This window comes from Ranitomeya imitator, chromosome 1, assembly GCF_032444005.1.
Source record: "Ranitomeya imitator isolate aRanImi1 chromosome 1, aRanImi1.pri, whole genome shotgun sequence".
Taxonomy (NCBI): domain Eukaryota; kingdom Metazoa; phylum Chordata; class Amphibia; order Anura; family Dendrobatidae; genus Ranitomeya; species Ranitomeya imitator.
In genome coordinates, this window is record NC_091282.1 from 1074061837 (window position 1) to 1074206015 (window position 144179).

The 144179-nt window shown below is 44.3% G+C and overlaps 1 protein-coding gene across 4 annotated transcripts; it reads right to left on the reverse strand.

Moving 5' to 3' along the window:
- Positions 1-14370: 14370 nt before the first annotated feature.
- On the reverse strand, positions 14371-103568 carry AADAT (aminoadipate aminotransferase). Of its 4 annotated transcripts, none has more exons than XM_069744224.1 (14): positions 103438-103568; positions 68817-68885; positions 45391-45559; positions 39661-39793; positions 30443-30517; positions 29923-30132; positions 29665-29730; positions 25647-25729; positions 25375-25471; positions 23464-23525; positions 23071-23135; positions 17261-17367; positions 15510-15611; positions 14371-14751 (listed from the first exon to the last, which is right to left on the reverse strand). In XM_069744224.1, exons 1-14 carry the CDS (start codon positions 103472-103474, stop codon positions 14707-14709), a joined length of 1320 nt encoding a protein of 439 aa, XP_069600325.1. In that variant the 5' UTR covers positions 103475-103568; the 3' UTR covers positions 14371-14706. The 4 variants fall into 4 exon arrangements, with proteins under 4 accessions (XP_069600325.1, XP_069600324.1, XP_069600326.1 ...); XM_069744223.1 differs by lacking the exon at positions 103438-103568 and adding an exon at positions 98605-98659; XM_069744225.1 differs by lacking the exon at positions 103438-103568 and adding an exon at positions 90814-90970.
- Positions 103569-144179: the final 40611 nt, after the last annotated feature.

Below are 144179 nucleotides of genomic sequence, written 5' to 3' on the forward strand. Positions count from 1 at the left end.
GTGATCAAAATGCACTTTGGAACGAATCTGCCGGCCTGCAGATTCGGCGGGCGCACTGTGCATGCGCCCGCCATTTTGGAAGATGGCGGCGCCCAGGGAGAAGACGGACGGACCCTGGCAGGATCGGTAAGTATGATGGGGTGGGGGGAGCACGGGGGGGGGGGTTGATCGGAGCGCGGGAGGGGTGGAACGGAGCACGGGGGGTGGAACGGAGCACGGGGGGGTGGAACGGAGCACGGGGGGGGGGGTGGATCGGAGTGCAGGGGGGGTGATTGGAGCACGGGGGGGTGATTGGAGCACGGGGGAGCGGACAAGAGCACAGGGGGAGCGGAGCACAGGACGGAGGGGAGCCGAAGCAGTGTACCAGACAGATCGGAGGGCTGGGGGGGCGATCGGTGGGGTGGGAGCACATTAGTGTTTCCAGCCATGGCCGATGATATTGCAGCATCGGCCATGGCTGGATTGTAATATTTCACCAGTTATAATAGGTGAAATATTACAAATCGCTCTGATTGGCAGTTTCACTTTCAACAGCCAATCAGAGCGATCGTAGCCACGGGGGGGTGAAGCCACCCCCCCTGGGCTAAACTACCACTCCCCCTGTCCCTGCAGATCGGGTGAAATGGGAGTTAACCCTTTCACCCGATCTGCAGGGACGCGATCTTTCCATGACGCCACATAGGCGTCATGGGTCGGATTGGCACAGACTTTCATGACGCCTACGTGGCGTCATGGGTCGGGAAGGGGTTAAAAAGGAGTGCTTCCTTGGTGGGTGGTCAGTTCGCTGCCTATGGGGAGCAGAAGCCGGGGCCTAAATTTTTCCCCACGTTCACTCCAGGAATGCGGGGCCTGCAGCCGATGATGTGGCCGGAAGGGGCGGGCTTCCGTCCACGGCCTAACACGGCAAAATCTGGGGCCTAGATTTTTCCCTCCAGCATTTGCCCAGGGAGAGGGAGGCGGGACCCGTTGGCTGATGAGGTGACCGGAAGGGGCGGGACTTCCACCCGCAGCCTGACTCGGCAGACACCGGGAGCAAAAAATTACCTGGGACCTGCACAAGGATGAAGGGGGGCGGACCAGGCGCTATGATCCTTGCAAAGTGGCACTGCCAACGGCAGAAAAAACGCAGCGCCCACTGTTCCATAGATGCGTGCTGCTGCAGGAACCCTCCCAGCCTCCCACCATGCGATGGAGCTTAAGGTCTGGGGGTATTTGAAAGGACGGTTCAGGCACCCTAACTCCATCTTCCCTTCAGGGGATGAGGAGAGGGACCGTCTGCCTCCATCCATCACTGCTGTCTGAGCATTGGGGATGCAGTGGAGGCTGCAAGGACAATCCATATGCACCTGTACAGCCTAGGGTTTCATTACCTTAGGGTGGTCAGGGCTGAGTCTGTCAAGAGGTCCCAAGTTGCGGGAGAGGATATGTGGAGGCGACACTCCACGTGCTCGCCCGTTGTCAGTTTGGAGAGATCGGACCCCTTCAAAAGGGTCCATCGCCCCTATCTCATTCCCAATGAGAAGAGGAAAAACATGGAGAGTCTGGAAACCAGACTTGTGCCTCCTTCAGACACTAAGCATAAACTGGGTTCGCCTTTGGCCAGTGTCAGGGTGTATATGAAGGAGGAGCTAAAAATTTTTTTATGTTTACTTAGTCTCAGCCTCCTGGCGGCAGGAGCATACACCCACAGTCTTCTGTCCCCCAATGAGGCGAAGGAGAAAAGTTGCAATGTGAAATATGAATAGCAATACAACTTTTGAATACTAGGAAAAAATGAGATGCTTTGCACATTATTTGGGCAAATCATGCCTATCCATCAACCAACGTCAAGATGCACCTATTCACACTAGTTTGGATGTGCCAGTCAGTTTTTTGCTGTTTGTATGTTAGCTTACTGACTCTGCCCTTCAACATGTGGTGATTTTAATTACAGAAGGTTCCTACCTACCCATAAATGCAGGCATTCACTGAGAGTGGTGTCCACATTCACCCAGGAATTCAGACATCAGCCTAAGGGCTCTTTTCCATTTGCGAGAAACACGTCCGTGTCTCGCATGTGAAAACCAAGCTCTGGCGCTGGCACTCCAGAGCGGAGCGTGCGGCCGCATAGCAACACATGGAGCTGCACGCTCCGCTCTGGAGTGCCGGTGCCAGAGCTTGGTTTTCACATGCGAGACACGGCCGTGTTTCTCGCAAGTGGAAAAGAGCCCTAAGAGAGGTATTCATGTAGATAGGGACCTATCAGTTTTTGGAGACCACCTTGACGTTGGTTGATGGGCCGGCATGATTTGGCCAAGAAATGTGCAAAGCGTCTAATTTTTTCCTAGTATTCATAAGCAGTATTGCTGCTATTCATATTTCATATATTTTACATTGACATGCTTTAGCACGATAGAGTCCAACCACAAAAAACGTCTGACTGATTTGCTTTGCCACCAAGTATTAAGTCTTGTTTGCCAGAGGGATCAAATACTTAATTCTCACTGCAAAATTAAAATACATTTATATAATCCAGGGGTGGGCAATTAATTTTGCCATGGGGCCGCATGAGAAATTGGGATGGTTTTAGAGGGCCGGACTAATATAATTAACTCATTTTCACCCATACTGTAGTATACATATGCTATCTTTTCATAAACAAACAGACAGGGATGGCTCTGTTTTTGGAGTAATGCAGCCATGTTTTCCTAATCTTGGACAACCCCTTTAAGACTGTACTAAAACAGCAAATCCACCCACTGTAACATAAAAGCACTATGGATTTTCCAGTTGGGGTCTGATCACTGCTTAAAAAAGGGAAACCTACCCCCAGTGACTGGATGACAAGGTAAAATGCTTAAAGGGGCCCGTCAGCGCGTCTTTACAGCTGGCAGTAGGAATATTGCTGTGGAGGAGCTTTTTGTCCCCAATAACAATACACCTTTTGTATAGCAATCCAACGGACCAATATTGAGAAATCTAGTATAGACGTCACATGCAAATCAGGCTGGACGTGCACTGGGGGCGTGTCACTGCAGCAGTATTGTCTTTTAAGTGCATTGACATTCCACAGTGCACTTTTTGCATGATTTGCATATGGTTTCTATGCAAGATTTCTCAAGATTAGCACATTGGATCATTACAAAAAAAGTCTCATTTTTTATGGGGGGACAAGCACTGACACATTTACACCACTGCTTCCGTATTTAAAAGAAAAAATATCCAGGAAGTTCCCTTTTAAAGGGGTTGGCCCGTGAAGAGCAATTATGACCCCTCTACAGGAAAAGAGCTGTCTGTCTGATCACAGGAGGGATCGTCTGCTCACAAGATCCTGCGCCCAAGTGGTGGAACACATACTGTATGTGCAATGGCTATGGGGCTGACAGGAGCCCCAAGTGCTGAGGTATCTGTAACAGCCTCATAGTGTCCTGGGGGACCACCCAAACACTGAAATGGGGTCTCCGCACCCCCCGAGATCACACGCAGCACTAGATGTACAGAGTTTGTATCTGTTATATAGAACACACAATGCATGATACAAAGCAGGAGCTTTCTATACAGGTGCACAGGCATGGAGCCCTCCTATCCCCCCACACAGAGACAGCAACTGCCCCCCAGTCACCCCTGCTGGCAGGCTGCCCCAAGCCTTGCATGCACCCCTCCTCTCCCACCTGCAGCCCCCATGACCGGCCCAGGACTCCCCTCTTCTGCAGCTCTTACTTGCTCTTGTGTGCAGACTCGACATGTTGACTTCTGGGATGCGGGGGGAGGGCAGAAGATTGAGAAGGAAACAGGAACCTGGCGGCGCTGCTGCTGCATCCTCCTGCACAAGGGAACATGGCTTCTCATCACCCGCAGCTCTGCTCACACAGCACAGGGGAACATGGCTCCTCATCACCCTCAGCTCTGCAAGCGCAGTTCCGACAGCGTGTCGCCTTCACTCCAGCCGCCAGTGGTCTTCAGAAGCGGCTGGCCGAGCGGTGCCGGGGGCGGCTGTCAGAAATGACAGCTAGCTGGCGGGCCGTTTAAAATCATCAGGCGGGCCGGATGCGGCCCGCGGGCCGCATCTTGCCCAGGTCTGATATAATCTATACATTGTGATTTTCTGGATTTTATTTTTGATATTCTATCTCTCAATGTTAAAATTAACTTGCCCTGAAAATTATAGACTGTTCATGTCTGTTAGTGGGGAAGTTACAAAATCAGCAAGGGATCAAATACTTTTTTCCCCCACTATACCTGACGGCATCCTATTTCTCTTCCTTTGATTTGTAGCAATGTCATGTATGTGTCACGCCGCAAAGATGTCATCATGCAAAAACTACAAATCAAAAGAGTAGATAGAGATGCTGGCAGGTAGGAGGAGGCTTGCAAGGCTTTGGTCTGGTGGCCACAGACTACTGACGTGACTGTTGATCAGTGTCCTGAGAATCAATTCGCTCATCTGTACTGGTATATTACGGCAACACTTATCAGAGATTATATACAGAATAGAATGTGACCGTTATATATTACACTGACTACAGACATCAGATATTATAAACAGGATAGTATGTGACAGTTATATACTGTATATTAGACTATGACTACAGACATCCAATATTACACCAGTCACATATTATCCTGGGTATAAGGCTGGAGTCACATGAGCGTATTACATGGTCGAGTGCTATGTGTTAAAACATCGCATAGCACTCTGACCAGTGTTACACTATGGGACAGCTCAGATCTGCGATTATTTTCTCATGCCGAGAATTGGATCACACTCACTCATACAAGTCTATGAGGCGTTTTAAACATCGAACTGTACTTAGATGTAATTCCAGTCCACTGTGATTACCGTGGAGGCCAATAATGGAGAGATGGAGAAATTACTTTCTCTGTCTCCTCCGCACCTGTGTGCTATTCTCTCATTTGAGAGGATCGGAGAACAGAGCACTAACACTCAACTCACACTCGCAGCAGATCTGGAGCCAAATGGCATTAGTATACCGCATTCGATGCTATACATTAATGTGACCCCGGCCTAACACTGAATGTGTATCACAGTATATTACATCCAGTATACAGCATATGTTATGGTATATGATATATTGTGATAGACATGATATATTCTACCAGCCAAATACAGGTGCTTCTCACAAAATTAGAATATCATCAAAAAGTTAATGTTTCAGTTCTTCAATACAAAAAGTGAAACTCATATTATATAGAGTCATTACAAACAGAGTGAACTATTTCAAGTGTTATTTCTGTTAATGTTGATGATTATGGCTTACGGCCAATGAAAATTCAAAAGTCATTATCTCAGTAAATTAGAATACTTTATAACATCAGCTTGAAAAATTATTTTAAAATCCGAAATGTTGGCCTACTGAAATTTATGTTCAGTAAATGCACTGAATACTTGGTCAGAGTTCCTTTTGCATCAATTACTGCATTAATGCGGCGTGGCATGGAGGTGATCAGCCTGTGGCACTGCTGAGGTGCTATGAAAACCCAGGTTGCTTTGATAGCAGCCTTCAGCTCATCTGCATGTTGAGTCTGGTGTCTCTCATCTTCCTCTAACCAATACCACATAGATTCTCTATGGGGTAAAGGTCAGGGGAGTTTGCTGGCCAATCAAGCACAGTGATACTGTTGTTTTTAAACCAGATATTGATACTTTTGGCAGCTTGGACAGGTGTCGAGTCCTGCTGGAGAATAAAATTTCCATCTCCAAAAAGCTTGTCGGCAGAGAGAAGCATGAAGTGCTCTAAAATTTCCTGGTAGATGGCTGTGCTGACTTTGGTCTTGATAAAACACAATTGACCTACACCAGCAGATGACATGGTTCCCCAAACCATCACTGATTGTGGAAACTTCACAATAGACCTCAAGCAGCTTGGATTGTGTACCTCTCCACTCTTCCTCCAGACTCTGATTTCCAAATGAAATGCAAAATTTAATCTGAAAACAATAACTTGGAGCACTGAGGAACAGACCAGTTCTTTTTCTCCTTGGCTTAGGTAAGACCCTTCTGGCATTGTCTATTGGTCATGAGTGGCTTGACACACAGCCCATGTCCTGGATATGTCTGTGTGTGGTGGGTCTTGAAGCAATGACTCCAGCAGTAGTTCACTCCTTGTGAATCTCCAATTTTTTGAATGGTCTTTTCTTAACAATCCTTTCAGGACGGCGGTTATCCTGATTGCTTGTGCACCTTTTTCTACCACACATTTTCCTTCCACTTAAGTTTCCATTAATATGCTTGGATACAGCACTCTGTGAACAACCAGCTTCTTTAGCAATGACCTTTTGTGGCTTACCCTCCTTATGGAGTGTGTCAGTGACTGCCTTCTGGACATCTGTCAAGTCAGCAGTCTTCCCCATGATTGTGGAGCCTACTGAAACAAGCTAAGGGACCTTTTAAATGCTTAGGAAGCCTTTGCAGGTGTTTTTTTTGTTACTTATTCTAATTTACTAAGGTAATGACTGTGTTTTTATGAGCTGTATGCCATAATCAACAACATTAACAGAAATAAACACTTGAAATAGATTAGTCTATTTGTAATGACTTTTTTAATATTCTAATTTTGTGAGAAGCACCTGGATAGTACCTGACCACATACCAGTGGACGAGAGCACACACTGACCCTTGTGTCTCAACACTCCAACAAAAAGTGAGGATGAACTAGGGATTTCCGAAATGCCATGAGGTGGGGAAGATTGATGGGAGATTCCCTTCATGGAAATAAAAAGCCCAGTATACTATGTGCTCAAGGCGTGGCCTACAACTTGGAAGCAGAATATGAAAAAATAAATTCCTTAGGAGCCACTTAGCCCATAAGTAGGTACTCTTTACTAATGGTAAGGTGGGCAACCAGTAAAAAAAATTATGCTCATTTCAGGTACACAGGTGTTTGCTACCTGTTTTTTTTTTTTTTTAGTAAAAACTAGTGTATCCAAAACTGATTATTATTTATATAGCACCATTAATTCCATGGTGCTGTACATGAAAAAAGGGTTACGTACAGAGTTATAGATATCGTTTACAGTAAACAAATGTACAATGAGAGACTGGTACAGAGGGGAGAGGATCCTGTCCTTGCAGACTTACATTCTATGGGATAATGGGGAAGAGACAGGTCGGGGGTGCGGCAGCTCTGGTGGTGGGGAGGCGGCAGCTCTGGTAGTGGTGACGCAGCAGCTCTGACTGTTTTGAGGCGGCAGCTCGGGTGGTGGTGAGGCAGCAGAATGGTTATTGCAGGCTGTAAGCTTTCCTGAAGAGATGGGTTTTCAGTTTCCGCCTGGAGGATCCGAGGGTGGTGGATAATCGGACGTATTGAGGCGTGGAATTCCAGAGGATGGGGGATATTCGGGAGAAATCTTGGAGGCGGTTGTGTGAGGAACGAATAAGTGTGGAGGACAGTAGGAGGTCTTGGGAGGATCGAAGATTACGTGAGGAAAGATATTGGAAGATTAGTTCAGAGATATAGGGAGGGGACAGGTTGTGGATGGCTTTGTAGATCAGTGTTTGTAGTTTGAACTGGATTCCTTGGGGAAGTGGGAGCCAGTGGAGGGATGGGCAGAGGGGAGAAGCAGGGGAGTAGCGAGGAGAGGTGGATTAGCCGGGCAGCAGAGTTGAGGACTGGAGCTGTGCAAGAGAGTTAGCGGGGAGGCCACACAGGAGGGTGTTGCAGTAATCGAGGTGGGAGATGATGAGGGCATGCACAAGAGTTTTAGTAGATTGTGGGCTGAGGAAGGGACGGATTCTGGCGATATTTTTGAGTTGGAGGCGACAGGAGGTGGCAAGAGTTTGGACATGCAGTTTGAAGGACAGGGCAGAGTCGAGAGTTACGCCGAGGCAGCAGATTTCAGGTGTGGGAGAGAGCATGATGCCGTTTACCATAATAGATAGATCAGATAAGGGGGATACATGAGATGGGGGAAAGATGATGAGTTCGGTTTTGTCTATATTGAGTTTTAGGAAGCGAGAGGTGGAGGAGGATTTGGCTGATAGACACTGCGGGATTCAGGACACCAGAGAGGTGACATCTTAGCCAGAGAGGTAGATCTGAGTGTCATCCTCATACAGGTGGTATTGGAAGCCATGGGACTTTAGGAGTTGTCCTAGGCCAAGGGCATAGATGGAAAAAAAAGTAGGGGCCCTAGGACAGAGCCTTGAGGGACTCCAACAGAGGGCAGGATGAGGAGGTAGTGTGGGAGTGGGAAACGCTAAATGTGCGGTCGGAAAGGTATGAGGCAATCCAGGACCGGGCAGGGTCTTTGATGCCAAGGGAAGAAAAAATCTGTAGCAGTAGACAGTGGTCGACTGTGTCGAAGGCAGAGGACAGGTCGAGAAGGAGGAGGATGGATAACTGTCTGTTAGCTTTGGCTTTAAGTCATTAGCAATTTTTGTCAGGGCAGTGGAGTGTTGAGGGCGGAAGCCAGATTGCAGGTTGTTAAGGAGAGTTAGATGAGAGGTGGGAGGAAAGTTGAGCATGTACATGCTGCTCAAGGAGTTTTGAAGCAAACGGGAGCAGTGATATGGGGCGATAGCTGGGCATAGCAATTGGGTCAAGGTTAGTTTTTTTGAGGATGGTTGTGATGGTGGCATGTTTGAAGGCAGAGGGGAAGGTACCAGAAGATAGCGATAGGTTAAAGAGATGGGCTAGGGCTGGAATGAGCATGTTTGTGAGGTGGGGGAGAAGGTGGGAAGGGATGGGGTCAAGTGCACAGGTGGTGAGGTGTGATTTAGAAAGGAGAATTTGGAAAACTGATATAGTAATTTTTTTATACATTTACTTTGAATCACATTACTGCTTTGTCTAAAATAAACTGCAAGTACAGTAGGATCTTCTTCAGTATCAGATCATGGTATACAGCCAGGCTGGCAGCTTGAGCCTGTTGGGTCTAGAGCCAAAACTAGTTTCCCCCTACTCATTCTTTTCTGTTGTGCACTGCCATAAGAGATGACATCAGTCCTTTATACACAGAATAAAAATGAACCTTTTATGTATATATTCAGGCAGCTCCATCTGGTCTGATGATCTAATTGTTTGGTACAATCATATGCTGAGGGTCCCCTGTTCTGGCTGCAACCTCTGAAACCTGGATAGTTATACCACTAAATACAGCCAACCAAATATGTTCAGAACTATGATCACAAGAAGCAATCTGTAAAAGGAGAGATCTGCTCTAAAAGGATATATCATAAAGTAAGAGATGTCTTGACAGTCATTAATGATCTAAAACGCTGCATAAATTAAAGAGTAAATTGCCGTTGAAGGTTCATGAACCTCTAAGGAATAAAAGCTTTTAAGGTAAAGAGATTAGAACATGTAACACGTCCATCTCTGAATATATTCAAGACACGTTAGTGTGTAATATGGAGAAATAGCTCTTTAAAGGGAACCTGTCACCCCCAAAATCGAAGGTTAGCTAAGCCCACCAGCATCAGGGGCTTATCTACAGCATTCCGTAATGTTGTAGATAAGCCCCAGATGTATCCTGAAAGATGAGAAAAAGAGGTTAGATTATACTCACCCAGGGGCGGTCCCGGTACAATGGGCGTCGCGGTTTGGGGCCTCCCATCTTCTTACGATGACGTCCTCTTCTTGTATTCATGCTGCGGCTCCAGCGCAGGTGTATTTTATCTGCCCTGTTGAGGGCAGAGCAAAGTACTGCAGTGCGCCACTCTGACCTTTCCTGGTGCCTGCGCACTGCAGTACTTTGCTCTGCCCTCAACAGGACAGACAAAGTACGCCTGCGTCGGAGCGTGACTACAAGAAGAGGACATCATCGTAAGAAGATGGGAGGCCCCGAACCGGACCGCAACGCCTATCGGACCAGACCGCAGCAGGACCGCCCCTGGGTGAGTATAATCTAACCTCTTTTTCTCATCTTTCAGGATACATCGGGGGCTTATCTACAGCATTCCAGAATGCTGTAGATAAGCCCCTGATGCTGGTGGGCTTAGCTCATCTTCGATTTTATGGGTGACAGGTTCCCTTTAATAAGCGCTACATGTAAGACCAATACACTTGTACAATCCTCATAGTGTAAAAACAGACCCTAGGGATCTCCTTGTGATCACATATTAGACCAGGGCCACACAGTGACGTTGGTCACAGCATGAAGATCGCATCAATCTCTCATTAGCAATGACCACTTAGCAATAATAGATTAATCTACATAGGAAAAGGAGAGTTATACTGTATTCACATGTAGCTGATTTGCTGCAGACATTTGAGACTGAATATCAGTTCCATACAAATGAGTGTGATGTTTCTGCAGCAAGTATGTAGATTTCTGAAACCCACATTCCGTTTTATTTCACATTGCATACACACACACAAAGACTGGTTTTATGTGAAGACCGTTTTCCTATTGGTAGAGTACACTGTGTCTAGGACCCAGAGCTGTCTGATGATACTGTACAGGGTGATATGACACTCCTTTCCTCTGTGTCCCTAGGTTAAATATGGATCTGACTTGTGACATTTCAACATATGTTCGGTTCTCTTGGCTTCTAGACTGAAGGCTATGCACAATATGTGAAGAAACAATGGCCCGTACTTTTGGCGGACCCAGTACTTAAATAGTACTCTCCCCTGAACCTTCAATTACAGCTAGATGATCATTGAATTTTGGGGATATCCTGGTTAGGAGCTATTATACACCTAAAGCCCCGTCCCCTCCTTTCTATACTGGACAACAAAACCCACAATCAATTTGGGGATGCAAGCTATGTGGGAAATGTGTGGCGTGTCCCAATATTGAGACATCTAAGGACTTGGTTTCACAAGATGGTCAGCTGTTTAAAATCACACACACTATTAGCTGTCTAACCTCAGCGGTGGTCTATTATGCCTATTGTTCTTGTACAAAAATGTTTATTGGTTTGACAACACGAGCCCTTAAAGTGAGAGTAAGAGAGCATATAAAAATATACTGGCTGCCAAAGAGGAGGATAATATTGGTTTACTTAAAAGTTTTCGAAGGCATTTTAAACAGTAACATTCATGCGACCCCATTGGTTTTCGAGTCAAGAGTATTGATTGTGTTCGCACGGATCTTCGGGGTGGGAATGTTGGCCGTCTCCTAGCCCCCAAAAAATCATGTTGGATTTGGGAATTGCGTACTTTGCAACCACAGGGCTTAAATGAAATGTTGAATTTTGCCCCATTTTTGAATTCCCTGTCGTCATGTTTTTAAATTGACCTTGTTTGTTTGTGTCTTTTAATCAAAAATGTTTATTTGTATACTAGATGGTGGCCCGATTCTAGCGCATCGGGTATTCTAGAATCTGTATGTAGTTTATTTATGAAGGTTTCAGAATAATGCAATTTACACACAGGATTCAGCCGGCCGCGACCAATTAGCAAAGCGTGGTTCAAATTGCCACGTAGTATATTGCCCAGCCACGTAGTATATAGCACAGACGCGTAGTATATTGCACAGCCACGTAGTATATAGCACAGCCATGTAGTATATAGCACAGAGATGTAGTATAACACTGCCCATGCAGTATATAACACAGGCCACGTAGTATATAGCATAGCGATGTATATTGCACAGCCACGTAATATATACCACAGCCACGTAGTATATAGCACAGCCATGTAATATATTGCACAGCCATGTAGTATATAGCAGAGACGTAGTATATAACAGCCCATGCAGTATATAACACAGGCCACGAAGTATATAGAACAGAGATGTAGTATATAGCACAGCCCACGTAATATATTGCACAGACACGTAGTATATAGCACAGACACGTAGTATATTGCCCAGACACGTAGTATATTGCCCAGCCACATAATATATTGCACAGCCACGTAGTACATAGCACAGCCACGTAGTATATAACACTGCCCATGCAGTATAACCCAGGCCACGTATTATAGAGCACATCAATGTAGTATATTGCCCAGCCACGTAATATATTGCACACCCACGTAGTATATAGCATAGACGTAGTATATAACACAGCCCATGCAGTATATAACACAGGCCGCGTAGTATATAGCACAGCGATGTAGTATATAGCACAGACACGTAGTATATTGCCCAGCCACGAAATATATTGCACAGCCGCTTGGTATATAGCACAGCCACGTAGTATATAGCACAGAGACGTAGTATATAACACTGCCCCTGCAGTATATAACACAGGTCACGCAGTATAGAGCACAGCAATGTAGCATATTGCCCAGCCACGCAATATATACCACAGCCACGTATTATATAGCACAGCCCTCATAGTATATAGCACAGAGATGTAGTATATACCACAGCCCATGCAGTATCTAACACAGCCCACGTAGTATATAGCAATGTGTGCACCATATCCCTGTGTAAAAAAATTAAAATAAAAAATAGTTATATACTCACCCTCCGTCGGCCCTCTGGATCCAGCCGAGGCATTTACCGATGCCCCTCGCGACGCTCTGGTCCCAACAGTGCATTGCGGTCTCACGAGATGACGTAGTGGTCTCGCGAGACCGCTACGTCATCATCTCGTGAGAACGCAATGCATAGACCGGTCACCGGAGCGTCGCGAGGAGCGGGAAAGGCCTGTTCTGGATCCGGGGGGGCGACGGACGGTGAGTATATAATGATTTTTTATTTTTTTTAATCATTTTTAACATTAGATCTTTTTACTATTGATGCTGCATAGGCAGCATCAATATTAAAAAGTTGGTCACACAGGGTTAATAGCAGCATTAACGGAGTGTGTTACACCACGGCATAACGCGGTCCGTTAACGCTACCCTTTGTGAGCACTGACTGCGGGGAGTAAGTAGCGGCCATTTTGCCGCCAGACTGTGGCCATCGCTGATTGGTCGTGGCCGTTTTGCCGCGACCAATCAGTGACATGGGATTTCCGTGACAGACAGAAGGACAGACAGAAAGACGGAAGGTGACCCTTAGACAATTATATAGTAGATAATCTATTTGTGTTATTGGTTCTTACGTTTTATTTTATATTTATCACAGCTCTCCAATTATCAGTATTTGACTCGTGGCTGCTGCCTTATCATGGATAATCCATTTTCGTAGTAGGAAAGAGGACCACCTATACATCTTGTCCCCATATTTATGTGATCATCATGATTATGAAAAACTCTTTTATGTGGACTTTTTACTGTATTTTTTACATATGTACAAATATTGTGCACATAATTGAATATAAAGTATGCACTTTTGCACTTTAATACCACAATTCACTTTTGTTTTTTATGGCTCTACACCACACTCTTATTTTTATATATAAATATTTTTCCTATTATGGTCACATTCATTTGTCACACACTGCACATTTGACATATTACATTATCATCTCTTTATTCTTTTACTTTTTCTTAGCACTGTATAATGAATATGATTGTCCATCTATATCATTTTACATCATACATGACACTATACTTATGTACCTTATAGGTAAAAGTTTAGTGGTCTTATGAGAATCAGTTTGTGGGGTTAAGATGTTATGTTTGATTTTCTTTTTGTTTCCACTCGTACCCTTTTAATCGGTTGATATTCCAGTGTGTCAATCCTTTTTTTCTTTCTCTCACAATCTTGCTTTTGGCCAGTGCGCATGCGCGCTGTTGGGGAGTTGCTAAGCGCCGCCAACGGCGTCTTTGTCGGGTCTGTACATTCGGCACAGACAAGGACCTTCCCACGTGACGGTTTCCTTTTTCTAACGCCGGCATATACGCTGATGACACCCTCGGTGACGAGAACGCCCTGTACACCAGCAGCGCATGCGTCAACATATGGCCAATATTTTCTCATTTCTGGTTCCATGATTTGGCTGGCCTGAGTATTTAACCTCTACAGGACCTGACGTTGCCACTCCCCCAGAAGACACACAAGCCAAAAGGCGCGTAGGGGTCACGGCACTGCAGGTCTGAGGTAATTATGGTCTATTAATCCTTTAGTTACCCCTCCAGCCTCCACAACTTTTTTGGTGACACTCACCAGTAACTTTACTTTATCTTACAGTGGTATAATATGATAATGCATATGATTGTTGGTTGATGTAGGTTATTGGATTTCAATACTTATATCCTTACATCGGACCTGTGGTTCCACTATTGGTAGTCTTCATTGTGTTAGAATCCCGAATCATTGTTATAATTGTAAGTTTTTAATACTAAGGTGATTAAAAAAAATTATTTTACGATATTTTTGATCCTCTATGTGCATTGATCTCTATATATGGGTTACAATATGAGAAGACTATAGAATGAGACCACACTCTACCAGCTGACCACTCTTCCTTCTTGCCCTTTTCTCTTTGTGATGGCACAATTCTGTTTGTTGCCACCACCTGTACTAAGGTTTGACTTCAGAGAAGTAGATAAGGAGCAGTGAGGATTTCTGTTTGTCACAACCTAGTGCCTTTTCAGCTCGAAGGCTTTCCTTGTGGCTGATTATAGTTTTATTGTGTTATTTTCCACAAATAACAAAGTTATATGAAAACAATACACTTAGACCACTACTTCATTAGTGTACGATGATACAAGCCCCTTCGTTAGCATTGTTATTTCCATAGACACAAACTATATAAAAAATGTGTTCATATACAACATTAGAACAGATTCCAGCAGCTTTATAAATCCTTCTACATCTTCATTATGACTTTATTCTGAAGACACTACAGATTGTAGAACAGGTGTTTGTGCTGTTCCCCTGAGATCTTGAGATGTCCTGGTAAATTACAGGACAGATTGCTCATTTCCTTTCCTCTATAATAAGAGATGCCAGTCTCTCCAGTCCCTACAATGATCAAACAACGACAAGGTTTAGTATAAATGTAAGAAATGACAATACAAGAGACATGATCAGCAGAATATTCAATGTTAATTTCAAGTCATGTACAGAATTCCTGGTTAAATAAAGAAAATTATTATTCTTTACAGAGAGTCATCTGAGATCGTTAGTGAATTCTGTTTTCAATAGGTATTTTTGTTAGTTTCTTCTTTGATTAGGCTGTTTTTACATTATGTTTTGCATCCAAGTTCATGACTCTGGGCATCTTTCCGAATCCCCCAAAAATAGAATTCAAATGGAACCCCAACAGAGCCAATGGGGCAGATTCATCCACACAAGTGGTATAAATCTTTGAAAACTTGCTAAATTTTTCTGCAATGTAGAGATGCACGAAAATTTTAAGACTTGATTAATTGAACAGTGAAAATGCCAAAACTGTCATTTTCTTGCATGGCAAAAATGCTACTCTGGATTACCATTTCTGGCATGCGGGGTGCGCGCCTCTCCGAAAAAGTGCTGAATTCATTAACTGTCGTATGCTCTTGTACTCCATCAAAACGAGCGTGCACGCCAGTCTTGATGACTCGACACCACAGAATACAATAACACAAATGAAGTCAAAAGTCTGAAACTTTTTCAGCAGACTCAACAGTGTAGTAAATCACTTTCAAACACCAAAAATAGAATCCATGACTCAGGTCCCGCAGTAGCCAAAATGTACTTTTACATAGATGACAACATTTATATAATAACACTGCACTCACCTGGTCTATCTGCTCTGGGGTAGAGAGAGAAAAGGAGGCTCTCACATAAGAACTAGGCTCTGAACTATCAATATTAAATGCTGAGCCGGGAACGAGAAGAACCTACGGATGAACAGACAACAATCTGTACACAACTGCCACACCATGGTTCATCGCTTGTCATGGCTTAGATTTGCTACTATAACAGTGCTTTACATTTACCAATCCTTCATAGCAGACACTATATGGCATTTCATAGCGTAATTAGAGGCTGTGAGGATAGATTTGACTGTGCACATAGAGCTGAGAGCAATCATCCGATATCATCAGATTTACTAATGCAATTATTAGGAAGAGCATTTATTTTACACACCATATGTATGAAGGCACCAACTCCTCTAAACCAAACAGCCTTAGCGAATAATACTCATCACTGCCTGGTACATGTAGTTCAGTTATACGCACCTTGTTAGCACACACAGCACACATCACAATGCTTAGTCTCTGGCTGCTTTTAGTATATCAGTACTAGTATTTTAGGTTCTGCTTGTTAAATGGCCACAGTGTGAATGCACACCTATGCATTGCACTTATTCCAACATAGGCTCTGGCTCAAATTGTTTTGGTTTAGTGTTTTGTACTTGGTGTCCCCTTTTTAGGGCTGTGCATTTTGTTTATATGCTTTCTATGGGCAGGTTGCTGTTTTTACATCTTCTGACACATAGTGAGATGAACTACAAGAGTTAGGGGAGATTGGATACACCTTGTTGGGGGTACGTTTTTTTTTAAATCAAAACAATGTTAACTAAATGCCCTATGTTTTACCAGTTAAGATTTTTTGCAAAGATACTTCACATCAGAGACTAGTAGTTCATTAGATTTCACCCTAAATTTACTGCATGCTACTTATCCATTTTTCTTTTCTCATGGTCTACCTTAGAGCGGTCTACCTTAGAGCGGTCTACCTTAGAGAGGTCTACCTTAGAGAGGTCTACCTTAGAGAGGTCTACCTTAGAGAGGTCTACCTTAGAGAGGTCTACCTTAGAGCGGTCTACCTTAGAGCGGACTACCTTAGAGCGGACTTAGAGGAGGCTTGGCTCATCAGTGAGTGATACATGTAGATACACCTGCACTCTATCACTCCCTACTGTGACAAAGGTAAAGGAAGGCAGCAGGGCTTTGTCTTGAACATAGCAGACTCATATATTGTATTTTTTTGATAACTACTACTTGCCAAAAGCAATTTTGGGTTATTTGGCTAGTAGGGGCATATACTTGCCTCCAAATCACAATATGCTGGCCTATAACAGGAACGCACATTATTTTGACTGATCCACTTTAAAATGAAGCTGCATACATGTATGGAGTAAGCGCCTTATAGTGGGATCTGATGGCTACCAATCGTGTATTACTTACCTTTATCACTTTACAGGACGTACTATTTAAAAACTCTATGAAGATAAAATTAATCAGAAAATGTATGTTTGGAGGTACACTTTAAGGATTTGTCCCCAAACTTCTGGTTTTCCCCCATCTATAAACCATTTTTTCAGCTAGGTCTACTGCTCCTAATGATTTGTAATATTACATCCAGTCTAAAATCACAATGCTCCTCATCCGGAGTCCCTGGCACCATTCTGTCACATCATTTTCAGTTATTCTTAGACTTATCTGATAAAACTACTCACACTCTTGTATCTTATTTTTTATCAAGTTAAGCATCACAGACTGCACAGTATTAGCAGATAAAACATCAAATGCTGATTCTTTACCTCTTTGCTGATTGCTTTCAACATGATCATTTGATGTGTATCTGGGACTCCAAGGATTTTCATCCACAGGAACATGCCAGCCGTAGGACTGTGCCACTCTGCCAAGCCTTTCATTTAAGAAACAAAGAGTACACTGTCAGTAACACAGCACAGCACATTTAGTCCACGGTATTCAATGAAAAATTATAGTTTGACAACTAGCGGAAAATGATTATTTTTAAAGCACCATTGATTCCAGGGTGCTGTACATGAAGAGGGGTTACATACAAAAGACACATAGAAATTAGAGAGAACAAACTAACAATGACAGAGTGGTACAGAGGGGGAGAGGTCCCTACCCTTGCGGCCTTATATCTTACAGGAAGATGGGTAAGGAGACATTAGGTTGGGGGGATTGGGGCAGCTTCACCGGTTGTGAGGTGGCACAGGGAGTATTGCAGGTTGTAATAACACTTTCTTGAGATGCATTTTCAAGTTTTGTCTGAAAGTTCCGAAACTGGCAGTATCGGACGTGTTCAGGGATAGAATTATGGGGGATAGAATTATAGAGTATGGGGGTGTTCGGGAGTAGTCTTAGATGAGGAATGTATAAACGTGTAGGAAAAAAAGAGGTCTTGAGAAGACCAGAGATTACATGTTAGAAGGTAACAGGAGATTAGTTTGGAGATATACAGAGATAGATTATGGTCGGCTTTTGTAGGTCAATGCTAATAGTTTAACCTGGATACGTTGGGAACTAAGGATCAATGAAGAAATTTGCAGAGAGAGAAGCGGAGGAATTTCGAGTCGAGAGATGGATTAGCTCTGCGCAAAGTTAAGGATGTACTGGAGAGGTGCGAGAGTGTTAGCTACATTCAACTCTGAAAGTATGGGTTTACATGGGACAAAATAAATTATGTTATCTAGCATCAAAGGTATCAGAACTGTACTGGATTATCAAATACCCTAGATTATTAGATGGCCACAGAAAAGTACACTATATGGACAAAAGTATTGGGACATACACATTTCACCTACAGGAGCTTTCATGACTTCACATTCTAAACCTATACACATTAATTCCCCGCAGCAGCTAAAAAGCTTCCACTTTTCTGGGAAGGCTTTCTACAAAATTTTGGAGGTGTCTGTGAGAATATTTGACCATTCACCTACAGGAACATTTGTGAGTCAGTATCAGACACTGATAGTGGTTGATGCGTTGAGGTTAGGACTCTGCAGGCGCAAGTCATGTTCTTCCAAACTAAACTCCACCAACCATGGCTTTGCGGATCTTGGCTCAGTGAAAAAACACTGATTAGCATTATTCCTCCTTCCCCTAACCTTAAGGCCCCTTCACATTAAGCGATGCTGCAGCGATACCGACAACGATCCGGATCGCTGCAGCGTCGCTGTTTGGTCGCTGGAGAGCTGTCACACAGACCGCTCTCCAGCGACCAACGATGCCGGTAACCAGGGTAAACATCGGGTAACTAAGCGCAGGGCCGCGCTTAGTAACCTGATGTTTACCCTGGTTACCTTCCTAAAAGTAAAAAAAAACAAACAGTACATACTTACCTACAGCCGTCTGTCCTCCAGCGCTGTGCTCTGCACTCCTCCTGTACTGTCTGTGTGAGCACAGCGGCCGGAAAGCAGAGCGGTGACGTCACCGCTCTGCTTTCCGGCTGACCGACGCTCACAGCCAGTACAGGAGGAGTGCAGAGCACAGCGCTGGAGGACAGACGGCTGTAGGTAAGTATGTAGTGTTTGTTTTTTTTACTTTTAGGATGGTAACCAGGGTAAACATCGGGTTACTAAGCGCGGCCCTGGGCTTAGTTACCTGATGTTTACCCTGGTTACCAGTGAAGACATCGCTGGATCGGCGTCACACACTCCGATCCAGCGATGTCCACGGGAGATCCAGCGACGAAATAAAGTTCTGGACTTTGTTCAGCGACCAACGATCTCCCAGCAGGGGCCTGATCGTTGGTCGCCGTCACACATAACGATTTTATTAACGATATCGTTGCTACGTCACAAAAAGCAACGATATCGTTAACAATATCGTTATGTGTGAAGGTACCTTTACAGTTGGCACAATGCAATCAGGCAGGCAACCTTCTCCTGACATTCACCAATCCAAGACTCTTCCATCAGACTGCCAGATAGAGATGTGTGATCCCACAATCCACAGAACACGTTTCCACTGCTCTCAGAATCCAATGGTAGCGTACACCTGGCATTGTTCTTGGTAATAACACTTTTGTCTTAGGAGTTAATCACTATAGTCCAAAATAGAACCAGAAACACATGGGCTACTTGCACATTGAACAAGTCTGAAGAAACATGTTCACACCACCAAAAAACTTGAAGACACAAAAGAGCACAGTGAGGTCAAAAATACTCTGTTGTAAAAAAATCACAGTAATAAGCAAGTGCTAGATGTGCAAATGACCCACAGAGGAGTGGTGGACTCCCCAGTCTTGTAGAAACAAGAGAACAATTATAGAACCAGAAACACATGGGCTACTTGCACATTGAACAAGTCTGTAGGAACATGTTCACACGACCAAAAAACTTGAAGACACAAAAGAGCACAGTGAGGTAAAAAATACTCTGTTGTAAAAAAATCACACTAGCTAGCACTTGCTTATTACTGTGATTTTTTTACAACAGAGTATTTTTTACCTCACTTTGCTCTTTTGTGTCTTCACTATAGTCCAATGAATGATCTGACTCAACAATGTATATTACAAATTTTTCAATGCTTTATTCCAAAATGTCTAAAAGAAGTACAGCAAATCCATGAAAAATATCAAACCACTTTGCTGTTTTACACATTTTGGAATAAAGCATTAAAGAAATTTTAATATATATTCGATGATCCAGACTATTCTTTCTTTGGCTTTATAAGGCGCAGCAGGACTGTGGCGAGCTTCTGATCCCCGAGTATCTACCTATGGTGAGCTGGCTATTTTAACCTTTACAAACTCTAATCACTATGGTACTTTATGATGCCCCCTGATCTTGTTACACTGACAGAAACCCATCCAAAAATATTAACAGGACAAGTACCAGTGAGCATGTGCAATAGGAAGCTCGTGTACTGTGCCATGGACAATCAATACCACAACATTTTACGATACTTTAGTTATTATTTGTCATATCTACTCCAGTACCTGCTCCTGCTTCTGTCACCAGGCGTTGCCGTATTCATTTTGCGGGCAATGCTGGTGATTTAGGAGATGTTGAAGCTCTGGATGGTGCAGGCTCTGTCCAGCCAGATTAGAGTGGTTGGGACCTGTAGTACTCTCCAGTCTGGCAGTATGGGTGTATGAACTGTCCAGCTGGAGTAGTCATCTCGCTGCTTCAGCCAATTGCTCCCCCAACCCACGTGCCCCTGTGTAAATCCAGATCTCTGTACAGGGATTAGAGGGTAAAGGCCAGGATTTGATAAATGGAGTGGCTTGTCCTAAGCCTATGCGTGGTAGCCATTTATAGTCACGCTATATTACCTCCTTAGATAAAACATGCATGATTTTCTCATTAAAAGGTATTTTAAAATTGATTTAAAATGAAATTTTTTAAGGTAGAACTCCTTTTAAAACTACTGATAAATATATGAGGACATTCATAACCATCCACCTCTTGTGTCTCCCCTTTTCCTCATAGTTTGTAAGCTTGCGAGCAGGGCCCTCATTCCTCCTGGTATCTGTTTTGAACTGTGATTTCTGTAATGCTGTAATGTCTATTGTCTGTACAAGTCCCCTCTATAATTTGTAAAGCGCTGTGGAATATGTTGGCGCTATATAAATAAAATTATTATTATTATTCATTTACCCTAAAACAGTAAAGTAACACACATCAACTATATTAACCCTTAACGACTGCCAATACACATTAAAACGGCGGCCGCTAAGGGGCCTTATTACCTCATTGCCGTTTTAAAACGTCGATCAGGAATAAGGCTGCAGAGCCCCCCCTAGAGTCAGAAAGTCTTGGCTACTGGGCTTGGCTGAGACTCTAGAGAACATGATCAGGGCTGGATTTTCCAGTTCCCGAACATTTTATCGCTGTTATTCATTGGATAATGGTGATCACACAAAAAAATTGTGCCAGATGAGAGAGAAATGATGCCCCCCAAGCTCCCCCACCACAAATACCTCTGCCATCCCCGGCCCTCCTGATCCATCCCCAGCCCTCCGCTTCATCATCCTAAAAAAATGCAGGGCGCATGCGCAGCTCGCCAGCTGATACCTTACAACAATAGGACATTTTTCCAAATGGTTCCTTTTGATCATTGTGATAGTCTATTACAGTGATCAAAAGAAAGAAATAGTAAATCAGATCCTCCTTTGTCATCCCCTTAGTTAGATAAAAATTATAAAATAAAACAAATTCAATTTTATCTGTCCTTTTCAGAAGCGGTAAGAATTGTTTTTTTTTTTTTTCAAAAGTAAAAAAAAAACAAAAAACAAAACGATATGACTGATAGTGTTCAGCGCACATGCTCGCTACTTGAGTTTGCATCGGGTACTCGGGAATGCACAGAATATCATGGATCCCCACATGTCTTTTTTGGGTTTCCAACAGCCGCAAAACAGGCAGGGCAGAGAGTCAAACATGTCACTCAATCACCCGCGATACCCAGTGCAAACACAACGCAAACTGGAGTAGCGAGCACTTGATGTCAACACTAATGATGACGTATTCAATATGACAACCTAATGTTACCATATTCTGTGTCGTACCTGTGGGTTCAAAATGCTCACTATACCCGTGGATAAAATCCTTGAGGGGTGTGGCTGCCAAAATGGCATCACTTGTGAGGGGTTTCCACTGTTTAGGCACATCAAGGTCTCTCCAAATGTGACACGGTGTCTGCTAATTACTCCAAATTTTACATTCAAAAGTCAAACGGTGCTCCTTCCCTTCCGAGCCCTGCTGTGTGCACAAACAGTAAATTTCCCCCACAAATGAGGTATCGGCGTACTCAGGACAAATTGCACTACAAGTTTTGTGGCCAATTTTCTCCTGTTACACTTGTGTAAATAAAAAAAAGGGTCTCAAGTAACTTTTTTGTGAAAAAATAAAATGTAAATTTTTTCCTTACACATTGCTTCAGATCCTGTGAAGCAACTGAAGGGTTAATAAACTTCTTGAATGTGGTTTTGCGCACCTTAAGGGGTGCAGTTTTTAGAATGGTGTCACTTTGGGGTATTTTCTATCATATAGACCCATCAAAGTCACTTCAAATGTAATGTGGTCTCTAAAAAAAATGGTTTTGTAAATTTTATAAAAATAAGAAATTGCTGGTCAAATTTTTACCCTTCTAATAACTAACTAAAAGAAAAAACTATGTTTCCAATATTGTCCTGATTGTAAAGTAGACATGTGAGATATTTTATTTTTTTATTAACTATTGTCTGTGACATAACTCTCTGATTTAAAAGGCATAAAAATTAAAAGTTTGAAAATGGCAAAAGTTTCAAATATTTTGCCAAATTTCCATTTTTTTTTCTGCAAATAAATGTAGGTCATAACACTATATTGAAGTACAATAAGTCACGAAAAACAACCTCAGAATCAGTGGGATCCGTTGAAAATTTCCAGAGTTATTACCACATAAAGTGACAGTGGTTAGAATTGTTAAATTTGGCCTAATCATTAAGGTCAAAATTGGCTCGGTCACTAAGACGCTAAACCCGAAGCAGTATGAAGAAAAAAGTCACCAATCTTAATTTAATGGTATGACCATTTTCATGTAATACATAAGATGACTTTGCTTGTCAGGAAAATAGTCTCCTGTGCACAACATGGTTTTTACCAGTTACCTGTTAGCCACTTATCGGCAGATACAAGCATGGCATCTCTCTGTGACCGGTAGAACTGTATGACACTGCAAGTCACAAAAATGGCAAAAGATACTGAGAATATACATAATACACACAATACAATACACACTTATATACAATACACACTTGTCTTAATACCCCATAGTCACTAACATTACTTAAGTGACCAGGTGTAAGTATAAATCTGAGGCAAGCACAAAAGGCTGGGCTTACAAATGAACGACGATAGTAGTTACTTCAAATAGGGATGCAGACCTACCATAAAGGGATTGTTTTTGGGGCTGGGGGCGAGTCTTCAAAAGGAAAACATTAGTACATTTATTAGCATTCTATAAACACTGTGAATTGGTGGAAGTACAATGATTTTCATACCTCTCAATGTGTTCCATGAAGCCGTCTACACCCCATTTCTGCAGCAGCTGCACTACCATTACCTAAAGAAGAAGAGCACAACAGAAAAGAAGAGAGTAGCAGTCCAGTGTCGATGTCCCACTGGGACTGTTTTGAGTTAATGATATGCCCGTGCTGAGGGGCGGCCTGTGGGGGGTCTTCATGTGGTGCTCTGATTACCTATTCATCAGTATGGCTTCTGACAGGACACTGATCCCTCACTGACCTGCCCCCTAGATTACATACTAAATATTATACATAGAGAAAAAAAAAAAAATCACATTCAGTAGGCAGATGCAGTCAGCGGCGCCTGTGCTGCAGCATGATCGCATGTATAATGTGCATTTTATTATTTCATTTGCTGGTATAAATACATTTGAAAAAATAAATTCTGTTTAAAAATGGCACCGACCATCTCACTAGAGAAAAAAAAAATAGTCTCCATTAAGATGAAGCTGGTGCTGCTGCTCAGTAGCATTTATCTAGCAAGATGGTGCCGCCGGTGCCATTTTGAGACAGCTTTTTTTTTTCTATGAAATTATTCATGCCAGCAAATACAATAATTAAATGCACATTATACGTACGATGGTGCTGCATGCCGATAGATGGGCCTTTTTCATCACTTGTTACAGCATTTTTTGGGGAACTGTAGGGCGTTCTGTAATTTTTTCTGTTTACTGTGTTTACCAATCAGATTGTTTTTATGCTTTGAGAGATCACAATTTTCTATAAACAGTGATCCCAATTATGTGTATTTTTTTTTAAATATCTTTATTTTCAACGGGCGGAAAGGGAAATGATTTGAACGGTTAGGTTTTCTTTATTTTTCCGTATATTATAATTTTTTTAATTTATATTTTTACTTTTTACTGATCTTGTTAATGAAGATCGCTGCATATAGCAGAATCACAGTTTTCTTTGAAGCCTGGCCACAGGCATGGTTTCAATGCAGCTCCGTACTGACAAGCATGAGAGTCATCAGCTGACCCCCCGGCTGTCATGACAACCCATCTGCGACCCACAATCAGGTCATGGGTGTGCGGAAAAGGCGGAAGTACCACGCACGTCGGCGCATATTAAGTGTCGCTGTCAGAGACTGAAAGCGTCATTTAACAGGTTAACAATTGCGGATGGAGCTCCGATCCTCCCATCATTTTTTTATTGGCAGGTCCTGACTGTAATACTCAGCCATCACCTGCCGGGTATGGGGTGGGCTCGTTGCATGAGCCCGCTCCATAAACCTGCTTCTGACATGTGCCGTATATCCACGGCGGATGTCGTGAAGGGGTTAAGGGAGTTGTAATAATAATATTATATCCAGGACCCATACACAAATGGCCTGTCCTTAGGATAGGCCATCATCTGATCGGTGGGGGTGCGATACCCAGCTGCTCCTGGTGTTGGTGGCAGCTGGAACTGCTTAGTTATGGTGCTGCATAGTACATCTCCGTCAAAGGAATAGTGGCCGCGGCCGGGCACCACACATCCACCCTTATTAATTTGAATGGGGGGGGATGTGTAGTACTTGGCTGTGGTCACTATACAGTTGAAGGAGCTGTACTGTGCAGCTCCGCAACTGAGTAGTTCTGGTTGCGGCTGACACCGGGAACAGCTGATCGGCGGGGGTGCCGAGCGTCAAATCCTCGCCGATCAGACATTGATGAACCTATCCTAAGAATAGGCCATCAATGTTAAATTTCCAAACAACCCTTTTAAGTCTTCCTACTACATTCAGATAATAAGCAAAATTGCCGAGCAAGAAATTTCCAAACATGCAAGAAAACCTTCTAATAACTAGCCACTCTTACAGAAGAGTGGTATGTGCATTTTTACCTCCTGAAAAAAACAACCATGACTGACAGTATGGAAAGTTTGAGAATCTTGTACAATTACCTGAGTAAAGGCACTAGTATGTAATGTTGACGCCTGCATGTGCAATACTATCTGGTCTATAAGCGGTTTGGGGCCAGTTAAATAACCAATCCTTAGTCTGGTAAAAAACAAACAAACAAACAAACAAACAAACAAGAAAACTCTCTGTTAGAATTATTACTAATATACAGATGTGCTGTATAATATCAAATATTACCTACACAATTCACTAATTAAGTCACTGATTACTGAAAACATCGTCTTTACTGAAAAGTTTGAAATAATGAGCTTACCCTGAAGAAAGAATCTTTGACATGGAGTCAGCTCTAATAACTCTACCATCAATGTCCATTGACAGAAATGATGGTGCCCAGGGCTAGAGAAAGCGAAGAAAAGATGAAAACTTTACATACCTTTAAAATAGGCTCCTTAGCATTAAAATTGCAACACCAAGAATGAAAAATCCTGGAGTTATGGAAATCAGAGGATGGATAGACATTTTAATAATTTTCAAATAATGAAAAAATGGAAACAAAATCTTCAAAACATTTCAATTTATTTAGTATTGAGTATGAGCACTACACGCAGAAACCCTTACACTTACAGGCCTTGGCTGCTATCATTAAGGTTGTCAATGGTTCTCTGAGGAATGTTCCGCCATGTGGAATGCACTTGGGCATGTAAATCATCAATATCCACTGCTGGCAGCCCCATTGCATTTTCCAACCAATGATGTCCCAGATCTGCTCAATGGGAGACAAGTTCGGAGATGCTGCAGGCTGTGGTAACATGTTTAAGCCACGCAGGCAGCTCACAGTAGATCGAGCAACATGTGACATGTTGAAAAACATCTCATGGGACACTATGGAGCAATGGCGGTAACAGGATCCGCGACCAAATTAATATAATGCCAATCTGTTTGTGTACCTGGAATATTGACTAGAGGGGTTTGGCTACTGTACATTATGTTACAATCTCGAGAATAGGACCGGTGTGATGCTCCCTTGTGAAGACCGCTTAAATGACCTAACGCCATCGCTCTCAAAGGCTATCATGGGAGAGAGTAAAACGGCAATGGAGGTTTATCCTCTCAGAGATGAGTACCTAATTTATCCTGGATGCAATGATGGCCGGAGATTTGTCTGGAGACCAAGTGGGCAACACTATGAAGAGGCCTTTACGATGGAACACACCTTCACACCGGTCTTACTTCCAGGATTATACACTGCTCAAAAAAAATAACTGGAACACTTAAACAACACAATTTTCCTCCAAGTCAATCACACTTCTGCGAAATCCACCTGTCCAGTTATGAAGCAACACATATTGTAAATTAATTTCTCCTGCTGTTGTGCAAATGGAACAGACCACTGGTAGAAATTATATGCAATTAGTAAGGCAAGGAGTGGTTCTGCAGGGGGTGACCTCAGATCATATCTCTATTCTCATCCTTTTTGGCTGTTTTGGTAACTTTTGCATTTTACATAGTTACATAGTTATTAAGGTTGAAGGAAGAATTTAAGTCCATCTAGTTCAACCCATAGCCTAACCTAACATGCCCTAACATGTTGATTCAGAGGAAGGCAAAAAAACCCATGTGGCAAAGCGTAAGCTCCACATTGGGGGAAAAAATTCTTTCCCGACTCCACATACGGCAATCAGACTAGTTCCCTGGATCAATGCCATATCAAGGAATCTAGTATATATAACATGTAACATTATACTTTTCAAGAAAGGCATCCAGTCCCTTCTTAAATTTTAGTAGGGAAGCACTCATTATAACATCATATGGCAGAGAGTTCCATAGTCTCGCTGCTCTTACAGTGAAGAATCTGTGTCAGTGATTATGCTTAAACCTTCTTTCCTCCAGCCGTAGAGGATGCACCCTTGTCCCTGTCTCAGGTTTATGAGTAAAAAGATCATTAGAAAGGTCTTTGTACTGTCCCCCCATATATTTATACATTAAAATAAGATCACGCCTTAGCCTTCGTTTTTCCAAACTAAATAGCCCCAAGTGTAATAACCTATCTTGGTATTGCAGATCCCCAGTCCTCTAATAACCTTGGTCGCTCTTCTCTGCACCCGCTCTAGTTCAGCTATGTCTTTCTTATACACCGGAGACCAGAACTGTACACAGTATTCTAACTATGATCGAACTAGTGAAATGTATAGAGGTAAAATTATGTTCTCCTCATGAGCATCTATGCCTCTTTTAATGCATCCCATTATTTTATTTGCCTTTGTAACAGCTGCCTGACACTGGCCACTAAATGTGAGTTTGTCGTCCACCCATACACCCAGGTCTTCTTCATTGACGGGTTTGCCCAGTGTTTTACAATTAAGCACATAATTATACATGACCTTACATTTATCCCTATTAAAGCTCATTTGCCGTTTATCAGCCCAAGCTTCTAGTTTACATAAATCCTCCTGTAATATAAAATTGTCCTCCAATTTTGTCATTGCTCTCAAACACGTAGGTACTTTACAGTAGTCTGAGGCAGTGTCTACAACCCACATAAATTGCTGAGGTACTACAGCTCATCCAGAATGGCACAACAATGCGAGCTGTGGTAAGAAGGGTAGCTGTGTCTTTCAGCACTGTGTCCAGAGCATGGAGCACATACCAGGAGACAGGCCAGTACACCAGGAGACGTGGAAGGGGCCGTAGGAGGGCAACAACCCAGCAGCAGGATCGCTACCTCCTCCTTTGTGCAAGGAGGAACAGGAGGAGCAGTGCCAGAGCCCTGCAATATCACCTCCAGTAGGCCATTAACATCCTTGTGCCTGCTCAAACTGCCAGAAACAAACTCAATGAGGGGGGGTATGAGGACCCGATATGCACAAGTGGGTGTTGTGCTGATGGCCCAACACCGTACAGGGCAATTGTCATTTGCCAGAGAACTCAGAGATTGGCAGATTCAACATTGGCATCCTGTGCTCTTCACAGATGATGAGAGCAGGTTCACACTCAGCATATGTGACAGAGTCTTGAGATGCCATGGAGAACCTTCTTCTACCTGCAACATCCACCAGCATGACTGTTTTGCCAGTGGGTCAGTAATGGTGTTGGAAGGCGTTTCTTTGGAGGGCTGTACAGCTCTCCATGAGCTAGTCAGAGGTACTCTGACTGCCATTAGGTACCGGGATGAGATCCTCAGACCCATTGTGAGACCATATGCAGATGCACTGCGCCTTAGGCTCCTTCTGATGCATGACAATGCTAGGCCTCATGTGGCTGAAGTGTCATCAGTTCCTGCATGATGAAGGCATTGATGCTATGGACTGGCCTGCCTGTTCTCCAGACCTAAATCCAATCGAGCACATCATGTCTTGTTCTATTCATCAACGCTACTTTGCACCACAGACTGTCCAGGAGTTTACTGATGCTTTAATCTAGGTCTGGGAGGAGATCCCTCAGGAGAACATCTGCCACCTCATCAGGACCATGCCTAGGTGTTGTAGAGAGGTCATACAGGCACGTGGAGGCCACACACTACTGAGCATCATTTCCTTGTCTTGCGGCAAGGATTTCCACTGAAGTTGGATCAGCCTGTTATTTCATTTTCCACTTTGATTTTGAGTGCCATTCCAAATCCAGACCTCCGTGGGATATTAATTTTTCTTTACATGATCATTTTTATGTTGTTGTTGATCTCAATCCATTCCACTATATGAGGAATAAAGATTTGCAACCGGAATATTTAATTCAGTGATCTCTAGGATGTAGTATTATAGTGTTCCCTACATTTTTTGAGCAGTGTAGTTCGGTGTGGCATAAAGTATGTTAGCCAGACAACTCTAGTATTTATACCAGGTACATTAATTACTCGGCATTTCAATGATTTTGTCCTAGCAGAATGTTGCTTGTGCAATTATGAGCACTTTGTATGGCATCTCCAGACTTGTATCCCATTGAGCACATCTGGGACATCATTGTTTGGCAATTGCAAAGAATGTGGCAGCAGTGAATCTTAATGATTGGTGTACCCCAACGCATACTTGATACTGAATAAATTGAGATGTTTTGAAAATTGTGCTTCCATTTTTCATCATTTGCATATCATTATCATGTCTATCATTCCTGTAACTTCTTAAAGCTTTTCCTTCTTGGTGTTGTAATATTAATGTTAATATTAATGTTGAGGAAAGTAGTTTAAAAGTGATGAAACTGTTCCTTGAATCACTTACACATCAATCAAAGATATTACAGCTAAGCTTTAGAAAATAGCAAAAACTTCACTTGATGTTCTTTAAAAGATTATCAATATGCATTTGATAAACGAGTTTGTATAAATGACAAAGGCTCACCTTATTGAACTGCAGAAAATAGTAGGGATCATCCTCCACAATAATCAAATCATATTCTTGTGCAATCTATTAAAAGAGATTTATAACTGTTACAATCCACTATGAGGTTTTCAATATTCAAAAGCCCGCTTTATTCTTGTGTAAAGAGTGCGCCGCACACACAGTAGACTGAGAACATAGCGCACAATGTACTGAAATTAAGTTGTTGCCCTGGACTTCGTCAGAAAGTAGATGATCACACTTTCTCATCGCCTGTACCTTGTAGACTTCTATTTTGCGGTCCCTGGTAAGAGAGGCTCCGGTGGGATTGCCCCCATTCGGAATAGTGTAAAGAATTTTAGGGGATTTCTTTTCAGGTATGATTACATCCTGTGGTTGCCACCTCGAGAGAATATCTTTAAGAGCCTGAGGAATAATACCATGCTGATCGGTGGGAACACCAATGAGGTTGCATCCTAGTGGTTTCACCTGGAAATCAGAAGGTTCATACATCTATCAGTGATATAGCATTATATACTCTTTTTGCTCATGTTCTTTCCCAACATCATTATTTATACCATCCCTACATAAAATTACATTTTTGGATCCATTAAACTTTAAAAAAATAAAAAAAATTAAGTAAATAATAAAGCAATGGTGAACCATCAATCTAAGTACGTTATGATCATACATGGAACAATGCAGATGACTGCACAATGCCAAATCCAATGGATGATGTGATCATATAATGATGGCAGAGTTTGTAGAAGAAAGAGCAAACAAGAAAAAAGGTACTCACAGCTGCCAGAGTCCCAGAATAGGTTGGTGTGTCTATCAATACATTATCTCCAGGGTTTACAAGCATTTCAAATACCTAAAATGTTTGATTAGAAAAATATTTATTACAGTGCAGTATCAATGACTACCAATAATAAACTCACGCTGCCCTTCACGTGCATGGAGCGAGCTCATGTGAGGATTACCCCCCCGCTTGTGTGCAGTGATTCAGAAATGCCTTTTAGCCACTTGAATAGCTGATATATACTCCTACAAACCACGGAAGCATATGCCAATAAAGGATTAAAATAGTATATTTTTATTAATTACATATATACAAAACAAACGGAGAATAACAATACAAAAAACTGCCACTACAGAGCCATGTCCTCAATACAGACAAATGCCTATACAACCTTTGGTAATAATAGCTGCCATGAAGTAATAATGTGCCAATATATGTACCATCCAGTATACAAGCACCTGGAACAATTATATCTATCCTGAATGCAAAGTATAGTACACACAAAGAATGTCTAGGCTCACAGGTGCATAAACGTAAATAAATCTATACAGTCACAATATAATGCTGCATAATATAGATCAATACTATCATGACTCAATGGATGCTAAAGGAATATATGTGAACCCATAGAGGGCAGCACAGGTCCCAGATAGAAATAAAGTGCCTAGTGACAATAGTTATAATTTATATACAACCCATATCTAATATATAATTGCCTAGAATACTACTTCCTGCAATTTGTGCCAACTTCCTGTCCGGAGATAATGTCCGGAGCTAATGTCCAGAGATAAGTGACGTCAACAGTGTCCAGTGTCTGATTGGTTGCCGCCTGCTGCGAGCGACCAATCAGAAACGTGCCGTACTGTGACACACTCCGCCCGCCATTTTGGTGTGATTTTTGAATTTTTACCTCACAGCAAGTTTCTACTGCGTGGAGGCGGGCCCAGTGACGTTGCTCTTCAAGCTCCTGCCGAATTTCGTCAAAAAAATGATCATACCATTTACCAAAACTATATATATTTAGTTGTGAAGTGGTTCAGTGACATTTTCACACCAATTTTGAACTTTTGTTTGGTGTTTTCTCCATATACTGCCTATTATTCACTGACTGTTATACTGAGAGACTGCCGTTTATTAACCTCTTCTTTGCCACATTGGGTATATTGCTCTATTATTTGCCACATAAGGACATTGTCCATTATTGCCCAGCAATTTCTCTGCAATATAAACTGCCTATTTATTAATATCTGCATTCCTGCAAAGAACTATTGCCTATTATTAACTGGCTATTTTCCTACTACCTGACATTGTTCTTAAGCAAAGAACCGTTGTTGTGGCATTTGCCACAACACGCAAAGTTGTCGTCTGATGTCTTTCATCCCTCCCCTCATAAGCATGTTCATGGATCCTGTGTAACTGTACCTTAAATAACAAGAATTGTCAAGAGCTGGTGAGTGCAGCCATTTTTTGTTCTTTCTTACTATTATTTATTAATTGTATTATTTTTACATTTGAATAAATAAAGTATATATGGATTCTAGACTCCCGATTCTTTAGAATCGGGCTGCCATCTAGTTTATAAATAAGGTGCAAATATACAGGAGACCATATTATCCTCAAAATGGGGCAAGAAAAAAGTAAAGTGCCATGTGACAGAGCAATATTAGCCGCCAATATCAGCAATAGGAAATAGTATGGCTGGTAAAAAGGGAGGGCTCAGATAAAAAAACAATACATGACCTGTTGTAGCAGCGCGGACCCCGACGCGTGTTTTGCGTTTAGCTTCTTCCTTAGGGGAGTTTAGTATGTGTGAGAGATGTCAATGAGCGTTCTTATATACCTTAAGAATCAGTGGTGGCAGCGGCATGTGTGCGGCGCTTCCGTTGTCTAAAACCGGATGTGACGTCAACACAGACCGGCGTCTCACGTCACCTGTCCGCATCCCACACCGACGCGTCAGAGAGGGAGGCGGTACAGGCAGCGAACAGGACGCGTCGCCATGGAGACCCACCAGCCGGGGACTAGGGAAGTGCACACCGCTAGAAAGAGGAAGGAGGAGAGGAGTGGACCGTAATCACTCTAATATGGCCACAGGAAAGGAAATGTACCGCACTTATATATGAAGGAATGAATTAAAATGTCCTAATAAAACAATACAAAATATATATATATATATAAAAGAAGGGGAGTAGTTTAAAAAAGCCGTATCCCCCTCCACTTCTTTTATATATTAATATGGGCACAGTTACTGTAATTATCTCTTCCTATACATGCACATTTTCTATCACATATTTTGTATTGTTTTATTAGGACATTTTAATTCATTCCTTCATATATAAGTGCGGTACATTTCCTTTCCTGTGGCCATATTAGAGTGATTACGGTCCACTCCTCTCCTCCTTCCTCTTTCTAGCGGTGTGCGCTTCCCTAGTCCCCGGCTGGTGGGTCTCCATGGCGACGCGTCGGAGCGCGGGGGGTGGATTGGAGCACGGGGGGTGGATCGGAGCATGGAGGGGGTGGATCGGAGTGCAGGGGGTTGGATTGGAGCACGGGGGGAGCGGACAAGAGCACGGGGGGGGAGTGGACAGGAGGACGGAGGGGAGCGGAGCAGTGTACAGGACTGATCGGAGGACGGGGGGGATCGGTGGTGGTGGGGACAGACCAGTGTTTCCAGCCATGGCCGATGATATTGCAGCATCGGCCATGGCTGGATTGTAATATTTCAACCCCCTGGGCTGAAGTACCACTCCCCCTGTCCCTGCAGATCGGGTGTAATTGGAGTTAACCCTTTCACCCGATCTGCAGGGACGCGATCATTCTGTGACACAGCATATGCGTCACAGGTCGGATTGGCACCGACTTTCATGATGCATACGCTCTGTCACAGGTCGGGAAGGGGTTAATGTATGTGTGTACTAGAGATTATTTAATTTGAAGATTGCATGAACATGGGTAGCGATTCTTCTTGTCTAATGTTTTTGCCCTATACTCATGATCTGATAGGGTTGTGTTTACTTGCTGGATGTGAGAAATACTTGTTGGCAATTGTTTAAATTAATGATCTTTGTCACATACAGTACAGACCAAAAGTTTGGACACATCTTCTCAAATTGTACATTCACACTGAAGGCATCAAAACTATGAATTAACACATGTGGAATTATATACTTAACAAAAAAGTGTGAAACAACTGAAATTATGTCTTATATTCTAGGTTCTTCAAAGTAGCCACATTTTGCTTTGATGACTGCTTTGCACACTCTTGGTATTCTCTTAATTAGCTTCAAGAGGTAGTCACCTGGAATGGTCTTCCAACAATCTTGAAGGAGTTCCCAGAGATGCTTAGCACTTGTTGGCCCTTTTGCCTTCACTCTGCGGTCCAGCTCACCCCAAGCCATCTCGATTGGGTTCAGGTCTGGTGACTGTAGAGGCCAGGTCATCAGGCGTAGCACCCCATCACTCTCCTTCTTGGTCAAATGGCCCTTACACAGCCTGGAAGTGTGAATGTACAATTTTCATAGTCATGAAAATACAGAAAAATCTTTAAATGAGGTGTGTGCAAACTTTTGGTCTGTACTGTATGTGCAAATACTCTTTGTGTATACACTGCTCAAAAAAAATAAAGGAAACACTTAAACAACAGAATATAACTCCAAATAAATCAAACTTCGGTGAAATCAAACTATCCACTTAGGAAGCAACACTGTTTGACAATCAATTTCACATGCTATTGTGCAAACGGAACAGACAACAGATGAAAATGATTGGCAATTATCAAGACACACTCAATAAAGGAGTGGTTCTGTAGGTGGGGACCACAGACCAAATCTCAGTACCAATGCTTTCTGGCTCATGTTTTGGTCACTTTTGAATGTTGGTTGTTCTTTCACACTCGTGGTAGCATGAGACTGACTCTACAACCCACACAAGTGGCTCAGGTAGCTCATCCAGGATGGCACATCAATGCAAACTCTGGCAAGAAGGTTTGCTGTGTCTGTCAGCGTAGTGTCCAGAGACTAGAGGAGCTACCAGGAGACAGGCCAGTACACCAGGAGATGTGGAGAGGGCCGTAGGAGGGCAACAACCCAGCAGCAGGATCGCTACCTCAGCCTTTGTGCAAGTAGGAACAGGAGCACTGCCAAAGCCCCACAAAATGACCTCCAGTAGGTCACAAATGTGCATGTGTCTGCACAACCGGTTAGAAACCGACTCCATGAGGATGGTCTGAGTGCCCGACCTCCACAGATAGGGGTTGTGCTCAAAGCCCAACACCGTGCAGGAGGCTTGGCATTTGCCACAGAACACCAGGATTGGCAAATTCACCACTGGCGCCCAGAGCTCTTCACAGATGAAAGCAGGTTCACACTGAGCACATGTGACAGAAGTGACAGAGTCTGGAGACGCCGTGGAGAGTAATTTACTGCCTGTAACATTCTTCAGCATGACCAGTTTGGCAGTGGGTCAGTAATAGTGTGGGGTGGCATTTCTTTGGAGGACCAGACAGCCCTCTATGTGCTTGCCAAAGGTAGCCTGACTGCCATTAGGTACTGAAATGAGATCCTCAAACCCCTTGTGAGACCATATGCTGGTGTGGTTGGCCCTGGGTTCCTCCTAATGCAGGACAATGCCAGACCTCATGTGGCTGAAGTGTATCAGCAGTTCCTGCAAGATGAAGGCATTGAAGCTATGGACTGGGCCGCCAATTCCCCAGACCTGAATCAGATTGAACACATCTGGGACATCCTGTCTCGCACCATCCACCAACGTCACGTTGCACCAAAGACTGTTCAGGAGTTGGCAGATGCTTTAGTCCAGGTCTGGGAGGAGATCCCTCAGGAGACCATCCGTCGCCTCATCAGGAGCATGCCCAGGCATTGTAGGGAGGTCATACAGGCACATAGAGGCCACACACTACTGAGCATCATTTCCTTGTCTTGAGGCATTTCCACTGAAGTTGGATAAGCCTGTAACTTCATTTTCCACTTTGCTTTTGAGCATCATTCCAACTCCAGACCTCCGTGGGATATTAGTTGTGATTTACATTGATCGTTTTTAGATTTTATTGTTATCAACACATTCCACTATGTAATGAATAAAGATTTACAACTGGAATATTTCATTCAGTGATATCTAGGATGTGGGATTTTAGTGTTTCCTTTATTTTTTTGAGCAGTGTATTTTATTTATTAAAAGTATTTTAGACATTTGTTAGATTAATGTGTTCTTTTTGCAGCATTTGTGAACAATATATACAACCCCTGGCAAAAATTATAGAATCGCCGGCCTTGTTGGATGTTCATTCAGTTGTTTAATTTTGAAGAAAAAAACCAGATCACAGACATGGCACAAAGCTAAATTCATTTGAAATGGCAACTTTCTGGCTTTAAGAAACACTAAAAGAAATCAAGAACAAAAAATGTGGTAGTCAGTAATGGTTACTTTTTTTAACCAAGCATAGGGGAAACATTATGGAATCACTCAATTCTGAGGAACAAATTATGGAATTACCCTGTAAATTTTCATACCCCAAAAAAACACCTGCATCAAATTAGATCTGCTCGTTAGTCTACATCTAAAAAGGAGTGATCACACCTTGGAGAGCTGTTGCACCAAGTGGACTAACATGAATCATGGCTCCAACACAAGAGATGTCATCTGAAACAAAGGGGAGGATTATTAAACTCTTAAAAGAGGGTAAATCATCACGCAATGTTGCAAAAGATGTTGGTTGTTCACAGTCAGCAATGTCTAAAATCTGGACCAAATACAAGCAACATGGGAAGGTTATAGGTTATTAAAGGCAAACAAACTGGTAGACCAAAGAAGACATCAAAGCGTTAAGACAGGAAACTTAAAGCAATAGCTCTCCAAAACAGGATATGCACAACAAAACAAATGAGGAACAAATGGGTGGAAACTGGAGTCAACGTCTGTGACCGAACTGTAAGAAACCGCTTAAAGGAAATGGGATTTACATACAGAAAAGCTAAATGAAAGCCATCATTAACACCTAAACAGAACAAAACAAGGTTACAATGGGCTAAGGAAAAGCAATCGTGGACTGTGGATGACTGGATGAAAGTCATATTCAGTGATGAATCGCGAATCTGCATTGGGCAAGGTGATGATGCTGGAACTTTTGTTTGGTGCCGATCCAAAGAGATTTATAAAGATGACTGCCTGAAGAGAGCAAATTTCCACAGTCATTGATGATATGGGGCTGAATGTCAGGTAAAGGCACTAGGGAGATGGCTGTCATTACATCTACTATATAATTGTCTAAGGGCCACTTCCGTCTGTCCTTCTGTCTGTCTGGCTCGAATATTCATTGGTTGCGGCCTCTGTCTGTCATGGAAATGCCAGTCGCTGATTGGTCTCGCCAGCTGCCTGTCATGGCTGCCGCGACCAATCAGCGACGGCCACAGTCCGATTAGTCCCTTCCTACTCCCCTGCAGTCAGTGCCCGACGCCCGCTCCATACTCCCCGCAGTCAGCGACCGCTCCATACTCCCCTCCAGTCACCGCTCACACAGGGTTAATGCCAGCGGTAACGGACCGCGTTATGCCGCGGGTAACTCACTCCGTTACCGCCGCTATTAACCCTGTGTGACCAAGTTTTTACTATTGATGCGGCCTATGCAGCATCAATAGTAAAAAGATCTAATGTTAAAAATAATTTAAAAAAAAACCTGCTATTCTCACCTTCCGTAGTCTGATGATGCGCTCGCGCCTGCCGCCAGCTTCCGGTCCCAGAGATACATTGCGAAATTACCCAGAAGACTTAGCGGTCTTGCGAGACTGCTAAGTGATCTGGGTAATTTCGCAATGCATCCTGGGAACGCAAGATGGCGGCAGCCGCGCGCATCGCCTGAGGTTGGCTGGATCTACGCTGAATCCTGCCGGCGGGTGAGTATATAACTATTTTTTATTTTAATTATTTTTTTTAACAGGGATATGGTGCCCACACTGCTAAATACTACGTATGCTGTGTAAGATACCGCGTGGCTGCTATATACTACCTGGCCAGTGTTAGATACTATGTAGGCTGTATCGGTATATACTACATGGCTGCTATATACAACGTGAGCAGTGTTATATACTACGTGGCTGTGTTCTATACTGCGTGCTATATACTACGTGGTCACTGTTAGATACTATGTGGGCTGTGCTATATATTATGTGGATTATACACAGTATACCCTTATTCAATCCTCAAAATTACACCTCTGATATATATATCTCCCTCAGTATACAAATAAACTGGTAATTAGGGTGTACTGTGAGAGCAGTGAAAATCACTGTGGTGAAGAGACCAAATACCGAACCACCATGGAACAAGGAAATCACCAGAAAGTCTTAAAGCTTAGGAATCTTTATAATATGCCTTTACTTATAGAAATGGCAACAATGCATAAAAAATATAAAATAATATGTAAAAAATACCGCAAGGACAGGATTACATAGTACCCATACTCAACAGAGTAACCCCGATGCAGAAAAAATCCCTATATTTTCTTTTTGGTTGTGTATGTCATAAGGTGCAAAGAATATAACGTGCAATAGCTGCATAAAAACCGTGTATAACAATTACAAATATTAAAATACTGTATATGTGAAGATTACATAAAAAAAGCTCAATAGCATATGAAAAAAGTGCCAAATGTGCCAAAAAGGTGTGCACTATAAAGATAATTGTATCAAAAAAATTGGCGACACACTTATTATAAAGTGTCCCAGTGCATAGACCTATATAAGGTCTGTTAGCAAATAACCATACACAACAATGCAATAGCACAACGGTATCACTTTTAAATATACCTGGGGGGTATGTTGGGTCCTGAACCTACGGGCGCCTGACGCGCGTTTCGGATATATTTCCTTCGTCAGGGCAGTGAGACGTGAGCAGTGTTATATACTACGAGGCTGTGTTCTATACTGCGTGCTATATACTACGTGGTCACTGTTAGATACTATGTGGCCAGTGTTATATACTGCGTGGCTGCTATATACTGTGTGGGCTGTGTTATATACTACGTGGGCTGTGTTATATACTACGTGGGCTGTGTTATATACTACGTGGGCTGTGTTATATACTACGTGGGCTGTGTTATATACTACGTGGGCTGTGTTATATACTACGTGGGCTGTGTTATATACTACGTGGGCTGTGTTATATACTACGTGGGCTGTGTTATATACTACGTGGGCTGTGTTATTTACTGCGTGGCCTATATTAAAGCATCGGGTATTCTACAATATGTATGTATGTATATAGCAGCCACATGGTATATACCACAGGCCACGTAGTACTCCTATATACTACATGGCCTGTGCTATATACTATGTGACTGCTATATACATACATACATATTCTAGAATACCCGATGCGTTAGAGAATCGGGCCACCATCTAGTCTTTAATAAATGCACAAGTTTATGCTGATATTTTGGACGATTTTCTTCTCCTATCAATTGAAAGGATGTTTGGGGATGATGAAATCATTTTTCAAAATGATAATGCATCCTGTCACAGAGCAAAAACTGTGAAAACATTCCTTGAAAAAAGACACATAACGTCAATGTCATGGCCTGCAAATAGTCCGGATCTCAATCCAATTGAAAATCTTTGGTGGAAGTTGAAGAAAATGGTCCATGACAAGGCTCCAACCTGCAAAGATGATCTGGCAACAGCAATCAGAGAAAGTTGGAGCCAGATTGATGAAGAGTCCTGTTTGACACTCATTAAGTCCATGCCTCAGAGACTGCAAGCTGTTATAAAAGCCAGATATGGTGCAACAAAATACTAGTGATGTTTTGGAGTGTTTTTTTGTTTTGTTTGTATTTCATGATTCCATAATTTTTTCCTCAGAATCGAGTGATTCCATAATTTTTTTCCTATGCTTGGTTAAAAAAAGTAACCATTACTGACTACCACATTTTTGTTCTTGATTTCTTTTAGTGTTTCTTAAAGCCAGAAAGTTGCCATTTGAAATGACTTTAGTTTTGTGCCATGTCTGTGATCTGCTTTTTTCTACAAAATTAAACAACTGAATGAACATCCTCCTAGGCAGGTGATTCCATCATTTTTGCCAGGGGTTGTAGAAGCGCTAAGTGTGGTTTTAGTGTCTTTACCAAATGACCATGTTTTCCCAGGCATGTACATGTACAGTACCTGTAATAGTCCCCAAAAAATGAAATCTCAGATTCACCATCTTACTTTTGACAATCCTTCTTGGCTGCCAGTTGTGATGCACATAGCCATCTGTCCTTGGTCTGGGCTGTATGAAAGGGTTGGTGGATTGTGCAACTTTTTTTGCAATTCTTTCAGCCAGGACACGAGTTCCGGAACTCTAAATATTAGTAAAAATGAATGGATTCAAACTGACAGATTAGATAAAATTATAAAATAGAAAGATACAATTCTTCTAGAGTTCTCGGACAATACAAATGTACTAAACCTAATAGAGAGGCAATATACAGACACACACTGCTCAAAAAAATAAAGGGAAGACTTAAACAACAGAATATAACTCCAAGTAGATCAAACTTCTGTGAAATCAAACTATCGACTTAGGAAGCAACACTGTTTGACAATCAATTTCACATGCTGTTGTGCAAATGGAATAGACAACAGATGATTATTGGCAATAATCAAGACACACTCAATAAAGGAGTGGTTCTGCAGGTGGGGACCACAGACCTCATCTCAGCACCAATGCTTTCTGGCTGATGTTTTGGTCACTTTAGAATGTTGGTTGTGCTTTCACACTAGTGACAGCATGAGACGGACTCTACAACCCACACAAGTGGCTCAGGTAGTGCAGCTCATCCATGATGACACATCAATGCGAGCTGTGGCAAGGTTTGCTGTGTCTGTCAGCGTAGTGTCCAGAGGCTGGAGGCACTACCAGGAGAAAGGCCAGTACACCAGGAGACATGGAGGTGGCCGTAGGAGGGCAACAACCCAGCAGCAGGACCGCTACCTCAGCCTTTGTGCAAGGAGGAACACTGCCAGTGCCCTGCAAAATGACCTCCAGCAGGCCACAAACGTGCATGTGTCTGCACAAACGGTTAGAAACCGACTCTATGAGGATGGTTTGAGAGCCCGACACCAAAGATGGGGGTTGTGCTCACAGCCCAACACCGTGCAGGACGCTTGGTATTTGCCACAGAACACCAGGATTGGTAAATTTGCCACTGGCACCCTGTGCGATCTGCTGCCTGCACCATCCTTCAGCATGACCGGTTTGGCAGTGGGTCAGTAATGGTGTGGGGTTGCATTTCTTTGGAGGGCCGCACAGCCCTCCATGTGCTCGCCAGAGGTAGCCTGGCTGCCATTAGGTACCGAGATGAGATCCTCGGACCCCTTGTGAGACCATATGCTGGTGAGGTTGGCCCTGGGTTGCTCCTAATGCAGGACAATGCCAGACCTCATGTGGCTGGAGTGTAACAGCAGTTCCTGTAAGATAAAGGCATTGAAGCTATGGACTGGCCTGCCCATTCCCCAGACCTGAATTCGATTGAACATATCTGGGACATCATGTCTCGCACCATCCACCAATGTCTCGTTTCACCACAGACTGTCCAGGAGTTGACGGAGACTTTAGCCCAGGTCTGGGAGATCCCACAGGAGACCATCCGCCACCTCATCCGGAGCATGCCCAGGCGTTGTAGGGAGGTCATACAGGCACATGGAGGCCACACACACACTACTGAGCATCATTCCCTTTTCTTGAGGCATTTCCACTGAAGTTGGATCAGCCTGTTACTTCATTTACCACTTTGATTTTGAGCATCATTCCAACTCCAGACCTCCGTGGGATATTAGTTGTGATTTACGTTTCCATCTATACCCTTGGCCAAGGACAACTCAAAGTCTCACAGCTTCCAGTACCACCTGTATGCGGACGACACTCAGATCTACCTCTCTAGCCCAGATGTCACCTATCTGCTGTCCAGAATCTCGAAGTGTCTGTCAGCCATATCCTCCTTCTTCACCTCTCGCTTCCTAAAACTCAATGTAGACAAAACGAACTCATCATCTTTCCCCCATCTCACGTATCCCCCCTACCTGACCTATCTATTATGGTAAACGGCATCACGCTCTCTCCCGCACCTGAAATCCGCTGCCTCGGGGTAACTCTCTACTCTGCCCTATCCTTCAAACCGCACGTCCAAACTCTTGCCACCTCCTGTCGCCTCCAACTCAAAAGCCCACAATCTACCAAAACTCTTGTGCATGCCCTCATCATCTCCCGCCTCGACTACTGCAACACCCTTCTCTGTGGCCTCCCCGCTAACTCTCTTGCACCACTCCAGTCTGTCCTCAACTCTGCTGCCCGGCTAATCCACCTCTCTCCTCGCTACTCCCCTGCTTCTCCCCTCTGCAAATCCCTCCACTGGCTCCCAATTCCCCAACGAATGCAGTTCAAACTGCTAACACTGGTCTACAAAGCCATCCACAACCTGTCCCCTCCCTATATCTCTTAACTAATCTCCCAATATCTTCCCTCATGTAATCTCCGATCCTCCCAAGACCTCCTACTCCCCTCCACACTTATTCGTTCCTCACACAACCGCCTCCAATATTTCTCCCGAATATCCCGCATCCTCTGGAATTCCACGCCTCAACATGTCCGACTATCCACCACCCTCGGCTCCTTCAGATGGAACCTGAAAACCCATCTGTTCAAGAAAGCCTACAGCCTGCAATAACCATTCTGCCGCCTCGCCATCGCCAGAGCCGCCGCCACGCCCCTACCTTCCGTCTCTTCCCCACTATCCCATAGAATATAAATCCGCAAGGACAGGGTCCTCTCCCCTCTGTACCAGTCTGTCACTGTAAACTTGTTTACTGTAAACGATATCTATAACTCTGTATGTAACCCCTTTCTCATGTACAGCACCATGGAATTAATGGTGCTATATAAATAATAATAATAATAATAATAATAATAATAATAACAATAATAATAATTTACGTTGATCATTTTTAGGTTTTATTGCTCTCAACACATTCCACTATGTAACGAATAAAGAGTTACAACTGGAATATTTCATTCAGTGATATCTAGGATGTGGGATTTTAGTGTTCCCTGTATTTTTTGAGCAGTGTATATATGTCAGTGAGACACATATATATATAAAATTATATTTCATACAGAGCTAGATAACAGAATAGCCGGTAATTCATTTGTCGGCTTTTGCTAAATCATCACAGAACCCGACAGGATATGAGACATGGTTTACATACAGTAAACCATTGCATATCCGTTAGGCTGGGTTCACGCAAGTGCCGATCCGTTGGGCTGTTAAGGCAAGTGCCGAAGTGTCATCGCGCTCCACGCCCCAGGGTCCGTCACTCATTGACGGCACAACGCTAGCGCACGCCCATTGTGGGCATGCGATAGCGCTGCGTCCGACATAGGACTTAATGGCGGAGTTAACGGACTGCGCTACACCGCGTTATGCCGCGGTTTAACATAGTCTATCTAATGTACGCCTCTAACGCAATGTGAACCCAGCCTTAGATTTATATAGGTCGCTCACTAATAATGTTAGCAGTGTGTGTAAAATTTTGGAGCTGTAGGTGTTAAAAGATTAATTCACGGAAAAATCTGGCGCGGACTCCCGCGCAATTTTCTCCAACAGAGAGGGAAAGCCAGTGACTGAAAGCAGATATTAGTAGCCTAGAGAGGGACCGTGGTTATTGCTCCTCCCCCCCCGGCTAATAAAATCTGGCCCCAGCCACCCCAGAAAAGGCGCATCTGTACACTTAGCCTCTCTCTTCCCATTGCCCTGTAGTGGTGGCATATGGGGTAATAAGGGGTTAATGTCACCTTGCTGTTATAAGGTGACATTAAGCCTGGTTAATAATGGAGAGGTGTCAATAAGACACCTATCCATTATTAATCCAATAGTATGAAAGGTTTAAAAATACACACACACACACACGTTAGTGCTCATTATCTCTTGCCTGAACTATTGCAATATCCTCCTCCGTGGTCTCCTAGGTAACACTCTCACACCTCTCCAGTCTGTCCTTAACTCAGCTACCCGACTAATCCACCTTTCTCCTTGCTACTTCCTCCGCAAATCTCTTCATTGGCTTCCAATTCCCCAAAGTATCCAGTTCAAAGTACTAACATTGACCTACAAAACTGTCCATAATCTGTCTCCCCCATATATCTATAACCACCGTATATACGCCGAGTTGTTCAGCAAATTTTTTTTTTAGCTGAAAATGCCCCCTCGGCATATACACGAATCATTGTCCCAGGAAGCCGGCAGGGAGGGGGAGAAGCGGATGACAGAGGCAGGAGCCGGCGGCTGTGGCTAAAGCCTGTGCCGCTGCTAAAGATAAATGAATATTAATTTCTCTTATAGCGCACACAGTGACAGCAGCAGCCACTGACTTCCAGAAGACATCCTACTCACCCTTGCAACATCTCGTTGGTCCCAGCTCTGGCAGCAATTCCTGTGCTGAGAGATCACAGCCCCGCTCATTAAGGAAATGAATATGCACACCTCTCCACTCTCATAGGCGTAGAGGGAATATTCATTACCTTAATGAGCGGTGCCACGTGATCGCTCAGCACAGGAAGAGCTGCTGGAAGCCAGCACCAATGAGATGCTGTGAGGGCACACTGGAGGAGGGTGAGTAGGATTTTTTTTTAATATGAAACATGCATACCAGCACGGGAGGGTGGAAGCCACACATACCAGGACAGCGATGGGGGTGGGGGGTGGGGTGGGGTTGAAAGCAATGCATACTAGGACAGCGACAGGGGGTGCCGCGCATACCAGGACAGCTACGAGGGGAGCCACGCATACCAGGACAGCAACAGGGGGAGCCACGCATACCAGGACAGCGACAGGGGGAGCCACGCATACCAGGACAGCGACAGGGGGAGCCACGCATACCAGGACAGCAACAGGGGGAGCCATGCATACCAGGACAGCAACAGGGGGAACCACGCATACCAGGACAGCGACGGGGGAGCCATGCATACCAGGACAGCGAAGGGGGAGCCACGCATACCAAGACAGCACAGGGGGAGCCTCATATACCAGGACAGCGACGGGGGGAGCCACGCATACTAGGACAGCGACGAGGGGAGTCATGTATTCAAGGACAGGGATGGGGGAGCCATGCACACCAGGACAGAGATGAGGGGACAATGCATACCTGGCTTATACTCGAGTCAATAAGCTTATCCAGTTTTCTGTTGCAAAATTATGTGCCTCGGTTTATACTCGGGTCAGCTTATACTCGGGTCGGCTTATACTCGAGTATATACGGTAATCTCCTGGTTTCTTGTAACAAGTAACCTCCAGTACTCCCAAGACCTCCTTCTCTCTTCCACACTCATATGTTCCTCTCCCAATCACCTCCAAAACTTCTTCCAAGTATCCCCGATCCTGTGGAATTCTGTGTCACATTCGGAACTTTCAGATGGAACTTGAAAACCCATCTCTTCAAGAAAGCTTACAGACTGCAATGACCCCCTGCCACCTCACAACCACATCTGCATCCCCCTAACCTACTGTCTCCTTCCCCATGATCCTGTAGTCTGTAGCCCACAAGGACAGGGCCCTCTCCTTTCCGTACCACTCTGTCATTGTTAGTTTGTTATCCGTCATTTATATTTTATATGTAACCCCTTCTCATGTACTGCACCATGGAATCAATGGAGCTCTAAAAATAATTATTATTATAATTAATATAGTTGATTGCAGGATCTGATGGGGAGAAGCTGGCATGGTCATACGTCTTCAACTAGTCACCTACATCCCTTTCAACTATGTTTTCCTCTAATATGCCACAGCGTGTCAGTGAAAAGCACACGTTTGTAATGCAGGAGCTGGTTTCTGATTCATGCTGGTCGTGATTTGGGCACCTGAAATCAGGTGATGGTTCCCTTTAATAACAAGCTAAGGAATGTACCCAGGTGTTGCAGAATACTGTAGCGCTTTCTTCATCAAATTCTCCCCAATTTCAATGGCAGTACCATCAGTCAAGGTAATGCTAGCTGACTTAAAAGGAAACGTATCTGGATTTGGCGCTCCCCCAGCAAGTGATATGATTGATGGTGGTGACTTCATTAATAAATCAGCTGCAAAGAAAGAAGTAGAAAAAAAAAAACATACATCAAATAAAAAAGCAGAGTGTCATCCAGTTCTGAAATTTCAAAAGCTGGCTATACTATCTGGATCATATTTGACCACCAGGGTACAAGATATTGCTTTGGTGGGCCCAGGATCTGACGCAGTAAGGGGTTTAGACGCCCAGCAAAAGATCCACTAGGGTCAACCTCTTATGGGTAGCTGCATATATGATCTATGATACTACTGCACATATTTCTATGTCGGTAATGACAGAAGTTATAATGTTTTAATGATTTAAAAGTGGACATGCGTGTTTTCTATGTAGATAAAGGGTGGGTTTCACAAATGTCTGAATCAAGTACATGCCTGAGTAACTGCAGGTTTTCACGGCCTGTAAGGTTTGCTAGAGCTCTGCTTTACTTTTATCCAGATGGGTAGTTTACAGTGGCTGTGTTTACTGACATATGGTAAACCCTAGTCTTTATAGCTACGGTGCATGCTCCGGGCAATCAGACTAGGCCATCCCTGTACCCGACATGCTGTATCCGTTGTAATACGACAGGATCATGACATCCGTAATGTATAGCCTTATCCAACATTAAAAGGACTAGATGTTAATACAGCAGTTGATTCATGGGTCTAGTTAAATTGGACAACAAAATATGGTTGCATTATGTCCATCTAAAGCTGGCCAAACATTCCATTAAAGAAGCCACAAATGTGCCATGAACCTAAGCATCAGACTTGTAAGAGGCAGGTATGGACTGGGATTGAAATTCAGACCTGGCATTTGAAATCGCACAGGCCCATATTTTCTCTGTCCCCAAGAACCAGATGGGATATATTACTAATATTATCCTGGATAGAGGAAAGCAAGATTTACTACAAGACCAATATTTCTAATGATACCTGTGGCCCCGTGGCCTGCTGGGGTAAGTGAGACAGCGACTTTGTGCTCTACATCAAAACTCTTAACGTTATGGATGTCTTGAGAACACTGATTCTGTTAACAATGTAGCAGACAAGGTAGCCCACGACCAGACAGGCCCTTCTGGCATTTGCCAGAATTGCCAGATGGCCAGTCTGGCCCTGGTGGGAGGTAACGCAACTCTCCTCCAAGAGTAAAAAAAAAAGCCAGGTCTAGTACCTATTAGAGGTAGATTTCCTATTAGCCAATGTCCAAGCCTTTATCAACGCTTGTAGCATTACTAAGGACAGTTAGCCAAAAGGAGAAGACATTTATCTGCAGACAAATTACTTGCTCCCCATCATTGCAAGGCAGCATACAGGGTGGCTGGCTTAGAGGTCTTTGGAGAAGACTTTGGTTTACTAGGTTGACTCATAGGAAAGCTACCTCCAATGGATGGCAATTAATAGCTTCTACTATGGGTACCATTTTGAAGGGGAACCTCCCAAATTTATGAATTGTAATTTATTTTTTTTGTGGTGGTAATTAGGGACTACCATTTGTTCCATGTACAAAACATTGAGAGGAGTCAGATCAATAACAGCCATCTGTGGTCATATGCTATTTATAGGTTTATCTTCATTATAAAAAAATGCCCTAACCTTATGCGGAATTTTAATTGGCAAGAATTGGCCTGTCATGATATGACTATTGCATTTATACATAAAATTCTCAACCCAGCAATGTAGCCAATATGTCTTCTAAAATGGTGTTTCCCTTTCATTTGCTTATATGCTATAAAAAGGATTTCCAAGATCATGACTGCGATTACTATAGAAATCTTACGGACAGGGCCATTTTGCCATCTTGCAGTTCTGGTAAATTCCAGATGAACAGGTCAGAAAGTGGGGTGTCACAACTATTGCAACAATTTTAACACTATCCCCATCTCCATGCTCCAACACTTAGACAAGCAGGCTACATGTTGATTCTGGCCTACAAAAGGATGATGCTGGGTAAAAAAAATAAATGGGCAGTGAGATAGGGGTGGCACAAGTGGTGCAATGTTGAGACTGCAGGTAGGAGGAATCATCATTCGACAAGGGAGCGGTGGAGTGAGTAATAGCTTATTATATTAAGGATGCAGAATGGGAGCATTATAATACAGAGACATAATGAAGGGCATTATAAAAAGGAGGCACAATGGAGGGCATTATTATAAAGTCCAATGGGGGACAAAGGTGACGGACACAGAGGGGGCAGTATTACTGTCTACTGGCACTGATTACAGCACTGTATGCTATGGGAGAGGTAATGGGAGGAGGGTACTGGAAAACCAATAAGTCAAAGATGTCTGTGTGTTACTTTGTGCAGGGACCAGTCATTAATGGGAGAAGTTGTCATGGTATTCTGCACTGAATGGAAAACAAAAAGGAAAGTGGATGACTACAATTATCGAGAACATCACTGGTAAGTGACTGTACAGTATACAAATATGGACTGCAGAGCACTGGTGTACAACTGATGTCTACCATTACACAGTCACTGTATGGTGGTAGTATCAGTCCTAGTTGTCCTGATTAATGATCAGTATGGTGGTACTATCACCAATATATATGCTGGTATAACCTTTGGTTATGGACTGGTGGTATTATTTGTCTATTATATTGCAGGATAGTACAATGATATTTGTTAAGAGGGTTGTACCGTGAGGACTCCATTTGCCATTCCAGTGGGCATTAAGCGGCAGCAAGTATACAGTTCGCATGCTTATGTTCACCTGACAAGTAGAGTCTCAAAATCAGATTCTAGTTGTCATGTGATCACAAGTATGCAAATTGCCTTCTTGCAGTCACAAGTGAACTACTGGAATGGCAAATGGGGTAGAATCTTTACAGTGTGTATATTACATATGGTTAGGATTGGACACTACACTGCTCTCTGAAAATATATTTAGCAGCACATCCTTTTTGATGCTCGATAGAATGGCATTATTCTGTCACTATGTGATGGTATTATTTATTCTCTTACATAACAGTATTAATAATATTGGTCTTGCAGTAAATCTTGGTCAGGCAGGGTAGTATTTGTCATTCAGACACCCATTTGGGCAAGAAGGGGCAATGCCATATAAGCCTGTATGCATTGTTCCAGAAAATGAAGCATTTGTCCCAGAAAATTATTGCAGTTACACGTTTTGTTATGTGTATTGGAGCAAAATAAAAAAAGAGAAAAAAAAGGCAAATTGGACATAATTTTACACAAAACCTCAAAAATGGGCCAGAGAAAATTATTGGCACCCTCAACTCAATATTTGGTTGCACATCCATTGAAACAAATTACTGCATTCAATCGCTTCCTTTAACCATCATCAAGCTTCTTACACCTCTCAACTGGAATTCTGGAGCACCCTTCTTTTGCAATCTACTACAGGTCTCTCATATTTGAAGGGTGCCTTCTCCCAACAGCAATTTTAATATGAATCCACAGGTGTTCAATGGGATTTAGATCCAGACTCATTGCTGACCACCTCAGAACTCTCCAGCGCTTTGTTTACATCCATTTCTGGGTGCTTCTTGAACTATGTTTGGGGTCTATGCCCTGCTGGAAGACCTATGACCTAGGACACAAACCCAACTTTTTGACACTGGGCACTACATTGTGACCCAAAATCTGCTGGTAATCCTCAGATTTCAAAATGCCTTGCACACAGTCAAGGCACCCAGTGCCAGAGGCAGCAAAATAATCCCAAAGCATCTTTGAACCTCCTGAAAAAGCGGGTTCTTATATTAAATAAAAAATAACTTTTATTATATATCTTTAAAAAAAGTGCAAACATATAGTGCTAACAAAGGTGCAAAGTGCATACGTACAACATGGAGACACATAAAAATATGAGTATATAACCGCAATGAAAGATATCTTACAGTATGCAAGATAGCACACCAATATCTTATGCAGACACAGGCTAGAGACTATGAATCCGTATATCTCTAGATCTCACGTCTCTATTACCACAACTGTTATACTATGGCAGGATACCGTACCAGCAGGCTGTGTTCAATGTCACCACTACGCCTTTAAATAACTGCTGTTGCAGTATACAGGTATCTCTACCCAGCGGTATATACCTCTTTCTCATGCTCTGCAGACCTAAATGACCCTGTAGTCATCCAACTGCCCTCCGTTACCAATATATTGGGGCAAAGACATTTATAGAGTCACATACGTAATATCAAAACCAGTGATACTCATCTGTCTTCTGTTGGACATGCTTAAAGGACCATTTGCAGTATTGAATATTAGTAGCCCATGTGATCAGTCATTCAAATTCGAACCACATTATTCCTTATGGGCTCTTGTTCTTGTACAGTGCTTCCCAACGCGTTTCGTATATATCATACTCATCAGGGGATCATGTCACATATACAGATCATGCGTGAGCATAGAGCTATGGCGGACCCACCGCCATCTCCTTTTATATGTGGCTGCACGGTGTCCTTTCCTCTCTGATTTCCGGACGCCGGGCACCTCACTTCCGGTGTAACCGAAGACTCAGCACCCTGGAACAGAAGAGAACGCAGACTTCGTTCCGGATATTCTGACGTCGGCGCATCTTGCCGTAACGTCATATCCGGTGGGCGGGCCTACCAAATGTCACGCCCACAGAGCGGTGCCTGCTAGCGCTTAGCGCTTTTGTAGGTGCATAGAGCCGAGGAACATCATCTCTCTGACCTCCTCTGCACCCCTACATCTTCAAGGGGGAAAAAACACAAGTCCCCCAGAGCCTTTTATAAGAAGTGTACATACAGGCTTACCTTACCAAAATACGCTAATGACACCCCATGGTATGTGGTATACAGGACCTCGGATAGCAGTATGTTTCACCCAGAAACATACAAAAAAAAAAAAAAACACATCACGCACACGTATATATATATATATGGGGAGAGCCCACGTAGGCGACACAGCGGACCCTCACAGAAGGACAGAACAGGGTGCAACTGACCAAAATCCCTATTCCTACCCTCTCTATTCTGAACCCTGCCTATCGCGGAGGTTGGCACCCTAGACCTGCGCAGTGGCGCCCCCACTCGACGGCGGCTGCCCCTATTGCCAGGATACCCTATGGAACCCTATTACTACAGGAAGGAAGAAAAGCCTATATGGTCATTCAGACCGTAAGGTGTAGTGGTTTGAAGGCGGAAAATCCACCTACTTTCCCTATGCAAAATGTTCCTGTCCCAATCTCCACCTCTCTGGGACTGATGCACCCTATCTATACCCATAAATCCAATCATTTTCAGGTTGCCTTGGTGGATCTTGTTGATATGGTTAGCAACCGGGGTATCTCTCTTGTTAATAATGTCGCAGTGGTGTTCTCCAACCCTCCTTCTCAGTTCCCTACTGGTCTTTCCAACATATTCCAGTCCACAATTACATGTCATCTTGTAGATCACCCCCTTAGTCTTACAATTTATGAAGTGGTTGATGTGAAAGGCCTTCCCTGTTACATTGCTCGTAAAAGTTTTGCCCTGTTGTATAGACTGACAGTATTTACAGTCTCCGCATCTATAACAACCCTTGGTTTTCCCACCCAGCCAAGTTGTTTGTGACTGAGGAGGGGCAAAGTGGCTGTGGACCAACCTATCTTTTAATGAGCGGCCTTTTCTGAAAGTGATCTGCGGGGTAGGGGTTAAGATATCTTTCAGGTCATTGTCCATCTGCAAAATAGACCAGTGTTTCTTTATGATCTCGCGTAAATCTCCCGCCCCATTAGTGTATTTGGTAATCAGTCTTAGATTGTATTCGCTTTCTTTTTTAGGGGTAGGTATCAGAAGATCCCTTCTAGGTTTCTTAAGGGATGTCTTATATGCCTCACTCAGAACCTTATTGGGGTACCCCCTCTCCACAAACCGCTCCTTTAGGTCTTTTGCTTGCTCTAGGTATCTGCTGTTATCCGAGCAGTTTCTACGTATTCGAAGGTATTGACCCTTGGGTATTCCTCTCTTGAGTGGTATCGGATGATTAGATTCCCATCTCAAGAGAGAATTAGTTGCCGTGGGTTTTCTAAAAGTGCTGGTTACCAGTTGTCCCTTATCTCCCCTTTCTATCAGAATATCCAGGAAAGGCAGTTTTGACCAATTGAATTCAAAGGTGAATTGTAGTCCCAAATCATTGTGGTTCAGTCCCCCCACAAAGTTGGTGAAGCTCATTTCATCACCCTTCCAGATAACAAACACGTCATCAATGTATCTTAGCCACAGTATGACGTTACTTTCAGATGTCGTGTTCTCTTTAAAAACGATGTTCTCCTCCCACCAGCCCAGGAGCAAATTAGCATACGAGGGGGCACAGGGGCTCCCCATCGCGGTGCCCCTGAGCTGGTGGAAGTACCTGCCGTCATACATAAAATAGTTTTTAGTAAGGCAGAATTCTAAGGCCTGTTTGACGAATGTGTTATGTTTCAAGTACTGCCGTCCTCTCATGCCCAGATAGTAGTCCACTGCCGCAATGCCCCTCTCGTGTGGGATTGAGGAATATAGTGCTTCAACATCTATAGAGCACAGTAGCATGTCTGCATCTAGTTCAATGTTGTCTAGTTTAAGGAGGAGATCCGCTGTGTCACGTACGTAGGAACTCAAGGATGTCACGAAAGGCCTCAGGATTTTATCTACATATAGACCCAAATTCTGAGTAAGACTCCCAATCCCTGACACAATCGGTCTTCCTTTTAAAGGATTAATGCCCTTGTGTATCTTAGGTAGACAGTAAAAGGTAGCTGTTACCGGGTGCGTGGGTATCAGGAAATCCCTCTCATTAGAATCAATCAAATTGTTGTTAAAGGCTTCTCTTACCAAACTTTTGAGCTGACTTAAAAACACCGTGGTGGGGTTGGATTCGAGCCTCTCATAGCCCATTTTTTCTTGGAGAAGGGAGTAACATAGTACCCTATATTGTGTCACATCCATCACCACCACATTACCCCCTTTGTCCGAGGGTTTTATTATTCGTTCATGGTCTGTTTCTAATTCCCTTAAACCATCCATCTCTATCTTAGTCATATTATGGGGTGATCTTTTGCGTCTGGTGATTTCTAGATCCTTCAAGTCCTGAGTCACCATATTCAGAAAAACATCTATAGGGCCTATATCCCTTGAAAACGGAGGCATCCGTTTGCTTTTGTTCTTAAAAGTTGTAAATGGTCCTTCTCCCATATCATTCGGGTCTACATCTCCCAAGTGGTAAAGAAATCTGACATCTCTCAGTAGATCTTCATCTATGCCTAATTCAGAGCACCGCTTTTTATCTTCATTAGCAAAAAATTTTTTCCATTTTAGTTGTCGGACAAATAAGTTAAGGTCCTTGATGGCTTCGAAACTATCATAATCAGTGGTCGGGACAAATGACAGGCCTTTACTCAACACCGCCATCTGTACCTCACTCAAGGGTTTTGTAGATAGATTAATCACGTCCCGTTCTACACTGGATTTCTGGGGTTGAACCTGTTCCTCAGGGGATAACCGAGGTCTAAAAAACGTTCTCCCTGGGGTGATCCCCTATTAGATCCCCTACCCCCCCGTGCCCCTCCTCTTCCTCTAGCCTTTCCTCTTATGTTTTTAAACCTCGTCTCGGAGTCTGAGAATTCTGCCTCGGAGGATGATAGATCTGTCTCCAGGGGTCTATTTTGTTTGGGGTTTAGTGATAGATTTCGGCTGTCATAAGCTTTATTCTCCCTAAAATCCTGCAAATCTCTTACAAAAAATTTGTGTTTTTTTTCCTTGAGATGATACTGAAATTTTTCTATGGTGTTTTGAAGGCTCTTTTCTTTAACACCAAACTCCGGTTCAGTAGAGAAGCTTTTAGTAATATCTATTTGCTCTTTGAGACTGCTATTCAATTTAGTTAGCGTCAATTTTTCTTCCTCCAAGAGCAGTTTCATCAGTCTCAAAGAGCTCTCAGTCACTTCCTTCTCCCATTTAAACAGCAGTTCAGAATTTTTATATCTGAACCCTGGAGAGATGGGGATTCTTAGGTGTCTGGGTACAATACCCGCCTTGATATAATTATCAAGGCTCTGCACCTCCCACCACGATGCAATCTGCTCTTTGTAAAGTTTGGTAAGTTTTTTTTTTTTTTTTTTTTTTGTATGTTTCTGGGTGAAACATACTGCTATCCGAGGTCCTGTATACCACATACCATATAGGCTGAACTGGATGGACAAATGTCTTTTTTCGGCCTTACTAACTATGTTACTATGTATGTTACTATGTTACCATGGGGTGTCATTAGCGTATTTTGGTAAGGTAAGCCTGTATGTACACTTTTTATAAAAGGCTCTGGGGGACTTGTGTTTTTTCCCCCTTGAAGATGTAGGGGTGCAGAGGAGGTCAGAGAGATGATGTTCCTCGGCTCTATGCACCTACAAAAGCGCTAAGCGCTAGCAGGCACCGCTCTGTGGGCGTGACATTTGGTAGGCCCGCCCACCGGATATGACGTTACGGCAAGATGCGCCGACGTCAGAATATCCGGAACGAAGTCTGCGTTCTCTTCTGTTCCAGGGTGCTGAGTCTTCGGTTACACCGGAAGTGAGGTGCCCGGCGTCCGGAAATCAGAGAGGAAAGGACGCCGTGCAGCCACATATAAAAGGAGATGGCGGTGGGTCCGCCATAGCTCTATGCTCACGCATGATCTGTATATGTGACATGATCCCCTGATGAGTATGATATATACGAAACGCGTTGGGAAGCACTGTACAAGAACAAGAGCCCATAAGGAATAATGTGGTTCGAATTTGAATGACTGATCACATGGGCTACTAATATTCAATACTGCACCTGGTCCTTTAAGCATGTCCAACAGAAGACAGATGAGTATCACTGGTTTTGATATTACGTATGTGACTCTATAAATGTCTTTGCCCCAATATATTGGTAACGGAGGGCAGTTGGATGACTACAGGGTCATTTAGGTCTGCAGAGCATGAGAAAGAGGTATATACCGCTGGGTAGAGATACCTGTATACTGCAACAGCAGTTATTTAAAGGCGTAGTGGTGACATTGAACACAGCCTGCTGGTACGGTATCCTGCCATAGTATAACAGTTGTGGTAATAGAGACGTGAGATCTAGAGATATACGGATTCATAGTCTCTAGCCTGTGTCTGCATAAGATATTGGTGTGCTATCTTGCATACTGTAAGATATCTTTCATTGCGGTTATATACTCATATTTTTATGTGTCTCCATGTTGTACGTATGCACTTTGCACCTTTGTTAGCACTATATGTTTGCACTTTTTTTAAAGATATATAATAAAAGTTATTTTTTATTTAATATAAGAACCCGCTTTTTCAGTATATCCTATTTTTGGTTCTTCTTGTATACTTGAGCCTAGCTTATTTCTGTCATATTTTGTGGTATGGCAGGCTTTCTGACCACAGGAATTGATACCAGTACATGGGTAAATGAGGCTAAGGACGTTTTTTCGGAAGGCACGTTCACCCAAAAAAAATATACACCCTCGTTTAATGCAGCTTTCAGAGAACTTACCAAACTTTACAAAGAGCAGATTGCATCGTGGTGGGAGGTGCAGAGCCTTGATAATTATATCAAGGCGGGTATTGTACCCAGACACCTAAGAATCCCCATCTCTCCAGGGTTCAGATATAAAAATTCTGAACTGCTGTTTAAATGGGAGAAGGAAGTGACTGAGAGCTCTTTGAGACTGATGAAACTGCTCTTAAGGAAGAAAAATTGACGCTAACTAAATTGAATAGCAGTCTCAAAGAGCAAATAGATATTACTAAAAGCTTCTCTACTGAACCGGAGTTTGGTGTTAAAGAAAAGAGCCTTCAAAACACCATAGAAAAATTTCAGTATCATCTCAAGGAAAAAAAACACAAATTTTTTGTAAGAGATTTGCAGGATTTTAGGGAGAATAAAGCTTATGACAGCCGAAATCTATCACTAAACCCCAAACAAAATAGACCCCTGGAGACAGATCTATCATCCTCCGAGGCAGAATTCTCAGACTCCGAGACGAGGTTTAAAAACATAAGAGGAAAGGCTAGAGGAAGAGGAGGGGCACGGGGGGGTAGGGGATCTAATAGGGGATCACCCCAGGGAGAACGTTTTTTAGACCTCGGTTATCCCCTGAGGAACAGGTTCAACCCCAGAAATCCAGTGTAGAACGGGACGTGATTAATCTATCTACAAAACCCTTGAGTGAGGTACAGATGGCGGTGTTGAGTAAAGGCCTGTCATTTGTCCCGACCACTGATTATGATAGTTTCGAAGCCATCAAGGACCTTAACTTATTTGTCCGACAACTAAAATGGAAAAAATTTTTTGCTAATGAAGATAAAAAGCGGTGCTCTGAATTAGGCATAGATGAAGATCTACTGAGAGATGTCAGATTTCTTTACCACTTGGGAGATGTAGACCCGAATGATATGGGAGAAGGACCATTTACAACTTTTAAGAACAAAAGCAAACGGATGCCTCCGTTTTCAAGGGATATAGGCCCTATAGATGTTTTTCTGAATATGGTGACTCAGGACTTGAAGGATCTAGAAATCACCAGATGCAAAAGATCACCCCATAATATGACTAAGATAGAGATGGATGGTTTAAGGGAATTAGAAACAGACCATGAACGAATAATAAAACCCTCGGACAAAGGGGGTAATGTGGTGGTGATGGATGTGACACAATATAGGGTACTATGTTACTCCCTTCTCCAAGAAAAAATGGGCTATGAGAGGCTCGAATCCAACCCCACCACGGTGTTTTTAAGTCAGCTCAAAAGTTTGGTAAGAGAAGCCTTTAACAACAATTTGATTGATTCTAATGAGAGGGATTTCCTGATACCCACGCACCCGGTAACAGCTACCTTTTACTGTCTACCTAAGATACACAAGGGCATTAATCCTTTAAAAGGAAGACCGATTGTGTCAGGGATTGGGAGTCTTACTCAGAATTTGGGTCTATATGTAGATAAAATCCTGAGGCCTTTCGTGACATCCTTGAGTTCCTACGTACGTGACACAGCGGATCTCCTCCTTAAACTAGACAACATTGAACTAGATGCAGACATGCTACTGTGCTCTATAGATGTTGAAGCACTATATTCCTCAATCCCACACGAGAGGGGCATTGCGGCAGTGGACTACTATCTGGGCATGAGAGGACGGCAGTACTTGAAACATAACACATTCGTCAAACAGGCCTTAGAATTCTGCCTTACTAAAAACTATTTTATGTATGACGGCAGGTACTTCCACCAGCTCAGGGGCACCGCGATGGGGAGCCCCTGTGCCCCCTCGTATGCTAATTTGCTCCTGGGCTGGTGGGAGGAGAACATCGTTTTTAAAGAGAACACGACATCTGAAAGTAACGTCATACTGTGGCTAAGATACATTGATGACGTGTTTGTTATCTGGAAGGGTGATGAAATGAGCTTCACCAACTTTGTGGGGGGACTGAACCACAATGATTTGGGACTACAATTCACCTTTGAATTCAATTGGTCAAAACTGCCTTTCCTGGATATTCTGATAGAAAGGGGAGATAAGGGACAACTGGTAACCAGCACTTTTAGAAAACCCACGGCAACTAATTCTCTCTTGAGATGGGAATCTAATCATCCGATACCACTCAAGAGAGGAATACCCAAGGGTCAATACCTTCGAATACGTAGAAACTGCTCGGATAACAGCAGATACCTAGAGCAAGCAAAAGACCTAAAGGAGCGGTTTGTGGAGAGGGGGTACCCCAATAAGGTTCTGAGTGAGGCATATAAGACATCCCTTAAGAAACCTAGAAGGGATCTTCTGATACCTACCCCTAAAAAAGAAAGCGAATACAATCTAAGACTGATTACCAAATACACTAATGGGGCGGGAGATTTACGCGAGATCATAAAGAAACACTGGTCTATTTTGCAGATGGACAATGACCTGAAAGATATCTTAACCCCTACCCCGCAGATCACTTTCAGAAAAGGCCGCTCATTAAAAGATAGGTTGGTCCACAGCCACTTTGCCCCTCCTCAGTCACAAACAACTTGGCTGGGTGGGAAAACCAAGGGTTGTTATAGATGCGGAGACTGTAAATACTGTCAGTCTATACAACAGGGCAAAACTTTTACGAGCAATGTAACAGGGAAGGCCTTTCACATCAACCACTTCATAAATTGTAAGACTAAGGGGGTGATCTACAAGATGACATGTAATTGTGGACTGGAATATGTTGGAAAGACCAGTAGGGAACTGAGAAGGAGGGTTGGAGAACACCACTGCGACATTATTAACAAGAGAGATACCCCGGTTGCTAACCATATCAACAAGATCCACCAAGGCAACCTGAAAATGATTGGATTTATGGGTATAGATAGGGTGCATCAGTCCCAGAGAGGTGGAGATTGGGACAGGAACATTTTGCATAGGGAAAGTAGGTGGATTTTCCGCCTTCAAACCACTACACCTTACGGTCTGAATGACCATATAGGCTTTTCTTCCTTCCTGTAGTAATAGGGTTCCATAGGGTATCCTGGCAATAGGGGCAGCCGCCGTCGAGTGGGGGCGCCACTGCGCAGGTCTAGGGTGCCAACCTCCGCGATAGGCAGGGTTCAGAATAGAGAGGGTAGGAATAGGGATTTTGGTCAGTTGCACCCTGTTCTGTCCTTCTGTGAGGGTCCGCTGTGTCGCCTACGTGGGCTCTCCCCATATATATATATATACACGTGTGCGTGATGTGTTTTTTTTTTTTTTTTTGTATGTTTCTGGGTGAAACATACTGCTATCCGAGGTCCTGTATACCACATACCATGGGGTGTCATTAGCGTATTTTGGTAAGGTAAGCCTGTATGTACACTTCTTATAAAAGGCTCTGGGGGACTTGTGTTTTTTCCCCCTTGAAGATGTAGGGGTGCAGAGGAGGTCAGAGAGATGATGTTCCTCGGCTCTATGCACCTACAAAAGCGCTAAGCGCTAGCAGGCACCGCTCTGTGGGCGTGACATTTGGTAGGCCCGCCCACCGGATATGACGTTACGGCAAGATGCGCCGACGTCAGAATATCCGGAACGAAGTCTGCGTTCTCTTCTGTTCCAGGGTGCTGAGTCTTCGGTTACACCGGAAGTGAGGTGCCCGGCGTCCGGAAATCAGAGAGGAAAGGACGCCGTGCAGCCACATATAAAAGGAGATGGCGGTGGGTCCGCCATAGCTCTATGCTCACGCATGATCTGTATATGTGACATGATCCCCTGATGAGTATGATATATACGAAACGCGTTGGGAAGCACTGTACAAGAACAAGAGCCCATAAGGAATAATGTGGTTCGAATTTGAATGACTGATCACATGGGCTACTAATATTCAATACTGCACCTGGTCCTTTAAGCATGTCCAACAGAAGACAGATGAGTATCACTGGTTTTGATATTACGTATGTGACTCTATAAATGTCTTTGCCCCAATATATTGGTAACGGAGGGCAGTTGGATGACTACAGGGTCATTTAGGTCTGCAGAGCATGAGAAAGAGGTATATACCGCTGGGTAGAGATACCTGTATACTGCAACAGCAGTTATTTAAAGGCGTAGTGGTGACATTGAACACAGCCTGCTGGTACGGTATCCTGCCATAGTATAACAGTTGTGGTAATAGAGACGTGAGATCTAGAGATATACGGATTCATAGTCTCTAGCCTGTGTCTGCATAAGATATTGGTGTGCTATCTTGCATACTGTAAGATATCTTTCATTGCGGTTATATACTCATATTTTTATGTGTCTCCATGTTGTACGTATGCACTTTGCACCTTTGTTAGCACTATATGTTTGCACTTTTTTTAAAGATATATAATAAAAGTTATTTTTTATTTAATATAAGAACCCGCTTTTTCAGTATATCCTATTTTTGGTTCTTCTTGTATACTTGAGCCTAGCTTATTTCCATCTTTGAACCTCCACCATATTTGACTGTAGGTATTGTCTTTTCTTTGTAAGCCTCATTCCGTTTTTACTAACTAGTAAAAGGATGTGCTTCACCAAACAGCTCTATTTTGGTCTCCTCTCTCCACAAGATGCGTTCGCAGAAGGATTTTGGCTTACTCAAGTACATTTTGGCAAACTACTGTCTAGCTTTTTTAGTTTCAATAAGTTTTTATTTTTCAGAATAAGAAATTTTTAACAGTAACAGTAAGTCTCCCATGCAAGGGAGCATTAAACCTTTTAGTCAAGAAGAATAAACATAAGCGAACAGAGACGAATGAAACTTAAACAGTATAAACATATAAAACAGTAAGACATAGACAAAAGGGTGAGAGTATAAAGGGAGGGGGCAATTAGGAGATTTTGTACTGCGTTGCAGGAGAGAAAGTGAGAAAGAATGAAATCGTCACAGGGATAATGTTAACCCCTTCATGACCGGGGGATTTTTCGTTTTTCCGTGTTCGTTTTTCGCTCCCCTCCTTCCCAGAGCCATAACTTTTTTATTTTTCCGTCAATTTGGCCATGTGAGGGCTTATTTTTTGCGGGACGAGTTGTACTTTTGAACGACACCATTGGTTTTAGCATGTCGTGTACTAGAAAACGGGAAAAAAATTCCAAGTGCGGTGAAATTGCAAAAAAAGTGCAATCCCACATTGGTTTTTTGTTTGGCTTTTTTGCTAGGTTCACTAAATGCTAAAAATGACCTGTCATTATGATTCTCCAGGTCATTACGAGTTCATAGACACCAAACATGACTAGGTTATTTTTTATCTAAGTGGTGAAAAAAAATTCCAAACTTTGCTAAAAAAAAAAAAAAAAATTGCGCCATTTTCCGATACTCGTAGCGTCTCCATTTTTCATCATCTGGGGTCGGTTGAGGGCTTATTTTTTGCGTGCCGAGATGACGTTTTTAATGATAGCATTTCGGTGCAGATACGTTCTTTTGATCGCCCGTTATTGCATTTTAATGCAATGTCGCGGCGACCAAAAAAACGTAATTCTGGCGTTTCAAATTTTTTTCCCGCTACGCTGTTTAGCGATCAGGTTAATACTTTTTTTTAATTGATAGATCGGGCGATTCTGAGCGCGGCGATACCAAATATGCGTAGATTTGATAATTTTTTTATTGATTTATTTTGATTGGGGCGAAAGGGGGGTGATTTAAACTTTTATGTTTTTTTTATTTTTTTCACATTTTTTTAAACTTTTTTTTTTTTACTTTTGCCATGCTTCAATAGCCTCTATGGGAGGCTAGAAGCAGGCATAGCACGATCGGCTCTGCTACATAGCAGCGATCTGCTGATCGCTGCTATGTAGCAGAATTGCACGTGTGCTGTGAGCGCCGACCACAGGGTGGCGCTCACAGCGACGGGCAATCAGTAACCATAGAGGTCTCAAGGACCTCTATGGTTACCATTCACAAGCATCGCCGACCCCCGATCAAGTGACGGGGGTCGGCGATGACGTCATTTCCGGCCGCCCGGCCGGAAGCGGTAGTTAAATGCCGCTGTCTGCGTTTGACAGCGGCATTTAACTAGTTAATAGGTGCGGGCAGATCGCGATTCTGCCCGCGCCTATTACGGGCACATGTCAGCTGTTCAAAACAGCTGACATGTCCCGGCTTTGGTGCGGGCTCACCGCGGAGCCCTGCATCAAAGCAGGGGAGCCGGCATCGGACGGTATAGTACGTCCGATGCCGGTAAGGGGTTAAAGTCTGTCCTAGATTTATATTAGAGTCCAACTCCATCCAAGGTCGCCAGGTCTGGTAGAAAATGTCCCATGTGTCACTCCTTTTGGCTTGTATTGGCTCATAGAGAAGAATGGTGTTCATCTTGTCCACAACTAGTGCCATTGAATGAGAGGGTGTCTTCCACCTCGACGCAATGTGTAGTTTTGTGGCCATGCAAAGTTGATTGACTAGGTTGTGGAGTTTAGTATAAAAACCTGGGGGCCTAGCTCCTAAAAGGAAGACAGCTGGATCTAGTCGGACTGTTTTGCCGCATAATCTCTCTACAGTGGATTGAATCTTTCGCCACAATGCTGAAGCCACCAGACAATCCCACCAAATATGCTTCAAGTCCCCCAGGGCACCACATCCTCTAAAGCAACGATCTGATACATTCGAATATATGGCATGTAGTTTACTCGGGACTTGGTATGTCCTGTGTAGAAGTTTGATGGATGTCTCAACCAAAGAGGTCTGACAACTAGCCCTGGAGAGTATTACAGCTTCTTCGCCATTCCTCTAAAGACATCGACATACTCAGATCCTCCTTCCACTACTCCATGAATTTAAGCTTTCCATCCACATGTGTATTGTTCAAAGATGAGTAGATTAGGGAAATAGATCCCCTACCCAGGGGATCAACCAAGCATCTTTGTTCATAACTGGTAGGGTGGGGGGGGGGCCTTATGCTGTAGGATTTGGTCAGCAAAGTGGAAAATTTGGCCTATGCGTAGTGTCTCCTTAGCTGGCGGTGCATATTTTTGAATAAAGTCTTGCCGGGTAAGTAATGTATTAAAGGGCGTGCAAAGGTGTTTCAAAATGGTTATGCCATTAGAAATCCACCAGGAGAAGGGACGGGGATCCAGCCCCGGTGTAAATGAGGGATTATGAAAGAGATGGGTCAGTAGTGAGGACCTAGATTGCAGGCCATGTTTGAACCTCTCTTTTCTCCAGAGGATCAGGGAGTCGAAAGAGAATGGTGCTGTTATATGGAGACTTTTCGGGAGTTTCTGTGTAGTCCAAAGCAGGCCAGGTAAAGTAAGGGGAGCCATGAAAGAAGATTCCAGCCCAATCCATCTAGGCACGTTATTTTTATCTGTACAAATATTAATTAATTGGGCTAATTGGGCTTATTTGTAATATAGTGTAAAATTGGGTAGGGACAGACCTCCTAATCTTCTGTGTATAAACAGGGTTTTCTGTCGGATTCTAGGCTTTTTTTCCCTGCCATAGAAATATTGAGATCATGGCATGAATCTCGTGTAGCGTCTTGGGCAGTAATGGAACAGGCAGAGAGCGGAAGAGATACAGGAATCTTGGGAGGGTGACCATCTTAATGGCGTGCAATCTGCCGAGCCACGATAGTGCCATGGAGGACCACCTGGCAAGGTCTGACTGGAGGTTTCTTAATAATGGAAGGTAGTTCCATTTAAATAAGGTCGACCTATGGGAAGTCAGATTGACTCCTAGGTAAGTCAGATAATGCTCTTTTTTTAGAAAATTTAAATTGGGAGACTATGTTAGCTTGTGTTTCTTTTGGTGTATTGATGAATAAAGATTCAGATTTGTCTACGTAAATTTTAAGGCCTGAGATTAGTTCAAATTCGTGAAGGACTGAATAAATTTGGGAGCGTGGTGACAGGGTTGACAAGAGTTAAAAGTAGGTCATCTGCAAAGAGGCTTGTCTTATATTGTTTTCCTAGGCCCATGGGTCCACGGATGTTAGGGTTGATTCGAATGGCTTCTGTCAGGGGCTCCATAGCCAGGACGAACAATGTCGGCGATAGCGGGCAACCCTGCCTCGTGCCTCGCTGTATATTGATAGGGGTAGGCTGATTAGATGGCAATTTTAAATAAGCTGTAGGGCTATCATATAGTAATTGAAGGCTCGAAATAATACTGGAAGGGATGCCGAATTTTGATAGGACCTCAAATAAGGAGACCGAGTCAAAAGCTTTTTCTATGTATAGGGCCAGTAACAAAAGGGATTGTTTATGGTGGTTTGCCAAGTGTATGAGATTCAGATTCCTTCTGATATTGTCGGGTCCTGCCTTTTAGGTATAAATCCTACTTGGTCACGATGGACCAATGTAGGTAAAATTGTATTGAGCCTAGCTGTAATGATGGACGTGAATATTTTTAGATCTACATTCAGTAGAGAAATGGGCCTGTAATTTTTGGGATATAAATGGTCTTTCTTTGGTTTGGGAATTATTGTCACATGGGCAGTATAAAATTCAGGTGGCATTTGAGTCCTGTTTAAAAGGGCATTGCAGAAGTTTTTGATGTGAGGTACAAGTATGTCATCGAATTTTTTGTAATAAAGTGTCGTGAGGCCGTCAGGTCCGGGGGTTTTATTTCTTTTTAGATTCTTGATTATTGACATTATTTCCTCTGTGGTGATGGTCGTTTGGAATTGATCAATGGCAGAAGCAGGTACCTTGGGGAGTGTCAAATTATTTAGGAAGGCCTGGAGACGCTGCGGGGGTGGAGGTTGCGAAGTAAAGTAAAGTGTTTGGTAATATTTATGAAATGTATTATAAATAACTTCTGGGTGGACTGTAATTTGGCCTGCTGGGTCTTTGATAGAGGGGATGTTGTTTAAAAGTTCTTTACTTCTAAGTTTACATGCTAGCATGTTGTTTGGTTTTTAGCGTGCTTGTAGAAGGTTGACTTAGTCCATGTTAATGCTTTTTCAGTTCTGTTTGTTAGTATTGCATTTAATTGTAATTTAGTATCATGGATCTGTTTGATTAAGTAGAGTGATGTGGCGGTTTGGTTTGCTTGCTCTAACTTGGAAAGTTTGTTTTCCAGTCGTAATTGTTGCTCTGATCTTTGTTTCTTTTTGGTGGAGGCAATTTTAATTAACGATCCTGTTATGAATTTTTTATGCGCCATCCACACAGATCCGGGTGAAACGTCATTAGTGGTATTGGATTGGAAGTATGTATTTAAGTCTTTTTTAATGCTTGATAAAATGGAGGGGGCAGTGAGTAGGGATTCATTTAGTCTCCATTTGAAGAGTCTAGAAGAGATGGTATTAAATTTGAACACCGACAGGACCACATAATGATCTGACCATGATGATGGAATATGTCGGGAGAATAGTGCAGAAGGAAGCGTTGCAGCGGAAGTTAGATGGAGGTGTATTCTTGAGTAGGATTTTTGTGCAGGGGAATAGTAAGTATATCCCCCTATGGGTCCGTTCAATTCTCTCCATAAATCTGCTATGCGGCTCTCCATCAACTGAAGGATTTTTTTCCTATCAGCTTTCGTTATGTCCGTTCGCTTCTGTGAACTACTATCGAGTGTTGGGTTCATGGTGAGGTTGAAGTCTCCACACCAAATGAGGTGATGGTATGTGAGTGAGGCTAATTTTGATAGGATCAGATGGAAGACACGGGTTTGAGTGGTTGCGGGGAAGTAACTGTTGACAATGCAGATATTTAGGCCTTGGGATGTTCCAAGAAGGATGACGAATCTACCCTCGGGGTCTGAGTATGTGCTAGTGTGATTGAATGGGAAGCTATTTTTAATAAAGATGGCTACACCTCTCCTTTTGCGGTCCCAGGACGACAGGTAGTGTTGTGAGTAGTGGGTATCAAAATATTTAGGGTGCGAGGAGTTGGTGAAATGGGTCTCCTGGAGACAGATTATATCAGGTTTGTGCTTCAGGTAATCAAGGAAGGCTTTTTTACGCTTCAGAGGTGAATTAAATCCCCGGACATTATGAGAGAGGACTCTACACATAGTTAAATATATAATTGTTGTTATTAAGTGTGAGGCTAAGGATTAGGGTCTTGGTCAAATCCACCCTACAACTTCGTTTAGTTAGTTTACTTACAGAATATCGATCGCTATACGGCAACAATGGGGAAGAGACAAACAGGAGGAAGACAAAGACAACCAGTACAAATAACACTTTCAGCAGGACATCAAGTCCAAAATATATGGCGGTCTGGGTTCCCACATTAAGTAGTAATCAGGGGTCGCCAAGTTTGGGCAGCATGTTATAATCCCAAGAGTCCCAACCCCTAATAAAAGGGAAAAAAAAAAAAAAAAAAGGGGGTGGGGGGGAAGAAAAAAAAGGGGGGTGAAGGGGGAGAGGGATTTATGGGACAGGGTAATAAGGGCGAGAAGAAGGGGAGAGGGGGGTGAGGTATAGGAAGGAAGGTAAAGTATGGGGAAAAATAAGGGTGAGGGGAGGGTTGGGAAGGGTATATTTGGGATTGTTAGGTCTGTTACAGATAGATCGGGCACAGATTGATTATATATTTATCCGGATCCAATGCATATTGGTCAAGAAGAGTTCAGCGGAGGAGGAAGAAGCAGCTCTCCAGGCAAATGACCTCATCAGACGTAATTTTCATTTAGTTCAGTTTGTAGATCAGAGAAGTCAGGTGATCCGCACGTTTTGGCTTCTTGTTCTGGGGGAGTCCTTCCATTCTCTTACTGGACTAGATTTTTTCTGAGGGAGGGAAGGGGCATCAGCGGTGACTGGGATCCCAGCTTTGATTAGTGCCTGTTTCCCCTCCTCCAGTGTCTGGCAGTTAAACACTTGAGAGTTAGTTGTAAAATTTAGGGCGAAAGGAAATCCCCATCGATATTTAACCTGGGCCACTTGAAGAGAGGCCATGACTGGTTTGAGGGATCTCCTTCTGGTGAGCGTGGCTGTTGCAATATCTGCATAGATATGTACAGAGTTTGGTAAGCCAGGTAGGGTGGGACATTCTCTGGCAGCCATCAGGATCAGGTCCCGCGTCTCCTCATAATGTAATTTCAATATCACGTCTCTAGGCATGTCATTAGAGCATGGCTTACCCAGGGCCCTGTGAATTCTGGTGATCTGGAGGAGGGTTGGGTCCAAGTCAGGTAATAGTGCTGTAAAGAGCGGTCGCGGTGTCCTTGATGGCGACTATATGCTCAGGAAGTCCTCTTATCCTTATATTGCTCCTGTGGGATCTATTTTCATAATCTTCACACCGAAGTTCGAGTTCGGTGATACGTTCCGCATGGAGCTTGAGTGTGTCGTGGTCTTCTTCTAAGGCGTCAGTCATGGCCTCCATCATCTCCTCCAGGCTATTTGTACGCTGCATGATTTCTTGCAGCTGTGAGGATATGCCTTGCATGGCAGAAGAAAGCTCTGCACGAAAAGTCTCTTGCAGCGATTTTGTGAGTGCTGCTGTGGAAATCATAGCCTCCATATTTGAGGCAGTTTCCTCCTGTTCCGCGTCGCCCTCGGCTAGAATAGCAGCGGCTGGAGGTGAGACTGTCGCAGCGGCCATTTTGGTTATATTACCGCTCAAGAGGAGGTCCGTGATAGAGCGGCCGGCGGGCTGTGTTGCGCTTCCTTTTTTCGGCATCACCGGCTGCGCCTCTCCCGGGGTATAAGGAGTCCGGTGGTGGTGAGTTTTCTGTGCTCCGATCGCTAAGTGGGGTTGTTTAGGGTCGGTCGGGCAGCGGAGCTCAGCACGACATGTCTGCCGCTACCAAGGTCCGCGCATGCGCTACAGTCTAGCTTTTTTATGTCTGTGTCAGCAGTGGGGTCCTCCTGGGTCTCCTGCCATAGCGTTTCATTTCGTTCAAATGTCAACAGATAGTTCCCGCTGACACTGATACATTCCGATCCTGCAGGACAGCTTGAATTACTTTGGAATGTGATAGGGGCTGCTCATCCACAATCCTGAGTTGTAACCTTTCAACAATTTTTCTTTGCTGTCTATGTCCAGGAAGATTAGCTACAGTGTTATGGGTTGTAAACTTCTTGATTATGTTGCACATGTTGCGTGGACAAAAGAACATCAAGCTCTTTGGAGATGGACTTGTAGCCTTGAAATTGTTGATATTTTTCAACTATTTTGGTTCTCAATTCCTCAGACAATTCTCTTCTTTTTGTTCTCCATGCTTAGTGTGGCACACGCAGACACATAATGCAAAGATTGTGTCAACTTCCCCCCTTTTCATCTGGTTTCAAGCGTGATTTTCATATTTCCCACACCTGTTACTTGCTACAGCTGAGTTCGAATGAGCATCGCATGCTCGAAACAAAGTTGTTTACCCACAATTTATGGAAAGGTGCCAACAATTTTGTCAGGCTCATTTTTGGGTTATTGTGAAATTATGTCCAATTTGCCTTTTTTTCTCTGTTTTTTTTGTGTTGTTTCAATATACACAAATGAAATAAACATGTGTTTAACAAAAATGTGTAATTATAATAATTTTCTGGGAGAAATACTTCATTTTCTGGAACAATTTCAAGGGTGCCGTGACTACAGCTCCCAGTGAACTGTATTTACAAAATTTTAATTGACTTTTGCTTAGTGAAATAAATAATGGCCTTTTTTAAGATTTAATCTTACACAATGCTTCTTATAACTTATTTAAAAATGTTTTATGTGTAAAAGATAATGATAAAATGCAAATTGTATAGAATCGAATTCCCTTTAAAATGGGCAGAGCAATTAAAATAAATTTTGCCTTTAAATAACCCAACGGTCATTTCTCAGAGCAGAAATCTAAAATCTCATAGCCACAAATAATATTTATGTTCATACAGTAAAAGTGTAACATTGTGCGAGCTGGTAAATGCTGTGTCATAAGGTTAATATGTGCCTATGTGTAAATCAGGTTACGGAGCACAATGCATTTTTCCAGAGCGGATCAATTGGCATTTATTCTTACACTGCAGTCTTGTGACAAGGAGGGCAAATTGATGTCTGATTCCTAAATTAACTTGTCAGCTTTCAGGCCTGGAAGATGGTGATCAGTTTTACTACAGTCCTTTTTCAATTTGAGATGTTATATTAAAGGGGTTGTCCAAGCATACAATATTGATGACCTATCCTAAGGATGGGTCAGTTATTCAAGATCGCTGGGGGTTCGACACTCGGGAACCCCACCAATCAGCTGAATTTTGCTTTGGCAATGGCCGAAGCTAAACACTGACTGTAGCTGACAGCACAACTCTGCACACTCTTTAGCGACGGCTGTCAGATACTGCTGACCAGTGAAAATTCCAGGATTATCCATATAAATAGAGAACTTTTTTGCCCTCTCCGTAAAAAAAAATTGAAGGTGTCTGTGATTTTTTTTTTTTTGCAATGGTGAACAAATTTATACAGATTATTTTGACTGTAACGCTATTTTACAGTTTACTGTTGATGCAGCCAACGTCATCATATCAAAACTACAATATAGGCTGTAGACATGTATCACTTATAATCAGAATGATTTACTATATTTTTCCAATGTGTCCGTAAAAAATATTGTCTGTCCGTGATTTTTTGATAATTTATACAGAGAAAAATAAAATGTATAATTGGCAACCCTGGTTAGTGTCCAAAATATATTTAGCTTATTATGTTGTGGGATGGATTTTTTTTCCAGAATTAAAAGTGTATTTTCCAGATCTGCAGCGCTGCATCTCTCAATGTATAATATGGCTGTAGATCTGGTACATTCTCAGACAAAAGAACCAATTTATATGTATTTTACATTAATTTCAAACAAATCACTGAAATGTGACCCCCCCAAATGTTTCCATAGTTATATTGCTTGGTTGTATTTTCACAATCATCAATAAATAAAGAATTAGTTTAAGTGTAAAGCCTTTTATTTGAATCTTATATGTATACTTACTCATTGCTCTTATGGGTGAGGGTTGCCTGGCAGCACTCACAGCTGTCAAAAACCGGGTGTAATTCATGTCTGTGTGTGAGGAAAGAAAATGGAAAAAAGAATAAATTACTTCCGTTTTCATCGTGCTTGTGATGGTTTAACGAGCTGTGAAAATAAATGTAAAAAACAAAAAAAGTTGGAAATAGGAAATTCCCAAAGAGGAGATTACCCCAATTTCATTTTAGACAGTTATAAAGCTCACGTTCAGCTATCAGAGCAAAGCTAAACACAGCAGCCTAAACCTCTACCCTACCCTAACATTAGATCACAAAACGTTTTACAGGGAATCTGTCATTGGGATCAACACTCAAATCATCTATATGGGCATGTAAGTCAAAGATGGGCGAACCCAAACAATAAAGTTCTGCGTCCATACTGAACACCTACTGTTCGGGCATGGAAACCAAACACGGATTTCACCAAGAACTCTGTGTTACCGTTTGGGTTCGGCACCTCGAACACCGGGTGCTTGTTGTGCTGTCATGTGCATGACAGCTCGGCAAACAGTGCTCCTGATCGGCAGTAGAATCATCAACGCTGGTCAGCGTGAGCCCGCAGGTGTGATCAGAGGTAAAAAGTTTACCTCCGGCCACCGACCTCGGCTGATGGGACTACTACTACCACCACCACCACCACCATCAGTCTACGCCTGCTGCCGTTAATAACAGCGAGGGCAGGCAGAACCTGATGGGAGTATTCATCAGCCGACACCTGCGCTCTAAATAAATAAAAAAAAATGGTGTGGGTTCCCCTGTATTTTTGATAACCAGCCAGGCAAAACGGACAGCTGCTGGCTGCATCCCTCAGCTGTCAGCTTTCACCCCTTCATGACCCAGCCTATTTTGACCTTAATGACCTGGCCATTTTTTGCAATTCTGACCAGTGTCCCTTTATGATGTAATAACTCAGGAATGCTTCAACGGATCCTAGTGATTATGAAATTGTTTTTTCGTGACATATTGGGCTTCATAATTACTATTTAGTGGTAAATTTAGGTTGATAATGTTAGCGTTTATTTGTGAAAAAAAACAGAAATTTGTTGAAAATTTTGCAATTTTCAATTTTTATTCTGTTAAACCAGAGAGTTATGTGACACAAAATAGTTAATAAATAACATTTCCCACATGTCTACTTTACATCAGCACAATTTTGGAAACAAATTTTTTTTTTTTGCTAGGAAGTTATAAAGGTTAAAATTTGACCAGCGATTTTTCATTTTTACAACAAAACCATTTTTTTTTTTAGGGACCACCTCACATTGGAAGTCAGTTTGAGGGGTCTATATGGCTGAAAATACCCAAAATTGACACCATTCTAAAAACTGCACCCCTCAAGGTACTCAAAACCACATTCAAGAAGTTTATTAACCCTTCAGGTGCTTCACAGCAGCAGAAGCAACATGGAAGGAAAAAATGAACATTTAACTTTTTAGTCACAAAAATGATCTTTTAGCAACAATTTTTTTTATTTTCCCAAAAAATGAAACTGGACTCCGAAAGTTGTTGTACAATTTGTCCTGAGTACACTGATACCCCATATGTGGGGGGGAACCGCTGTATGGGCACACAACAGGGCTCGGAAGGGAAGGAGCGCCATTCGACTTTTTTGAATGAAAAACTGGCTTGAAAAAGTACTTTTTTTTTCACAAAAACATTATTTTAGCTTCAATTTTTGTTTTCATATGGGCAAGGGGACAAAATGGATCCTAAAATTTGTTGGGCAATTTCTCCTGAGTACACAGAAAGCTCACATGTGGGCGTAAACTACTGTTTGGGCACACGGCAAGGCTCGGAAGGGAAGGAGCGCCATTTGACTTTTTGAATTAAAAATTAGCTCCAATCGTTAGCGGACACCATGTCACGTTTGGAGAGCCCCTGTGTTCCTAAAGATTGGAGCTCCCCCCACAAGTGAGCCCATTTTGGAAACTAGACCCCCCAAGGAACTTATCTAGATGTGTGGTGAGCACTTTGAACCCCCAAGTGCTCACAGAAGTTTATAATGCAGAGCCGTGAAAATAAAAAATCATTTTTCTTTCCTCAAAAATTATTTTTTAGCCCGCAATTTTTTATTTTCACAAGGGTAACAGGAGAAATTGGCCCCCAAACGTTGTTGTCCAGTTTGTCCTGAGTAGGCTGATACCCCATATGTGGGGGGGAAACACTGTTTGGGCACACGTCGAGGATCGGAAGGGAAGTAGTGATGTTTTGGAAAGCAGAATTTGATAGAATGGTCTGCGAGTGTCATGTTATATTTGCAGAGCCCCTATGGGCCTAAACAGTATAAACCCACCACAAGTGACCCCATTTTGGTAACTAGACCCCCCAAGGAACTTATCTAGATGTGTGGTGAGCACTTTGAACCCCCAAGTGCTTCACAGAATTTTATAACGCAGAGCGGTGAAAATAAAAAATCATTTTTTTCCCACAAAAATAATTTTTTAGCCCTATTTTATTTTTTCAAGGGTAACAGGAGAAATTAGACCCCCCCAAAGTTGTTGTGCAATTTTTCTGAGTACGCTTATGCCCCATATGTTTGAGTAAACCGCAAGTCGGGGCTCAGAAGGGAGGGAGCACCATTTGACTTTTTGAACGCAAGATTGGCTGGAATCAATGGTGGCGCCATGTCGCATTTGGAGACCCCCTGATGTGCCTAAACAGTGGAAACCCCTCAATTCTAACTCCAACACTAACCCCAACACGCCCCTAACCCTAATCCCAACTCTAGCCATAACCCTAATCACAACCCTAACCCCAACACACCCCTAACCACAACCCTAACCCCAACACACCCCTAACCCTAATTCCAACCCTAACCCTAAGGCTATGTGCCCACATTGCTGTTATGATCTGGTGGCCTAGGAGCAGCATGAGACGGTCTCTGGAGAAGGTGGTCCCTGTACTGACCGCAAACCCTGAACCTAGCAGCGCAACTAGAAGTAGCCCTGGGGGGTACCTAACTCTCCCTAGACCCCTCGGCACAGCCTAAGATCTAACTACCCCTAAAGACAGAAACAGGAAACCTATCTTGCCTCAGAGAAAATCCCCAAAGGATAGATAGCCCCCCACAAATATTGACTGTGAGAGGAGAGGGAAAAAACATACAAAGCTTTTGGGCTCCCTCTGGTGGTTGTAGAGGGTAATGCAGTATCAGATATGGAATCAGATTTTAGCATAGGAGGCCATACTAGCTAAAAAGAAAGAAAAGAACAGTACTATGCGGTCAGTATAAAAACACTAGAAAATATCCACCGCAGAAAATACGGATCACCACATCTGACTAAAGACATGGGGGGTATATCTGCATCTCCAGAGAAATAGCTAGGCTGCAAAAAAATCCTTCACAGACCAAGCTGGACAAGACAAAAACATGAAAAAGCACAAAACTATAAGGTCCACTGCAGGTGGACAGCAAAAACAAAGCCAGGACTTATCTTTGTAGAAAAGCACAGCAAACTAGAGAGACCAGCAGGGAAGTGAATCCTTCCAGAACAATGGACAACTGGCACTGACTAAAGGATCCTGCAAAGCTATATACCCCAGTCAGTTTTGCAATTAGTAGATACACCTGTCCACTCCTGCAGTCCAGGCACAACTGCATTACCCTCTACAACCACCGGAGGGAGCCCAAAAGCTGAATTCACAACAATTGCGGATTGGTGTGGGGATTTTTTTGCACCATTTTTGAAATATCCGCAGGTAAAATGCACTGCTTTTTAATTGCGGATTTACCGCAGATTTACAGTGTTTTTGTGTGGATTTCACCTGCGGATTCCTATTGAGGAACAGGTGTAAAACGCTGCAGAATCCTCACAAAGAATTGACATGCTGCGGAAAATACAACGCGTTTCCGAGCGGTATTTTCCCCACCATGGGCACAGCTAATTTGGTTTTCCATAGGTTTATGTGGTACTGTAAACGTGATGGAAAACTGCCACGAATCCGCAGCGGCCAATGTTCAAAACCCTGTGGCTGCATGTCTCATGGCTGTTCAACAGCAGCAATGACCTCTGCACCTGTTCATTAGATGCTTTAATACAAAACAGAGGGTCTAAATGTGTTCTTTGCTGATAACTTCCTGTTGCTTCTTGAAATTCAAGTTAAGAGTCTAAAATATCCACAGTTGATAATGTGAAAATTACTACATTTCTAATTAGTTTTCATACAGATTATGAAATGAAAAAAAAAAAATGCTCAAAATTTGTAAAAAATACTTACCGTATTTTTCGGACTTTGAGTTGCACTTTTTTCCCCAAAATTTTTTGGGGAAAATGGGGATGTGTCATATTTGGAATATACTTACAAATGCTGTGGTGACAGCAGGAGTCGGGCAGCAGGATTCTACGGCAGTCTCTGTCAGACAATCACACTCCCTTCCCAGGCTGGTGCGGCTGTTTCGGGGTGATGCTCTGTGGTCCGTGAGGCTCCGCCGGCATTTTGTGAAAGCCCAGAGGCCCCGCACATCCATTGCCGAGATGCAGTGGCCTCCGGGAAAATGGCCACCGAGGTTGGTGCATGCTCAGATTGAGATCTCGGCAACAAGATCTCGTCTCCCGAGATCTCGTTGCCGAGATCTCAATCTGCTGCAATGCGGTGGCCTCTGGGAAAATGGCAGCCGGGGGAGCACCACCGCACATGCCTCGGATGGGATTTCTCGGAACCCACCACACCTGCCTGGGACCACAGAACACCCCCTGTGACCATGCTCCACTAACGCAGCCTATCCCCCGGTAAGCTGAATTCGGACTGTAAGATGGACCCCCATTTAACACATTTTTCCCCCGTATTTTCCCATGTGAAAATTTGGGGTGCGTCTTGTAGTCCGAAAAAATAGAATTAGACTTACCGGTAATTCGGTTTCTAGGAACCTTCCACGACAGTCACCTTGGATGATGTCTCCCCGCCCTAATGGGGGACAGGAACACAAAGAGGTTAAATAACCCTCCCCTTCCTGCTATCTCCAGTGTTTTTTCTGGCCATAGTAGCGTGAATAGTTACCACTAAAATGCAGGAATCATCCAGTGAATATCAGATAGGGAGGGAAATTAGTACTGTCGTGGAAGGTTCCTAGAAACCAAATTACCGGTAAGTCTAATTCTATTTTCTCTAGTCACCTTCCACGACAGTCACCTTGGAGATATACCAACATTAATTTCTTTAGGTAGGGACAACGGCCTGTAGGACACGTCGGCCGAAAGTCAGATCCCTGTCGAAATTTAGACTGTAGTGTCTGGTGAAGGTATGAACAGAAGACCACGTGGCGGCTCTGCATATCTGTTCTGATGAGGTGTTCCCTCTTGCTGCCCATGACGTGGAAAACGACCGGGTAGAATGGGCCTTCAGCGAGATCGGAGGAGGGAGATCGTTTGGCGAATATGCAAGGCAGATGGCTTGTTTTATCCAGCTTGCAATCGTGCTCTTAGCCGCTTTTTTCCCTTTATTCTGTCATGAGAACTGGATAAATAGATTCTGGTCGGCCCTCCAAGTCTTGGACTGCTCCAGGTAATGGAGAACTACCCTGCGGACGTCCAGGGTATGGAAATTTTCCTCCTTCTCGTTGGAAGGGTTGGACAAAATGAGGGCATAACCACATCCTGACCCCTATGAAAATCCGAAACGACTTTGGGCATAAAGGCGGGGTCTAGTCATAGGACTATGCTATCAGAGTTTATGGATAGGAAGGGTTCTTGAACTGACAAGGCTTGCAATTCTCCTACGCGCCTAGCTGTAGTAATTGCGACCAGGAACACTGTTTTAAGTGTTAGAATTTTAAGGGGCAGAGAAGACAAAGGCTCAAAGGGTGGATGAGTTAAACTATTGAGTACTAAATTTAGGTCCCAGGGGGGACCCAACTAGGGAGACTAGGACGTAGTCTACTTGCTGAAGTTATGAATCTTTTGATCCAGTGATGGCCAGCTAGATCCTGGTCAAAAAAGGAACTAAGGGCCGATACCTGAACTTTTAGAGTACTCGGGGAGAGCCCAAGATCTAAACCTTTCTGGAGGAAGTCTAAGATTTGAGAAATGTTGGGGTGGAAGGGATCAGGGACACTGGGAAGACACCAGGAAGAGAACTTCTTCCATACTTTGCAATAGATGGCATTGGTCACCGGTTTCCTACTCTTTTGGAGAGTTTGGATAACCCTAACGGAGAGACCTCTGGCTTTTAGAATGCTGGTCTCAGTAGCCAAGCATCTAGATTCAACTTTTTGAGATCCGGATAAAGGAGGGGACCTTGAACAAGGAGATCAGATCTTTGAGGAAGAAGGATGGGACCTTCTTCGGTCATTCCCCTCAAGGTGCTGTACCAGCTCCGACCTGGCCACAATGGGGCAATCAGGATTGTTGTGACTTTGTCTGACCGGATTTTCTGCAGCGTCTTTGACAACATCTGAATTGGTGGGAAGGCGTAAGCCAAGTTGAAGGTCCATGGATGAATGAGAGCATCCACTCCCAGAGACCCCTGCACGGGGCTGAGGGAGAAATATGTTTTTGACTTTGCGTTTTGGGCATTCGCAAACAAGTCGACCTCCGGGGTTCCCCATCTCGAGGTTAAGGTTAGGGAAACCTCCTGGTTCAGGCACCATTCTTCAGGATGTACGTCCTTCCTGCTGAGGAAGGCCACCTTGGTGTTGTGTGAACCCTTCAGATGTACTGCGGAGAGATTGAAAGGAGGTGTTTCTCCGCCCAGAGAAATATCCGTGCTGCCACTAGCTTCAGACTGGTATACTTCGTGCCCCCTTGATGACGAAGATAAGCCATAGTTACGTTGTTGGAGTAGACACGAATATGAAGGCCTTGGACTAGAGATGAGGCAGCTACCAGCGCTTCCTCTACTGCCTTTAATTCTCTCAGGTTGGAGGATCTGGAACTTATGTCTGAGGGCCACAGACCCTGATAATATGTTTATTCCACCACGGCACCCCAACCTCTTTGGCTGGCATCTGTGTGAAGCACTTTCAGAGGGAGCTGATCCCAGCTTACCCCTCGCCGAAGGTTCCGGCCTTTTAGCCACCACAACAGGGCTAACCTCACATGTCCAGGAAGAGGGATTCTCCTGGACAGAGTGTTCTGATACTTTCGAGAATATAGGAGAACATGAGTCTGGAGGGTCCGTGTGTGTGCCTGGGCCCAGGATACCGCCTGAATGCACGAAGTTAGGGATCCTAGAATGGACAGAGACTCCTTTAGGGATGGGGATCTTTGTTGTTTGAATCTGGAGATTCTTTGGCAAAGGTCGTGCTGACGATCTTCGGGAAGGGAGGACATCCTTTTTCTGAGTCTAAGAGAATCCCCAGAAATTTCTTCCTTGTGGACGGCTGTAGGTCCGACTTTTGGAGATTCGGGATCCAGCCTAGGGACTAGAGAATACCTAGAGTTTTTGATACATCTTGGTTCAGCTGAGATGTTGAAGGAGCCATGATAAGAAGATCGTCTAAGTAAGGGACCAGGCAGATTCCCTGAAGACGGAGGAAGATGACTGCTTCTCTCATGATTTTTGAGAATACCCTTGGGGCTGAGGATACTCCGAAGGGAAGCACATTGAACTGGTAGTGAGTGATCCTGCGGTTGTGGGAGATCGCGAACCTGAGGAACTTCCTGTGATCCGGATGGATTGGAATGTGATAATAGGCGTCCCTTTGGTCTATTGTTGCCATCACCCAGTCTTGCCTAATAAGAGGGATTGCAGTCTTGACTGACTCCATCTTGAACCTCCGATACTTGATGACCTGGTTCAAGGGTTTTATATTTACGATCAGTCTGCATTTCCCGGAGGGTTTCCTTATGAGGAATAGGCTAGAGTAATGACCTCTGCCTAAGTCCTGCTGAGGTACATGGGAGATCACTTTTTCTCGCAAGAGTTCCTGGATTTGAAGGAGAAATGAGTCGAGGAGGTCTGGGGGTTGCTCCGGGGTAATTCTCAGGCAATGGGGGGGGGGGGGGGCTCTCGAATTCCAATTTCAGCCCGAATTGTAATGCGTGGAGGATCCACTGGTTCGTGGATATGGACTGCCATTGGGTGAGAAACCGTGAGAGCCGGCCCCCAACCAGAGAGTCACTGTTTGTCCTGAGTCTGTTGCTGTTGAGGCACAAGGATATTCCTGCCTCTACCACCCCTTCGGGTAGCTCCAACGACCCGTTTTACCTTTTCCCCTAAAGTCCTTCTGGGAGGATTGGTCACGAGGGGGATGAAAAAATGCCTCCTAGCAACCTTTTGTTCAGGAAGCAATTTCTTCCTATCAGAGGCCTTATCCAGGATATCATCCAGTACTGGCCCGAACACATGGTGACCCTGAAAGGGGATGGCGCAGAGTTTGGTTTTAGAGGTAATGTCGCCCCCTCAAGATTTCAGCCAAAGAGCTCTCCTCTCGAACTCAGCCTGAACTTGGGACCGTGCGGCGACACGAACGGACTCTCCTTAAGCATCGGCTAAGAATCCCGAAGCCTTTTGAAGAAGGGGAAGGGAGTCCAGGATTTCCTCTCTGGAAGTACCCTGGGAGAGATGTTCCTCTAATTTGCAAAGCCAGAGGACCAGGGCCCTGGCGACACAAGTAGAAGCAATATTTGCTTTAAGAAGATTCGTAGAGGACTCCCAGGACTTCTTTAGGTGCTCTCTATTTTTCGATCCATTGGATCTTTCAATTGAGAAGAGTCCTCAAATGGGAGAGACGTCTTTTTGGTGACTTTAGAGACCTGAACGTCCACTCTGGGAACCTCCCAAATAGAATTTTAACTATCTAAGGGAAACCAGTTTTTAAAGTCTGAAGGAACACTAAGGCCCTTCTCTGGGGAAGCCCACTCTTGGAAAATGAGAACATTTTCATGTATTGGAAACCTTTTTTTAGGCTTGAGTTTCAGACCCCCAAACATTACATCCTGCACGGAATGTTTTTCCTCCACTTCCTCAACCCTATGGTGCTTCTTACTATGGAGACCAGCTCATCCATATTCTCAGAGGAAAAGTAATATTTTTCCCATCAGTTTAGGGGTGGATGTGGAGCCCTCATTCTCCCAATTATCGTCTGATTCAGAGGAATGGACCTCACCCGAGTCAGAATCAGTTTTAACTGGGGCCATTTTCCTCATTTTAGGAGGAGGATGCGACACCTGAGGTTGGGAGAAGGCCGCCATGGAGGATTGTACCTCCTGTTTAATCAATCTTTTAATGCTGTCCAGGAGGGAGGGCTGTTCAGCACGTAATATGTCACCCATACAGGGTTGACACAGGGTCTTGTAGGCGGAGGGTAGCCGGGAGCCACAAACACCACACTTGCGGCTAGGTTTATTCTTTGGGGCAGAGACCATTTCTCCCTAGAAGAGAGAGAGGTATACTAAGTGACCCATTTAAACATGGCTGAACAGTAAAGGGACCAGCCCAGCTACTCACGGCAGGAGGGTGAATGCTGGGATCTGCAGATGGAGCAGAGGTTTTGTCGCCGTCCATGGTCAAGCTGTATACAGTCACACAGAGACAAGGAGAAGTGTTTTACCTTGAGGCCAAGACCAGGATACGAAGGTATCAAGGTCCCCAGCGATAATCACGTGCTCCTCCCCCTTCGGTCCATAGGGAGGCTTGAGACGACCCTATCCTGTTGGCGATTCCCCCTGGTGGCCACCGACCTCATGGAACGCAGGAGACAGCGTGCGTACCAGCGTGGAGCCCCAGGCCGCGAACAGGAAGTGCGATGATGTCACATCCGGCGCGCGCGAACCCGGAACTCCACACGAACGCTGGAGGAGGATGCTGGGGAGCTCAGTGAGGACCCCGGCAGCACATCACCGCCCCGCTTTGTCCCTGACAAAGGCACGGGAGGGGCAGAAAGGAGGGCCCGAGTTACCGATAGATATGGAGACAGAGCGCAGCACGTGGAGGAGAGGATCACCGCCCGACCTCGGCTGCCCGGCGGTGAGAAAATCCAGATGCTCCGTTCACCGGCCACGACAGCACCTGCAGGACCTTTTCATGCCCCACTGGGGGACAGGAAAAACACTGGAGATAGCAAGAAGGGGAGGGTTATTTAACCTCTTTGTTTTCCTGTTCCCATTAGGGTGGGGAGACATCCTCCAAGGTGACTGTCGTGGAGGGGGACTAGAGAAATATGGTATATAAAGAAAACCTGATTTAAACATTAGGTCATTGTCTGCTGATGCAACTTTCATTCTACTTGGGAAACTTGGACGTCACTGCTTTTGGAGGCTATGGATAGCTCTGTATATAGGTGGACTATGGTTGGCACTGTACTTGGGAGCCAAATGGCTGGCACTCTATATGAGTCCTTGTGGCTGTTATGTCAGTGGACAAGATATTATCACTGTATTTGGGGGCACAGTGGTTCACACTGTACACTACTCACAAAACATTAGCAATATTTGGGTTACTGGTGAAAATTCAGAATGATCCTAAAAACGCACACTAACCTTTTCAGGTGAACTTAATTTGACTTTCTCTAAAATTCTTAATACACATGTCCAACTGTGCAATATTTCAGTACTTTTTGCACAACTTGCTTTTCTCTAACAAGGAGCTTAATGGCAAAATTCACAACAGATGTTTGATCCATAAATCGGCCAATACAGTTAAGCATTTTGACATCGTGAGACCAAGATGACACCTAATAACTGATGAACAGTACCTTGCCATTGCCAGGCATTGAGCAGAATATTCTCAGACGGAAGTGACCACTGAGCTAAGAGTGTCATCAGCAGATTGCAATAGAGATACAGAGAGACTGGAAGAGTCACAGAAAGGCAGAGAAAGGAACGTCCTTTGGCCACATCCCACCGATAACTGCTTCATTGTGAACAATTCCACACAACTCCAAGCACATTTAAAAGAGGTGAGAGGCACCCATGTGTAATGTCAAGACATTCAAAACCGTTTACATCAGTGTGGTCTGCATGGTAGACAAGATGCAAGGGTACCTGACCACACCAGTAGGGCCAGGTAGCATCTATGCTGGACGAGGGGCCAGTGGGCTTCAGAGCTATTCACTGATGGAAGACGATTCACACTGAGCAGAAATGATGGCCGCCAATGATGTTGGAGACTTCAAGTAGAGCATTATGCACCAGCCACTGTTGTCACCAGATGAGCCTTTGATGGTGGTGGTTTTACAGCGTGGGCAGGTGGGACTAGTCCATACAGAACTGCCCTACACTTTGTGAATGGTACAGTGACAAGTCCCTACTACATAAATATTATTAATCCAGTCTTTGTGCCTCTGCACGAACAACACAGGACTAATTTCATCTTCATGGACGACAATGTTAGCGCTCATTGAGGTCGCATCATTAGGGAACAGCTGCTGTAGACTGGGGAACTGCAAATGGAGTGGCCTGCACTTTCTCCAGACTTGAATTCCATAGAAAACCTATGGGATCAGCTGAGTCGCTATGTAGAGGATCGTAACTCTCTACCCCACATGCTCATTGACCTGAGGGCCAACCTTCAAGAAGAGTGGGATGCCATGCCTCAGCAGACATTAACTACAATGGCGAACAGCTGGAGAAGTCGTTGTCAAGCTGTAATTGATGCTCAAGCCCACATGGCAATTATTGAGACATTGACATTTTCTTTTGGAGTACACCCATCACTGTTGTTGGCTTTTCCTAAATAAATTGTTTGAGATGAGGAAATCACCATTGCATACTTATTCTTAAATGCCCTGCTTTCATGATAAGATATCTATGTAGCATGAAGTTTTTACATTTTCCTTAACCCCTTTACCCCCAAGGGTGGTTTGCACGTTAATGACCGGGCCAATTTTTACAATTCTGACCACTGTCCCTTTATGAGGTTATAACTCTGGAACGCTTCAACGGATCCTAGTGATTCTGACACTGTTTTCTCGTGACATATTGTACTTCATGATAGTGGTAAAAATTATTTGATAGTACCTGCGTTTATTTGTGAAAAAAAATGGAAATTTGGCGAAAATTATGAAAATGTCGCAATTTTCCAACTTTGAATTTTTATGCAATTAAATCACAGAGATATGTCACACAAAATACTTAATAAGTAACATTTCCCACATGTCTACTTTACATCAGCACAATTTTGGAACCAAAATTTTTTTTTGTTAGGGAGTTACAAGGGTTAAAAGTTGACCAGCAATTTCTCATTTTTACAACACCACTTTTTTTTTGTAGGGACCACATCTCATTTGAAGTCATTTTGAGGGGTCTATATGATAGAAAATGCCCAAGTGTGACACCATTCTAAAAACTGCACCCCTCAAGGTGCTCAAAACCATATTCAAGAAGTTTATTAACCCTTCTGGTGCTTCACAGGAATTTTTGGAATGTTTAAATAAAAATGAACATTTAACTTTTTTTCACAAAAAATTTACTTCAGCTCCAATTTGTTTTATTTTACCAAGGGTAACAGGAGAAAATGGACCCCAAAAGTTATTTTACAATTTGTCCTGAGTACACCGATACCCCATATGTGGGGGTAAACCACTGTTTGGGCGCATGACAGAGCTTGGAAGCGAAGGAGCGCCATTTGACTTTTCAATGCAAAATTGACTGGAATCGAGATGGGACACCATGTTTGCGTTTGGAGAGCCCCTGATGTGCCTAAACATTGAAACCCCCCACAAGTGACACCATTTTGGAAAGTAGACCCCCCTAAGGAACTTATCTAGAGGTGTGGTGAGCACTTTGACCCACCAAGTGCTTCACAGAAGTTTATAATGCAGAACCGTAAAAATAAAAAAAAATCATTTTTTCACAAAAATTATCTTTTCGCCCCCAATTTTTTATTTTCCCAAGGGTAAGAGAAGAAATTGGACACCAAAAGTTGTTGTACAATTTGTCCTGAGTACGCTGATACCCCATATGTGGGGGTAAACCACTGTTTGGGCGCATGGGAGGGCTCGGAAGGGAAGGAGCTCCATTTGGAATGCAGACTTAGATGGAATGGTCTGCAGGTGTCACATTGCGTTTGCAGAGCCCCTAATGTAGCTAAACAGTAGAAACCCCCACAACTGACACCATTTTGGAAACTAGACCCCCCAAGGAACTTATCTAGATGTGTTGTGAGAGCTTTGAACCCCCAAATGTTTCACTACAGTTTATAACGCGGAGTCGTGAAAATTAAAAATCTTTTTTTCCCACAAAAATTATATTTTAGCCCCGTTTTGTAAATTGGACCCCAAAAGTTGTTGCCCTATTTGTCCTGAGTACGCTGATACCCCATATGTTGGGGTAAACCCCTGTTTGGGCACACGGGAGAGCTCAGAAGGGAAGGAGCACTGTTTTACTTTTTCAACGCAGAATTGGCTGGAATTGAGATTGGACGCCATGTCGCGTTTGGAGAGCCCCTGATGTGCCTAAACAGTGGAAACCCCCCAATTATAACTGAAACCCTAATCCACGCACCTAACCCTAATCCCTACAGTAACCCTAACCACACCTCTAACCCTGACACACCCCTAACCCCAACCCTATTCCCAACTGTAAATGTAATCTAAACCCTAACCGTAACTTTAGCCCCAACCCTAACCCTAACTTTAGCCCCAACCCTAACTGTAGCCTTAACCCTAGCCCCAACCCTAACCCTAATCCTAGCCCTAATGGGAAAATGGAAATAAATACCGTATATACTCGAGTATAAGCCGACCCAAGTATAAGCCGACCTCCCTAATTTTGCCACAAAAAACTGGGAAAACTTATTGACTCGAGTATAATCCTAGGGTGGAAACTGCAGCAGCTACCGGTGAATTTCAAAAATAAAAATAGATGCTCCATACCATTCATTATTGCCCCATAGATGCTCCATATAAAGCTGTGCCATATATAATGCTCCATACCATTGATTATTTCCCCATAGATTATTCATATATAGCTGTGCCATATAGAATGCTCTGCACCATTCATTATGGCCCCATAGATGCTCCATATAAAGCTGTGCCCCATATACAATGCTCTGCACCGTTCATTATGGCCCTATAGATGCTCCTTATAAAGCTGTGCCATATATGCTCTGCACCGTTCATTATGGCCCCATAGATGCTCCACATAAAGCTGTGCCATATAAAATGCTCTGCACCGTTCAGTTTGGCCCCATAGATGCTCCATATAAAGCTGTGCCCCATATACAATGCTCTGCACCGTTCATTATGGCCCTATAGATGCTCCATATAAAGCTGTGCCATATATGCTCTGCACCGTTCAGTTTGGCCCCATAGATGCTCATTATAAATCTGTGCCATATATAACGCTGCTGCAATAATAAAAAAAAAAAAAAAACACATACTCACCTCTCTTGCTTGCAGCTTCCCAGTGTCCGGTCCCGGCGTCTCTCCGCACTGACTGATCAGGCAGATGGCGCGGCGCACACACTATGCGTCATCGCGCCCTCTGACCTGCACAGTCAGAGCGGAGAGACGCCGGGAAGATGGAGAGGCGCCCGGCGTGTGGATCGTGGACAGGTAAATATGAAATACTTACCTAGTCCCGGCGCTCCCCCTGCCCGTCACACTGTCTTCGGGTGCCGGAGCTTCTTCCTCTATCAGCGGTCACGGTTAACGCTGATTAGAAAACTGAATACGCGGCTCCACCCCTATGGGAGTGGAGTCCATATTCATAAGTTTAATGAGCGGTCCCACGTGACCGCTGTACAGGGGAAGAGCTGCGGCACCCGAAGACAGTGTGACGGGCAGGGGGAGCGTCAGGAGCGCCGGGACTAGGTAAGTATGCCTCAGACCTCTCCCCCCTCACCCGCCGACCCTGCCACAGACCGTGACTTGAGTATAAGCCGAGAGGGGCACTTTCAGCCCAAAAATTTGGGCTGAAAATCTCGGCTTATACTCAAGTATATACGGTACATTTTTAAAATTTTTCCCTAACTAAGGGGGTGATGAAGGGGGGTTTGATTTACTTTTATAGCGGGTTTTTTAGCGGATTTTTATGATTGGCAGCCGTCACACACTGAAAGACGCTTTTTATTGCAAAAAATATTTTTTGCGTTACCACATTTTGAGAGCTAGAATTTTTCCATATTTTGGTCCACAGAGTCATGTGAGGTCTTGTTTTTTGCGGGACGAGTTGGCGTTTTTATTGGTAACATTTTCGGGCACGTGACGTTTTTTGATCGCTTTTTATTCCGATTTTTGTGAGGCAGAATGACCAAAAACCAGCTATTCATTAATTTCTTTTGGGGGAGGCGTTTATACCGTTCCGCGTTTGGTAAAATTGATAAAGCAGTTTTATTCTTCGGGTCAGTACGATTACAGCAATATCTCATTTATATCATTTTTTTATGTTTTGGCGCTTTTATACGATAAAAACTATTGTATAGAAAAAATAATTATTTTTGCATCGCTTTATTCTCAGGACTATAACTTTTTTATTTTTTTGCTGATGATGCTGTATGGTGGCTCGTTTTTTGCGGGACAAGATGACGTTTTCAGCGGTACCATGGTTATTTATATCTATCTTTTTGATCGCGTGTTATTCCACTTTTTGTTCGGCGGTATGATAATAAAGCGTTGTTTTTTGCCTCGTTTTTTTTTTTTTCTTATGGTGTTTACTGAAGGGGTTAACTAGTGGGCCAGTTTTATAGGTCGGGCCGTTACGGACGCGGCGATACTAAATATGTGTACTTTTATTGTTTGTTTTTTTTTTATTTAAAGAAATGTATTTATGGGAATAACATTTTTTTTTCATTATTTAGGAATTTTTTTTATTTTTAAACATTTTTTTTTTTTTTTTTTACACATTTGGACATTTTTGTTTAACTTTTTTACTTTGTCCCAGGGGGGGACATCACAGATCGGTGATCTGACAGTTTGCACAGCACTCTGTCAGATCACCGATCTGTCTCAGAGCAGTGCAGGCTTACCAAGCGCCTGCTCTGAGCAGGCACTTGGTAAGCCACCTCCCTCCCTGCAGGACCCGGATGCCGCGGCCATCTTGGATCCGGGCCTGCTACAGGGAGGGAGGTAGGGAGACCCTCACAGCAACGTAATCACATCGCTCAGGGAAGCCCGCAGGGAGCCCCCTCCCTGCGCGATGCTTCCCTGTACCGCCAACACATCGCGATCATGTTTGATCGTGGTGTGCCGGGGGGTTAATGTGTCGGTAGCGGTCCGTGACCACTCCTGGCACATAGTGCCGGATGTCAACTGCGATAGGTAGCTGACACCCGGCCGCGCTCCCCCCGTGAGCGCGGCCGATCGCATATGACGTACTATCCCGTCGGTGGTCATAGGGGCCCACCCCACCTCGACGGGATAGTACGTCTAATGTCAGAAAGGGGTTAAATTTCACCCGAAAGCCAAATATCCCTAACTTTTTGTGAGTAGTGTATGTGGGGTCACTGGTGGCTGTCATTGTATGGAAAAGAAGGAAGATATGAAAATATTTGGGAACAATATGATTGTTCTTGCATTTGGGGTATTTATACACTAAACACGTAACCTGCATAATGTAATAATGTCCCATTGGTTTTATATTACTAGGTATGTCTGTGATGTGAGCGCTGGGCTACAGTGGAGCCATTTTTTATATGGATTTGACCTTTACATCTCGACAACTTTATGGAGAAGCCACACGTCATGTGCAGCTGTAATGGGGCATGACGGACTGTTAGCACACATCTCTGGCTGCACTTTTTATGTATGACTGCTCATCCCGATTATAGATTAAATGGCAACTGTGTGTGCCACAGTCTTATGCATTATATAATATATAATTGCTATATATATATATATATATATATATATATATATATATATATATATATATATAGCAATCGGTGGGCACTTCAGCACATGGTGAGAGCTTTTCTTCCCTTCTCTCCCCCTTCAGGTCAACCATGCTGGGCGCATTTGATATGGTTTAATGCTTTAAAAAGCTGGTGGATGCATATGGAAACATTGCCCCAGGAGGCCATAATGGACATTCAGTGATTGAAATGGCTTTGATAAACTTTATATAGGGACATGTTATGGGATAACAATATATATATATATATATATATATATATATATATATATATATATATATATATATATATATATATATATATATATATACACACACATACATACATACTTGCACATACATACACTGCTTAAAAAAATATAGGGAACACTTACACAACAGAATATAACTCCAAATAAATTAAACTTCTGAGAAATCACACTGTCCACTTAGGAAGCAAATAATATATACAGGGGGGCAAAAAAGTATTTAGTCAGTCAGCAATAGTGCAAGTTCCACCACTTAAAAAGATGAGAGGCGTCTGTAATTTACTTCATAGGTAGACCTCAACTATGGGAGACAAACTGAGAAAAAAAAAAATCCAGAAAATCACATTGTCTGTTTTTTCAACAATTTATTTGCATATTATGGTGGAAAATAAGTATTTGGTCAGAAACAAAATTTCATCTCAATACTTTGTAATATATCCTTTGTTGGCAATGACAGAGGTCAAACGTTTTCTGTAAGTCTTCACAAGGTTGCCACACACTGTTGTTGGTATGTTGGCCCATTCCTCCATGCAGATCTCCTCTAGAGCAGTGATGTTTTTGGCTTTTCGCTTGGCAACACGGACTTTCAACTCCCTCCAAAGGTTTTCTATAGGGTTGAGATCTGGAGACTGGCTAGGCCACTCCAGGACCTTGAAATGCTTCTTACGAAGCCACTCCTTCGTTGCCCTGGCGGTGTGCTTTGGATCATTGTCATGTTGAAAGACCCAGCCACGTTTCATCTTCAATGCCCTTGCTGATGGAAGGAGGTTTGCACTCAAAATCTCACGATACATGGCCCCATTCATTCTTTCATGTACCCGGATCAGTCGTCCTGGCCCCTTTGCAGAGAAACAGCCCCAAAGCATGATGTTTCCACCACCATGCTTTACAGTAGGTATGGTGTTTGATGGACGCAACTCAGTATTCTTTTTCCTCCAAACACGACAAGTGGTGTTTCTACCAAACAGTTCCAGTTTGGTTTCATCAGACCATAGGACATTCTCCCAAAACTCCTCTGGATCATCCAAATGCTCTCTAGCAAACTTCAGACGGGCCCGGACATGTACTGGCTTAAGCAGTGGGACACGTCTAAAAAAGTAGTCAGTCAGCAATAGTGCAAGTTCCACCACTTAAAAAGCTAACAGTCTATTCAGTAGGACTATCAGCTGTGTATCCACCAGACTTCTGCACAACACAATTGATGGTCCCAACACCATTTATAAGGCAAGAAATCCCACTTATAAAACCTGACAGGGCACACCTGTGAAAACCATTCCCGGTGACTACCTCTTGAAGCTCATCAAGAGACTGCCAAGAGTGTGCTAATTTTACCATGAAGGCCAGCTGCACAAAGTCTCCTCTTAAAGGGAACCTGCCACCCCCAAAATCGAAGATGAGCTAAGCCCACCAGCATCAGGGGCTTATCTACAGCATTCTGTAATGCTGTAGATAAGCCCCCAATATATCCTGAAAGATGAGAAAAAGAGGTTAGATTATACTCACCCACGGGCGGTCCCGTCCGATGGGCGTCGCGATCCGGGGCCTCCTATGTTCTTAGGAGGACGTCCTCTTCTTGTAGTCACGCTCCGGTGCAGGCCTACTTTGTCTTCCCTGTTGAGGGCAGAGCAAAGTACTGAAGTGCACAGGTGCTGGGAAAGGTCAGAGAGGCCCGGCGCCTGCGCACTGCAGTGCTTTGCTCTTCCCTCAACATGGAAGACAAAGTACGCCTGCGCCGGAGCGTGAATACAAGAAGAGGATGTCATCTTAAGAAGATGGGAGGCCCCGGACCGGACCGCAACGCCCATCGTACCGGGACCGTCCCTAGGTGAGTATAATTTAACCTTTTTTTCTCATCTTTGAGGATACATCGGGGGCTTATCTAAAGCATTACAGAATGCTGTAGATAAGCCCCTGATGCTGGTGGGGCAAGAGTCCTGCATGGTGTTGGTCTGTGAACACAACCCCAATCTGTGGAGGTCGGGCACTCAGACCATCCTCATAGAGTCGGTTTCTAACCGTTTGTGCAGACACATGCACATTTGTGGACTGCTGGAGGTCATTTTGCAGGGTTCTGGCAGTGGTCCTCCTGTTCCTCCTTGCACAAAGGCTGAGGTAGCGGTCCTGCTGCTGGGTTGTTGCCCTCCTACAGCCCCCTCCACATCTCCTGGTGTACTGGCCTTTCTCCTGGTAGCGCCTCCAGCCTCTGGACATTACACTTGGAGACACAGCAAACCTTCTTGCCACAGCTCGCAATGATGTGCCATCCTGGATGAGCTGCACTACCTGAGCCACTTGTGTGGGTTGTAGAGTCCGTCTCATGCTACCATGAGTGTGAAAGTACAACCAACATTCAAAAGTGACCAAAACATCAGCCAGAAAGCATTGGTACTGAGATGTGGTCTGTGGTCCCCACCTACAGAACCGCTCCTTTATTGAGTGTGTCTTGATAATTGCCAATAATTTCCATCTGTTGTCTATTCCACTTGCACAACCGCATGTGAAATTGATTGTCAAACAGTGTTGCTTCCTAACTGGACAGTTTGATTTCACAGAAGTTTGATTTACTTGGAGTTATATTCTGTTGTGTAAGTGTTCCCTTTTTTTTTTGAGCAGTGTGTATTCACTGCTCTGGCAAAAATTAAGAGAGCATTGCAAAATGTTCAATTTGTCTGATGTTTCTCTTTATAGGTATATTTTTGAGTAAAATGTAAATTGTTCTTTTATTCTACAGGAAAGATATATATCTTGGTACCGTGTCAGCAAGTGGATAGAAAAATATTTAGAATTGAGAACGGAGGACTCAATTCTAAATATTTTTCTTTTATTCTATAAACTACTGACAACATGTCTCTGATGTTCCAAACAATACATTTTGTATTTATTTTCTGAAAATGAGAAATGGTCAAAATAACAAAAAATGCATTGCTTGCAGACCTCAAATAATGAAAAAAAAAACAACAAGTTCATAATCATTTAGAAACAACAATACTAATGTTTTAACTCAGGAAGAGTTCAGAAACCAATATTTTGTGGAATAACCATGATTTTTAATCATAGCTTTCATCTGTCTTGGCATGCTTTTCACCAGTATTTCAAACTGCTTTTGGATGACCTTATGCTACTCCTGGTACAAAAATGTAAGCAGTTCTTCTTTGTGTGATGGCTTGTGACTATCCATCTTCCTCTTGATTATATTCTAGAGGTTTTCATTGGGGCTCAGGTCTGGAGATTGGGCTGGCCATGACAGGGTTTTGATGTGGTGGTCCTTCATCCACACCTCAATTGACCTAGCTGTGTGGCATGGCGCATTGTCCTGCTGGAAAAACCAGTCCTCAGAGTTGGCGAACGTTGCCTGAGCAGAAGGAATCAACCGTTTTTCCAGGATAACCTTGTATGCGGCTTGTGTGACAGCCCAGAAGTCCGGTTGTCACAGTGGTATTGCTTTCCTCACAGGGAGGGTGATGCCATGCCTGGAAGCGAGAAGGATCCCCTTAACAGGTAACACTTGCATGCAACACTTTTGACTCCAGGCCAGAAGGGGGAGCTCTAGACCGGGTTTCAGGGTAGCTTCCCTATATTATTCTTGTTTGGGGAGCAGTTAGGGGAGATTGTAGGAGACAGTGAGGGGAGAAGGAGCACAGGAGAAGAGAGAAACTGGAGTGGGGCTGCGAGTGGGCTCCCTCCAGGCTCAAGCACGAGAAACCGGATGCCAGGAGTCCACGGTTGCACGGGAACTGTATGCCCCACAGCAGAAACCCAATGTCTGCTGCTTGACCTTGTTGTAATGGACTGTCGTCTTACAAATTTTAAGGATGGAGGCAACATGACGCTCACAAAGTCCCTCTGCTAGTAAAACCAGAATTGAGCACTTCCTGTCCTCACTCAAGACTTTTCAACTCCTTTGGCATGGTTAAGGCTGTGTGCAAACGTTGCTTTTTTTTTTTTTTAAAGCATTTCCGCCATGTTTTTCCGCTGTGGAAACGCTTAAACTCGAACAAAACGCATCCTATTAATGTTAATTGCATTCCGTAATTGCTGTGCCCATGCTGCGTATTTTTCCCCAGCGGAATCGCATCGCGGAAAAATACACAGCATGTTCAATAATTTTGCAGAATCGCCGCCATAGACTTGTATTTGAAAAAACACTTGAAAAAGGCATCAAAATCCGCATGCGTCTTCCTTGGCAAGGGTGTGCGGTTTTGATGCAGAAAATCTGCTTCTATTCTGAAACGTGGGCAAATAGCCTTAGTTATTTTTTCATTCCTACTACCTTTGGCATATTACTAGCACTTGTTTTGCCATCCAGCTTGTCCTATTGCAAGAGGATTGTGAACACCCAGCAGGGTTTTAGGCCGGGATCACACATACGCGAGATACGGCCGAATCTCACAGGTGAAAACCCAGCTCTGGCGCCGGCACTCCAGAGCGGAGCGTGCGGCTCCATGTATTGCTGTGCGGCTGCACGCTCCGCTCCGGAGTGCCAGCGCCAGAGCTGGGTTTTCACCTGTGAGATTCGGCCGTATCTCGCGTATGTGTGATCCCGGCCTTACACTTTCCTTCGTTAAATAAGATTTGGTTCAGGTGATCACCTAATCAGAAGCACATTAAGTAGAATGAGGTGTACTCCGGTTGGAATTCATGACACTGGACTGGAATGGCTGTCAGACATGTAGAGAAGCTGATTTACACAACACTGCAGTGGTCTCAACTTTTGCCAGAGCTGTGTATATACATATATATATATATATATATATATATATATATATATATATATATATATAATCTTACTGGGGACGGTAGAGAGGACCCCTGTATTCCACCTTGCACCCTGCGCCCCCTGCTGGCATGTGCTTGCCCCTGTGTACAGCAGAGGTTATTTCCAGGCCTGCAGCATGTACATGTCTCCCGCCTGGGACATATGAATAGACGGCTGCAGTATGGAGGCTACAGACAGAGGCGGACATACAGCTAATGACACAAATACCTGCCGCCTATTCCTCCAGCAGCCTCTCCGTCTCATGTAGACTCCAGCCAGGAATGCTCAATCCATCCCCGAGCACGGATGCACCCGATACTAGTTCCGTCGGAGCAGCTCACAATCCTCACAACGTCAAGCAGTAGAGCGCTCCTATTCCGCCATCTACTGGTCATTATTTGCATTACACGTGATCAGCTTTTTGCTCGGTGTTTGATTTCTTTACATCTGCAAATGTTTAATGCACAGGTCACGTGTAGGTCGCAGCTGTTCAATCATTTGTCAGATTTCACACCTGGGCTGCAGGATCACTTCAGGACAGAGGAGCTGTCACCAGATCAAGACCAATTTTTGTTCTTTTATTCCTGCTGAGTATTCTGTTTTATTTTTATTTAGAATCCAACAGTTTCAGAGATATGGGCCTTTTCATTACAGCTAATTGTCACTATCAAGGGCACAGTAATAATACAGGGCAGCCCAAAGCCTATAATCCTGCGAGCCAGGCTCCATTAGCATTAAATAAAAGGCCCACATTATTATTATTATTTATTGTTATGGCGCCATTTATTCCATGGCGCATTACATGTGAGGAGGGGTATACATAGTAAAAAACAAGAACAATAATCTTAATCAATACAAGTCACAACTGGCACAGGAGGAGAGAGAACCCTGCCCGTGAAGGCTCACAATCTACAAGGGATGGGTGAGGATACAGACGAGGGTAGAGCTGGTCGTGCAGCGGTTTGGTGGAACGACAGTTACTGCAGGCTGTAGGCTTGTCGGAAGAGGTGGGTCTTCAGGTTCTTTTTGAAGGTTTCTATGGTAGGCGAGAGTCTGATGTGTTGTGGTAGAGGGTTCCAGAGTAGGGGTGATACGCGAGAGAAATCTTGTATGCGATTGTGGGAAGAGGAGATAAGAGGGGAATAGAGAAGGAGATCTTGTGAGGATCGGAGGTTGCATGCAGGAAAGTACAGGAGACGAGGTCACAGATGTATGGAGGAGACAGGTTGTGGATGGCTTTGTATGTCATGGTTAGGGTTTTGTACTGGAGTCTCTGGGTAATGGGGAGCCAGTGATGGGATTGACAGAGGGGAGAGGCCGGGGAATAGCGGGGGGACAGGTGGATTAGTCGGGCATCTGAGTTTAGAATAGATTGGAGGGGTGCGAGAGTGTTAGAGGGGAGGCCACAGAGCAGGAGGTTGCAGTAGTCGAGGCGGGAGATGATGAGGGCATGGACTAGGGTTTTTGCAGATTCTTGGTTGAGGAATGAACGGATTCGTGAAATATTTTTGAGTTGAAGTCGGCAGGAAGTGGAAAGGGCTTGGATATGTGGTTTGAAGGAGAGATCAGCGTCAAGGATTACCCCCGAGGCAGCGAGCTTGTGGGACTGGGGAGAGTGGGCAGCCGTTTACTGTAATGGATAGGTTCGTTTTGGGGGGTCACGTGAGATGGGGGAAAGATGATGAATTCTGTTTTGTCCATGTTAAGTTTCAGAAGTCTAGCGGAGAAGAAGGATGAAATAGTGGACAGACATTGAGGGATTCTGGTTAGTAGGGTGGTGATATCTAGTCCAGAGATGTAGATCTGCGTGTCGTCAGCATAGAGATGATCCTGAAAGCCATGAGATTCTATGAGCTGTCCCACGCCAAAGGTGTAAATGGAGAAGAGCAGGGGCCCTAGGACTGAACCTTGTGGGACTCCCACAGATAGGGGGTGAGGTGAGGAGGTGGTGTGTGAGTGGGAGACGCTGAATGTCCGGTCTGTTAGGTATGATGAGATCCAGGCTAGGGCCAAGTCTGTGATGCTAAGGGATGAGAGGGAATGGTCCACTGTGTCAAAGGCACATAGTAACATAGTAACATAGTAACATAGTTAGTAAGGCCGAAAAAAGACATTTGTCCATCCAGTTCAGCCTATATTCCATCATAATAAATACCCAGATCTACGTCCTTCTACAGAACCTAATAATTGTATGATACAATATTGTTCTGCTCCAGGAAGACATCCAGGCCTCTCTTGAACCCCTCGACTGAGTTCGCCATCACCACCTCCTCAGGCAAGCAATTCCAGATTCTCACTGCCCTAACAGTAAAGAATCCTCTTCTATGTTGGTGGAAAAACCTTCTCTCCTCCAGACGCAAAGAATGCCCCCTTGTGCCCGTCACCTTCCTTGGTATAAACAGATCCTCAGCGAGATATTTGTATTGTCCCCTTATATACTTATACATGGTTATTAGATCGCCCCTCAGTCGTCTTTTTTCTAGACTAAATAATCCTAATTTCGCTAATCTATCTGGGTATTGTAGTTCTCCCATCCCCTTTATTAATTTTGTTGCCCTCCTTTGTACTCTCTCTAGTTCCATTATATCCTTCCTGAGCACCGGTGCCCAAAACTGGACACAGTACTCCATGTGCGGTCTAACTAGGGATTTGTACAGAGGCAGTATAATGCTCTCATCATGTGTATCCAGACCTCTTTTAATGCACCCCATGATCCTGTTTGCCTTGGCAGCTGCTGCCTGGCACTGGCTGCTCCAGGTAAGTTTATCATTAACTAGGATCCCCAAGTCCTTCTCCCTGTCAGATTTACCCAGTGGTTTCCCGTTCAGTGTGTAATGGTGATATTGATTCCCTCTTCCCATGTGTATAACCTTACATTTATCATTGTTAAACCTCATCTGCCACCTTTCAGCCCAAGTTTCCAACTTATCCAGATCCATCTGTAGCAGAATACTATCTTCTCTTGTATTAACTGCTTTACATAGTTTTGTATCATCTGCAAATATCGATATTTTACTGTGTAAACCTTCTACCAGATCATTAATGAATATGTTGAAGAGAACAGGTCCCAATACTGACCCCTGCGGTACCCCACTGGTCACAGCGACCCAGTTAGAGACTATACCATTTATAACCACCCTCTGCTTTCTATCACTAAGCCAGTTACTAACCCATTTACACACATTTTCCCCCAGACCAAGCATTCTCATTTTGTGTACCAACCTCTTGTGCGGCACGGTATCAAACGCTTTGGAAAAATCGAGATATACCACGTCCAATGACTCACCGTGGTCCAGTCTATAGCTTACCTCTTCATAAAAACTGATTAGATTGGTTTGACAGGAGCGATTTCTCATAAACCCATGCTGATATGGAGTTAAACAGTTATTCTCATTGAGATAATCCAGAATAACATCCCTCAGAAACCCTTCAAATATTTTACCAACAATAGAGGTTAGACTTACTGGCCTATAATTTCCAGGTTCACTTTTGGAGCCCTTTTTGAATATTGGCACCACATTTGCTATGCGCCAGTCCTGCGGAACAGACCCTGTCGCTATAGAGTCACTAAAAATAAGAAATAATGGTTTATCTATTACATTACTTAGTTCTCTTAGTACTCGTGGGTGTATGCCATCCGGACCCGGAGATTTATCTATTTTAATCTTATTTAGCCGGTTTCGCACCTCTTCTTGGGTTAGATTGGTGACCCTTAATATAGGGTTTTCATTGTTTCTTGGGATTTCACCTAGCATTTCATTTTCCACCGTGAATACCGTGGAGAAGAAGGTGTCTATATGCATCATATAGAGCATAACAAATATGGCATCCTCAGAGGAGCAACAGCAAGAAAGGAAGGGGAAAATATTGGCCACTGTTGACCAAATGAGATATTGCCTTTAAGTATAATTTAAAGGGGTTGCCTACTACTTACAGGACCACTCCTGCTGCCAGTTGCTAGTGTTCCCCATTCTTAAATTATTTGTAAGCAGTGGACAACCCCTCTAAGGCACAAGCAATCTAGTCTTTGCGATTTTTCTTCTAAGGCCGGGATCACACATGCGAGAAACACGGCCGAGTCTGGCATATTAATACCCGGCACTGCCGCAGGCACTACACCATGTAGCAATACATGGAGCCGCACGCTCCGCTCCTGAGTGCCCCCGGCAATGCCCGGTATTAACATGTGTGATCCCGGCCTTAGATTTTCTTTTGACTTTCCCATTTATTAAACGCAAAGGACACAAATGCTGTAACCGTGCATCATCACTCTTCTTAAAGGGAGTCTCTCTAAGGCTATGTTCACACTTTGCGGATTTTGCTGCGGATCCGCAGCGGATTTGACCGCTGCGGATCCGCAGCAGTTTCCCATGAGTTTACATTACAATGTAAACCTATGGGAAACAAAAAACGCTGTGCACATGCTGCAGAAAAATCCGCGCGGAAACGCTGCGGATTACATTCCGCAGCATGTCACTTCTTTTCTGCAGATTTTCAGCTGCTCCAATAGAAAACTGCAGATGAAAATCCGCAGAAGAAAACGCAGTAAAAACCGCGATAAATCCGCAGTAAAAACCGCAACGGGTTTTCACTGCGGATTTTGGAATTCTGCTGCGGAAAAATCCGCAGTGGAATCCGCAAAGTGTGAACATAGCCTAAGGCTATGTGCATTATGGAGGTAATCACTGTCCTAGAGGAATATGTCTGCCATCTTGTTACACTAACAGAATCCTGACATAGAACATTAATCTTACAGCTGCCTATGAGCATGTGCAGTAGCATGCTCACAGGCTCCTGTCCTATTAACATTAGACAGGCTTTTGTCAGAATAACCAGATGGCGCAGGCAAAAGAAAAATTTTGTTTGTGTCATCATTTTCTAAAAGCTGAAACTTTGTTTTTCTTTAATCTGTAATGATTACTTGTTATTTTGCAGGCTGTGGTCTTTAGAGGCACCATTGCCATCACTGGGCTATCTGTGTCATACAGGATGGGTTCTCCAGGGAGAGACGCTCTTTGTAACCACTTACATGCTGACCATGAGATGAGGTCTAAGGGGTAAGGTTTCTCCTTGTGGAGAGTGACATTTCAGCTCTGGCTTGTCAAGGTATTCGCCGTGCGATGCTTCTCTGGGAAATGTAATATGCAAATTGCCTTTTCAGAGAAAAAGAGGACTTGAACTCTATAGCGCCACCTGTTGGAAGTAGCGATCCTACAAGTCACAATCAACCCTTTAACGAGTCGTGCAATATGACTTAGGATAAAAGCCAAGTCAGTATCTCAATTTTCAGACACGGTGTTTCAGGCTGTTGGCCCTCGTCAGTGCCAAGCATGAGAACTAATTTGGCTAGGGGAGAGGCTCTGGACTGGGGTCTAAGGGGATAAAAAAGGTTTAATAAAATAAGCTTCACAAGAGAGTCAGTAAGAAGAATGTTTTCATAGGATCATCCACTTAAATGTAATTTTTAACAATGAGCTCCTATATGCTTCATACTAAAGTCCATTTTACACACAAAAAAGTTAAATTTGAAATATGCACCGTCCTTGTGTTCCAAAGTCCCTATGACAACACTTAATGTCTTTTGTTGTTAGGGAGTCATCATGGTCCTCACTAGTGGAAATGTTGAGATTTTGGTTTGTCTTTTATCCTAAGTCATGTGACAAGACTCGTTGAAGGGTCGATATTTACTTTTAAGATTGTCACTTCCAGTAGGTGGCACTAGAGTTCTAGTCCTCTTCCTCTCTGAAGAGGCAATTTGCATAGTGGAAATGTGGAACTTAAAGGGGTATTCCCATCTATAAGATCCTATCCCAATATGTAGTAGGTGTAATAATTATAACATTAGCAAATACCTCCTATTAGAAATTTAGTATAGTTCTTCTGATTAACTATGTCTCTTACTTCATGTACAGGCATTACAAAACCTTAGGTATCCATGGTTATGTCCACTAGCTACTAGCTGTCACTTTATCAGTGTTGGTAACCATGGATACCTAAGGTCCTGCAATGCCTGCACATCTTTCCCAGTTCTAGTGCTGGACTTGCATCCTCCTTCCCAGGCAGCTAGCTCCCACTGTGCTAGTGTGCGTCGGATTACCCAGTGCGTCCCTCTTATGTCATCTTTCAGGCATTTTAAAGACTGCTCTGTTGGCTGTATACTGACCAAGTATTTAGGTAGTAGTGCATGCTGCTACCACTTGCATTCACAGTACTTTGCCACACATATCTAATACATCCAGGTGTTGCGTTGCCATCTCAGCTCTGCTGTTCCAAGGTGCTGTCAGCACATTTGGCTCTGCTGCATCAATGTACTATGTCTGTTTATATGTCTCCACTGTTCGCAGGTGCTGTTCGCACACTCAGCAAAGCTGTACCTATGTGCCGACTACATACATTATCCAGCTGCTTCAAGGTGCTGAGCACGCCAATGCCTTTACTATTTCAAGGTATCTATGTCTCTTGCACCACTGACCATGTGTCATCCAGCATACAGTCATGGCCGAAAGTGTTGGCACCCATGAAATTGCTTCAGAAAATGTAGTATTTCTCCCAGAAAATTACTACAATTACTAGATGGTGGCCCGATTCTAACACATCGGGTATTCTAGAATATGTATATATGTATGTTGCGCATAGCGCAGCCACATAGTATATAGCGCAGCTACATAGTATATAGCGCAGCCACATAGTATATAGCGCAGCCACATAGTATATAGCGCAGCCACATAGTATATAGCACAGCCCACGCAGTATATAACACAAGCCACGCAGTATATAACACTGCCCACGTAGTATATAGCAGCCAGGCAGTATATAACACAGCCAACGTAATATATAGCCCAGCCCACGTAGTAACACAGCCCACGTAATATATAATACTGCCCACGTAGTATATAGCTGCCAGGCAGTATATAACACAGCCCACGTAGTATATAATACAGCCCACGCAGTATTTAACACAGCCCACGTAGTATATAGCAGCCAGGCAGTATATAACACAGCCCACATAGTATATAACACAGCCACATAGTATATAACACTGCCCATGTAGTATATAGCATTGTGGGCACCATATCCCTGTTAAAAAAAAGAATTAAAATAAAAAATAGTTATATACTCACCCTCCATCGTCCACCGACGCTGTCCCGACGCGCGCGATGCGGCCACCAGCTTCCGTTCCCAGAGATGCATTGCGAAATTACCCAGATGACTTAGCGGTCTCGTCTGTTTGTCTTTCTGTCTGTAACGGAAATCCCGAGTCGCTGATTGGTAGCGGCCGGCTGCGAATTGGCCCATCCCTACTCCCCTTCCCGGACCAACTTTTTTACTATTGATGCTGGCTATGCAGCATCAATAGTAAAAAGATATAATGGCAAAAGTAATTAAAAAATAAAAAATCATGCTATTCTGATCCGTCACCTCCGCAGCTTTCCCGCTCCTCCTGATGCTCTCGGCAGCTTCCGTTCCCAGAGATGCATTGCAAAATTACACAGATAACTTAGCGGTCTCTGGCAAAGACCACTAAGTCATCTAGGTAATTTCGCAATGCATCTCTGGGAACGAAAGCTGGCGGCCGCATCGCGCACATCGGTGGACGTCGGAAGGTGAGAATAGTACAATTTTTAAAAAAAATATTTTTAACATGATATCTTTTTACTATTGATGCTGCAGAGGCAGCATCAATAGTAAAAAGTTGGTCCGGGGTGGGGCGACACACTGGCACTGACTGGAGGGGAGTAGGAAGGGGGCACTGACTGGAGGGAGGGGCCAATTCATGGCCAGACTAAGCCTGTCGCTGATTGGTCGCGGCTGGCAATCAGCAACGTGGGATTTCTGTGACAGACAGACAGACGGAAGTACCCCTTAGACAATTATATAGATAGACACTTTTTGTTATACACAAGTCTATTTCCTTTGTGTATATTGGAGCAACATAAAAAAACAGAGAAACAAATAAAATTGGACATAATTTCACACCAAACCCCCAAAATTCACCAGATAAAATTGTTGGCACCTTACCTAAATTGTGGGTAAACAACTTTGTTTCAAGCATGCCATGCTCATATAACCTCACCTGTGGCAAGTAACAGGTGTTAGCAACATGAAAATCACATCTGAAACCGGATAAATACAAGCCCACACCCGACCCGAGATCAAGAAAAATTGAGACGCTACAGGTAATGGGAAATGGCGCAATTTTGAAAAAAGTTTTGTAATAAAGTTTGGAATTTTTTTTTTCACCACTTAGATAAATAACCTAGACAAGTATAACTCATCCCGCAAAATCCAAGCCTTCACATGGCCATATTGACATAAAAATAAAAACGTTATGGGTCTGGGAAGAGGGGAGAAACAAAAACGGAAACAAAAATGGAAGAACCCAAGGTGGTGAAGGGGTTAAAGGAGTCCTTGGAAAGGACGATGTGTCACAAGAACCCTGAACTTGCTAAACGCCAAAAGTAACGGATCTAAATAGGACTGTGTTTGTGTTAAAGTAGGTGGTCCTGAGCGGTAGATCTACGGCACCAGTAGTGGAAGACGCAAGACGCGGAACTGCTGATCAGGACTATGGTGACAAGCTAGGCTGTGACGATGTAGGGCGAAACTTTGTGCTTGACCCTGGAGTATACTAAAGTGGAAGGAAACCATGTGTGTGAAAATGCTTTTCATTATGAGGGTAGTAGTGCACTGAGGTATTGGGATGCTGGTAAAATGAAGAGGTAGCTATCAGGGGTGGATTAAGGGTAGCCAGGGCCCCGGGCTGTTCAGACACTGTGGGCCCCCCCGGTCATGTGACGGGGGTCATGTGACGGGGATCATGTGACGGGGGTCATGTGACGGGGGTCATGTGACATACCCGAACCAGATTATTCCAGAAAAATGGCCGGGCCCTACTCTACTGTAACCTATTAAATATTTGTTAAAATCTTCAATACAATTTAGGTATATTTTGACCAATAATATCACATACAAGGAACAAATACCACCGCACCATGTCAAGACCACATATTACCACTTGGTGACCAAATAGCACATACAAGGGACAAATACCACAACACCATTTCCAGACCACATATTACCACCACATAGTGACTGAATACTACAATACTGATCAGTAATAAAAAAAAAAACACACATAAGTGCCAGTATTCACAGGAGATCTGTACTTAGTATGCAGTGTCTGTGTAGAGGTAATACAGAGATCGCTGGTGGTATTATACACAGGAGCTCTGTATATAATGTATAGGTAATACAGTGATCACTGGTGACATTGTACACAGGACCTCTGTATATAGTATACAGTGTATAGTGTCAGTGTATAGGTAACACTGACTCACCAGTGACGTCTCTAGGTGAAGTCTTTCATCTTTCATCCAGCACAGACCGCCATCATTTCTTCCAGCCAGGACTCGTTTCTACAGGAAATAACACAGTTATCTCGAGCTCCGCTTGCAGAATACATTACTTAATTTTGCACAACTTCTACATTACAACACGAAGAAAAAAAGGCGATATAGTGTCACTCTGCACAGTAACAGGACCGCCCCCCCCATTTAAAACAGTATACTCAAAAAATAAAATAAATACATCACTGCAGTAATAATATCCCTTAATTAGCCCCTACGTAAATAATATTCCCCATCCTGGCCCCGTGTATCTCATTCCTAGCTCCTGCAATATGTGCGCGCATCCTGCCCTCTTGAGTATCCATTCTACCCCATATGATTTCCCCATCCTGCCCCATGACAGTGTGTTCAACAATCTGCCCCAGTGTGGCCAGCATATTATCCCCAGTGTGGCCAGCATATTACCCCCAGTGTGTCCAGCATATTACCTCCACACAGTGTATCCAGCAATCTGCCCCAGTATGTCCAGCATTGCCCCCAGTGTGTCCTGTCCAGCAATATGCCCCAGTATGTCCAATTGTCCAGCATTGCCCAGTTTGTCCAGCAATCTGCCCCAGTGTGTCCAGCAATCATCTGCCCCAGACTGTGTCCTCCAGCATTGTCCCAGTGTCTCCTGCATTGCAGTGTGTCCAGCAATCATCTGCCCCAGTCCCCAGACTGTGTCCTCCAGCATTGCCCCAGTGTCTCCTGCATTGCCCCCCCAGTGTCTCCTGCATTGCCCCAGTGTGTCCAGCAAATGCAAACTGTGTCCTCCAGCATTGCCCCCCCAGTGTCTCCTGCATTGCCCCCCCAGTGTCTCCTGCATTCCCCCCCAGTGTCTCCTGCATTCCCCCCCCAGTGTCTCCTGCATTGCCCCCCCAGTGTGTCCAGCAAAAACTGTGTCCTCCAGCATTTCCCCCCAGTGTCTCCTGCATTGCCACCAGTGTGTCCAGCAAATACAAACTGTGTCCTCCAGCATTTCCCCCCAGTGTCTCCTGCATTGCCACCAGTGTGTCCAGCAAATACAAACTGTGTCCTCCAGCATTACCCCCCCCAGTGTCTCCTGCATTGCCCCCCCCAGTGTCTCCTGCATTGCCCCAGTGTGTCCAGCAAATGCAAACTGTGTCCTCCAGCATTGCCCCCCCAGTGTCTCCTGCATTGCCCCCCCAGTGTCTCCTGCATTCCCCCCCCAGTGTCTCCTGCATTCCCCCCCCAGTGTCTCCTGCATTGCCCCCCCAGTGTGTCCAGCAAAAACTGTGTCCTCCAGCATTTCCCCCCAGTGTCTCCTGCATTGCCACCAGTGTGTCCAGCAAATACAAACTGTGTCCTCCAGCATTGCCCCCCCCAGTGTCTCCTGCATTGCCCCAGTGTGTCCAGCAAAAACTGTGTCCTCCAGCATTTCCCCCCAGTGTCTCCTGCATTGCCACCAGTGTGTCCAGCAAATACAAACTGTGTCCTCCAGCATTACCCCCCCCCAGTGTCTCCTGCATTGCCCCCCCCCCGTGTCTCCTGCATTGCCCCAGTGTGTCCAGCAAATGCAAACTGTGTCCTCCAGCATTGCCCCCCAGTGTCTCCTGCATTGCCCCCCCAGTGTCTCCTGCATTGCCCCCGCATTGCCCCCCCAGTGTCTCCTGCATTCCCCCCCAGTGTCTCCTGCATTCCCCCCCCAGTGTCTCCTGCATTCCCCCCCAGTGTCTCCTGCATTCCCCCCCAGTGTCTCCTGCATTGCCCCCCCAGTGTCTCCTGCATTGCCTCCCCAGTGTGTCCAGCAAATGCAAACTGTGTCCTCCAGCATTCCCCCCCCCAGTGTCTCCTGCATTGCCCCAGTGTGTCCAGCAAATGCAAACTGTGTCCTCCAGCATTGCCCCCCCCAGTGTCTCCTGCATTGTCCCCCGCATTGCCCCCCCAGTGTCTCCTGCATTGCCCCCCCAGTGTCTCCTGCATTCCCCCCCAGTGTCTCCTGCATTGCCCCCCAGTGTCTCCTGCATTGCCCCAGTGTGTCCAGAAAATGCAAACTGTGTCCTCCAGCATTGCCCCCCCAGTGTCTCCTGCATTGCCCCCCAGTGTCTCCTGCATTGCCCCCCCCAGTGTCTCCTGCATTGCCCCCCCAGTGTCTCCTGCATTGCCCCCCGCATTGCCCCCCCAGTGTCTCCTGCATTCCCCCCCAGTGTCTCCTGCATTCCCCCCCAGTGTCTCCTGCATTCCCCCCCAGTGTCTCCTGCATTGCCCCCCCAGTGTCTCCTGCATTGCCCCAGTGTGTCCAGAAAATGCAAACTGTGTCCTCCAGCATTGCCCCCCCAGTGTCTCCTGCATTGCCCCCCCAGTGTCTCCTGCATTGCCCCCCAGTGTCTCCTGCATTGCCCCCCCCCCAGTGTCTCCTGCATTGCCCCCCCAGTGTCTCCTGCATTGCCCCAGTGTGTCCAGAAAATGCAAACTGTGTCCTCCAGCATTGCCCCCCCCCAGTGTCTCCTGCATTGCCCCCAGTGTGTACAGCAAATGCAATCTGCCCCCCATCCCCAGTGTCTGACTCCTCCGCTCCGCCTCCACCGTTAGGTTATAAAAAAAAAAAAAAATCTCCAGTACTCACCCTACCAGCGATCCAGGCGGTGAGCTCCCTCCAGCAGCGCGCACTCGCCAGCGACTGACAATGACGTCAGACGCCGGCGACGTGTGCGCTGCGGCCGACGACTGTTGTTAACTATTGCCGTGCGGGCGCGCCCGCACGGCAATAGGAAACCGCCGCAGGCAGCGCCGCTAGGGGCCCGGTGAGCAGATGAGACGGGGCCCGATGCGGCCCCCTCTCTCTGCCCACCGGGGCCGGGGGGGGGCTCCCGGCACGGCATGGCAGTGACGGCACGGCAGGGGCACGGCACATAAATCAGGACGGAGGTTATAACGCGTCGCCACCGCGGCACTGTCTGACAGGGGCGGGCGGGCGGCTGGTAACTCACAGGGTGCCACTGTCACTGACTCTCTGGACTCTGCACAGTGCGAGTTGCCCTGATGATGGCGGCGGCCGGCGGGCAATCTGTGCGGTAGCCCAGGGCCCCCCCACACCACTGGGCCCTGGGCTACCGCCCAGATTGACCCTCTTATAATCCGCCCCTGGTAGCTATTAGGTACATGAAACCTGGAGGTACAGCCGAAAATTGTCAGTAATTACAGGTAGAAACAATTAATATAAATGCAGAGTTACCTAAAAGAAAGAATTACCTTAGAGGGAATATAAAGGCCACATTTAATAGTATTTAATTTTCTGCATTTTACTGATAAGAAATAATAATTGATCTGAATCTGAATAGTGAAAATAGCAAAGTAACATTCCTTTTACTCCTAGGAAGTATTTTGCTTCTGATGTGGATTACAGCCAACAGTTCCGCTGACACAGACTGGAATTTACTGCCGTGCCAGCTGGCGCCAAACATTTCTGCTAGCAAATCAGACGGAATAATAAAACAAGGCCTACCTTTGGCTTTGGGGATTTGTGCTGATGAGTTGAACATTTTTCACGACTTGCCTAGGTGAAAATCTATTACAATTATCTACTAGGAGAACAAGTGTGCCACATATTTTTGCTATGTGCCCTTTGCTCCCTTCCTCCTGCTTGGTTATTTGCAGGAAAGCAAAGTTTATTTATCCTGTTCTGCAGCGCCATCTAGTGGAGCATGGCTTTATTTATCTCATCTCAAGCTATGATCTTGGCATTGCCGGATATTTAGTACCAAAAAAGTGATCAGATGCAGTAAGGACAAACCTCCAGAAAAAAAAAATCTTCTAGTTTCATCTGTGATTTTTTTTCAGACTTTCATCAGCTTTTCATCAGAGTGTCATCTGAGTTTGGTCCAAGTTTCTTCAGTTTTTGGCTGCCGTCACACTCCCAGTATTTGGTCAGTATTTTACCTCAGTATTTGGAAGCCAAAACCAGGAGTGGAACAATTAGAGGAAAAGTATAATGGAAACATATGCACCACTTCTGTATTTATCACCCACTCCTGGTTTTGGCTTACAAATACTGATATAAAATACTGACCAAATACTGATAGTGTGACGGCAGCCTTTCTCAAATGAGAAAAAAAAAGTATCTCCACCTTCTCTTATCTATCTGTCCATAAAAAACAGACAGGGCTGGTATGGCATCTGAGTGCATTCTTAGTTTTTTTTTTTTTACAGACGCATAGATTTGCATTGGTGATTTTGAAATACTGATGTCACTTAGGCTACTTTCACACTTACGGACACAAAAGAGAATAGTAAAACCAAAAACACTCAGTTTGAAAAAATGTTGCAGTAATCCGCAAGTGCTAGTAAAAGATGTAAAAAACAGGGTATTTGGTTGATACGTTTTTTGCAAAAAATGTATACTAAGCTGCTCTACCAATCTTCACGGTATACCCTTATCAGAGCAGTCCTAACTAATGTATGCAATCCCTATCTGATGTATTTAAAAACCTGATCATCTGTATATAACCTGTGTGAACAGGGTTCAGAGAGGAAAAATCCATGTGTGCATACAGGGTAGAACAGCTTTTGTGCAGATAGCCCAAGAGGAGTGGTGGAACTCCCCAGTCTTGTAGACACAAGAGAACAATTATGGAAACAGGAACACATGGGCTACTTGCACAGTGAACAAGTCTGTATGATCATGTTCACACACCACCAAGAAACCTGAAGACACAAAAGAGAATAGTAAAACCAAAAACACTCAGTTTGAAAAAATGTTGCAAAAAACGTATCAACCAAATACCCTGTTTTTTACATCTTTTACTAGCACTTGCGGATTACTGCAACATTTTTTCAAACTGTGTGAACATGATCATACAGACTTGTTCACTGTGCAAGTAGCCCATGTGTTCCTGTTTCCATAATTGTTCTCTTGTGTCTACAAGACTGGGGAGTTCCACCACTCCTCTTGGGCTATCTGCACAAAAGCTGTTCTACCCTGTATGCACACATGGATTTTTCCTCTCTGAACCCTGTTCACACAGGTTATATACAGATGATCAGGTTTTTAAATACATCAGATAGGGATTGCATACATTAGTTAGGACTGCTCTGATAAGGGTATACCGTGAAGATTGGTAGAGCAGCTTAGTATACATTTTTTGCAAAAAACGTATCAACCAAATACCCTGTTTTTTACATCTTTTACTAGCACTTGCGGATTACTGCAACATTTTTTCAAACTGAGTGTTTTTGGTTTTACTATTCTCTTTTGTGTCTTCAGGTTTCTTGGTGGTGTGTGAACATGATCATACAGACTTGTTCACTGTGCAAGTAGCCCATGTGTTCCTGTTTCCATAATTGTTCTCTTGTGTCTACAAGACTGGGGAGTTCCACCACTCCTCTTGGGCTATCTGCACAAAAGCTGTTCTACCCTGTATGCACACATGGATTTTTCCTCTCTGAACCCTGTTCACACAGGTTATATACAGATGATCAGGTTTTTAAATACATCAGATAGGGATTGCATACATTAGTTAGGACTGCTCTGATAAGGGTATACCGTGAAGATTGGTAGAGCAGCTTAGTATACATTTTTTGCAAAAAACGTATCAACCAAATACCCTGTTTTTTACATCTTTTACTAGCACTTGCGGATTACTGCAACATTTTTTCAAACTGAGTGTTTTTGGTTTTACTATTCTCTTTTGTGTCTTCAGGTTTCTTGGTGGTGTGTGAACATGATCATACAGACTTGTTCACTGTGCAAGTAGCCCATGTGTTCCTGTTTCCATAATTGTTCTCTTGTGTCTACAAGACTGGGGAGTTCCACCACTCCTATTGGGCTATCTGCACAAAAGCTGTTCTACCCTGTATGCACACATGGATTTTTCCTCTCTGAACCCTGTTCACACAGGTTATATACAGATGATCAGGTTTTTAAATACATCAGATAGGGATTGCATACATTAGTTAGGACTGCTCTGATAAGGGTATACCGTGAAGATTGGTAGAGCAGCTTAGTATACATTTTTTGCAAAAAACGTATCAACCAAATACCCTGTTTTTTACATCTTTTACTAGCACTTGCGGATTACTGCAACATTTTTTCAAACTGAGTGTTTTTGGTTTTACTATTCTCTTTTGTGTCTTCAGGTTTCTTGGTGGTGTGTGAACATGATCATACAGACTTGTTCACTGTGCAAGTAGCCCATGTGTTCCTACTTTCACACTTACGTTGTTCAGAACCCGTCACAACGCGTCGTTTTGTGAAAAAAAACCGCATCCTGCAAATTTTCCCACAGGATGCGTTTTTTCCCATAGACTCGTATTAGTGACGTATGGCCACACGTTTTGTCCGTCGTGCACTGCTTGCGTCGGGTTTTGGCGGCCCGTCGTCGGGAAAAAAACATTCAGGGGAACGTTTTTCTGTGCGTTGAATCCTGTTTTTCCAACTGCGCATGCCTGGCAGGAAATCTCTCTCTCCGTCTCTTTCCTCCCCGGGTCTGCAGACGTAAATGTGAAAGGACAAGTATCAGGGGTTGTATGACGTGAGAAAAACGTACGAATGAGGCGAAGCTGCATTAGCAAATACAGCCCATGAACATGAGTGCTGCTGCTCTGCAAAATGAAGCCAAGGGTCGCGTGTACAGACTTCTCTTTGCACTTCCACAATACAAAAGGCTCTGGTGGCCACAGACTATTTTGGGGCACCTGGCTTGGGCACCCATTTCGATTACAGATAAGATGTCTTAAGGTACCGTCACATTAAACGACGCTGCAGCGATATAGACAACGATGCCGATCGCTGCAGCGTCGCTGTTTCGTCGCTGTGTGGTCGCTGAAGAGCTGTCACACAGACAGCTCTCCAACGACCAACGATGCCGAAGTCCCCTGGTAACCAGGGTAAACATCTGGTTACTAAGCGCAGGGCCGCGCTTAGTAACCCGATGTTTACCCTGGTTACCATTGTAAAAGTTAAAAAAAACAAACACTACATACTTACATTTCGGTGTCTGTCCCCCAGCGTCAGCTTCCCTGCACTGTGTCAGCGCCGGCCGGCCATAAAGCAGAGCAGAGCGGTGACGTCACCGCTGTGCTCTGCTTTACGGCCGGCCCGTGCTGACACAGTGCAGGGAAGCTGAGGCCGGGGGACAGACACCGGAATGTAAGTATGTAGTGTTTTTTTTTTTTAACTTTTACAGTGGTAACCAGGGTAAATATTGGGTTACTAAGCGCGGCCCTGCGCTTAGTAACCCGATGTTTACCCTGGTTACCAGTGAAGACATCGCTGAATCGGCGTCACACACGCCGATTCAGCGATGTCAGCGGGTGATCCAGCGATGAAATAAAGTTCTGGCCTTTCTGCTCCGACCAGCGATCTCACAGCAGGATTCTGATCGCTGCTGCATGTCAAACACAACGATATCGCTATCCAGGACGCTGCAACGTCACGGATCGCTATCGTTATCGTTCTAAAGTCGCTCAGTGTGAAGGTACCTTTACTGCTCTGTGAAGAATGTTCACTTCTAAGTCCACTGCTGACTCATTTCCTCCTAGTCCGTTAGTAACAGGCAAATGGAGTTTAATAGGCTGAAATAAAATCCACATCATTTTTTGCAAGAAATACGCATACTCCAGAGCCATTATTATGATAGCATTGGCTTTTCTGCACTTTTGTTTGCCAATGACATGCATGATAATAAAAGGGGGAAAAAAGTAAATAAATCCATAGCTGAAAGCAGAATAATGTCTTTTCACTGCAGTCATACAACAGGCTTATACACTGTGCACCACGGCTTCTGAGAACACAGGTTGCGGCTAAATACGATTATGGCCAAAATTACATCTGTAATGTAAGCATTACTATAACGTTTGCCTGTCTGGACAATTTTATTATTATAACTAGTAGTATGACAATACAGGTCCTTGAAGAACACTAAAAAGGATCTCTGTTTTGAAGTAATGCAACATGCAAGTTAGCCTTTAAATACATTGGAGGCATGTTGATACACTGAGTGCACTGACAAAGCCCCAATGCCCTTCCAGGTTGATAAGTTACTTATTTCTGGTGGTTTAGGTAGCCAGCTTGCAGTTAAGGAAATACATTGTCCTAAATACATTTATGTGAGGGTGGTGAGGATGGCGACCCACTGTTCTGATATTCCTGTTGGTTAAATGTGTGAAAATGTATTTTACATGTATGCTACTGCAATGTATTTGATGGTTATCTTCCTGTTTCCTATAGTACTAACTAATGACCACAAGATGTCACTGTGTTCCTTTTCACTCTCGTACAGAACTGGGAGAAACGTTAAAGGGGTTGTCCACTACTTTCAATTAACCCCCCAATGTATCCCCCCGGGGCCCCTAATGAATTCTGCAAATACCTTCTGTTGCCGTTTTCGCCTGTGAGCGGCGCTATGCCAGCGGCTGAGTCCGGGTCACATGACCCCCAGGCTGCAGCCGCCGCTAATTTCTGCCGACGTCACGTCAATTTCCAGACTCTGGAAATTGACATGACGTCAGCAGCAGGCGTGACCCAGCCTCCACAGACAGCAGTCAATCATCAAGAGTGACTGGGCGGTGCTGGGGTCAGACTGCGAGGCTGTGCTGGGGGTGGGGCGGGGCTGTGCTGGGGCGGGGCGGTCTGCTCTGCTGGCTGTGATGTGCCGGGATCTACGTGCGGTGGGGGGGTCTGCGGGGCTGTGCGGTGGGGTCATTGCTGTGTGTGTCTCTGTCAGGCTCTGCCTGCTACAGTGACAGTGAGTGACACATTAGCCAATGATGCGACATGCAACATACAACAAGCAACATACACATGCACCATGCGACATACAACATGCACCATGTGACATGCGACATACAACATGCGATATGCACCATGCGACATACAACATGCAACATACGACATGTGACAGGCAACATGCACCATGCGACATGCAACATACAACATGCAACATACACATGCACCATGCGACATACAACATGCACCATGTGACATGCGACATACAACATGCGAAATGCACCATGCAACATGCAACATACTACATGTGACATGCAACATGCACCATGCGACATGCAACATACACCAGGTTACATGCAACATGCACCATGTGACATGCAACATACAACATGTGACATACACCATGCGACATACAACATACATGCAACATACTACATACATGCAACATACTACATACATGCAACATACTACATACATGCAACATACTACATTCATGCATCAGCTGATGCGACCGCTCTCCAGGGGCTCCAGAAATTACAATGATGGAATGTATCCTTCCGCACTGTATTCCTCCGCCACTGTAAAAAATAGTCCCTAGTCTCACTTGTGGCACTGCTGTGTGGGAAAATTGCCACGCAGCAATGCCATAAAGTGAGACTCTTAACTAAGGTAACCTCTTCAGTGATGCACTGCAGGAGTCATTGTCTCCTGTCAGTGTGTCACTGGAGGGCCTATAGAGCAGTGACATCACCCGATCTCACTGTTCTATGGGGGAGATCGTCGTGGGACAATCGCTATTAATTGGACTGTGTCGGACAGGGAGTATACGGTTTATTATTTTTAATTTTTTACAGGAGATCGAGTATGGTAAGTATGGTTAAATTAAGAATATTAAAATACTTTTTTCTGGCTGTGTCTTTAACTCTTTCACTACTCTAGGATTAATAATGGATAGGCGTCTTGTTGACCCCTCTCCATTATTAACCCGGCTTAATGTCACCCTACAATAGCAAAGTGACATTAACCTCTTATTACCCCATATCCCACCGCTACTCGTGAGTGGGAAGAGAGAGGCTAAGTGCCGGAATTGGCGCATCTCACAGATGCGCCATTTCTGGGGGGGTTCGGGCTGGTATTTGTAGCCAGGGGGGGGGGGCAATATCCATGGCCCCTCTCTAGGCTATGAATATCAGCCTGCAGATGTCTGCATAGCCTTTCTGCCTATAAAATATAGGGGGACCCCACGTCACTTTCCTTGGGCCCCGGCTGTCGGCTTTTCCCTTCTGGCGCAGAAGATTGCGCGGGAGCCCACGACATTTTTTTTCCTTTTTTTTTTTTATTAGTAAGAAACATCGGCCTCGCTATTATATATCTACTAGATGGTGGCCCGATTCTAACGTATCGGGTATTCTAGAATATGTAGGTAGTATATAGCACAGGCTACATACTATATTGCACAGTGACGTAGTATATAACACAACCGACTTAGTATATAACATAGCTACATAGTATATAACAGAGCTACGTAGTATGCAACACAGCCACGTAGTATATAACATAGCCACGTAGTGTATTGCACAGGTATGTAGTATATTGGTCAGCCACATAGCATATAGCAGAGCCACGTAGTATATAATATAGCCACGTAGTATATTGTAGAGCCACGTAGTATATTGCATAGGCACGTAGTATATTGCACAGCCACGTAGTATATAACACAGTCACGTAGTGTATTGCACAGCTACGTAGTATATTGGTCAGCGATGTAGTATATAACATAGCCACGTAGTTTATAACAGAGCCACGTAGTATATTGGACAGTCGACGTAGTATATAACAGAACCGACACAGACACATAGTATATTGCACAGTTACATAGTATATAACACAGAGCACGTAGTATATTGCACAGCCATGTATTATATTGGACAGTCTCGTTGTATTTTGCACAGTCACGTTGTATATTGCCCAGCTACATAGTGTATAGCACAGAGATGTAGTATGTAACAGAGCCCACACAGTAATGTGGGCACTATATGTGTGGTTAAAAGACTTAAAATAAAAAATAAACATATACTCACCTTCTGAAGGCCTGTTGAAGTCCTGGCGCCTGTGTACGGTGCACGCGGCAGCTTCCGGTCCCAGGGTTGGTATGAGCGCAGGACCTGTGATGACGTCGCGGTCACATGACCGTGACGTCATGGCAGGTCCTTCTCTAATAGCATCCTTGGCATTGGAACCTGGTATTATTTGTAACATTAGATCTTTTTACTATTAATGCTGCATACGCAGCAAAAAACGGATCCGTGTTTTTTTTCCACCGGATCCGTTTATTCTCATAGAGTTGTATTAGCGCCGGATTGCGCCTGATGGCCACACGTTTCATGCGTTTTTTGCCAGATCCGTCAAAAGAAACTGTTTCCAGCAGACGGAGAAAACGTACAGAGGAAAAAAAATTTTCTGTCCGGCAAAAAAATGCACAGCGACGGATCCGGTGAAAAACGTATGAAACAGATGTGAAATGATGAATCCGGCCTTGGAATCCTGTTTTTCATGCATTTTTCCATTGAAATCATGCACATTTTCCATTCTCTCTCTCTTAAAAAACGGATCAGTTGCATCAGTTTTTCACTATTTGCAAAGGAATCCGTTTTTTCAAAAATTCGCCGGGTCCTGCCTGATGGATAGATGTAGATGGTTATATGGATAGTTAGGCTACTTTCACACATCAGATTGTTTCCGTCAGTCAGGATCAAGCGAATTTTTGAAAAAACGGATCCGTTGCAAATAGTGAAAAACTGATGCAACTGATCCGTTTGTTTTTTTAGAGAGAGAGCGAGAGAGAGAGAGAATGGAAAATGTACATGATTTCAATGGAAAAAAAAATGCATGAAAAACCAGATTCGGAGGCCGGAATCATTATTTCACATCTCAGTTTCATACGTTTTTTGCCAGATCCGTCGCTCCGCATTTTTTCGCCAGACTGAAAAAAAAAACTTTCCTCTGTAAGTTTTCTCCGTCCGCCGGAAACAGTTTCTTTTGACGGATCTGGCAAAAAAAGGATGAAACATGTGGTCATCAGGCGCAGTCCGGTGGTAATACAACTTTATGAAAAAAAAAACGGATCCGTTTTTTTCAAAACTAGCCAGATTATGCCTGACGGCAAAAACCTGATGTGTGAAAGTAGCCTAACTATCCATATATCTATCTACATCTATCTATCTCATTCCATCTGTCTGTCTGTCTGTCCATCTATGTGTGTAATGGAGTGTGGGTTGGACAAATGTAAAAGGAGGTTGGACAATACATGACATCACAAATCTTTTTTTTGTGTTCAATAATACAGCTTTATTTGGCTTTCAAAAACGCATACAAAACCGCATCAAAACCGCGTAAAAACGCATCAAACAGAGCAAAAACGCATGAAAAACTGCATAAAAAAAGCACCAAAAAGTACATCAAAACTGCATCAAAAACTGCATCAAAACCGCACCTGCGTTTTCTGCCAAGAGCTGCGGATTTAGTGCAGAAAAATCCGCAGGCAAATCTGCAACGTGTGCACATACCCTCATAATGGTAGGTCAGTTTTAGGCTGTGTGCACACGTTGCAGATTTGGGTGCAGAATTTTCTGCACAAAATCTGCATCTCCTGGCAGAAAATGCAGCTGCGTTTTTGCACGGTTTTGATTCAGTTTTTGATGCGTTCTTATGCAGTTTTTGGTGCAGTTATGATGCAGTTTTTGGTGCAGTTATGATGCAGTTTTTGGCTATGTGCACACATAGGAAATGTGGTGCAGAATTTTCTGCACAAAATCCGCATCTCCTGGCAGAATCCGCAGCTGCGGATTTGCCGCGGTTTTTATGTGGATTTTGTGCGGATTTGTCGCGGAATTGATTGAATTCTGCAGTTTTTGCCACTGCGGATTTCTATCATGGAGGGGTGTAGAAACGTACAAAAGAAGTGACATGCACTTCTTTTAAATCTGCAGCAATTCCGCACCGATTTTTCCGCACCACGTGCACAACTTTTTTTTTTACCCATTGATTTACATTGTACTGTAAATCACAGTGCGGATCTGCAGCGTTTCTGCGCGGAAAAATCCGCAGCAAATCCGCATTGTGTGCACATAGCCTTTGATGCAGTTTTGGTGCAGTTTTGATGCAGTTTTTGGTGCAGTTTTGATACAGTTTTTGGTGCAGTTTTGGATGCAGGATGGTGCAGTTTTGATACAGTTTTGGTGCAGTTTTCATGCAGTTTTTGGTGCAGTTTTGATGAACTTGTGGTGCCGTTTTTTATGCATTTTTTGATGCAGTTTTGATGCTTTTTTGATGCAGTTTTGATGCCGTTTTTTATGCAGTTTTGGTGCAGTTTTTGGTGCAGTTTTGATGCGTTTTTGATGCAGTTTTGGTGCCATTTTGATGCAGTTTTGGTGAATTTTTTGGTGCAGTTTTTGAAGCAGTTTTTGGTGCAGTTTTGATGTAGTTTTTGGTGCGTTTTTGTGCAGTTTTGATGCAGTTTTTGGTGCGTTTTTATGTGTTTTTGTGAGTCTTGTATGCATTTTTAAAGCTAAATAAAGATGTATTACTGAACAATAAAAAAAGATTTGTGATGTCATTATTGTCCAACCTCCTCTTTTACTTTTGTCCAACCCACACTCCATTACACACAGATAGATGATAGATGAGATGGATAGACAGATCTACATATAGATAGATCTATAGATGCATACATCTATCTATTCATATATCTATCTATAGATATATCTGGATAGATATATCTATTGATAGATGTATGGATAGTGTAGGGTGCATGTCCACTGTCCGGATTACATCCGGATTAGCTGCAGATTGGATGCTGCGTACTTGTAGTCCCATCGGATGATGCCTGCACACACCCCCCAAAAGACTCCCTGCACAGCGCCGCACACACCCGAACAGCCCCGCACACACCCTGACAGTCCCGCACAGCGCCGCAGACCCCGCCCGCACTCACATACATGCACACAGTCACCGCCCACACATTTCCTTCCTCCCAAACTGCAGCGTTTCTCGGACCCACATCCACAGCAAAACTGCAGATCTTTTTTACATCTGCGGTTTTGCTGCGGATGTGCCTGACTCAATGCAAGTCTAAGGCCGGATTCACACTCAGTGTAAGACAATACGGTCCGTATATTACGGCCGTAATACGCTGAAAAGTCCCCAAAATAGTGGTCCGTAGCTCCTCCGTAGGCAGGGTGTGTCAGCGTATTGTGCGCATGGCATCTTCCGTATGTAATCCGTATGGCATCTGTACTGCGTGTTTTTCTCGCAGGCTTGCAAAACCGACATACGGCTATACAAGGGATCCATGTGTAAAAAAACCCCCCCAAAAAATATATACTGTATATATATATATGTCAGTAGACCACATATATGTATATATATTATTACTTCATACAGCGCTAGATAGCTTTAAAGCCGGTAATTCTATTGCCGGCTTTTGCTATCTCCTTCCTAAACCCGACATGATATGAGACATGGTTTACATACAGTAAACCATCTCATATCACCTTTTTTTTTTGCATATTCCACACTACTAATGTTAGTAGTGTGTATATACAAAATTTTGCCGTTCTAGCTATTAAATTAAAGGGTTAAATGGCGGAAAAAATTGGCGTGGGCTCCCGCGCAATTTTCTCCGCCATAAATTATTACAACAACCTTTGTTTTTTTTTCATTAAAATAATTTATAATAATGTGTTTGTGTTTTTTTTTTAACCCTTTACTAGTATTGGATTAATAATGGATAGGTGTCATAATTGACGCCTCTCCATTATTAATCTGGCTTAATGTCACCTTACAATAGCAAGGTGGCATTAACCCTTCATTACCCCATATCCCACCGCTACACGGGAATGGGAAGAGAGTGGCCAAGTGCCAGAATAGGCTCATCTTCCAGATGTGCCTTTTCTGGGGTGGCTGGGGGCAGGTGTTTTTAGCCAGGGGGGGCCAATATCCATGGACCCTCTCCAGGCTATTAATATCTGCCCTCAGTCACTGGCTTTACTACTCTGGCGGAGAAAATTTAAGCGGGAGCCCACGCCAATTTTTCCCGCCATTTAACCCTTTAATTTAATAGCTAGAACTGCCAAATTTTGCATATACACACTACTAACATTAGTAGTGTGGAATATGCAAAAAAAATGGTGATATGAGATGGTTTACTGTATGTAAACCATGTCTCATATCATGTCGGGTTTAGGAAGGAGAGAGCAAAAGCCGGCAATAGAATTACCGGCTTTAAAGCTATCTAGCGCTGTATGAAGTAATAATATATATACATATATGCGTCTCACTGACATATATATACAGTGGGGCAAAAAAGTATTTAGTCAGTCAGCAATAGTGCAAGTTCCACCACTTAAAAAGATGAGAGGCGTCTGTAATTTACATCATAGGTAGACCTCAACTATGGGAGACAAACTGAGAAAAAAAAATCCAGAAAATCACATTGTCTGTTTTTTTAACATTTTATTTGCATATTATGGTGGAAAATAAGTATTTGGTCAGAAACAAAATTTCATCTCAATACTTTGTAATATATCCTTTGTTGGCAATGACAGAGGTCAAACGTTTTCTGTAAGTCTTCACAAGGTTGCCACACACTGTTGTTGGTATGTTGGCCCATTCCTCCATGCAGATCTCCTCTAGAGCAGTGATGTTTTTGGCTTTTCGCTTGGCAACACGGACTTTCAACTCCCTCCAAAGGTTTTCTATAGGGTTGAGATCTGGAGACTGGCTAGGCCACTCCAGGACCTTGAAATGCTTCTTACGAAGCCACTCCTTCGTTGCCCTGGCAGTGTGCTTTGGATCATTGTCATGTTGAAAGACCCAGCCACGTTTCATCTTCAATGCCCTTGCTGATGGAAGGAGGTTTGCACTCAAAATCTCACGATACATGGCCCCATTCATTCTTTCATGTACCCGGATCAGTCGTCCTGGCCCCTTTGCAGAGAAACAGCCCCAAAGCATGAGGTTTCCACCACCATGCTTTACAGTAGGTATGGTGTTTGATGGATGCAACTCAGTATTCTTTTTCCTCCAAACACGACAAGTTGTGTTTCTACCAAACAGTTCCAGTTTGGTTTCATCAGACCATAGGACATTCTCCCAAAACTCCTCTGGATCATCCAAATGCTCTCTAGCAAACTTCAGACGGGCCCGGACATGTACTGGCTTAAGCAGTGGGACACGTCTGGCAGTGCAGGATCTGAGTCCATGGTGGCGTAGTGTGTTACTTATGGTAGGCCTTGTTACATTGGTCCCAGCTCTCTGCAGTTTATTCACTAGGTCCCCCCGCGTGGTTCTGGGATTTTTGTTCACCGTTCTTGTGATCATTCTGACCCCACGGGGTGGGATTTTGCGTGGAGCCCCAGATCGAGGGAGATTATCAGTGGTCTTGTATGTCTTCCATTTTCTAATTATTGCTCCCACTGTTGATTTCTTCACTCCAAGCTGGTTGGCTATTGCAGATTCAGTCTTCCCAGCCTGGTGCAGGGCTACAATTTTGTTTCTGGTGTCCTTTGACAGCTCTTTGGTCTTCACCATAGTGGAGTTTGGAGTCAGACTGTTTGAGGGTGTGCACAGGTGTCTTTTTATAATGATAACAAGTTTAAACAGGTGCCATTACTACAGGTAATGAGTGGAGGAAAGAGGAGACTCTTAAAGAAGAAGTTACAGGTCTGTGAGAGCCAGAAATCTTGATTGTTTGTTTCTGACCAAATACTTATTTTCCACCATAATATGCAAAAAAAATGATAAAAAAACAGACAATGTGATTTTCTGGATTTTTTTTTCTCAGTTTGTCTCCCATAGTTGAGGTCTTCCTATGATGTAAATTACAGACGCCTCTCATCTTTTTAAGTGGTGGAACTTGCACTATTGCTGACTGACTAAATACTTTTTTGCCCCACTGTATATATACCTATTCTATGTGTACACATTTATTCTACCTATTCTATTGTAAGCTGTCAGTGTGATTTTACTGTACACCGCGCTGAGTTGCCGGCTTTTCTCTCTAACACCGCTGCGTATTTCTCGCAAGTCACACTGCTGGTCCGTGTGTAATCCGTATTTTTGGGGCTTCCATAGACTTTCATTTGCCTTTTTTTGCGCATTACGGTGACAAACGCAGCATGCTGCGATTTTCTACGGCCGTAGAAAGCCGTATAATACTGATCAGTAAAATACGGCAGATAGGAGCAGGGGCGTAGAGAATAATTGTGCCGTTTGTTTGGCGAGTTTTACGGACGTATTTTCTGCGCTCTTACGTCCGTAAAACTCGCTAGTGTGACTCCAGCCTAAGGGTGCAGAAACACTGCAGTTCCGCACAAAAGAAGTGACATGCTGTGGGAAAAAAAAGCGGCTTTTTCCGCAGCATGTTCACAAGTCTGTGGCTCCCATAGACTTACATTGGTTGTGCACTACACTGCGGATTTGATGCTATTCTGTGCGGCAAAAAACGCTGCGGATCTGCAATCAAATCCACAACGTGTGCACACAGCCTTTGCATTTAGTGAACCTAGCAAAAAAGCCAAACAAAAAACAAGTGTGGGATTGCACTTTTTTTGCAATTTCATCGCACTTTGAATTTTTTTCACATTTTCAGTTACACGACATGGTAAAACCAATGGTGTCGCTCAAAAGTTGAACTTGTCCTGCAATAGATAAGCCCTCACATGGCCATATAGACGGAAACATTATGGCTCTGGAAACAAGTGGAGGGATAAACGAAAAAACGAAAAAAGCTCCAGGGGTGAAGGGGTTTAGAAACATGGATATGGACATATCTATGGAAATAGATATAGATATATAGATCTATCTATCTATCTATCTATCTATCTATCTATCTATCTATCTGTCTGTCTGTCTGTCTGTGTGGAGTGTGGGTTGGACAAATGTAAAAGAGGAGGTTTGACAAGAAATGACATCACAAATCTTTTTGAAGCTAGAGGAGGGAGGGGTTTGGGTGTGTTTTGGAGTGGGTGTGCTAGGTTCGGGCTTAGTGGCCAGTGCAATGCATCATGGAACTTGTAGTATTAGAGCCCAATAAGGAGAAAGGATGTTGTCGATTAACCCCATGAGAGGTGGATCCAGCAATGAAGATATGTTGCTACAGCATGATAAAAGGTAATATTGCTAAAATAAACATAGTAGATGTTTTCAGTGGCACATAATAGCAAGATTTATGAAAAAATAAAAAGTTATAGTCAGGGCTGCCACTAGAAATTTCGGGGCCCCATACTGGCAAAATTTTTGGGGCCCCCTTGAAACTCCGCCCAGGCTCCACCCCAGCCCCGCCTCCAGGCTCCACCCCACGAACTGTCCACAGTCCCACCACTCTCTCTTGGAAAATCTCCACTTCTCACCTATCACACATTAACAGTTCCCATCACCAGATCACACATATAGCCGGCAGCTTTTGTTTTGGCCAAAAGATTTTTTAAGCCGCCACCACAACAAGGTAGACACTTTTGGCCGGGCCCTACTCTACTGTAACCTACTAAATATTTGTTAAAATATGCAATACAATTTAGGTATATTTTTATTTATTTTTCAATTTTTAAAATGACCTATAATACTACATACAAGGAACAAATACCACAGCACTATGACCAGATGACATATTACCACCACAGTGATCGAATAATATAAAATACAAGGAACAAATACCGCTACACCATGACCAGACCACATATTACCAACAATGACTGAATACTACAATACTGATCAGTAATACAAAAAAAACCCACAATACTATCACCATCAGTGCCATTATGCACAGGAGATCTGTAATTAGTAAGCAGTGTCTGTGTACAGGTAATACAGTGATCACTGGTGACATTACACACAGGAGCTCTGTATATAATGTATAGATAATACAGTGATCACTGGTGACATTGTACACAGGACCTCTGTATATAGTATACAGTGTATAGTGTAAGTGTATAGGTAACACTGACTCACCAGTGACGTCTCTAGGTGAAGTCCTTCATCTTTCATCCAGCACAGACCGCCATCACTTTATCCAGCCAGGACTCGTCTCTGCAGGAAATAAAACAGTTATCTCGAGTTCCGCTTGTAGAACACATTACTTAATTTTCCCAACTTCTACATTACACCACATGAAGAAGGCAACATAGTATCACTCTACACAGTAACAGGACCGCCCCCCCATTTAAAACAGTATACTCAAAAAATAAAATAAATACATCACTGCAATAATAATATCCCTTAATTAGCCCCTATGGTAATATTCGCCATCCTGGCCACCGTGTGTCTCATTTCAGGCTCCAGCCATATGTTCTCTCATCCTGCCCTCATGAGTATCCATTCTACCCCATATGATCTCCCCATCCTGCCCCATCTGTCTCCATCGTATCCATCCTGCCCCATCTGTTTCCAATCCTGCACCATCTCTGTCCAGCACTCTGCCCCATCTCTGTCCAGCACTCTGCCCCATCTCTGTCCAGCACTCTGCCCCATCTCTGTCCAGCACTCTGCCCCATCTCTGTCCAGCACTCTGCCCAGCACTCTGCCCCATCTCTGTCCAGCACTCTGCCCCATCTCTGTCCAGCACTCTGCCCCGTGTCCAGCTTTCTGCCCCCCATGTGTCCAGCTTTCTGCCCCCCATGTGTCCAGCTTTCTGCCCCCCCCCCGTGTCCAGCTTTCTGCCCCGCCCCCCCTGTCCAGCTTTCTGCCCCCCCCCGTGTCCAGCTTTCTGCCCCCCCCCGTGTCCAGCTTTCTGCCCCCCCGTGTCCAGCTTTCTGCCCCCCCCCGTGTCCAGCTTTACTGCCCCCTCTGTGTCCAGCTTTACTGCCCCCTCTGTGTCCAGATTTACTGCCCCCTCTGTGTCCAGATTTACTGCCCCCTCTGTGTCCAGATTTACTGCCCCCTCTGTGTCCAGATTTACTGCCCCCTGTGTCCAGATTTACTGCCCCCTCTGTGTCCAGATTTACTGCCCCCTCTGTGTCCAGATTTACTGCCCCGTGTCCAGCTTTACTGCCCCCTCTGTGTCCAGCCTTCTGCCCCCCCTGTGTCCAGCTTTACTGCCCCCCTGTGTCCAGCCTTCTGCCCCCCGTGTCCAGCTGCCTTCTGCCCCCTCTGTGTCCAGCTGCCTTCTGCCCCCCTGTGTCCAGCTGCCTTCTGCCCCCTCTGTGTCCAGCTGCCTTCTGCCCCCCTGTGTCCAGCTGCCTTCTGCCCCCCTGTGTCCAGCTGCCTTCTGCCCCCTCTGTGTCCAGCTGCCTTCTGCCCCCTCTGTGTCCAGCTGCCTTCTGCCCCCTCTGTGTCCAGCTGCCTTCTGCCCCCCCTGTGTCCAGCTGCCTTCTGCCCCCTCTGTGTCCAGCTGCCTTCTGCCCCCTCTGTGTCCAGCTTTACTGCCCCCCTGTGTCCAGCTGCCTTCTGCCCCCTCTGTGTCCAGCTTTACTGCCCCCCTGTGTCCAGCTGCCTTCTGCCCCCTCTGTGTCCAGCTGCCTTCTGCCCCCCTGTGTCCAGCTGCCTTCTGCCCCCTCTGTGTCCAGCTGCCTTCTGCCCCCCTGTGTCCAGCTGCCTTCTGCCCCCTCTGTGTCCAGCTGCCTTCTGCCCCCCTGTGTCCAGCTGCCTTCTGCCCCCCTGTGTCCAGCTGCCTTCTGCCCCCTCTGTGTCCAGCTGCCTTCTGCCCCTCTGTGTCCAGCTGCCTTCTGCCCCCCTGTGTCCAGCTGCCTTCTGCCCCCTCTGTGTCCAGCTGCCTTCTGCCCCCTCTGTGTCCAGCTGCCTTCTGCCCCCCTGTGTCCAGCTGCCTTCTGCCCCCTCTGTGTCCAGCTGCCTTCTGCCCCCTCTGTGTCCAGCTGCCTTCTGCCCCCTCTGTGTCCAGCTGCCTTCTGCCCCCTCTGTGTCCAGCTGCCTTCTGCCCCCTCTGTGTCCAGCTGCCTTCTGCCCCCCTGTGTCCAGCTGCCTTCTGCCCCCTCTGTGTCCAGCTGCCTTCTGCCCCTCTGTGTCCAGCTGCCTTCTGCCCCCCTGTGTCCAGCTGCCTTCTGCCCCCTCTGTGTCCAGCTGCCTTCTGCCCCCTCTGTGTCCAGCTGCCTTCTGCCCCCCTGTGTCCAGCTGCCTTCTGCCCCCTCTGTGTCCAGCTGCCTTCTGCCCCCTCTGTGTCCAGCTGCCTTCTGCCCCCTCTGTGTCCAGCTGCCTTCTGCCCCCTCTGTGTCCAGCTGCCTTCTGCCCCCCTGTGTCCAGCTGCCTTCTGCCCCCCTGTGTCCAGCTGCCTTCTGCCCCCTCTGTGTCCAGCTGCCTTCTGCCCCCCTGTGTCCAGCCTTCTGCCCAAACCTCCCCCCCTCCCCCCCCCCGATCGCCGCTCTCCGCTCTCCGCTCTTAATAGAAAAAAAAAAAGTTCTACTTACCTGCCGCGCTCCTGATCTCTCCACGCAGCTGCACTGTGCACTCGCCGGCGACTGACAATGACGTCAGACGCCGGCGACCTGCACGCTGCGGCTGGCGGCTGTTAACTATTGACGTGCGGGCGCGGGCCCGCATGTCAATAGCGTACAGCTACAGCGCCGGCCGCCGCTAAGGGCCCGGTTCAGCCTGCGGCTGCCGGTAGGGGCCGGGTGAGCAGGTAAGAGGGGGCCCGATGCGGGCCCCCTCTGCTCACCGGGCCCCTTACGCCAGTCACGGCTGTAATGCCCTGATGGCGGCCCTGGTTATAGTAGTGGACAACTTCTTTAATGTTCTGCCCAGTGACAGAGAACAGAGACAGTTGTGTGAGAGATAATTGTAGGGCCAGCCCATAATAGCGATTGTGGGTTAGTGACAGGAAGAGGAAGTTCAGTCAGTGTTGGGGTAGAGAAGAAAGGAGTAGGTGGTGTGTGTTGTAAAGGCAGAGTACAGGACACCTTATGGGCCAAATGTTCTTTACCTAGTTGGACAGAAAGAAGACAGCAGAAACAACAAGTAGAAGAGAAATAGAAAAGGATCAAATAGAGACTATGGTCATCTGTAAGCAGGTAAGATACTCAGCCAGAAGCTTCTGAGAGACCCTGAGGCTATGTGCACACGTTGCAGATTTTGCTGTGGATCCGCAGTGCGGTTTACCTGCGGATTTTGCAAGAACAGTGTGGAAAAATCAGCACACCAATCCGCAACGTGTGCACATAGCCTCAAGGAACTCTGGGGGAACTCACCTGTGTTAGCTGGGTCTGAAACGCTGCAGTTAGGAAGACGGAGTCAGCGAGAAAGGTGCCACTTTGAATAAGGTACAGCACGAGGCATATTGTTACTCAGTTCCCAGGAAGCGGGCTGGAAGATGGAGGACTGTTACTTAAATTGCAGAACTGTGAAAGTCCCTATTTCTTCAACTGTAATGCTGTTGCTAACCATAAATACACCGTTTCATGTAAAGATTCTTGATGATGTCCTCTCCTGTCACTCTCTGGGAGCAGGTTTAAATGTTAGTAAAAGGACTTTGTTATATAGAACTGGTCTGGTCTCCTTGTTGTGAAGTCTCAGGGGGCTGATATCGAGTGTGGCGTGACCTTGTGGTTGAAAACACTTATTTTTTTTTTTTTCTTTATGCTAATGATTTCTTCCGGGCGTACGGTGCTGGAATCCTGCACCTGCCCTCCCTCCACAATCTATACCTTTTTCTCCCTTCTATGGGTAGTGTATTCTAGGATGTACTGCGCAGGCGCCGGTGAGTCACTGTGACTTTGGAAGTGAGAAGAGGGATCGGTTATCTGGTAGGTGGGGTAGGACCTACAATAATTCAGGACCTCCCGGTAACATCCTGGCCAATAGAACCTCTGCAATATTCTCTCATGTGTTTTCTCCACCCCCAGATGTCTCCCCAAAACACGCAAATGGGCCATGTGTAGAACCCTCCACCAGTATGACCCTGGAACCAACAGCTGCTCCACCCTCCCCTCAGTGTAGTCACTCAATACAATAATTCGCTATTGACTGCAAAGTGTGGGTACCTGGTGTCAGTCCCCGGCTCTTGAGCAACCCCATCAATCACAGACACATTTTCAAAGGCCCATTTTAGGGTAACATCCTTCATTTGAGCTGTCCTGAAATTTTCCCCTGACACCCCCAGCTCAGGAACCTCAGCTTCACTGGGCACTGGTTCATCTTCATCACCAGCTAAGAGACACAATGGGAACTCCTCCACCTCCGACTGTGGCGGGGATGCATCATGGTTGCGCTGGTTCCTGCCTGAGTCACTGGGCACCCCTGCCTTTCCCCACAAGTCCCAGAACAGACTGAAGTCCTATTTGATTATCACAGGTACAGCAAGTCTCTGACTAACTTGACCTCATGAAACTCCGCTCATTTTAATCAACACTCTGGCAACAGGGTTGTCTTTGGCATCCCCGTGGATACAGCAGACATCCACTTGTTTCCCTGGGGTTAACTACTTGTGGGGAAGTGTGGCCCTTATCAGGGTCAAAAAACTCCCAGAGTCCAAGAGTCCTGACACCAGTACTCTCATTATGGTCACTGGACATGACTGCGGCCCCTCTCCAGGCTGATAGTCCATACTGCAGGCTGAGTAGGCATAATATGAGCAGTGCCTGCTAGGCTACTATCCATCTGCTTGAAAGACATAGGACAATGGGCCGTTATGTGTCCTGGACTGTGACACCGCCAGCAGATCAGGTCTTTAGCAGCAGCCTTTGGTAACCCCTCAGAGGCTCCTGGGGACCTCGGACTCCCCCCCCAGTGGTGGCTCTGTTACCCCTCTTTTGGGACTCGAGCTCCCGCCGAGTACCCCAGTATAGAGATGTACCACTCCCGGCTTCCTTAGGGACCTCTCGACCACCTGGTACCTTTCTACGAGGCCCCCCCAAGTCATCCGCATTCCGGGGATCTCCCTGGGCAACCTAGGTCTGCACCGGCCTGGGGAGGTAGTGAATAAACCGGTCCATGACCACCCGTTTGACCATCTGGGCTGGAGTGGAGGACTGTGGTTGCAACCATTTCTGGACCAAATGCAACAAGTCAAATATTTGTGAGTGGGGAGGTTTATCACAGTGATGAACCATTTTTGCTCTGACACACATAGTGACCCCTGAGCATGCTAATATCTCTGTTTTCAACTTGGCACATTTATGGGCATCCTATAATGTCAAATCATAATAGACTTTCCGGGGCTCACCAGTCAAATAGGGGGCCAGTACCTCTGCCCACTGCTCTGGTGGTAGCTTCTGATGCTCCATTACCCGCTTGATCACAATAATGCCTCTATATCATCTCCTGGGGTCATTTTTTACATGGCTCGTCTTAACCCTTTTCGCATGAGTCATCACCTTGTGAGAGAGGGGCGATATCTCTGCTGTGGACATCTCTCGCCAGGAGTTCCAGCTGCCTTTGTTGTTGAATTTGCTGTATTAGGAGTTTAGTAGTCTTCTTCTGTACCTGGTGCTGCTGCTGTTTGCTCAGGATCAGGTGTTTGAGTAGGTCCTCCATTTTCTCCGACCGCTGTTCCATCCCTATAGCCACCTTTACCCAGGTCATATGGTTTATCCACCGCTGCTACCCGTGTTCCTGGAACGTTGGCTGCATCCGAGACACCACTTGTGGAAGGTCGGCACACTTAGCTGCTCCTCGAGGTAGACACAGGCCCCCGTGTGGTTAAAGTCTCTAGGTGGTTTATTGCATCATAAACCAAAAACCATGTTACTCACATGACCTATCACATGATCTATCAAAGGGGATCATGTGACATGTCATGTGATACACTGGGTACCTGGTGGGGGCCTATATCTTCTAAACTGCCCAGGGTCCTGGCTATTTTTAATTTGCCTCTGTTGAGCACAAATATTTTTTTTCTCCAGCCCCACTTCTCTGTGATCAGTCAGCTGAGATTTATTTCTTATGCCTTCTCCTTAGCTCACAAAAGGTACATGTGCTTATGATACAGCTCCTCTATCAGTTGAGACACAGGTCTCGAGAGCTGTCTTACTTTAGACACCTGGTCTTTTGTCAGGACAGGCTGCCATTTGAATTACATGACGGGCCATTTTATTACATTCTTGGAGAACTCCTTTAAGCAATACTGATTATCATACAGCTTCTCTAGAAGCTACAAATTGGCAAGTGTAATTTGCACATTGATAAAATTTAGCTTTGTCTTCTAATGTTGGAAAACTTTTCTTGCTGTTGATGACTAATTTAGTAAATGTTCTACATTCCTATTCTCTTCTCACCACTAGATGTCAGGATAATTCTTCAGTACATAACTAGCAGCCATTGGAATTGCCTGGCTTTGTATGCCTCCTCATACTGTCACTGTAGAAGAGGGAGAATATATTTTCTTAAGGCAATCCATTGTTAGCACTAGTCACAGTGACAGCTATGAAAACGGAATCGGACTATCTGCCTAGACTAGTTATGCTATTGATTTGGAACATCTGCTAACCTTTGCTAACACAGATTTCGCAAATGCCTCCTAACAAGGTGCTTAATATTAATTCTCCATTTACTATGTATGCTGTGCATATCTGCACCAGCAATGATGAAATATTGAAGTGATTTATACAATTCTGGGATTTGTTAGGCTCCATCACACGACTATAGTAATTTACTGCGTGTCTGCTTTATTGTAACATGTTTTATTTGAAGTTTAATGTTTCATTATTCTAAACATATTTTTCCAGCAGGCAGCTGCTTCTGATATCCACAAAGCCAGAGACATCACTGAGTATAACCTGACAGCTTGACCAGGAGTTCACTTGTAATCCTCAGCACCACTCCTGGACTTGCCGAGCTACTTGACTCTGGGTCCCACCAGCTCCAGTCATTATGACGTACAAAGCCCAGCACCATGGACCGAAGAGAAAAGCTAAACATTGGTTTATTCCATCGAAAAACATACAAGACATATGACAACTAAGTGATTAAATCCTCTCCTGTGCTTTTGGAGCTATAAAAGGACAGAGGAGCTGACAGTCAGAAGAAGCTCACTGACTGATTCTCAATTAACCCATTCTGCTACCAACAATAGACTCAATATATAAAATGGGCAGGACCCATAGCTTTCTGAATCTTCCATACACCTGCACTAAAAGCCCAGCTACAGGGAGGAAATTAACTTTATTCCTCCCTATTCCTCCCTGCAGGCTCGGGCTTTCAGTCATAAGTAGTGTTGAGCATTCCGATACTGCAAATATTGGGTATCGGCCGATATTCGCTGAATCAGAGTTCCGATACTGAGTTCTGATAATTTTACAATATCGAATACCGGAATTGGAAGTTCCTCTAATGCTAGTTTTTATTCTATTCATCCAATGAGGATTGTAAGAAGTGTGGGCACATCCTGTTAGGCATGTTAGCCATATTAACTAATGGCATGGCTGTGATTGGCTGCTGAAATGATGTTGGTGGTGGGCGGTGCGTGGCAGAGACTGTACGGGCCTCTCGGGGGTCTGTGCAGGCTTTCGGGGATCTGTGCGGGCCTCTCCGGGGTCTGTACGTGCCTCTCGGGGGTCTGTGCAGGCTGCTGGAGGTCTGTACAGGCCTCTTGGGGGTCTCTACGGGCCTCTTGGGGGTCTGTCTGGGCCTGCCGGGGATCTTTGTGTCTGTGTGCAGGCATCGTCCGAATGGGACTACAAGTCCCATCAGGCTATGCCTGCTACAATGACAGTGATTGACAAATTAGCCAATGATGGGACAGTAGTAGTCCCATCATCCGGCTAATGTGTTGAATGTAAAAAAACTAAAAAAAACCCCATACATACTACATACAACATACTACATACATACTACATACAACGTACTACATATATACTACATACATACAACATACTATATACTACATACATACAACATACTACATACATACATACAACATACTATATACTATATACATAGTACATACATACAGTACAGACGAAAAGTTTGGACACATCTTCTTATTCAAAGATTTTTCTGTATTTTCATGACTATGAAATTGTAAATTCACACTGAAGGCATCAAAACTGTGAATTAACACATGTAGAATTATATACTTAACAAAAAAGTATGAAACAACTGAAAAAATGTCTTATATTCTAGGTTCTTCAAAGTAGCCACCTTTTGCTTTGGTGACTGCTTTGCACACTCTTGGCATTCTCTTGATGAGCTTCAAGAGGTAGTCACCGGGAATGGTTTCACTTCACAGGTGTGCCCTGTCAGGTTTAATAAGTGGGATTTCTTGCTTTATAAATGGGGTTGGGACCATTAGTTGTGTTGTGCAGAAGTCTGGTGGATACACAGCTGATAGTCCTACTGAATAGTCTGTTAGAATTTGTATTATGGCAAGAAAAAGCAGCTAAGTAAAGAAAAACGAGTGGCCATCATTACTTTAAGAAATGAAGGTCAGTCAGTACGAAAAATTGGGAAAACTTTGAAAGTGTCCTCAAGTGCAGTTGCCAAAACCATCAAGTGCTACAAAGAAATTGGCTCACATGAGGACCGCCCCAGGAAAGGAAGACCAAGAGTCACCTCTGCTTCTGAGGATAAGTTTATCCGAGTCATCAGCCTCAGAACTCGCAGGTTAACAGCAGCTCAGATTAGAGACCAGGTCAATGCCACAAAGAGTTCTAGCAGCAGACACATCTCTACAACAAGTGTTAAGAGGAGACTTTGTGCAGCAGACCTTCATGGTAAAATAGCTGCTAGGAAACCACTGCTAAGGACAGGCAACAAGCAGAAGAGACTTCTTTGGGCTAAAGAACACAAGGAATGGACATTAGACCAGTGGAAATCTGTGCTTTGGTCTGATGAGTCCAAATTTGCGATATTTGGTTCCAAAGAGGAGGAGGTGTGATGGTGTTGGGGTGCTTTGCTGGTGACACTGTTGGGGATTTATTAAAAATTGAAGGCATACTGAACCAGCATGGCTACAACAGCATCTTGTAGCGGCATGCTATTCCATCCAGTTTGCGTGCAGTTGGACCATCATTTATTTTTCAAAAGGACCATGACCCCAAACACACCTCCAGGCTGTCTAAGGGCTATTTGACCAAGAAGGAGCGTGATGGGGTGCTACGCCAGACCTGAACCCAATCGAGATGGTTTGGGGGTGAGCTGGACCGTAGAATGAAGGCAAAAGGGCCAACAAGTGCTAAGCATCTCTGGGAACTCCTTCAAGACTGTTGGAAGACCATTTCCAGTGACTACCTCTTGAAGCTCATCAAGAGAATGCCAAGAGTGTGCAAAGCAGTCATCAAAGCAAAAGGTGGCTACTTTGAAGAACCTAGACTATAAGACATTTTTTCAGTTGTTTCACACTTTTTTGTTAAGTATATAATTCCACATGTGTTAATTCTTAGTTTTGATGCCTTCAGTGTGAATGTACAATTTTCATAGTCATGAAAATACAGAAAAATCTTTAAATGAGAAGGCGTGTCGAAATTTTTGCTCTTTACTGTACATACAACATACATACAACATACACACATACATACTACATACATACAACATACTACATGCATACAACATACATACATACATACAACATACTACATACATACAACATACATACTACATACATACAACATACATACTACATACATACTACATACATGCAACATACTATATACTATATACATACTCTGTTAGGGCTAGCGGAATGCACCGAGTAATAGGTAGCTACAAGGTGCGTTCGCAGCCCAGGGTCCACCGTGCAGAGATATCTGCTGCTAAGTAATGGCGGATGGACTCTGAGCTCACACGTGGGTTAAGCTTCACCCCGTGTGAACTGGTAGCGAACTCTGTTGCCTCACAGAGTCGCGCTGTACACAAAACTAATACCCTAACTAGGGTTGTGCTTGCTCTGGAACTCTTCTGTGCTAACCGCACACATGAAGGAACCAGATGCTAAGCCAAGGCTAATTGCCCCCACTGACGCTAGCTGCCTGCCTGAGTGTACAGTCCCAATGTTACAGCTTCACACCACATAAGAACAGAGTGGTATCGTATCCACTGGCATAAGCCAAAACACATTTGATACTAGCGCATGGCCATGCGGCCATGCGAGCCTTATATAGCTGCAGCAAGTAAAAGACCTTCCTAGAAGGACCAATGAGAGACTGCCATACCTGAGCATGTGACCCTAAATCTCCACTGAGAGATCTTGCCCTGGGCATGCTCAGTGTGTGCAAAGCAGGACTTAGTCCTAGCACCTACAGGACCTTCCTGAAAGGACCAATGGACTAAGGTGCCATATCTGACCATGTGACCCTCGATCTCCACTGAGAGATCTTACTCAGGGTATTCTCAGAACAAGAAAAGCAGGACTTAGTCCCAGAAGCGTCTGCTCGCCACTGCCCAGCACTGACTTCAATGGCAGAAGCAGGAAAAGCAGCAGTAACTGTTTGTACAGAGTGGGACTGAGCAAGACGCTGGGACCGACGTGTCCGCTGAGCAGGCTCCACTGCGGCAGGAGAAGAATGGGAGACTGCAGCGGAGATGGCCCGAGATTCCCCCTGTGCAGAGGCGGGAACTCGACCCCTAACATTCTACATACATACAACCAGGGCCGTATTTAGAGTTTCTGCTGCCCTAGGCACTTTTAGTGCTGCCTCCCCCATTGGTGAGTATGACACTATCGGCATAGACTTTTGGCAAGAATTGCTGATGTGAAAGTAGCCTTTTCCAGCAGATCGGCAGTTTTTCTGCATCTGCCGTGTAACGGATCACTTACGGCAACACTGCGTTTGGCCTCATTCATTCCCCATGGGATTTGTGGCACTTGCCGTGATCTGGCAAATGTGGTACCATACCTCCCAACTTTTGAAGAAGGGAAAGAGGCATAAAGTTTGCGGCGCATTACTGTGGCAAATTTTAGGCCATGCCTCTGACCACACCCATTTCACAACTAGTCATACCCATATCCACATCCCAACCACACCCATTTAGCACTGCTGATCACACTGTTTCATATACAATAATTATAAACAAAAATAAATATGGCCACACAGTGTTCCATACTGTATAATGGCCACACATGATGCTCCATACTGTATAATGGCCACACATGATGTTCTATACTGTATAATGGCCACACATGATGCTCCATGCTGTATAATGGCCACACATGATGCTCCATACTGTATAATGGCCATTGGCCACACATGATGCTCCATACTGTATAATGGCCACACATGATGCTCCATACTGTATAATAACCCCACATGATGTTCAATACTGTATAATGGCCCCACATGATGATCAATACTGTATAATGGCCACACATGATGCTCAATACTGTATAATGGCCACACATGATGCTCTATACTGTATAATGACCCCACATGATGCTCAATACTGTATAATGCCCCCCTCCCATCTTGTATGCGTGGCTCATATCCCTCCCATCCCATATGCATGGCTCATATTCCCCCCTCCTCCTGTATGCATGGCTCATATCCCCCCTCCTGTATGCATGGCTCATATTCCCCCCTCCTGTATGATGGCTCATATCCCCTCCTCCTGTATGCATGGCTCATAATCCCCCTGTATGCATGGCTCTTAATTCCCCCCCTCCTGTATGCATGGCTCATATTCCACCCTCCTTCTGTATGCATGGCTCATAATCCACCCCTCCTGTATGCATGGCTCATAATTCCCCCCCACCTCCTGTATGCATGGCTCATATTCCACCCCCATCCCCCTTCTGTATGCATGGCTCATAATTCCCCCCCTGTATGCATGGCTCATATTCCCCCCTCCAGGATGCATGGTGGATGCATGGCTCATAATTCCCCCCCACCTCTTGTATGCATGGCTCATAATCCCCCCGTATGCAAGGCTCATCTCTCCAGCCCCCGCTCTTTCTCCCATGGCTTTGCACCAGGCTCCCCGTCCTCTTTCTTCCCCCGTCCCCTTTCTTCCCCCCGTCCCTCATACTCACCTGTCTCACACCGCGCGGCCGTGCCGACATCCCTCTGGCTCTGTTCCGACTCCCAGCGCAGCACCTTCTTCCTAAGTGAGCGGACATGTGGTACCGCTCATTAAGGTCATGATTATGCACATATTTATGACCTTAATGAGCGGTACCACGTGACCACTCAGGACGCGCTACAGACGCTGAGACCAGACATCGCTGGAGCAGGGTGAGTATCGTCTTCAAGGAGGGTGGGAGGCAGGCAGGCGGGCGGGGGGCAGGCAGGCACGCGGGGGGTGGGCAGGGGTGGGGGTGAGGGGGTTGGTCGGTCGGGAGGTGACCCAGGACTTTAAAAAAAGAAAGAAAAAAAAAACCTTGCTCAGGTGCCGCCCCCCCGCATCGTCCCCACCCTAGGCACGTGCCCTCAAGTGCCTAGTGGCTAATACGGCCCTGTATACAACATACATACTACATACATACAATATACATACATACTGTACATACTACATACAACATACATACTACATACTACATACATACTACATACATACAACATACTGCATACATACTGCATAAACACTGCATATATACTGCATACGTACTACATACATGCTACATATTTACTACATACTACATATGTACATACATACTACATACAGTACATACTACATACATACTACATACATACAACATACTGCATACATATTGCATACATACATACTACATACGTACATACATACTACATACATACTACATACATACTACATACATACAACATACTGCATACATACTGCATACATACTAATACATACTACATACATACTACATACATACAACTTGCTACATGCATACTATCGTACATACATACTACATACAATACATTCATACATTACATACAATACATACATATAGACATGCAGTACATATAACATAGATTATATACTCACCATCACTTGTCACTTTGTTCCCCGAAGCCAGTGTCATCTGTACAAAATATTAAAATAACAAACAAACAATATACTCCCTGATCCGCAGAAATCCACGAGTGTCCCACGACGATCTCCCGTGTAGAACAGCAGCATTGGCTGATGCGACCGCTCTCTAGGGGCTCCAGGAATACAATGACGGGAGGAAGATATCCTTCCGCACTGTATTCCTCCGCCGCTGTGAAAAAATAGTCCATAGTCTCACTTTTTGGCATTGCTGTGTGAGAGATTTCCCACGCAGCAAATGCCATAAAGTGAGACTCTGAACTAAGGTAACCTCTCAGTGATGCACTACAGGAGCCATTGTCTCTTGTCAGTGAGTCACCGAAGGTCCTACAGAGCAGTGACATCACCCAATGTCACTGTTATATAGGGAAGATCATCGTGGGACACTCGTTATTAATTGGACTACGGCGGACAGGTAGTATACGGTTTATTATTTTATGTTTTTTGCAGGCTCTGAAGTATGGTAAGTATGGTTAAATTAAGAATATTAAAATACTTTTTTCTGGCTGTGTCTTTATTTTTTTTTAAACTCTTTCACTACACTAGGATTAATAATGGATAGGCGTCTTATTGACGCCTCTCCATTATTAACCCGGCTCATGTCACCTTACAATAGCAAGGTGACATTAACCCCTTATTACCCCATATCCCACTGCTACACGGGATTGGGAAGAGAGGGGCTAAGTGCCGGAATTGGCGCATCTTACAGATGCGCCATTTCTGGGGCGGTTGCGGACTGGTATTTGTAATGGGGGGGGCCAATATTCGTGGCCCCTCTCTAGGCTATGAATATCATCCCGCAGCTGTCTGCGTAGCCTTTCTGGCTATAAAATATAGGGGGACCGCCGTCATTTTTTTGGGGGGTCCCCCTATTTTAATAGCCAGTAAAGGCTACGCAGACAGCTGCGGGCTGATATTTCCCAATATCGGAAGGTATCGCTCAACACTAGTCATAAGGGAGAGCCACTGCAATTGCTCAGAATCATTGCTCAGAACACCATTAACCTGCAGATTAACCTTGTATCTGCAGGTTAATAGCATTTGTTTTAGATGTTAGGGTCTCTTCAAAGAGCCCAAAGCCTTATTGCCACACCTCTCCCCCAAACTTCAAAACTACACCAACTGTATGAAGTCCTGTGGTAAAGCTACCTTCATGTCATGTTGTACATTCAAACCAATCCATTCCATCTGGTCCTTTCTGGACCTCTCAAGTGACCAATTTCTATAAAAAAGGACAGTGGCTGGCAGTATTTTGCACTATTTGTTGGTCACTAAAATATGGCCAACGCCGCTCCCCCCATTATATTGTCTTCAAACCTCATTCAGAAGAAGTGCACAAAACGACCATCGCCTTAGCATCTCCATCACACTTTGCTATGCTGGCTTATCCCCAGGCTCTTCCCTAAGTGTGACCCTAAGAATGTCCAGGGCACATGATACCAGGTTAACAGCACACCTGGTCTGTCTGCTCTCAGTGTCTCCATGTGCAGCAGCCCTGGTCTAGACAGATGCTTGCTTTCTTCACCGCTCAAGAAAATAAGCATGCCGCATACGCCGCCACCCCCGAGACAGAAATCTTTGAAAAAAGCTTCAATACTGAAATGCTGGAAATAAGTTTCTGTTTTTCCATATGTCGGCTGTGAATTAACACTTTCAGTATACTCATCTACATGTGAAGTGTCATATTTTGAGTGCCGAAGGATGCTTCTGAAATGTACGATTGTGTTATGTTATGTTGTTGCATTTCTATATGTGATATTTCATGCAATTATTTTGTGTGTATTAACCCCTTCCCGCCACGTCCAATTTCCATGTTTGTATTTTGTTTTTTTCCTCCCTTTCTTCTCAAAGAAATACTGTAACTTTTTTTTATTTTTCTGTCCACAAAGATATGTGAGGACTTGTTTTTTGTGTGGAACGAGTTGCACTTTTGAATGACAAATTGTGAAGAAAAAACACAATTCTGACATTGCTCTTTGGAAATTGTTTTTGCGGTGTATATTTTGTGGTAACATGATATCACAATATGATTCTGCTCATCAGTACGATTGCAGCAATACCAAACATGTCCAGTTTTTTAAAATTATTTTAGCAGTGAAAAAAATCAGAAATTTGCAAAAAATAAAAAATAAAATTTGGGAGGTTGTGTCACTATTTCCCAAGACCAGTTACGTTTTAATTTTTCGGTTGATGGACCTGTTTGCTGGTTAGTTTTATGCAGGGTAAGACGATATTTTTATTGATACCATTTTGTGATAGACATGACATTTTGATCACTAGTTACAGCATTTTTGTGCCATTGCAGTGACAAAAAAATTAAATTTGGGAGTTCTTGAATAATTCTTCTCGTTAACTCTGTTTACCAATTTGGTTAATTATTTTTACATTTTGATAGATCGGACTTCTTTTGAACATGGTGACACCACATATGTGTATTTTTTAAATTATCGTTATTTTTAATGGGGGGAAAATGCCGTAAATTGAACTTTCATGTTTTTTTATTTTATTTTTTTTCACTTTTTTTTAAAAAAAACGTTTCACTGTTCTTAACCCCTTCATGACCCAGCCTATTTAGACCTTAATGACTTGGCCATTTTTTGCAATAATGACCAGTGTCCCTTTATGAGGTAATAACTCAGAAACGCTTCACAGAATCCTAGCGATTCTGAGATTGTTTTTTCGTGACATATTGGGCTTCATGTTAGTAGTAAATTTAGGTCAATAATTTTTGCGTTTATTTGTGAAAAAATCGGAAATTTGTTGAAAAGTTCGCAATTTTCAGGTTTTGAATTTTTATTTTGTTAAACCAGAGAATTATGTGACACAAAATAGTTCATAAATAACATTACCCACATGTCTACTTTACATCAGCACAATTTTGGAAACAAAATTTTTTTTGCTAGGAAGTTATAAGGGTTAAAATTTGACCAGCGATTTCTAATTTTTACAATGAAATTTACAAAACCATTTTTTTAGGGACCACCTCACATTTGAAGTTAGTTTGAGGGTCTATATGGCTGAAAATACCCAAAAGTGACACCATTCTAAAAACTGCACCCCTCAGGGTGCTCAAAACCACATTCAAGAAGTTTATTAACCCTTCAGGTGCTTCACAGCAGCAGAAGCAACATTGAAGGAAAAAATGAACATTTCACTTTTTAGTCACAAAAATGATCTTTTAGCAACAATTTTTTTTATTTTTCCAAGGCTAAAAGGAGAAACTGGACCCCGAAAGTTATTGTACAATTTGTCTTGAGTACACCGATACCTCACATGTGGGGGTAAACCACTGTTTGGGCGCACGACAGGGCTCGGAAGGAGCGCCATTTGACTTTTGAATGAAAAATTAGCTCCAATCGTTAGCTGACACCACGTCCCGCTTGGAGAACCCCTGTGTGCCTAAACATTGGAGCTCCCACACAAGTTACCCCATTTTCGAAACAAGACCCCCCCCAAGGAACTTATATAGATGAATAGTGAGCACTTTGAACCCCTAGGTACTTCACAAATTGATCCATAAAAATAAAAAAGTACTTTTTTTCACAAAAAAATTCTTTTAGCCTCAATTTTTTCATTTTTACATGGCCAACAGGATAAAATGTATCATAAAATTTGTTGGGCAATTTCTCCCGAGTACACAGATACCTCATATGTGGTCAGAAACCACTGTTAGGGCGCACAGCAGGGCTCAGAAGGAATGGAGCGCCATTTGACTTTTTGAATGAAAAATTAGCTCCAATCGTTAGCGGACACCATGTCGCGTTTAGAGTGCCGTGTGCCTAAATATTGGAGCGCCCCCACAAGTGACCATATTTTGGAAACTAGTCCCCGCAAGGAACTTATTTAGATGTGTGGTGAGCACTTTGAACCCCCAAGTGCTTCACAGAAGTTTATAACGCAGAGCCGTGAAAATAAAAAATCATTTTTCTTTCCTCAAAAATTATATTTTAGCAAGCAATTTTTTATTTTCACAAGGGTAACAGGAGAAATTGGACCTCAAAAGTTGTTGTCCAGTTTGTCCTGAGAACGCTGATATCCCATATGTGGGGGGAACCAATGTTTGGGCACACGTCAGGGCTCGGAAAGGAAGTAGTGACGTTTTCAAATGCAGACTTTGATGGAATGGTCTACAGGCATCACGTTGCATTTGCAGAGCCCCTGATGTAACTAAACAGTAGAAACCCCTTACAAGTGACCCCATTTTGGAACCTAGACCCCCAAGGAACTTATCTAGATGTGTGGTGAGCACTTTGAACCCCCAAGTGCTTCACAGAAATTTATAACGCAGAACCGTGAAAATATATAATCTTTTTTTTCCACAAAAATAAGGTTTTAGCCCCCATTTTTTATTTTCCCAAGGGTAACAGGAGAAATTAGACCCCTAAAGTTGTTGTGCAATTTTTCCTGAGTACACTAATAACGCATATGTTTGGGTAAACCACTGTTTGGTCACACGTTGGGGCTCGGAAGGGAGGGAGCACACCATTTGACTTTTTGAACGCAAGATTGGCTGGAATCAATGGTGGCGCCATGTCGTGTTTGGCAACCCCTGATGTGCCTAAACAGTGGAAACCCCTCAATTCTAACTCCAACACTAACCCCAACACACCCCTAAACCTAATCCCAACTCTAGCCATAACCCTAATCACAACCCTAACCCCAACACACCCCTAACCCTAATCTTAACCCTATTTCCAACCTGACCCTAATTCCAACCCTAACTCTAATTCCAACTCTAACCCTAAGTCTATGTGCCCACGTTGCGGATTCGTGTGACGATTTTTCTGCACAGTTTTTGAAAAATCCGCAGGTAAAACGCACTGCATTTTACCTGCAGATTTACCACGGATTTCCAGTGTTTTTTGTGTGGATTTCACCTGCGGATTCCTATTGAGGAACAGGTGTAAAACGCTGCGGAATCCGCACAAAGAATTGAGATGCTGCGGAAAATTCAATGCAGCATTTCCACGCGGTATTTTACACACCATGGGCACAGCAGATTTGGTTTTCCATAGGTTTACATGGTACTGTAAACGTGATGCAAAACTGCTACGAATCCCCAGAGGCCAATCCGCTGCGGATCCGCAGCCAAATCCGCACCGTGTGCACACAGACTAATTCTAACCCTAATTCTAACCCTAACCCTAATTGCAACCCTAACCCGAATTGCAACCCTAACCCTAATTCTAACCCTAACCCTAGTTCTAACCCTAGTTCTAACCCTAGCCATAACCCTAGCCCTAGTTCTAACCCTAGCCCTAACCCTAGTTCTAACCCTAGCCCTAACCCTAGTTCTAACCCTAGCCCTAACCCTAACCCTAGTGGAAAAATAAAAGTAAATATATTTTCTTTATTTTATTATTGTCCCTACCTATGGGGGTGATAAAAGGGGGTTTATTTATTATTTTTTTTATTTTGATCGCTGTGATAGAACCTATCACAGCGATCAAAATGTACCTGGAACGAATCTGCCGGCCGGCAGATTCGGTGGGCACACTGTGCATGCGCCCGCCATTTTGGAAGATGGCAGCAGACATGGAGAAGACGGACGGACACCAGGAGGGGCACCGGAGCTCGGTAAGTATGTGGGGGTGGGATTGGACAGCGGGAGGGGAATCGGACTGCGGGGGGAGCGGACAGGAGGACGGAGGGGAGCGGAGGAGAGCAGATGACAGGATGGAGGGGAGGAGATCGGTGGCGGGGCAGATCGCGGTATTCAGCCATGACTGATGCTATTGCAGCATCGGCCATGGCTGGATTGTAATATTTCACCAATTTTCATTGGTGAAATATTACTATTGCTATGATTGAAAGTGAAATGTCACTTTCAACAGCCAATCAGAGCGATCGTAGCCATGTGGGGCGAAGCCACCCCCCCTGGGCTCAGGTACCACTCCCCCTGTCCCTGCAGGTCAGGTGAAATTACAGTTAAAAAACCAGAAAAAAACAGGATTCATAAAAGATAACTTTTAATGGTATATATTGCTAAAACTCTAATCATTAAAACATATACAACAAGGATGTGCCTGTATGATCCTAGAGCGACACTAAACTTTGTCCTACCTGGCAGCGGGGGTTGGCACCCTAAATAACACTTGGCGCCCCCACTCCTCGGCGGCTCGCCCTCAGAATCCCTAGAGATCCCTACTAGTGTTGAGCATTCCGATACCGCAAGTATCGGGTATCGGCCGATACTTGCGGTATCGGAATTCCGATACCGAGATCCGATACTTTTGTGGTATCGGGTATCGGTATCGGATACATAGAGATGTGTAAAATAAAGAATTAAAATAAAAAATATTGATATATTTACCTCTCCGGCGGCCCCTGGACTCAGCGCGGGTAACCGGCAGGCTTCGTTGTTCAAAATCAGCGCTTTTAGGACCTGAGAATCACGTCCCGGCTTCTGATTGGTCGCGGGCCGCCCATGTGACCGCCACGCGACCAATCACAAGCCGCGACGTCACCGCAAGCTATTAACGCACTCATTTTTAAAAATGAGCGCGTTAATGGCTTTCAAAGACGTAGCGGCTTGTGATTGGTCGCGTGGCCGCGACCAATCACAAGCCGCGACGTCACCGCAAGCTATTAACGTGCTCATTTTTAAAAATGAGCGCGTTAATGGCTTTCAAAGACGTAGCGGCTTGTGATTGGTCGCGTGGCGGTCACATGGGCGGCCCGCGACCAATCAGAAGCCGGGACGTGATTCTCAGGTCCTAAAAGCGCTGATTTTGAACAAAGAAGCCTGCCGGTTACCCGCGCTGAGTTCAGGGGCCGCCGGAGAGGTAAATATATCAATATTTTTTATTTTAATTCTTTATTTTACACATCCCTATGGATCCCAGGGCCTGAAGGAGAGTTTCCTCTCCTTCAGACCCTGGGAACCATGAGAATACCTTCCGATACTTGATGTCCCATTGACTTGTATTGGTATCGGATATCGGTATCGGCGATATCCGATATTTTTCGGGTATCGGCCGATACTATCCGATACCGATACTTTCAAGTATCGGACGGTATCGCTCAACACTAATCCCTACAATACAGGAAAACTAGAGCGACCTAACATGTGCCTAACGGACAAATCCTACCTGGCAGTGGAGGTTGGCACCCTACTTGAAATAGATAGATCAGAAAATATACTGATATATACTGTAAATCATAGACAAATTGCCCAGAACGCCCCCTCGTATGGACACAAAAAAGCGCTATCTCATCAGTCTCCATGCATATTAACTATAATGCAGACGGCAATAATAAAGTGCAAGGTGTCAAATTGATCCAACACTCATTAATAGAGGGTATGGAACCAATAATCCCAGCATCATAGTAATTCGATAATAATCACAGTCAGATCAAAGATACTCATCTGTGAGCTGCGGCACAAAATCCCGATATCCGGGTAACGCCGTTGGAGATAATGATCAGGAGATGAAGAAAAACGCTCAATCAATATCTTACCCCCAAAACAATGCCCGACGCGTTTCCCACCCCATTGTTACAAAGGGGGTTCATCAGGGGTCAGCAGCACGTGTAGTCCGAGCTGGGGTGAAGCTTACCCATAGCCTATTTAAAAGACCCGGCTCACCGGAAATGGAAACAGCGCGTGAGGCGCGCCAGTAAACCACGGTCCCATAGCGATGACGTAACGGTCGCTGGAAACCTGGAACGCACAATGCGCTCCATACCAAAAAGATGCATGACGCATGCGCCAGAATAGAAGTGCATGAAGCGCGCCAGTAAGCCTCGGTCCCAAAGCAATGACGTAATGGTCGCTGGGGACTTGGAACGCAAGAAAGAATTACTAAACTAATGCCGGGTCATCACTGTGGGATCTATCCCCCGACATTAGTTTAGTAATTCCTTCACTTCCGGGAGTTTACTTTTATTCTGGCTCATGCGTCATGCATCTCCTCGGTTTGGAGCGCATCTTGCATTCCAAGTCCCCAGCGACCATTACGTCATTGCTTTGGGACCGAGACTTACTGGCGATAGAAATGTGCTCCTTTGTCCCCTTTTTGGATACTTTTTTTCTTTTTTTCTTATTTTGATGATGTGAGATTTATTGCATACTGATGTACCCTCTATTAATTGGGCATATCTGACTCTGTCTATTGAAGCCCAATATGTGATACATTGATTCTTCTATGACAGCATTTACATATTATTTTGTTTTGCTTATTTTTTTAGGTTTTGTTTCACATTTTTCTAATTGTTTTGTGGGTATCAGGGTGTATTGGGACATTTCTCTATCCTTTTATCTCTATTGTAGGGATTTTTGAGGGATCCTAGGGCTAGTCGAAGTTGAGTGGGGGCGCCAACCGTTTCAAGTAGGGTGCCAACCTCCACTGCTAGGTAGGATTTGTCCGTTAGGCACATGTTAGGTCACTCTAGTTTTCCTGTATTGTAGGGATCTCTAGGGATTCTGAGGGCGAGCCGCCCAGGAGTGGGGGCGCCAAACGTTATTTAGGGTGCCAACCCCCGCTGCCAGGTAGGACAAAGTTTAGTGTTGCTCTAGGATCATACAGGCACATCCTTGTTGTATATGTTTTAATGATTAGAGTTTTAGCAATATATACCATTAAAAGTTATCTTTTATGAATCCTGTTTTTTTCTGGTTTTTGAGCTTCAAAGGGTTCTTGAGTAAATATTTTTTTGTCAAAATGACAGTTAACCCTTTCACCCGACCTGCAGGAGCGCGGTCCGACCATGACACATATGCTGCGTCACAGTTCAGATTGGCACAGGTTTTCATGATGCATATGCTGCGTCAAAGGTCGGAAGAGTTAATAGTCCTTTTAGATAGGAAAAGTCCTTTTAGAGGAATTGAAGCTACGATCGTCTGATCACTTGTGCTAAATTCAGCAATGCCACAGCATTGCTGAATATAGTAAAAGTCAGAGTCTCTATTGAAGTCTGGAGTTGGACAGTGGCATTTAACAGGTTAACAATTGTAAAGACAATGTACACCTTAAGTATTTGGTGAGCTTTTTACCTTTAGCTTTTTGTAAGCCAAAACCAGGAGTGGGTCAGTCAGGGGAAAAATATATTAGAAACACGTCACCACTTCTGTATTTATCACCCACTCCTGATGTTGGCTTACAAATACTGATGTAAAAACTCACCAAATAGTCAACATATGAACGTGGCGTAAGGCTATGTGCCCACGTTCAGGATATAGCATCATTTTGGAGGCAGCATATTTTTGTCTTCTAATCATGCAGGTAAATTTGCATGTGTTCATTGAACCATGGGGATTTACTGCATCTAGTAAATGGCTATGGGTGAAACTACACAGCGGAGACTAGTATCCCCACTGCAGATAACTGACAGGCTGCGGTTCGTAAACCCGCACTGCAGGTAAGTTTATGCAGCGTCAAATAGAAGCACAGTGGGCATGGAATTTCTGTAAATTCCATACACCGCGCTTGTAGAATGTAGCGTTGTGATGCAGCACAGGTCAGCTGCGGCCAAGACGCTATTCCAGATCATGGACAAATACCCTTAGATGCAGGCCATGGCTGTAATGCACAGCCATTGCCTGCTGAGTATGGGGTGGGCTCACTCTGTGAGCCTGCTCCATACACTTGATTCCGACCAGAGCCGTACATCTATGCCGTATTTCATGAAGGGATCAATGCCCCTTTATGCACTTGTGTTTGAAAATTGAAACTAAGGCTGGAGTCAAAATTGCGATTTTAATATGGGTCCGATTTTGATGCATGGGAGTTGAACGAGTGTAATGCAAGTGTCATGTGAGTGTCATGCGTTTTTGTGTGAGTACAATAGGATTTTTCACACCTAGCATCCGATTTACAACCGAATGCAGTGTGATTGCTAAACGATTGCAATGCGATTTTAACATGGGCTTTTATATAGAGAAATTCTCCAAGTCATTTACACATTATTTAAAAAGGAAATATTCTTCAAAACATTTGTATAGATGTACAGTGTGTCCATAAAGTCATGGTGCACTTTTGACCAATCACTGGAAAGCAACAAAAAACGATAGAAATGTGAAATCTGCCAGTTTCATACCTATTCAATGCAGTTCGATGTGGGCTCCATTTGTTGCCCTACACACATCCAAACAATAGTGAACGACTAGAGGAGGAAAAATAGCGTATGGACGGCACTGCCCCAAACAAATCCATAATCTTCAGGAAGACCGGTACAAAAAAGCTATATCTCATCAGCAATAGCCATACCAAAAAAGATATCGGGTGCAAAACCATAAAATAGCAGACCTGTTGAAGCGCAAGGATCGTGCGAAACGGCCGTCGTCTCCCCTGCTCGCACGAGCTCCTTTCCTCCTCTCCCGGCCATGAAGTTTTATTTGTGAAGACTCAATAAAATTTGCTATTTTGAAGATTGGTGCGTGCATCCTGCTTTTTTTCTTCTGCTGCTTCAAACAATAGTGAAATTCTTGCCACACACGGGTAAGGACGTCTGGTGTAACAGAGTGAATAACGTCTGTGATTCCCTGTTTTAAGGGATTAATGTCATTGATACGTGCAGTGTCCACATGTTGCTTCACATAAGCCCAAAAGTAAAAGTCTAAGGGCGTCAGATCCGGGGATAGTGGTGGTCATGGCGTGAAAGAACCCCTGCCTATCTACCGCCGGGGGAATTTTCTATCCAGAAACTCACGAACAATGGTGGCGTAGTGTGGAGGAGCGCCGTCCTGTTGAAAGATGACACCTTCTGGAAATTGCGGCACTGCATACAATTCCAACATGTCAAAATATGTGTTTGCCATCACAGACAGCTCCCCGAAAAAAAATGGGCCTATCACCTTATCATGCAACAGGCCATACCACACGTTCACTTTAGGGGTGTTATGTTCATACTCAATGCAGGTATGAGGATGTTCAGCAGCCCATATTCGGACGTTATGGTGATGAACATATCCACAGATATGGAAGGTCGCCTCATTGCTAAACACAATCTTCTGCAAAAATCTTGCATCATTGTTGATCTCATGAAGCATATCTGTAGCAAACGCGCATCGTTTGGGTCTATCCGCGGGTTTGATAGTGTGCAACAGCCGCAATTTGTACCCCGTAAAACATGGCATGGAAAACCACACAGCTGATATAAGTTGCATGATGTCACAGACCTGGCAGTGCATTAATCAGAGTTCAGTTTATCAGGGGTTAATCTGACGGGGGCTCAGCAACAGCTTAAATGAGTTTGTGTTGTTTGATTGATTCTTGTTATCTCTCCTCATGAACAGGTCTGATATGACTGGGCCACAGAAAGGACGCCAAAATGTAAACTATAATTAGATCCTGTGATACACACTGTATATATAATAGAATAAAAGCTGGCAATTCATGTGCCACGTACAGTTAAGTCACAGAGTGACAGGTTAGAATAGAATAGATATATACACATAGAATACATATATATATATACCGTATATACTCGAGTATAAGCCAAGATTTTCAACCCACTTTTTTGCACTGAAAGTTCCCCTCTCGGCTTATACTCGAGTCATTGTCCCAGGGAGGTCGGCTGGGGAGGGGTAGCGGCATCTGTCACATACTCACCTGCTCCTGGCGCTGTGTTCATCGGTCACGTGGTACCGCTCATTAAAGTAATAAATATGGACGCATATTCATTACTTTAATGAGCGGTACGTGACCGCTGAACATAGGAAGATGCCGCCGGCTCCCGGAGACCATCTGACAGTGAGACGCTGCCTGGGACCGTGCCAGGAGCAGGTGAGTATGACGGGGGAGGTGATCATTGCGCGATATTCACCTGACCCCGTTCCACTGCTGTGCGCCGCTCCGTCTTCCATCCTTTGCCTGTGACGTTCAGGTCAGAGGGCGTGATGACATAGTTAGTGTGCACGCTGCCCTCTGCCTGGACAGTCACTGCAGAGGATGGAAGACAGAACGGCATGCAGCGGTGGAAAGGGGAAGGTGACTATCGGGCCTGAGCGAAGAGAGGTGAGTATGTGATTTTTTTTTTATTTTAATCGCAGCAACAGCATATGGGGCATAATGTATGGAGCATCTTATGGGGCATAATGTGTGGAGCATCTTATGGGGCCATAATGTGAGGAGCATCTTATGGGGCATAATGTGTGGAGCATCATGTGTGGAGCATCTTATGGGGCCATAATGTGTGGAGCATCTTATGGTGCAGAATGTATGGAGCATCTTATGGAGCATCATGTGTGGTGCATCTTATGGGGCATAATGTATGGAGCATCTTATGGGGCATAATCTATGGAGAATCTTATGGGGCCATCAACCTTTATGCAGCATTGTATGGGGCAAATGTTTCTACGGAGCATCTTATGGGGCCATTATTAACCTTTTTGCAGCATTATATGGGGCATATTTTAATATGGAGCATTTTATGTGATGTATTTTGTATGGAGCATCTTATAGGGCCCATCATGAACTGTATGGAGCATTATATGGGGCTCCTGATTCAATATGGATATTCAAAAACCTACTGATGTCTCAATTAATTTTACTTTTATTGGAATCTATTTTTATTTTTGAAATTTACCGGTGGCTGCTGCATTTCCCACCCTAGGCTTATACTCGAGTCATTAAGTTTTCACAGTTTTTTGTGGCAAAATTGGGGGGGGGGCGGCTCATACTCGGGTCGTCTTTTACTTGAGTATATAC

Coding starts and splice junctions, on each gene's coding strand:
- AADAT (XM_069744224.1), bottom strand. CDS start 103,474: ATGTTCAACTCATCAGCACAAATCCCCAAAGCCAAAG. Junction 45,560..68,816: donor CTCACCCATAAGAGCAATGA/GTAAGTATACAT, acceptor CTTTCTTTGCAG/CTGATTTATTAATGAAGTCA. Junction 14,752..15,509: donor CCCCAGAGCAGATAGACCAG/GTGAGTGCAGTG, acceptor TGATCATTGTAG/GGACTGGAGAGACTGGCATC.